Here is a 144,179-nt window from a genome sequence, read left to right as displayed (position 1 = left end):
AAAGTAAAAGGGAAGGAGAAGGGAAAACCCCAAATCTCTGGAAATGAACTAAAAAAGAATATTGGGTGCCAAGTAAGTCTTGCAATAAAAGGTAATTTAAAAGGAAATTACAGGAGTTCCCATTGTGGCTCAGTGGTTAACGAACCTGACTAGGAACCATGAGGTTGGGGGGTCGATCCCTGGCCTCGCTCAGTGGGTTAAGGATCCGGCGTTGCCGTGAGCTGTGGTGTAGGTCGCAGATGTGGCTCAGATGTGGCATTGATATGGCTGTGGTGTAGACTGGCAGCTCCACTCCAATTCGACTCTTAGCCTGGGAACCTCCATATGCTGTGGACGTGGCCCTAAAAAAAAGCAAAAAAAAAAAAAAGAAAAGAAAAGGAAATTACAAAATACCTACAGGCAAATGATAATGAAATCTTTTTGTATCACAGTTTATTGGAAGTTGCTAAAGCAGAGGAAATTTATAGGTTTATGTAAATTTTCTGAAGAGAATAAAAGCAATACCAAAACATAAATTATTAAAGATTTTAATTTAAGAACGAGTAAAAAAAGAGTAACCTAAAAAAGGAATAGCCAACAAAAACAAAAGAATATAACATAAAGACAAACTTGAGATAAAACACAATAGAAAAAGAATAGAGAAAATTAAATAATACCTAAAGATGATACTTTGAATAATAGCATTACTACGGTTAACAGAGAGTTAATATTTAGTACATACTAATACCATTATAATTGATTTATTTATGTTATCAAATTTTCCACAACAGCCCTAGGATGAGGGCGTTACAATTATCTCCAATTTCTAAAGGAGAAAGATGAAACTAAGAGAAGTAGCTTGTCAACAGATACACAATTAGTTAATAGTAGAGCCAGAATTTGAACCGGGAGATCTGGTTTACTTTTTTTTTTTTGGTCTTTTTTTTTTGCCACTTCTAGGGCCGCTCCCACAGCATATGGAGGTTCCCAGGCTAGGGGTCGAATCGGAGCTGTAGCCGCCGGCCTACACCAGAGCCACAGCAACGCAGGATCCGAGCCGCGTCTGCAACCTACACCACAGCTCACGACAATGCTGGATCCTTAACCCACTGAGCGAGACCAGGGATCGAACCTGCAACCTCATGGTTCCTAGTTGGATTCGTTAACCACTAAGCCATGACGGAAACTCCAGATCTGGTTTACTTTTAAGACAGAAAAACTTTTACCAAGGATGATAAGAAAAATAAGAGAAGATATGAGTGAGCAAAATACACACAAAAAGAGAATGGGAAAAACAACATTTTGAACAGTTAGCTTATATTTCAATAAATGTGTAAATCTTTGTATTAGTTTGCTAGGGCTTCCATGACAAAATACCACACACATACACACAAGCAGGATGGCTTAAATGACAAATAAATTTTTTCAGTGTGGAGGATGGAAGTTCAAAATCAAGGTCCTAGAGAGTTTGATTTCTCCTGAGGCCTCTCTCCTTGGCTTGCAGATGGCCACTTTCTTACTATGTCCTTACATGGTGTTTCTGCTGTGAGAGCCTACGTGCTCAAATTCATATATTTATTTATTTGTTTGTTTTTCTGACTGTGCCCGTGGCTTGTGGAAGTTCCCAGGACAGAGATGGAACTTGAGCCACAGCAGTGACAACACTGAATCCTTAACTGCTAGACCACCAGGGAACTCCACTGTCAAATTTCTTTGTGTGTGTGTATGTGTTTTCAGGACTGTACCTGCGGCATATGGAGGTTCCCAGGCTAGGGGTCAAATTGGAGCTGCAGCTGCTGACCTACCCCACAGGCACAGCAATGCCCGATCCGAGCTGCATCTGCAACCTACACCACAGCTCACAGCGACACCGGAGCCTTATCCCACTGAGCGAGGCCAGGGATCAAACCTGCATCCTCATGGATACTAGTCAGATTCATTTCCACTGATCCATGAAAGGAACTCCTTACATTCCTTCATGGGTCCAAATTTCCTATAAGGACCTTGATTATATTGTGTTAGGGCCCTGCTCTAAAGGCCTTGTTTTAACTTACTAACCTCCCTAGAAGCTTCTGTCTCCAAATATGGGCACATGCTGAGGTCCTGGGATGTAGGGTTTCAACATATGAATTTTCAGGTAACATCCCATGAGAGCCAAGAAAAGTGAATTTCTGGAAAGAGAAAAACAAAACAAAAACTACTGGCTTTAGGTGAAATAGAAAATGAAATACATCAATAATAATCTGATGATCAACCTTGTCCTTTTGTTTCCTGCTCCTCAATGAAGTGAGACCCTGTTGATTTTACAGATAAGTTAAAACACATTTTCCAAGGAACAGAAATCCCCATGTGTTATTTCGTTTTTCTAGAAAAAGTAAAATAAGGAAAAGTTGACTAACTTATTTCATTCTAAAAAGTGGATTGAACAAGTATAAAAAAATAAATAAATAAATTATAGGCTTATGTTTAAACTACTTGTGTTGAAAATGCAGTTCTGTCGATTGCTGTCTGACTTTGACCCATGTACTTAACTCCTCTGTGTCAATTTTCTCATCAATGAAACAGACAAAAGCAATGAGAAATTGTACGTCAGCACGTGGCCTGGTGCATAAGAGAATATGCCCTGCATTTTCACTCTTGCCTACTTATTGTAACTAGAGTATGTTGAGTGTTTACTATGGGCCGGGCACTGAGCTGGGGTGAGTGCCGTAGGTATATTATTCTCTCTTTTAATCATCTGCATTGCTAAGATATCCATTTTACAAATGGGGAAATAGGCATAGAGATGAGGGAGACAGGATTCCAACCCACATCTGGTGGGCTCCCAAGGCTGCATGTAAAACTCTTGGCTTCACTGCTTCCCACTGTTGCCATGCAGAGCATTGCGTCTTAGGGGGATACAGATAATCTTCAAGGTTGCTTACGTAAATCCTTTATTGCCATTACATGCAGACACACACACACACACGTACACACAGAGCCAGGCTATTTCCCTTTCTTGTTAGAGGTTGTGTCATTTTTCAGTATTGTTCTAAAAACAGATTAGTGACAATAGATCCTATAGTGCTTCTGTTACCAATTTGTACAGTCAGCCTACATTACTCATAAAAATGTTCTTTGGAGCCACCGTGGGTCTCTTTGAACATATCTGTGATGCCGTCTGTACAAAGAGTACATCTGAAAAGAATGAGTTTGGGGAATAACATAATTAAGCCTGTTGGGAAGCCCTCTCTCTGAGGTAAACTGGAGGTTCAGATGGAGGTACCGTGTTTCTGAATGTTATTCTCTAATGTTTCTTTTTGGAATCTAAGAGTCATAAGGAACTTTAGCAGGTATCTTAGCCTTTCTCCTATGCCAGAATCACTCTGACGATATGCATAAGATTTATTGCCACTTGCCATAGTTGGGGAGGGAGGCCTCATCTCCTGGGATTTTTCATTTCTTTTCGGGACTCCACCAATGATTAGAGTTCCTTCTTCTCTCTTCACTTCCCTAACTTTCACTCTCTGATGAGTTCTGCCTTCTGGAGCCGCATAGAATAAGCATGTATTTTACACATGACAAATACTTATTTATTTGCTTTTTAGGGCCGTACCTGCGGCCTATGGAGGTTCCCAGGCTAGGGGTCGAATCAGAGCTGTAGCCGCCAGCCTACGCCAGAGCCACAGCAACACCAGATCTGAGCCACGTCTGTGACACCACAGCTCACAGCAATGCCGGATCCTTTACCCAGGGAGCAAGGCCAGGGATGGAACCTGCAACCTCATGGTTCCTAGTTGGATTCATTTCTACTGTGCCACAACGGGAACTCCAAATCTTTAAAATTTAAAGGTAGCAATTAGGTTTTCTTGGTGAGTCAGATTTCCTCTATGAGAAAATCGGGGCTCTATCTGTGCTTCATTGTCACTGCAGAATTTAGACTAGAACAGTGTGGGAAAGAGTAGGTACTCATGAAATTTCTTTTCTTTCTTTCTTTTTTTTTAATAAATTAGAGTTTATTTACAATGTTGTGTCAACTTCTGCTGTACAGCAAGGTGGCCCAGTCATATATGTGTATGTGTGTGTTTATACACATATATACATATATATACATTCTTTTTCTCATATTATCTTCCATCATGTTCTATCCCAAGAGACTGGATATTTTTCCCTGTGCCATACAGGAGGACCTCATTGCTTATCCATTCTACATGTAATAGTTTGCATGAATGACTGAGTTAGTTTTCTCTTTTCTACCCTAGCAGCTTCAGAGTCTTGAACAATGATACATGGCTTCTAAATTTTTCATGAACATACGATCTAGCTATGAACATACGATCTAGCTATGAACATGGTCTAGTTTCTTGATATCTTTCCATTCTTGAAGGTGAAACATGAAATGAGACCATTCACTTTTCTTTAATGTGAACTCTATGTGGTCAGGGACCACATATTATATGGAAACAGATAAATGAGTGATCCAATGAATAAATGCTTAAAGGCTGCTCTAAGCGGTTATGATATAACATTTGGCCCTGCCACCCCTGGCCACACCTGGCTGGGATAATGGTCAATATATGATTTTATGTGGGCCAATTCAATTCCTCCCCTTGGAATTTGGAATAAAGACCTATCTCTAAGAAGGGGACCTGAAAAGTCTAGAACTGAGGCTGAAAGAGGAGACATGACAAATTACAGCCTAGTGGAACAGAACCAAGAGCAGGGGTGCAGTTCCACAGGGAGGAAAACAGAGAAACGGCCCTGTTGAGAAAAGGGCCACGGAGTTGCCTCCAACCACATGGCTTCCATGTGCCTGGCTCCAGTCTCCATAAGCGTCATCTGTCTCCACTCGGTGAGGTCTCTGAATCCCTACAATCACTGCCTCACTGACAGAGGGACAGACACACACATATGCGCACACACACGCCTTGTTGATGGTTACTCAGGTTAGTTCTATTCCAATCAAGTTATCACGGCATGGAAGACTTTATTCAATCTAATGTCACACGGATTCTTGACTCATATTCTGCACACGAATCACTAAAAGTCCCAGATTTTTCACATGAACAGCTGCTAAAAGGATTGTGTAATACATTGGGGCCGGGGGGATGTTTTCTCATCCACTCATTCATTCGGCCACATATGTGTGTGTGTGAGTGTATTGCTGTATATAACATATGTTCCGTATATATATGGAAGTACTCTGTACCGTTTAGCCATTTGCATGCCTGTTATCACTTTTTGCTCTTGACCAGGACTGTTGCCTCTAATAATCTTCCCTTTCTATTTACCTCTTATCAGCAGTGGAAAAAAAAACCAAACAGGTTACCAGATCCTGAGGTGGTGAACGGTGATGAGTAGAATAAGAGTTCTTGAGCTCTTCGTGTGGGCATGTGCAGAGATGATGCAGTGCTCAAAGTACATGATGTTTACTCTTAGCTATTTTGGGTGCAAATAGAACATTTTGTACCCTTTCACTTTTCCTCTTAGATTCTGGGTTGCTGAAGGTATGGTAAACAAACGGTGGATAACCAGAGTGCTATGTGTCATTTCACACACACACACATAGATACACACATGCATATGTCATATAAATTTCTATCTAGATACACGGACATAGCTAGGGGAAAACTAAGGTTGCCACCAGAGTCCAGCAGTGAGGAAGCTTCATTCGCATTTAAATACATAACATAGGTTACACTTAGGCTCAGCAGATGGACTTGGGACTTTTCCTCTCTGATTATGCGTCTTGAATAAAACTAAAGGTTCAACTTGGCCATTAATTGGACTTTTGATTCAGCACCTCCATCCCGTTCTTACTTCAACCAAATGAACCAACAGTGAAACACCCATTTCCAAGTTGATTTTTGGGAATTCCAATTTGTACGGCAGGGTCCCCATCACTTGTGGGTTTGGCTTTAGAGGTGAGAGGGGGCGTGAGGAGGAAGTTTTTTCGCAGTCCAGATGGAAGTGTGTAGTCAGTCTTGTACTTGGCCCATCCTCCATTTCCTTTTTTTTTTTTTTCTTTTTTGTCTTTTTAGGGCCGCTCCCGAAGCATATGGAGGTTTAGGGGTCGAATGGGAGCTGCAGCCACTGGCCCATGCCACAGCCACAGCAACTCGGGATCCGAGCTGTGTCTGCGACCTACACCACAGCTCACAGCAATGCTGGATCCTTAACCCACTGAGTGAGGCCAGGGATGGAACCCACACCCTCATGGTTCCTAGTCAGATTCATTAACCACTGAGCCACAATGGAAACTCCCCATCCTCCATTTTCATGAGCAATGAAAACAGTGTGGTTCTAGGAGAAGAGATTCACATCCTGGCTCTGCTACTGCATAGCCGTATAACCTTTCTGTGGGTCTCTTAATTTCTTTGCATTTCAGCTTCTTTATATCTGAAATGAGGTTACCACTACCAACTTGCTGGAACTGCTATGGGGGTTGAAAGTCCTAATGTTTATAATGTTTACAAAATATTCAGCCTGGCACTCAGCAAATATTTCATAGGTCTTATTGTTATTTTTTATTACCATGAGATTTTGTCTATGTCCATAAAGAGAAATATAGAAAACACCATGGGAGGTAGAGGACTGAGAGAAGCTTTTTGCCCATAGGACATTTTCTGATAGTCCTGATGTTCGTTGTCAAAAAATCTTAAAAATTCGTCAGTGGAAATACAATTTATTATCTCCTGTTCTGGGGATACTATGAAGTCTCCTATGAGGACTCTCCCAAGCATCTTTTTCTGTGAGAACAAATTCCCTTGTGCTTCTTAAATTTCTGTTTTCTCGTTTGAGAGTCTGTTTTCCCTAATGCACCATGGATTTTCTCAAGGTTTCCCCTTTCAACCTTAGTCGTTTCAATCCGGGCTGTGGCAAGAATGGTATTTAGAGGAAAGAGGAGAAATTGCAGTTCTTTTCAATGAACATGGCCTTAAGTTCATTCTACAATAATCTGTGATTCTTTCTGAGACATTTTGGGAAAAAAATGGCCTATCCTGTGTGTTTTTAATCCTAGGATCTAAGAGAAAGTTCTTACTAGTCAACTGCTATGCTTTTAAAGGCTGCAGTGCCTGTAATTAGGTGTCCACCTTCTCCTATGATTTGTACCTTCCAACCTCTTGCTTGAGTGAGTTTCCCCAGACTTAAACTAAGAATTAGAAAGGACTGTGGAGTTCCCGTCTTGGCTCAGTGGTTAACGAATCCGACTAGGAACCATGAGGTTGTGGGTTCGATCCCTGGCCTCACTCAGTGGGTTAAGAATCCGGTGTTGCTGTGGCTGTGGTGTAGGCTGGCGGCTACAGCTCCGTTTAGACCCCTAGCCTGGGAACCTCCATATGCTGCAGAAGCGGCCCTAGAAATGGCAAAAAGACACACACACACACACACAAAGAAAGGACTGTGATGATGTTGATTTCAGAAGGGTAAATAATTGATCAAGTTCTTGAATGGGCCAGACGTGTAGGGGAAGTCGAGGAATCTGGACACCCATTGTCTTTTTTTTTTTTTTTTTAATTTATTTTTTTTTTTGGAGGTCCCATCGTGGCTCAGTGGAAATAAATCTGACTAGTATCCATGAGGACACAAGTCTGATCCCTGGCCTCGATCACTGGGTTAAGGATCCGGAGGCTTGGATCTGGCTTTGCTGTGGCTGTGGTGTAGGCTGGCAGCTACAGCTCCGATTTGACCCCTGGCCTGGGGTCCTCCATATGCCATGGCTGTGGCACTAAAAAAAAGAATTTATTATAGTTGATATACAATGTTCTTTCAAATTCTGCTGTACAACAAATATCAAATGGGAAAAAGACAGTCTCTTTCAGCAAATGATGCTGGGAAAACTCAGTAGCTGCATGTAAATCAATGAAACTAGGACACACCCTCACACCATGCACAAAAATAAACTCAAAATGGCTTAAACATGAAAACATAAGACAAGACACCATCAAACTCCTAGAAGAGAACATAGGCAAAACATTCTCCAATATCAACTGTAAAAATGTTTTCTTAGGTTGGATTCCCAAGGCAACAGAAATAAAAGCAAAAATAAACCAATGGGACCTAATCAAACTTACAAGCTTTTGCACAGCAAAGGAAGCCATGAAAAAAAAAAAAAAAAAAGGTAACCTATGGAATGGGAGAAAATAGTTTCAAATGATGCAGCTGACAAGGGCTTAATCTCTAAAATGTGTAAACAACTTATACAATTCAACAGCAAAATACCCAGCAACCCGATCGAAAAATGGGCAGAAGACCTGAATAGACAGTTCTCCAAAGAAGATATACACGTGGCCAAAAGGCACATGAAAAAATGCTCAACATCACTAATTACCAGAGAAATGCAAATCAAAACTACCATGAGGTACTACCTCACACCTGTCGGAATGGCCATCATTAACAAATCAACAAACAAATGCTGGAGAGGGTGTGGAGAAAAGGGTAGCTATTGCCTTTTTTTTTGACTTTTTAGGGCAGCACCTACGGCATACGGAAGCTCCCAGGCTAGAGGTCGAATCAGAGCTACAGCTGCCGGCCTATGACACAGCCACAGCCACAGCACAGCAACACAGGATCTGAGCCACGCCTGTGACCTATACCGCAGCTCACAGCAACATCGGATCCCTAACCCACTGAGCAAGGTCAGGGATCGAACCTGCATCCTCATGGATCCTAGTCAGGTTCATTAACCGCTGAGCCACCAAGAGAACTCCCGACCTATTGTCTTTTAATAATAGGATAGGACGCTCTTTGGAAAGCAGGGCTTGGATAGACCAGATGACTGCAAAATTATCACTCCCAAATAAAAACCGTTGGCTAAGCAATATGTAGTCGTACACATGGGTGTCTGATGTGCTTGTGTTTCCTTACCCCAAATAAGTCCTTGTTGCTGGCCGGGAGATCATCATAATTTGCTGCTACTAGTTCAGATGTGAAGTGGTTAATATTTGTCATGTGCTTGAAATTGCTTTATGGTAAATGATACAGACAATTAATTTTCTACATGCACAGAATGTATCAAGGAGATCAAAGAACTTTAAAAAGTCCCATTTCTGGCCAACAGGTCTGTGTCTGTGTTTAGATTATAAAACTTCAGAAAAATCTAAAATGCCCATGTTACTCTGAAGCAAGGAATGAGATTTCTTGGTGAATATCTCACTATGCAATTCACCTTGTTAAATAACTGACTATTAAAACAACCAAATGTCAGGGAGTTCCCTGGTGGTCTAGTGGTTAGGACCTGGTGCTTTCATGGCTGTGGCCCAGGTTCAATCCCTGGTTTGGGAACTGAGATCCCACATCAAGCCCCTGCAAAAAAACAAAAACAATACCCAAATATCGGAGTTCCCCTTGTGGCTCAGCAGGTTAAGAACCCGACTAGACTAGTATCGATGAGGATGTGGGCTTGATCTCTGGCCCAGCTCAGTGGGTTAAGAATCCGTCATTGCTGTGAGCTGCAGTGTAAGTCACAGATGTGGCTGAGATCTGGTTTGGCTGTGGCTATGGTGTAGGCCGGCAGCTGCAGGTCCGATGAGACCTCTAGCCTAGGAACTTCCATATGCTGCAGGTGTGGCCCTAAAAAGAAAAAAAAATTCTAACAAACCAACCAACCATTACCATTTTTACCTGTCCTTTAGTTTAAGATTTCAAAGAGAAGTGTCGTTAGCTGTATCAACGTGATTCAATCACTAACATTTCTGCTAGGAGAGAAACCCTTTCTCCTCTGATTGACTGCCTAGGGGAGTCTCTAATGTAAAGAGCCAACATCCTTCTTAGCAAATAGCCAGAGACGACAGACAGTAGGGAGTATGTAGGTCCTTTTGGCATTTTCCCATTCATCAGGGCAGAGATGGAGACCCTGTGAGCAGGGAATATTGATTTCCTTTTTTACCGGTCTTCCTGCCTTTTAGAAGGTATCTGTTAGGAGTCATTGAAGTAAAATGGGTTGCTTCTAAAATTGTGAGATGAGCTATAGGGCCGGTTTTCTATTTAATTAGCTTTTTTCCTTTTTGTATTTTCTGCGGAGAAAAGTGGAGTGGGACCTTTGCTCTCCATTCACTGAAGCATCCAGGTTGCTTAGAGTCCTTTCAGGTGAGCTAAGAACACTGTTTAGGGCCACTCTAAAAAGTAGAGCTAGGCAATTTGTAAATTCAATTACATGTCAGTTATAACCTACTTATTATGTTCCTTTCTGGGTTGCGGGTAGGTACCAAGCTCAATCATAGTTTCCATTCTCTAATGAGAAAGGCTGACAGTAAAAAATTATTTCTGCTCACGGGTGGGGGAGGAAGACAGTCTCATCTCCCTTCCCTCTCAAAGCACCCAGACTCCTAATTCAAAATCAAATAGTCTTTTTTGGCTTTCCACCTAATATGAAATCATATTGATTTGGTCGATATTTTAAAAAACGTGTTCCCCATTTTCCATTACCATCATCTAAGCCCAAGCCCTCGTACTTCACTCCTTAAATGTTTACCACGCAATAATTTATTCATTCAACAAGCATTTATGTCTTATTTTTTATTTATTTATTTTTGTCTTTTTAGGGCTGCACCCATAGCACATGGAGGTTCCCAGGCTAGGGGTTGAAGAGGAGCTGTAGCTGCTGGCCCACACCACAGCTCATGGCAACGCTGGATCCTTAACCTACTGAGCAAGGCCAGGGATTGAACTTGCATCCTCATGGACACTGGTCATATTTGTTTCCGCTGAGCCACGGCAGGAATGCCAGCATTTATTATTTACACACTGTGTACTTGGGATCAGCAGCTGGATATACCAGCATAATCAGGATGAAACCTTGTGTCGGGTACGATCTTCTCACCTGAGCCATAGCAAAAGCCTTCAGGTCAGTCTTTTTTTTTTTTTTTTTTTTTTGTCTTTTTGTCTTTTTGCCATTTCTTGGGCTGCTCCCACGGCCTGTGGAGGTTCCCAGGCTAGGGGTCCAATCGGAGCTGTATCCACCGGCCTACGCCAGAGCCACAGCAACTTGGGATCCGAGCCGAGTCTGCGACCTCCACCAGAGCTCACAGCAACGCCAGATTCTTAACCCACTGAGCAAGGCCAGGGATCGAACCCGCAACCTCATGGTTCCTAGTCGGATTCGTTAACCACTGAGCCATGACAGGAATTTCAGGTCAGTCTTTTATGAATCCTCTCTTCCTACATGATATTAGAAACACTACTGCCGTTTTATGTTTAATGCTTCAGTCTTGCTCACAAAACCAAGACTGTGGCTCTAGTCTTCTTTCCAGGGTTATCTCACATTATTCTCTTAATTTTCCTACCTTTTAGATCAATTCAAGTGCTGGGTATCTTACCATGATCCCTGACCTTTCCCGGCTTCCGTGGTTATGCTGTTCTTCTCATATGGAATTCCCTCTCCCCACCGTCCCACAGGACAGAACACATTCACTTTAATGACTACTTTCAACGGGAAGATTTTCCTGCTCTCCCTCCTCCTTCCTCTTTGTCAGATCCTTGGGATTTGTTCTCCAGCTTTGGTTTTTACTCTCCAGCTATCCAGTCACCGGATAGTCACATTCTGAATTCTGATCACATTCTTACCTAACAAGCCAGCAAGGAAGGGAGCTAGGCTTGCACAAAGCACTTGTCTGCAACTGCTCCAGTGTTCTCTTATTTTCAATACACTCTCATTCTCTGCCACTTCTCTCCTTGAACTCTGCTAGTTCTTTGCCCATCTCTGGCCTCTTCTCTCTGCGCCTCCATGCCAATTCTGTTTCTTGGGTGTTTCCACTTGTTCTCTTAACATGTGATAATTGATTCTCCACAGTAGATTTTAAACTAGCTTTTGTGCTAGTTTTCTTTCTTTCTTTCTTTTTTTTGAATTTTATTACATTTATAGGTGTATGTGTGCTATTTTTCTTAAAGTGGATGTTTCTCAGTAAGATCGTGTTTTCTTCCAAGCTCTTCAAAACCCAGTCTTGCCTGGAGCCAAACCAATGCCAACTTTCTCTTCGCTATTCTCCCAAGGTGGGGAGGTGGTCCATCAGTTATCTTTTTCTTATGCTCTTTTCCCTTTTTAAAATTAAAAAAATTAATTGTGGGAAAATACATATCACATAAAATTTACCATCTTTATCATTTATATACACACACACACACACACACATATATATATATATATATATATATTTGTCTTTTTGCCATTTCTTGGTCCGTTCTCACGGCATATGGAGGTTCCCAGGCTAGGAGTCAAATCGGCGCTGCAGCCACTAGCCTACGCCAGAGCCACAGCAACACTGGATCCTTAACCCACTGAGCAAGGCCAGGGATCGAACTGACAACCTCATGGTTCCTAGTCGGATTCCTTAGCCACTGTGCCACGACGGGAACGCCAACCGTCTTTATCATTTTAAGTGTGTTCTTCAGTAGTGTCAAATATACTCATATTGTTGTGCCACCAAAGTTCAGAACTCTTTCCATCTTGCAAACTTTCCTTGTATTTTTAAATAACTATTTTATGTGCTTGATTTACCTTGCCTATTAGACTGAAAATTTCTTGAGGACAATGCTGTGTTACGGACTTCTGTTTCCCTTGTCAAACTGCCTGTTATACTCAATGGATAATTATTTCATGAAGTCACATTGACCCAATTTTCCCATATGTTCTTGTTGACCAAAAAAATATACAACCTGAAAGTTGGGAGTTAAGTTTTATCAGGGGCAAAATTAGGACTTCAGCCTGAGGGGCAGGGGCGGACACAGTATCTCCGGTATCCCTGAGAAACTGCTCTGAGGCAGTGAGAGAGGAGCTAGGACACATAGGAGTTTTTGCAACAAAGGGCAGGGAGCAGGAAGGAAAGGGTCCCGGGCTCCCTGAAATCATTCCTTTGATTTGCACCTCCCCTATCAGGGCCAGTATCCTGAGTTTTTACCACCTGCAGGACTCACTGGCTCTCACCCTTGGAAGACATTCTTTATCCTTAACTACAGATCCGGCTGAAATGCCACCCAAGGAGGAAAAGGGGGAATATCGGGGTATGATAAAGGTGAGGCGGAGGTGCATGCAGCACACACACATTTTACAAAAGTTTGTTGCTGATCTCCTGAAGGTTCCTACCAGGCACAAGGAACAAACATCACCATGAAGGATTTTAGTGTTTTTCTAGCTAAGAGGCGATGCAAGGATTGGGCACATAAAATTTTCTCAAAATATCTACCTATCTGTAGGCCTGTTCTTCCCATCTTCCCAGAGCACAGCGGGCCTCACTGCTGGTCTCCATCTTGAGCTCCCCTCACGGGGTGCTGGGGGTTCGTAGCGGCCGTGGCTCACCTTTTACTCCATGCAGAGGCTGACGGCAAGTGTCAAACTTCAGTTCTCATTCTCATCTGATGCGAGCTCCACTGGAAGCCTGCACTGCTAACAGACCTGGTTTCCACTATGAATGAAACAGACGGCATCTTGAAAACATTTCCACTTATGTAAGCAAGGGAGAGGAACATCAACAGAGTTAGAAGTTGGCCTAAGTGGTATTGCATCTGCTTAAGAGGTTTTGCTTTTTTGGCTTAACTGTTACATGGGGCTGTTGTTTTTGTTCTGGGAGGTGGGAAAGCTGCTTTATTTATTTTAAGAAGGCAGAAAGCCAGGAACACATAATTGAAAGGAAGTTTCTGTGCTGGCATATTATTATTCTAGCTCAGATGGTAACAAAGAAATTGCAGCTTCCTTCTGTTTGAAGTGGTGGATGTGAACTGAAATTTAATATTTTACACTCATGAAATTGCCAAGTGGCAAATACTTTCATGATTGCCGTTTTTTAAAAAAGCCGATAAATTGGAGTCCTCTTGTGACACAGTGGGTGAAGGATCTGATATTGTCCCTGCAGTGGCTTGGGTTGCTGCTGTGGCATGGGTTTGATCCCTGGCTCAGGAACTTCCACTGCTGCAGGGGTGGCTCCCCCCAAAAAAGCCTATACATTTATACATGGCTAAAAATGTATTTTTACATAACAGCCTCACAGAATTGTACTGTACTCATCACCCATGTTTTCCAGATAATGCAAAACCCATTATCTCCCTGGCCCCCCCCATTCCTTCATATCTCCGAAAGTTCTCAGAGGACTTATCATCATCTCTAGTTTTGTTTTCCGGCTTCTGGAATTCTTTTTCTTATCTGCATTTTACCTCTTGTGTCTGTTCTGTATCCTTTACTCAACATGTGTCCCAATGCATCCCGTTTTCTTTGATTTCTCAAAAATGCCACCTATTTAAGGAGTTGTCTAGAAGACATTTAAATGGAGAAAGCGGTTGCACAGAAGTGATAGGGTCGTCGTAGGCACGGGACGTTGTAGAAGTCCCGATAAGGGACCATAGATAAAGGGGGGAAACTTAGGGGACTTTGGGAGATCACTGTAAGTTCATAACTGCTCAGGAAAGCCATCGGAATGTCACAGGCTTGCTTGACTAGTGGAGGCTTGAGATGTTGGGTGGGAGATGGCATGAGGCCGGCATTCAGATTCAGACCTAGGGCAGGAGTTGAGGACCGCCCTTCTGCTCATTTAAATACACACCTTACCAGATACCAAGGAGGAGCTTCTACTCCCAGAAAGGAAGAGGTGGTCTTTTTCCCACCCCCACTCCCCTTTGATGATAAAACTGCCGCCCACGGGATCCTCAGGGCAGAGCTTCCATGCCTGCCTGCTTGCATCTCTCACCAGTGTCCTATCTTAAGAAATCTATTTCTCGCCTATCACTTGGTCTCTTGCTGAATTCATTCTGCGCAGAGGCATGAAGAACCTAAATCTCAGTGAGTCCAGACCCTGAGTAATTTAAAACTGTGGGTTCAAGTCCCAGACTGGGTTTAGGCTGGGTTTGGGTCCCGGCCCGTGGATTCAAGTCCCTGTCTGTGTTCTCGCTAGGTTCAGGCCATTCATGCCGTCAGTTTCAGAAGTGGAGGTTGTGTGACATAATAACGGTGCAAAATTTTTAAAATCGGATTTTAGGCACACTGCTCTTAAACTTTCTTAGCAATTTTATCATCAGAAATATTTTGGGGCCTAACTTCACTCTTCGGTTTCCAGGGTCTCCTGAAATATCAATGATTTCTTTCCATCTCCTTCACTGATCATCTCTGGGCCCCCAATCTCCTGCTAGTTGGTTCTTGGATTATCACAATTCCTTAAAAAAAATTTTTTTTGTCATTTTTTTTTTTAGGGCTGAACCTGTGGCATATGGAGGTTCCCAGTCTAGGGGATGAATCGGAGCTGTAGCCGTCGGCCTACATCAGAACCATAACAACAAGGAATCCGAGTTGCATCTGTGACCTACACCACAGCTCAAGGCAATGCCAGATCCTTAACCCGCTGAGCAAGACCAGGGACTGAACCTGCCTCCTCATGGATGCTAGCCATGATGCTGAGCCATGACGGAACTCCCGAAATTCCTCCAAATTTCATCCTCTGTTTATCGTGGCCAAATTTCTATCTATCATGCCCTAGTCTATCATTCCATAATTATAATGGCAAAAGATTTTTGTTTATTTTTACTAAAAAGATAATCATTTTCCTAAGAGGAATTTAATTTTTTTTTTTTGGTCTTTTGTCTTTTTAGGGCCGATTTTATAGATCCAATTAAACCTCTAGCCTGGGAAACTCCGTATGCCGAGGGTGCAGCCCTAGAAAGACAAAAAACAAACAAACAAAAGATCTTGCATTAACATGGTTCCTTTGTCATAATCAATGCACTGTTATTGATAAATGGTTATAATTTAAGTCCATACTTTACTCAGATTTCCTTAATATTTCCCTTATATGCCCCCTTTCTGTTCCAACATGCCATCCAGAAGAGCACATTACATTTATTTGTCTTGTCTCCTTAGACTCTTCATAGCTGTGATAGTTTCTAAGACTTTATTTTTGATGATCTTGACAAGTCTTGAGAAGTTTTGGTCAAGTATTTCGTAGAATGTCCCTTGCTGGGATTAGACTGTGTAATGTTCTTCTCATGATTACACTGGAGTTGTCTTTTTGGGAGGAAGACCACAAAGTCATCAACGTGACTTACCAGCATGGATATTGACCTTGATCATTTATCAAGTTTCTCCACAGTAAAGTTACTCCCTCCCCTCCCACCCCTTTCCATATTGTGCTCTTTGGAAGGAAGTCACTATGTGTAGTTCTCATGTAGGAGTGGAGAATTAAGCCCTACCTCCTTGAGATTGGAGGAGTTACATAAATTATTTAGAGTTCTTCTGCATGGTAGATTTCCTCTTTTTCTTCATTAATTTATTTATCCAATCATTTATTTATATCAGTATGGACTCAGATACTTATTTTATCTTTTATGTTATAATCCAATACTACTTTACTTATTCTGTTGAACACATTATTCCAGCTTTGGCCATTGGGAGATTTTTCCATTGACTCCTGGGGGCTTGGTTCTCCTTTTGTTTTTTGTTTATTTGTTTTAGGACTTCCTCACTTTTTGGCACTGTAAGATGTTCTGGTCCATCTTGTATATTTCTTGCTCTAGCAGAAGAATGAATCATTTCTCCAAGGAGTATGGTATTAGAAGCCAAGATCTAGGTGCTAGGTGTGTTCATTGCTACTGGGCTGTCATGGCTTCTAGGCCCTTTCAGCTGACAGAGCAAGGAAATACATGTGTGTATGCCAACACGTGTATATGTACATCTCTACATAATTCAATTTGTAGCCACCTATCTCCATATTAAGTTAAACATGAGTTCATACTGATGTCTCCATCTCTAATCTGTTGTAACGTGGACCATTCTAGTCTTCCCACCTAGGTTGTCTGTTACTCAGACAGTGAGAAACCTGGCCCTCACCACCGGCCATACCTTTATCACATTGTTCAATTCCAGTGTACATGTATAATGGTTTCAGAATTGTTAGCCTGTTCCTCTGTGGAATGCAACTTTACAACTAGAGTACAATGCCTATGTTGAATTTCTTTTGCCTTTAGTCCTAAGCCTCTATTCATTTCCAAAGTTACTTAAACCTGAACATTTCCTCCCAAACCCTTTCAGTGAGGTTGTTTTGCATATTTGTAATATAGTTAGATTGTTTTGTCACATTCTGAGTTCCTTCCTGAGATCCCATAAATGATTTTCTTAAATTTGCACACATAGAGATTCACTAATCATGCTTAAACTTCTGGGGATGTTGACAAATGCATAATCCAAATGATATCCAGCAGTGTAGTATCAAAAACTCTTGTGCTTCACCTGTTCACTTCTTGTGCTCGCCCTATGAACCCTAGGCACGGCTGATTTTTTTTTTTAATCATCTTTATACTTTTGACTTTTCCGGATGTCGCATAATTGGGATATAGTAAGTAACTTTTTCAGACTGATTTCTTTTACTGAGTAGTATGCATTAAACATTAGTCTATGTATTTTCCTGACTTGATAGCCCATTCCTTTTTACTGTTGAGTAGTATCCCATTGTGTGGATGTACCCATAACATTTCCCTTTTTCTCTGAAGAATTTGTTATACCATTTCTTGCATCTCCAGTTCAGCTGGAAATGAATTCATTCTGTTTTGTTTTGAAGTTTAATTTTTCTATCACTTTTGAAATGTAACTCCACTATATATAGAATTCTAGGCTATTGGGTTTTTTCTTTCAACACTGAAATATTTCATTCTACTGTTTTTTTTTTTTTTTGTCTTTTGTCTCTTTAGGGCTGCACCCACCACATATGGAGGCTAGGGGTCTAATCAGAGTGGGTGCTGCAGGCCTACGCCACAGCCACGGCAATGCCAGATCCGAGTCAGTGACCTACATACACCATAGCTCAAGGCAACACTCATGGCAACCCTGGATCCTTAACTCACTGAGCAAAGCCAGGGATTGAACCTGCAACCTCATGGTTCCTAGTTGGATTTGTTTCTGCTGCGCCACGACGGGAACTCCCTTTTCTACTCTTTTCTTGGATGCGTGGTCTCTAATGAGAAGTCCTTTGCAACACTGATCTTTTTTTTTTCTATAGGTAAATTGTTTTTTCTTTTTGGGCTTTTTAAAAAAGATTTTTATTTTTATTTTGCAGTGTTGTGGGGGGAGCCTTGCCCATGGCATGTGGAAGTTTCCCAACCAGGGATCCAACCAGCTCCACAGCAGTGGCCCAGACTGCTGCAGTGACAATGCCAGCTCCTAGGATTTTGTTTTTATCTTTGGTTGTCTATTTCAGAAAGAATATGTCTATTTTTTAAAAAATGTATTCTGCTTGGTGTTTTGAGGGCTTCTGTTTTGTTTATAGACATTGGGATGATTTAGTCCTTGCTAATATCATACTTTCTTGGAGTGGAGTGAAAAGTTATCCTGTCAAAGTGTCAGGATCATGCTGTCCATCGTGATAGAGCCAAAATTGCTTGGAAAATTCAGCAGTGCTCTTCTCTGGCATTTGAAACATCAAATGATGGATTATTTCCCCCCACTTTTCAATCTCACTGTCATTGTAATTGGTTTTTCCTGGTCCTAGAATCTTAGACAATTCAATGAACTAATAGAAAGTGAGATTTTGTTGTGTGGTATTCAGCTCAACTGTGACCTTTGGGGGGCAGGACTTTTTGTTCAGTGTTGGTTGTCCAGCCCTATGCCAGATCTCAGCTGAGAGTAAGTGCTCAATAAATTCATTGTATGGCAGAGTGAATTTTGGGCAAGTCGTTAATGCCTAAGATCTTCTATTGAAGTGGGAAGACAGGACCCATTTTACTTTCTTCATTATCTCTGTTCACGTATTTTAATATTTAATAGAAACACTCACATGTAAAATTAATTCTTTTGTGAACAGCCCCGAATCAAGCCATTTAAATTTGAATGGGAACATCTAGCCCACTCTCACATGTGGGGCAGAAATTCTTGCTGTTGTATTCCTGACAAACAGTTATTCAGCTTCTACTTAAATATTTCCAGTGACAGGCAACCCTGTCTGTCCTAATGAGCTCCATCATCAGAGAATTCTGGAGCAGTGATGCATGTAAGATGCATTAGGACCAGCAGCACCAGGACAACCTGGGATCCTGTTAGAGATAAGTATCTTGGGATCCACAACATACCTGAATCAGAATCTACATTTAACAGGATCCCTTGGTGATTCGTCTTCACATTAAACTTTGAGAAGTATGGCCCTGCAGTTTTCGTTATCCATCTGAAAGTTTATTCTTTATCATATCCACTCATTAGCCGCAATTTAAGTTGCTTGTAACTTTATATAAATCCCGTCTGTTCCTTATTCCACATGACAGCTGTTCACATATGTGAAGGCAGAATCCAAGTTATGCTTTGGCTGAACTCTTCTTAGCTTGTTGAAGCCTGGAACCCTTCCTGCCATGAGTTTTCCCATAGTACCTTTGTCCTGCAGGATTGTTTTAACAAGAATATCAGTCTGTAACTGAAGCATTTATGAAAGGAAAGGCAGAATACCTCGCCTTTTGCCCTCATGAATGCAATGAACAAGAAAGACCATTTGAGCTAATTGTTCGTACACACAAACTTCAGGGCATATAAACAGGATGAAACCACTTATCTCACCCTTACTGATTGTTTCCTACAGATTCTGGCATTTTCTTAAAATTTCTGTCTTCTCAGGGACAGTTCTTCAAGCTCAGTCTTTTCTAAAGTAAAAACACCCTATTCATTTAACTACCATTTACATGAATTGAAATGAAATTTTTCAAGAGAAAGGCTAATGTCTTACTCATATACGTATTTTAGATTTCAAGTTAGATCAGTGCTTAGCACGTAATAGTCCCTCTCTCTTTTCTTTTTTTTTTTTTAGAGCCATACCTTGGCATATGGAAGTTCCCAGACTAGGGGTAGAACTGGAACTGCTGCTGCCGCCCTACACCACAGCCATTGCAAGGCCAGATCCAAGCTGCATCTGCAACCTATGCTGCAACTTACGGCAACACGGGATCCTTAACCCACTGTGAGAGGCCAGGGATCAAACTCATGTCCTCAGGGATACTAGCTGGGTTTTTAATCCACTGAGCCACAATGAGCACTCCAATATGAGAGCTCTTAGTCAATACTTTTTGAATATACAGATGAATTAATGAATAGGGCAATGAATGTGGCTGTAGGTTTGGTTGCAATCTTCCAAAAACATGTTAGTGTGTTACTGTCCTTGACAAATGTGGCATTATGAATCGGGCAGAGTACTCCATGTGTTGCAGGACTGTTTCAGCCTAGTGGTATTATTAGTTCCCCTAACTTAGACCTTACGCTTTGATGATCTCAGCCCAACAAGTCACAAAAGAACATAACCCCCATCAGTATGGCTAGGTGTCTTTAGAAAGCCGAAATAGACCTCTGCAATCTTATCAACAAGGTGGAATTTGCCTTAAAGGGCATTTTTAGAGGTTTTTTTCCCCCCGCTTTTGAATCTGAGGGGCTTTTCAAGATCAGGAAAGCTCTCCTGGCTAAATAAACTGCGGAGTTATTTTCCCTTATCTTTTTTTCATCATTCTGTGCTTCCTGATTTCCTCTAACTCTATCTGAAGTCACTTCCCTCACCTGAAATCACTTCTCTAAGTAGGTATAAACTGTGAAAAAGACTGTAGGGAGAGTAGTAAATACAGGGTAGATGGGCAAACATAATGATCCAAGAAAGATGATGGTGAAATATGACATTTTCTGGCATTGGATATAACAAACGGTAGAAACAGAGGAATGGGAAAAACAGACTGGCTCCTTTGCCATGGCAACAATAAGTGCATTTATTATATAAACAGAAGGAGGAAAGGCAATTATTTGGTCCCTGTGCTTTTCTTTCCTAATCCTCCAGTTTTCTTGTTTTTGGTTCAGTTTAGATTCTCAAAAGATGACAGCCAGTTACCTTGCAATGTCATTGATCTTTTCTTTAAATGCCCAAGATATGCAGGTATACACTTGACTTTAACATTTTACAATTAAAAATAAATAAACCAAGGATTTTTTTTTTAAAGCTCCTCAAAGAATAGCTTGTGTCCTGTGTTGTCAAGCACAGATAAGTGCTCTCTTTAAAAGTTTGTGCCTTTATTTTGATACAATAAACTTACATGCAGGAGTCAAGGTACCATTTTCTTTCGAATTCAGTATCACTAGAAAATTGTCTGATTCATTCATGTATGTCTCAAGGTTAAATGGTCATCAGCGAGTGTGTGACAGAGAAACACTAAGTGATTCTAGTTCAAAAGGAAGACCAAGGTGCATTGAATAGCCAGCCACACTTCATAGATAGTTCAAAAAGGTACTTTCCTTTGCTCTGTCAAAATGCACCTGATGCCCTCTTTACCAGTGGGAAAAGGAAAGCTATTAAATTCTTACAATAGTGAAACATTGTATTTTAGGAGATAGGAAAGATGGGGGTGGTGGTGTAGATGGCAAATCAACTGCAATCCAAGAATAGAGTCCCCTTCCCAAAGAGAATTGCTGTTTTCACAATATTCTTCCTTTTCTGGAAAGGAGTGGACAAAACTGAAAAATGGGTCTCATCTCATTTAATGTTTCCTGGATAATCAAAAATTTGCAACATGAGTTGTAGGATGGATTGGGGCATATTTCCTACACAGCTAAATATAATTTTACTATATGATCCAGAAATTGATTTATCCATTTAATCTGAATATTTATGTCCACGAGAAAACCTGCATGTGAAAGTTGATAGCAGTTTTACTCATAATCAACAAATCCAGGAAACAACCAAGATATCCTCCAACAGGTAAATGGATGAACACACCGTGATACATACATGCAATGAGATCCTATTTGGCAACAAAAAAGGATGAGCTATCAAGTTACACAAGATATGAATGGATGGTAAATGCATATTTCTCGGTGAAAGAAGCCAGTCTGAAAGGGCTACGTGCTCCTTGACTTTATTTACACTCCAGAAAGGCAAAACTATACAGACAATAAATGGGTTAGTCATTGCTGGAGTCTGGGGAGGAGAGAAGTTTGAATAGGTGAAGTAAGAGAATAAAGGTGGTGAAACTGTTCTGTATGATACTCCCATTGTGAATACCTGATGCTACGAATTTGCCAAAACCCATAGAACTCTACAATGCAAACAGGGATCCTTAATGTATGCAAATTAAAAAAACAGGAACGTAAGGGGTCACATGGTGGAAGGCAGACCATGACAAAATAATCTGTGTTATAAATGTATGAATAAAACCTCATTGTAAGAATCAGGGGAAAAGCTGGCTGATCTAAACAACGTTGGAAATAAGTGGAGTTAAGAAAAAGCAGTTGTGTATAAGCACTGTTTCTTATGCTTGGTAAAGTCTTCCGTAGGGGAATGGGTTGGCAATTCTGAAAATACTATACTTGTATACTGGAATTAAAAATTAAGTAAATGGATATCAGATAGCAGGAGCCACGTTTCCTACTGTTGAGCTGGGCTCTTGTAGGCAGGAAAGAGGAGGAGAATGGAAAGATCCCTGTGTATATGGTGATAAAGAAGGATGAGCTATCAAGTTACACAAATGGGATGGATGGAGCTGGAGATATCAGTATGAACTCATGCTTACTTTACTATAGAATGGATATTTATGTATATGTGTGTGTATGGGGATTACACATACTCTCACACACATATTTGGAGTAGCTACACACACATATATTTTATTTTTATGTTTTGTCAACTAAAAGGGCCTAGAAGCAAGGTCACATCTATCAGCCATATATTTATTTCTAATACTGTCCTCTAATAAAAGGGACCAGAACTCCTTAGAGAAATTGCTGATTATAAGGAAATATACAAGATGAGCCAGCGTATCTGATAGCGCCAGAAAGTACGGAACTGCTTAGAAAAAAATACCCACAGTGATGGGGCATATCAAAAGAGATAAGAGCCCATGGAAGGGGTTCCTAGTGGTCAAAGATGGAATAATCTGAGCAACAAAATATATAACGTAGCACTGGATTGTAATACAGAAAAATGTAAATATCCATGAATCCATGCTGATGTAAATAAATGATTAAGTGAATAATTGTGAGAGAATAGACACATCTCCCATGCAGAATTCCAAATAATTTGTGTAGCTCCTCCATTCTCAAGGAGGTGGAACATAGCCTCCTAGTCCTTATGTGTGGGTTGAGCACATCTACTTCCTCCCAAGGGATGAGGTATGGAATGGGGAAAAAGAGTAACTTTATAGTGGAGAAACCTGATCAACCCTGTGTCAGCCAGGGGACCAAGATGGTGATAAGTCATGTTGATGAACTCTTGATTTGCTGCAATGAGAACAGTGCTTTACTTGTGACCTTCCTCCCCACATGTAAACATGGGAAAAAGATTAGAGAGATCAGAATTGAAGGAAATTGTGCAAAATACCTGACAAATACACAATGCTGTCAAGGCCATCAAAAACAAGAACATTTTGGAGTTCCCGTTGTGGCGCAGCGGAAACGAATCCGACTAGGAACCATAAAGTTGCAGGTTCGATCCCTGGCCTTGCTCAGGTTAAGGATCCAGCATTGCCGTGAGCTGTGGTGTAGTTGGCAGATGTGGCTCGCATCTGGCGTTGCTGTGGCTCTGGCGTTGCTATGGCTCTGGTGTAGGCTGGAAAAAAGAACATTTTGAGAAATTATCACATCCAAGAGGAGCCTACAGAGATATGGTGATGAATTGCGATGTTGTTTCCTGGATGGAATGCTGGAACAACAAGAAAAAGAACATAGTTGTATAGACTTGGAAAACAAACTTATGGTTACCAAAGGGGAGAGGTACAGGGAGGAATGGACCTAAAGTCTGGGATTGGCATATGCACACTGTGGTATATGGAATGATTGGCCAACAGGACCTGCTGTGTAGCACAGAGAACTCTATCCAACATTCTGTGATGGTCTATGTGAGAGAAGAATCTTAAAAAGGATGGCTCTGTGTACATGTATAACTGAATCGCCTTGTACAGCAGAAATTATCACAACATTGTAAATCCACTATACTTCAATAAAAGTTTAAAAAAAGAACATGAGTTAAAGGACTAATGAAATATGAACAAAATACGGACTTTATTTAAAAATCGTGGATCAATATTCATTAATTGTTTATGATGGATATGTCTCACTAACCTAAGAGGTTAATAAAGAGAAGACTGTGTTTGAAGTACGTGGGAACTCTACTATCTTTACAACTTTTCTTAAAATCTAAAGCTGGGAGTTCCTGTCGTGGCGCAGTGGTTAACGAATCCGACTAGGAACCATGAGGTTGCGGGTTCGATCCCTGCCCTTGCTCAGTGGGTTAACGATCCGGCGTTGCCGTGAGCTGTGGGGTAGGTTGCAGACGCGGCTCGGATCCCGCGTTGCTGTGACTTTGGCGTAGGCCGGTGGCTACAGCTCCGATTGGACCCCTAGCCTGGGAATCTCCATATGCCGTGGGAGTGGCCCAAGAAATAGCAAAAAGGCCAAAAAAAAAAAAAAAAAAATCTAAAGCTAAAATAGAAAGTTTCTTTAAAAAGTCCTAGTCCAAGTTTACCCCATACTGTTAAATCAGAACTTCTGGGGTATAAGCTAGATATTGGTATTTTTTTTTTAAGGTCCCGTATGATAACAACAGGCAGCAAAGTTTGGGCACCTCTGGGGTTGAAGTCTCTGAGGCACAGAGGCTGTATTTTGGCATTCTGTAATTTGCTCAAAATGTTCCAAACTAAATAAAAGTGTTGCGTGTTGCTTCTATTTTATATGTATGTGAAGTTGCATTTTTAATAACGAGTGGGGTAAAAAATAAAGTCCTGGAGCAAGTTGCCCCTTTGAGCACCACTCAATGTTACACTACTGAATATGGGGTCACTAATTGGCGCCTGGATCAAGCATGTAATTGCAAATAATATTATATCTGAAAATAAAAAATCCCTTGTAATTTTCCTGCAATGGACAGGAAAAAAAGAAATTCACAGGCATACCTTTTCCCCCGTCGGACCCCAACCCCAATCCCTCTCACAGAGGATATTGTTATGTTCTAGTGGACGCCCACCCTGGACCCGTTTTCTATCCTTTTTTGACCCATTCTGTGCTCCCTGAGGCTGACTCTGTGGTCTGCGAGATGCAGGCCCTCTTGCCCTCTGATACTCCGCTGGGTCCGGGCAGGACGCAGGAGATGGGTAGGCATTGCGAGCCTCTCTTTCCCTCCCTCGTCCTGGTTCTGGCAGTGGCTGAGTTTATCCCAAGTCCCCTTCCGGTCTTCTCCAGCTCTCTCTTGGCTCTGGAAACACTATTCCTTTTCCTCCTCCTTTCAGGCCCCTGAGAAATCATGCTTCCTGCTGTGGTGAGTCTCTGGATACTTCACTATCCTTTGCCGGATGTTTAAAAATTTTGCCTGCACCTCTGTAAATCCTCTTTTCCCTGAAATGTCTCAGTTTAACCCTTCTAAGGTGCTATCTGTTCCCTGTCAGAATTATGATGGACACAATCAGTGTGCAGTTGTCTACTCTCTGTCCTTGGAAATAATGACCACACCTCTTTTTTCTTTTCAAACTTGAGATAATGCTCTGCCTACTTCTTTGGCCTTAAAATATCCTTTATTTTGCGAAGGGATGTGGATATAGGAGAGAACATACGTGCCCTCAATCTTTACTTGGCAAAGAGAAAATTGGCAAACCTATGCTGGTTCACCACACATTTTTGAAACTTCACTTTTGAAATCCAGGGTCTGGGAACACTTGATCTAAATGAGCATTTGATTTTGAACCATACGAGGCATTCAGCTGTATTGCATTTTACCACAAGAATCTTACAAATCTAGTGAAAGTTGCCAATGAGGAAGTTGTTATGGCAGGCACTCAAGTTAACTGGGGTTCAGTTGTTTGCATAACTGATTGTTCCACTCCTGGCAAAAAGGAAAAAGGGGAAAATAGAAGGGACTAGAAACATGGACGTGGTTATTTTCTGCATCTTTCAGTAACGCATGCCATTGGAGAGCTGATGGGGGAAGGATAGAGGAAGAAGATATGGGTGCATCTGGAAGGTTTAGCAAGAAGTTGAAAAGACTTTACCGTGAATTGTGGAGTTTTGGTGATAGAGACTTAGAACTTCTAAACTCACAGACCCAGAAACATTTGTATTAGAACTATGCCAAATCTTTCTTATTATAAATAATTACAAAAGCTCATTTATAGATGATTCCATCACTAAGCAACACGCATTGGACATTTGTGTTTATTGGTGTCTTAAAAGGAATGTTTCATAAGGTCAAGTACAGTCAACTTATAATTGAAACAAAATCTCTGAAGTGCCCCAGGCTTGGGCAAGGTAGAGGAACGTGGTATATATATTTATCACAATTCATTCTCCTTGACTTTAATATTATTCTCTGTCGGGAATGTCATATTTTTCTTTGCTGTGTCTCACCACATCTAATTTCAACGGCAAAGGCATTAACATGTAATTGGTGTTTTTGTTTTGTTTTGTTTTTGTCTATTTAAAAACATTGTTTAAAAATTCTCATTTACTCCTTTTCATTTAGCATAAGAAAAGTCACAAGGCAATCTTTTAAAATTCATTCTTTTCTTTATGCACTCTTAAAAGAGAAATTTAGAAGGGTCAAACATCTCTCATAGAAAGGAATTTTTTAAAAATATAGTTACAATTCAAACATAAGCTATTGTGTACAGAGCATGAGAGAAGAATTGGTAAACTCAAGAATTTTCTTTCTATTCAAACACAAGCTATTATCTACAGAGCATGAGAGAAGAATTGGTAAACGCAGGAATTTTCTTTCTCTTTACATTTCTACTGCTGAAATAAATTAATAGAAACTTTAAACCGTGACATTCTTTTCTCCTTTATCTTGTGGTAAAGACCAATTGATGAAAAGCCTAGGAATCGTCAGTAACTATACTTCCTATTGTGTGGAGAGATGTAGTCAGTAAGAGGGGATGGAGCTACCCGTGCTGAGAAGCAGAGATGGAGAAGTTCACTGGTGGTTTTGGAGTTCTTTTTTTGTTGTTGTTATAGCTACACCTGCAGCACATGGAAGTTCCCAGGCCTCGGGGGGGAATCAAAACTGTAGCTGCGGGCCTAAGTCATAGCCTGGTCTTTAACCCATTGAACGAGGCCAGGGATCAAGCCCACATCCTTATGGAGACTATGTTGGGTTCTTAACCTGCTGACCCACAACAAGTACTCCAAGGCTTTGGAGTTCTTGGAGACCAGCTGCAGGTCTGCTTTTCCTGTTATTTGGCTCAGGTAGAATTTGGTTCAATTCTACCTGATTCCATGTAATAAAAATTCCCCTTTTGGGCTAAGCTATTAGGTTGGGGTAGCTAATTAAGATCGAATTCACGTCACTAAAAAGATGGACTTAAGGAAACATCCTGAGGAAGCTTGCAGAATTGAAGGAAGAGTTAACTGCAAGGCTCCGGGAAGGAGGGACCCAGAGCCTGGAGGTGGATACCATCAGGACTCACTGAAAAGAGAAACCTCATGTGGCCTCTGTGGAGGAATAGTTTGATAGATGACCTTGTAGAGTATTTTTTCCCCAGGTCTTTCATTTCTTTACCCCATAACCCTCTTCCACTCATGGGCATTTTTGTGTCCATTTGCCACAGAAGGAGATGTTCCGGTAGACTGTGTTTTTGTTGGTGCAATTTCTTGTGCTCAGTGCACAGTGAGGCCAAACAAACTGAAACATTGGAGTTTGGAACAGAGGAAGCTTTATGGCAGGGCCATGCATGGAGACGGCTGGCTTGTGGCCTGTTGCCCCCCACCCCCGCCCGTCCCAAACCCCCCAAACCAAATTATAAAGCATTTTCATAAGCCAGGTGAGGGAGGAGGGTTGCAGGGTAAAGTGTTGAGTAGTTAATATCTTTCATTTGGTGGATGGGTGGGGGGGGGGGATTTCTCATTTGGAAAACAACTCTGGGAATGTGCATCAGATACTGTTATCTAGGTAAGTCAGAGAGGAGCTAAAGCCAAGGAGATGGAGGAGGGGAAGGCCCCAGGAAGGCCCCATAGGGTCCTGCTCCCTTATATTTTGAATATCAAAAATGGAGACCTGGAGCCAATGCAAGCTCTGAACACTAAGGGGACTCTCCCAGGTTGTGTGTGTGTGTGTGTGTGTAGGGGGAGAAGACTGCCAAGAGGGAAGCAAGGAGAATTAAGGCAGTGTAGTACCACTGAGAAAGAGGCCTGGCACCTACTAGATGACTCCATCACTAAGCAACACACAGTGGCTGTTTGGTTCATTGTGTTTGTTGTTTTTTGTCTTTCTATATTTTTAGGGCCGCACCACAGCATATGGGACTTCCCAGGCTAGGGGTCGAATTGGAGCTGTAGCTACTGGTCTAGGGTATAGCCACAGCAACACCAGATCTGAGTCACATCTGTGACCTGTGCCACAGCTCATGGCCACACCAGATGCTTAACCCAATGAGTGAGGTTAGGGATCAACCCCACAACCTCACAGATACTGGTCGGGTTCTTAACCTGCTGAGCCACAACAGGAACTCCCTCTATTAGTGTTATACATTTATTTACTTTTTCTTTCTTTCTTTCTTTCTTTCTTCTTTCTTTCTTCTTTTTTCTTTCTTTCTTTCTTTCTTTCTTTCTTCTTTCTCTCTCTCTCTCTCTTCTCTCTCTCTTTATCTTCATTCCTTCCTTCCTTCCTTACCTCCCTCCCTCCTTCCTTCCTTCCTCTCTCTCTCTCTCTTTTCTTTCCTTCCTTCCTTCCTTCTTTTCAGTCAGGCCACATCTAAAGCCAATGGAAATTTCCAGGCTGGGGTCAAGTTGGAGCTACAGCTGCTGGCCTTCACCACAACCACAGTAATGTAGGATCAGAGCTGCATCTGTGACCTACACTGCAGCTTGTGACAACGCTGGATCCTTAACCCACTGAGCGAGACCAGGGATCGAACCCACATCCTCATGGATACTGGCTGGGTTCATGACCCTCTGAGCCACAACAGAAACTCCCTTTATTGGTGTTTTAAATTGTGCATGTTTCATCTTATCAAGTGCAGCCAATGTCTAATTAAAACAAAAAATTTGAAGTACCCTATGCAGTTTATATCAGAGGATTGAACCCTAGAGGCGAGTGGCAACAGACACTTCCAAAGAATCTAGGGGGAAACTCCAAGAGCTGAGAGAATCCCAGAGTAGAGAGAGCCAGTGTCCTTTAATCTAGATAGAGTGGAGAGAAGACCCGAGAGGTCTTGGCATGGCTTGGGAGCAGCATGGGACAATACATAGAAATGGCTGTGTTGGAGGAGTTCCTGTTGTGGCTCAGCATTAATGATCCCAACTAGTATCCATGAGGATGCAGGTTTGATCCCTGGCCTTGCTCAGTGGGTTAGGGATTCGACATTGCCACAAGCTGCAGTGTAGGTCACAGGCATGGCTGGGATTCCGCATTGCTGTGGCTATGGTGTAGGCTGGCAGCTGTAGCTCTGATTTGACTCCCTAGCCTGGGAACTTCCATTTGCCTGTGGCCCTAAAAAGCAAAAAAAAAAAAAAAAAAAAAAAAAAAGAAGAAAAAGAAAGAAAGAAAGAAAGAAAAGGCTGTGTGATGAAGGCAGTCAAATCTAAAGCAGCCTTGTAGAGCTCCAAGTTGACTCATTCAAGGTATAGGAGCAGTGGGATAATTCCTGAAAGTAGCACAGCTATGATTCTGGGCCTTGTAAAGCCTCACCCAGGTGCCCATAGCCCACAGTGGTGCTTGGTGAACACCTCTTAGTGTACTTCAGATAGGCATCAGGGGCAAGCAAGGAGAGTCATTGATCCTGAAGTGACCTTTGATGTGGATCCATACAGATCAACACCTGCCAAACAGACGGGATGAAGAGCCAGATGTCAAATTCAACAGATAACCTAGGATCAGAAGTTTGCACATCCTGGGCCCTGCTTTCCCTTGCCTCCCACAGTCTCTCCTCTTAGAAGTTAGAAGCAAACTTAAGGAAAAGAAATTGGGACCTGGAATCCATTGAGGTTTAGCTTCTATCAGTTGGTGAAACAGGATCTCACTAGAGAAATTAAGCTCACTGGCATAAGTAGAATTAAGACACATTTTCTCCACCTGCTTATGTGGCCTGAATTCAAAGCCTGTCTTTCTACTGCAGACAGTGCTTGTCCACGTGGCAGAGAACCTGACCGCTGGCAGCTTCTGCTCATCCTGCAGATTCACCATCTGAGGGGGAAAAGCTCTTCATTACCTTTGACTCCTCCCCCGGGGACCCCATCCCAACTCTTGTTGGCAAAGCCTCAGAGAACAATGTTGACTGGCCCTCCTCTAGTTATGTTCCCACCCCATTGACCATTTACAGAGCCAGGAGTGTTACATTCTAGGATAGATCCAACTTGGATGACATGCTATGTAGTCTCTAAAGCCGGGATGCTGTAACTGGCAGCCTCGACTGGATCCATGTGTCTCAAGTCAGAGAGGAGCAATTCCTCTGCCAAAAGGAAACACTTTGACCAGAAGAGGAGAAGGGGAGCTGACTGATAAAAGAATAAGTGTCCTCTATAATCTGTTTGTAATGGGTATCTATCTGGTAGGACGATGCTAATAAAGGTTTCCTTAATGTGACATTGATATGACCAAGGCATATAACTTAAATAGTAGGACACACTGTTTTTTTGTTTTTTTGTTTTTTTTTTACAATCCATTAGTTCAAAACAAGAACCTGAGCTCTGAAAAGCAAACGAAAATCCCACAACACGTCATCTTTTTGTTGTAAATCTGTAAACTTTGCAACAGCTTAACTGTGAGATTTGGCTTATAGACCAACCAATAACCCTGGTGCTTTTTGCTCTCAAATCCCATTATACTCCTGCAGAGAATAAAATGCTTTGTGCTATGTGAAAATTGGTTTATAGCATGTGTGTTCCGATTATCAGAACTATCAGAAATATTGGCCTCCTTCCTTTAAGGTCCGTAGGGACTTAAACCTGAAATACATTTCTGTGAAAACTTCACTTCGCTGCATGATTCTGAAATAATTCTAGCCAACTATTCATTCATGGCAGTCTTTAGGGGCAATTATCTAGGAGTGATTTCTCCACATTATTGTCTTCAATTTTTATTGCATTCTTTGAGAGGCAAAGAAATAATTAATTTGGCTTTAGTATAAAATTTGTAGACTTTTGTAATTTCTCTTACACTCTGATGCCCAGGTCTGGTAAAGAGGTAAATAGACAATAAATAAGAAGATAGAGCATGAAGTGCTGAAAAAATGTAAAAGATAAAATTTCTTGAGAAAAAGTCATATTTTAGTCCAGGCTCTGATACTCATTTTAAGCTTGGAGTGAAATAATTTTCATTCTTGGTACTGAATTGTAAACAAATACTCCAACTGATTTTCTTTTCAACTCTAATAGTTTTTTGGTCACAGTTTGTATCGCTGCTGTGAGTTTCATTGATGTTGTACAGCTTTTTATGTATTCAGAGTAATACAATTCTTTTATACTCATACTGGTAGCATTTTTTTAAAGTTTATTTATTTACTTGTTTATTTGCTTTTTAGGGCCATACCCATGGCATATGGGGGTTCCCAGGCTAGGGGTCGAATCAGAACTATAGCTGCCAACCTACGCCACAGCCACAGCAACACAGGATCCTTAACCCAGTGAGTGAGGCCAGGGATTGAACCCGAAACCTCATGGTTCCTAGTCAGATTCGTTAACCACTGAGCCACGACGGGAACTCCTGATCATCATATTCTAACACATTGGCCTCCATGAGATGGTTCAGAGATGTGCCTGTGACCCAAGTAAGTAACTGAATGAGACTCATTTTGGTAGATATTAACATACTGGATGGTTGTTTATAATTGTAAGAACGGAAGAGTAGGAAGGAAACTCAAAGAGGGAAGAGGTGAAACAGGAGAGAGTGGAGTCATTGAAATAATTGTTTGTAAAGAGTTTCAAGAAGTGATGCCTCCATATTATAAAAATTAATAGTTGAAACTATCAACCAAAATACTTGGACAAATACTTTATCCACTTTAAGTAACGATAACTTCAGTTATGATTGATTAGTCCCAGCAGGATTTGTATCTGTGTAAATAAGCATGTATTGATTTTTTTAAAAAAGAGAATATAGATGGTCTCATTATTTTCTTTTTTCTTTCTTTTTCTTTTTCTTCCATACACACCTGTGGCATACATAAGTTCCCAGGCTAGGAGTCAATTTGGAACTGCAGCTGCCAGCCTAAGCCACAGCCACAGTAACACCAGATCCAAGCTGCGTCAGTGACCTACACCACAGCTCATGGCAACACAGGACCCTTAACCCACTGAGTGAGGCCAGGGATTGAACCCACATCTTCATGGATGCTATTCAGATTCATTACTGGTGAGCCACTTGGGAACTGCTGTTTTCTTTTTATTTTCTTTTATTTTTTGTCTTTTTTTTTTTTCCTTTTCTAGGGCCGCTCCTGTGGCACATGGAGGTTCCCAGGCTAGGGGCCTAATTGGAGCTGTAGCTGCCGGCCTAGGCCAGAGCCACAGCAACGCAGGATCCGAGCCGCATCTGCAACCTGCACCACAGCTCATGGCAATGCTGGATCCTTAACCCACTGAGTGAGGCCAGGGATCAAACCCGCAACCTCATTGTTCCTAGTCGGATTTGTTAACCACTGCGCCACGAGGGGAACTCCACTATTTTCTTTTTTAAATCAAAGTTTTTCTTTTAAGGATTTTTTTTCCCCCTCAATCAAGAAAATACTGAAAAAGTCATCTGTTCTGCTCTAGTAAATCCTATCGTCTCATTATAGAGTTGTTTTTCAATGTGGTGATAATTGCCTAGCTGATGTGTAGTGATTTATTTTTACTCATGTATTCATTCAATAACTCTGTATCAGGCTTCGGATATGCAGTAGACATAGTGCCAGAGGGAGTGAGATTCAAAGATGTCCCCTAACTTAGAATGTAAGGTCTATAGGAGCTCTTAACTTGAAGCCTGGGCCCTAGCAGATCACATTATCAGAAATGCATTCATATGGATGTAGAGTGTATTTCTGTATTGATTTAACAATGGTAGCTTCTGGGGTGCATGCTCAGCCTCTAAGTATTGCCTATGACTCAAACATGAATTGAAGGTTTGGGCCTCGGCACTTCTTTTTCTGATGGCAGTTATTCCTCATAAGCCTAGGTTTAATGATATTTATTTTTAGCAGTTCAAAATAAAATAATTATACTTGGTATCAATACTTTTTTTTTCTTCTTTTTAGGGCCAAACCTGTGGTATATAGAATTTCCCAGGTTAGGGGTTGAATCAGAGCTGCAGCTGCTGGTCTACGCCACAGCCTCAGCAACACCTAATCCAAGCTGCATCTGTGACCTATGCCGCAGCTTATAGCAAAGCCAGATCTTTAACCCACTGAGCAAGGCCAGGGATCAAATTTGCATCCTTATGGATATTAGTCGGGTTCTTAGCCCATTGAGCCACAATGGGAACTCCTCAATGCAGTTTTGAAATATGGTGCTGCCATGACACCCTGATACAATAGTAGGTGATGATTTTGGTCCCTGTTAGTTTACTAGCTTTAGTGGGTTGAATGATGGGTTTTCCCCCCAAATACATCCACATCCTCAACCCCAAACTGTGAATGTGACCTTATTTGGAAACAGCATCTGTGCAGGTTGAATTAAGTGAGGATCTCCAGCTTAGATTATCCTGCTTTGTCTGGTTGGTTCCAAAGCCAATGCCAAGTACAGGAGGCAGAAGAGAAGAAAGACACAGACACAAAGAAGACCTTGTGAAGGTGGAGGCAGAGACTGAAATGATGCAGCCACTGGCTGATGGGTTCCTGGAGCCACCAGAGGCTGAATGAGGCAAGGAACGATTCTCTCCTTTCAGAATTGTAGGGACCTGATGACACCTTGATTTTGGACTTATGGCCTCCAGACCAGTGAATGAATAAATTTCTGTTGTTTTAAGCACTCAGTCTGTGTTCTTTTGTTAAGGATCCCTAGAAAATTAGATACCAAATATCTAATTAAGGATTCTATTGTGTTGTTTTACCTCACAATAACTTGAGGAAATTAGTATCTCTACTCCAATTCTTTGTTTCCATCCAGGATGGAAACAAAGAATCTTGTCTCCAGTAAAGTGACACTGGCCCTGGGAGGATATTCCTCTAGGGAAAAAGTTCCATTTGCTTTTTTTTGTTTTGTTTTTTTATCTTTTCTAGGGCCACACCCATGGCATATGGAGGTTTCCAGGCTAGGGGTCTAATTGAAGCTACAGCTGCCAGCCTATGCCACAGCCACAGCAACACCAGATCCGAGCCTCGTCTGCAACCTACACCACAGCTCACGGCAACGCTGGATCCTTATCCCACTGAGCGAGGCCAGGGATCGAACCTGCAACCTCATGGTTCCTAGTGGGATTCGTTAACAACTTAGCCACAATCAGAACTCCGAAAAAGTACCATTTGTAAAGCTCCACAGGTTGGCCAATTGGCTGGGTTGGGAAGCAGGGAGGGAGACATTGCTTCTGCCCTGCCCATCTCTGGGCTATCTTCTCTTTATGTCTTTGATGCTTCTTCGAATAAGGATGTTGGGCAAATTCATTTTTAGAGACCTTTAAAAGTTAACCATCCACCCAATCTAGAGCGGTCCACTTCCCTTTATTCTTTTTTCCTTACCGGATTGGTTCCCTTCATATCACCCACAACAATGGATAATTACATGAATATTTGCTTGTCATAACACCAGGTTCAAGGAACATAATAACCACACCTAGCATATTGTCTGCACACAGTAGGTCCTCAATAAAAATGTATAAATAAATACACACATAGATAAATGAATATTTTGAGTAGAGAGCAAAAAAAAAAAAATAATGCTTACTACTTTGGCTTTGGAGTTAGACTCTTCAAGTCCGTTTTTTTTTTTTTTTTTTAACTTACTACGTCAAAAGCCACTGAATTTCCAGATTCAAAGAGAAGTGGTCATTTAGTTCAACCCTTCATTAGAAGCATGAGTGCCCTCTGCAGCTTTCCTGACAAGCATGACCCAAAATGCTTGGCTGGGTGAAACATCCTTGGTGACAGGAAACTCACTACCTCACTACTTCTGGTCTTTTTCATTTAGCTTTCCTTCCCACTCCCGGTTACTGCATTCTGTATTATAGCATTTTGCACACCTGATGCAGCAGGAGCCTGGAGGTCTAGAAGTGGGAGGCGCAGAGGGAACCCAATGCCCCTCCTAGGTCTGAGACTCCTGCTCAGGGTGGGCGCGCCTCGCCTACAGCTGGGTAAAGGACCGGCGCCACCTTCCCGCTGGGTTCGCCTTTATTCTCGGCTTCCCTGCGGGCAAGGGGTCCTCCTTCCCAAACGCCTCGCATTTCCTCCCCCAGGCCCGCTGCCGCGCGCAGCCGCATCCCTGCCGCCGCCCCAGTCACCTGCGTGGCCACCCGGCGGCTCGGGGGCCGCTCCTTCCGCCCCGGGAGTGGTGGCGGCGGGCGCGGGGCGCGCGGGAGGCCACCCGGCCCTCCCTTCCCTTTATTCTCTCCCCTCGGCTCCCCCTCCGCCCCTCCTCCCACACTCTGCCGCCTTCGCTCTCCGCAGAGTTGCCTGGCACCTTCCGCGACGAGTTTGGAGCCGCCCCACCGCAGAGCCCACGGCCCGCCGAGCACGAGCGACGCAGGTGCCCGAGCCCCCGCGCCGCCGCCATCTCTGCCTTTGCCAAGGTGGGACCCCGGCCTCAAGGTGGGACCCAACTCTCCCCGGGGCCCCTTACTTCCCCCTTTTCCCGCTCCCGGCCACGCGAGGAGCCGAACGCCGGGGCTGGAGCCCGCGGGCCACCTGGGGACCAGGAGGCCGGGGCCGCTTGGGCGGCGTCACCGGAGGGGCCCGTGCCTGGCGGGAGGGGCGGCGGGGGCTCTCGGCTCCCCGGAGCCAGGCTCTCGGGAGGCCCCCGGGGCGAGGAGCATCAGGGCGCGCGGTCCAGGGCCGCCAGCCTAGCCTTGGCGCGCACCTGCCGGGCGCCCCCGAAAGGACGTCCCATCTGGCCAACTTCTTTTCCAGGTCTTCTTGCTACTTTGGAAACTAAAGGGACCGCGACGGAAACCAGTAAGTCTTGGGGCCCTGAGGAAGGATTTGTAGGTTTGGATGACAAAAGAAAAAAAAAAAAGTGCTATAGGGGTGGTTTAGCCTGGAGCTTCTGTTACCCCTGTCTGCCACCCCAAGCAAGTTAATGAAATAAAACAAAACAATGAAACCCAATCCCAACCAAAACACTTATTTAAGGGAACTTGTAGGGATGAGAAAAAGAGACCTAATAGAAGAATCACTTCGGAAACCCCAGGTAGGAGGGGGCCCTTTGAGACCCTGGGTTTTTGGGGGTGCTATTTCTAGGACTTGGGGGAAGAGGAGGAGGTTGGCTCTTATAAGCCTGAGGGAGTTCCTTATATTGAGGGGCTACCTGGAGCGTCTTCTGTTAGCTTTCATTTCCTTAAGTATTGAAAGTATGTTGAAACAAATACTCTTTCAGAGCTCTGGACTTGGAGTCAGGACATCTGGATTTTGGTATGATTTGTCATGTACCATGACAGCTGTGGTTAGTTTAACCTCTTTGGGCCTCAGTTTCCTCATCTGTCAAGTTAGAAGCTTGGATTAAAATTCTGAGGGCCTTTTAATAATATCCAGGATGTTTCCCAACTTAAAAATGATTTAATTCTTTAACTTTTCAGCATGTTACAAACATGGCTAGATTTCGTAATTTTATAAAATCAAAAAAATCTGTATTGATCTTGGCATTTTGTTTACATGCATTTATAATGTATACTTTTAGGGTTTTCCAACCAAAACTTAAAGAGAAAAACACTTCTCAAAGAGCTTAGAAATATATAGTTTATATGTAAATATTTAACTCACCTCTCAGTCTAGCTTAAAGAATCATGTTCAACTTTGAGTTAATATTTGCAACACTGACAAAACATGTGGCTTTCGTATACTACTTACTCTCTTTCTGTATTGTATATTTGGAGGAAATAAAAATTGTTTTGGAGGAAAACAAAAATAGCACCCTTCCTATCAATTACTGTTCTTAAACAGTGTTTGCTGCTTTGTAGCATGAAGTTGTGTGTAGAATATAAAAAAAATGGTTTCAGACCACTTTAGAGCATCTCTGAAATTAAGCTCAATAGCAGAGATGCCAATTTTAGTAATGCATTTTTAGTTATTTGGAATGAATCCCAGAAAATAGCAGAGGTTAACTAAATAGATGAGCCAGAAATTAGGAATTCTCTCTCTCTCTCTCTCTCTCTCTCTCACACACACACACACACACACACACACACAGAGTTGTATAGAAAGTGAGTACTATACAGTATCAGTGAACTTTTTATTTTCTTTTGATAAAAATAAACAACTGTTGCCTTGTTTCAGCAGACAGAGAACGTTAGACTAGCTTTTTTGTTCGTTGTACTTCAGAATTATGTGAGACTAAGTCCTCAGTAGGTAGGTAGGTTTGGAAGTGTCTCTGGCTCTTTTTGGTGGCTTTGATCTACAATAAAATAATGTGTTCCCACCCAGCATGTGCTTTGTATTTCGTTTGGGAGAGCGGAATAGATTTGAAGGACTCTTATGAACACAGTGGATTGATTTTCACTGCCTTTTACCCTGTGAACTGGAAGTGTTGTCAGTCATTCCGGCCTGTGTCTTCCCTCATAGTCCCTGGTGAAGTAGGTGATTGTCTTCTTTGAAAGAAATGCCCAAAGAGTTAAGGAAATTGGTTGTCGAATAAACAGAGAGCAGTACAGCTCACACATCCTGGCTTCTGGTCTCTTGCTGGAAAACAAACTGAAAACAGGGGGTGGATCTGACTGCCCAGGGTCCAGCTCATTCATGGCTTGGGAGGGCCATCACGGCTGGCAGAAGCTCTAGTCCTCTTTTGTCATGAATTTGCCAAGAAAAAAACACTCGTGTCTTCACAGTTAGATCACTATTATATAACTAAATGGTTTGTGTTTATGAAGTGTAATATCCCAAGAGGGTCTTAGAAATAAAACTTTAAAAATATCCGGAAAAAGAAAAGAATTGCCTTGGCAGATATTATATTGCATTTTTCATACTGAGAGCCAAACACATACTAAAAACATGTCCTGTGGAGTTAAAAATGAAGAAAAGGGCTTACAGTCTGCCCTAATTCCTAAGATTTTATGTGATTTACAAATTCCACTTCTAATTAAATCAGAAAGGCACAAATGTTCACCTGCTGGCCAGTCCTAGAGTTTCAATTCAAATTTAGCCTGCTTATAATTTGAAATATCCCTTCTCAAATATTTTTAAACACTTTTGTAACTCCACAGTGTTATTTCCTGTTGGCTTTTCACACACATGATCTTATTAATCTTAATTTTTTTAACACTTTTAACTATGACATATAGAGGGAGAAGAGTTCTTAAAACAAATGTACTGGTTGACAAATAATATACCGAATCATAACAGATAATTATAAGGCAATTACCCCATTATTTACCATACAAGTAAGAGAATATGCAAATACTCAGAAACTTCTTGCTTGTTCCTTCCTAATCTTGTTTCCTTAAAAGGAAACATGAAACTTTTTTTTTTTTTTAAATTTTTTGGCCACCCTGTTGCATATGGAGTCCCAGGCCAGGGTTCAGGTCCTAACTGTGGCAATGGCCAGATCCTTAACCCACTGTGCTGGGCCAGGGATTGAACCTATATCCCAGAGCTCCAGAGCCGCCACAGGTCTTGTTGTGCCAGAGTAGAACTTCTTTGCTTAACATTATGTTTGTGGGACTGAACCATTTCTTCTTCTTTTTAAGGCATAAACTTTTAAAAAGAATTGTCTATAGTCCCTATCACTAATTCATTGCTTCACATTTTCTCTAAAATCTATTTGTATCACGCTTTTGTTTTCAGAAGTACTCTGCCTGTCATGGTCACTGGCGACATCACCTTTCCTAAACCCAATAGTCAGTTGTCACCTTTGATCTTCACCAATTCATAGCATTGTCACTCTCTGCTCTTTGTAATATTTCCTTCTTGACCTCGAGGACACCATGTATTCTTGATTTCTCTCGTCTTCACCCACCGTTGCCTCCTGTCCCTTTGGCTGGTCTCTCTTCTTCTCTCAGAGATATTACACTTAGAATGTCTTTTGATTTCTTTCTCTATTGGTCTTTTTAGGGCCGAACCCGCACCCAGGGCACATGGAAGTTCCCACGTGGGTGTCACATTGGAGCTGCTGCTGGCCTACACCACAGCCACCGCAATGCCAGATCTGAGCTGCATCTGTGACCTACGCTGCAGCTTGTGACATGTGCTGGATCCTCAATCCACTGAGGGAGGCTAGGGACCAAACCTGCATTTCATGGATACCAGTCAGGTTCTTAACCAGTGAGCCGCAACAGGAACTCCTTATTAAAAAAATGTGTAATGGAGGTTTTTTTTGTTGTCATTGTTTTACAGCTGCACCTGCAGCATATGCAAGTTCCCAGGCTAGGGTCACCAGGTCCTTAACCCAATGAACAAGGTCAGAATTGAACTTGCATCCTCTCGGACACTATGTTGGGTTCTTAACCCACTGAGCCACTGCAGGAACTCCTTAGAAGGTCTTAATCTGTAGTCCTTGGGAGCTCTGTTCTCTCTACCTCCTTCGATGATGTCATACAGTCTTTATATTTGTACAGTGATGACTCCAAAATGATAGCTCGAGCTTTGAGTTCTCTTTCTGAACTTCAGACCTCTGAATCCAGTTGCCCGCTCAGCATTTCCATGAACATGTCTAGTAGACATCTCCAATTTAACATGCCGCAAATGTAATCTTCATCATGCCCAAGCCCACACTATCTGCAGCCCTCCCCATCTCCATCCTTCATGCTGCTCAGGCCCCAAACCTTGGAATCACCTTTGATATCTCCTCTTCCCTCGTACCTTAGTTGTAATGTGCCAGCAAGTCCTCTTTGCTCTATCTTCAAAATAATTTCTAACTATGATTACTGTTTTTACCTCTGTGGCTGCCTTCCTAGTCTGAGCTGCCATCATCTTCCACGTGGATTAGCGAAAGGACCTCCTAACCAGTCACACTGCTTTTATCCTTTGCCCTCCGTAATCCATCCTCAAAATTGCAATCAGAGCTCTTTCTTACAACATATGTCAGATGATGCACTTTTTTCTCCAAAATCTCCAGTGCCTTTCTAGTTCATGCAGAGTCAAATCCTAGAAGACCAAAATCTTTAGAAACATCTATGAAGTGCCACGAGATTCCCTCCACCCCCCTTTAACCTATCTGACCTCATTTCCTGTTTTTCCCACTCATTGAGTTCCAGCCACACTGGTCTCCTTCTATTCTTTGTGTATATCAGAGACACCTTAGCTCTGCCCGAAAGGCTCTTCTTCCAGATGTCCCCAGGACTTACTTCCTTTATTTATTATTATTATTATTATTTTTTACAAAACCAAATCTTTTATTATTAGATGCAAAAGACATGAAATTGCTTGGTCAAATTGCTATGGAAGTCTCTAAATAATGCATACCAGCTGGTTCTCTGGATTCCTCATTATTGACCAGTAACAGGTCATAGATGGCCAGCACACAGTGGATCCCACTTTGAGTAGATCTCTTCTAGTTTATTGCTATTTTACAGATGAGAAAACAGAGGTGACACAGCTGTTTAATGAAAGAGCCAGTATTGAATTGTACATCTCCAAAATGGTTCCTGATATACATTATTAACCTTAATGAAAATGCTAAATATTTATTGAGAGCTTGATTAAAGGCTAAGTACAGTGTTTTATAAGGATTATCTTGCAGTCACTTCACACCCTTGTCATTGAGATTCGGCCAGTGTCCTCATTTTATGCTTGAGGAAACTGAAGTTTAGAGAGGTTAATGGCTAGCCCAAGGCTCCTTGATTAAGTAGATGATGAAGCTGAGGTTTGAACTCGTTTAATTGCAAAGTAAATATGTTTATATTGGAGTTCCCATCGTGGCGCAGTGGAAATGAATCTGACTGGGAACCATGAGGTTTTGGGTTTGATCCCTGGCCTTGCTCAGTGGGTTAAGGATCCAGCATTGCTGTGAGCTGTGGTGTAGGTCACAGACCTGGCTCGGATCTGGTGTTGCTGTGGCTCTGTCATAGTCCAGCAGCTACAGCTCTTATTAGACCCCTAGCCTGGGAACCTCCATATGCTGTGGGTGTGGCCCTATAAAGACAAAAAAAAAAAAAAAAGACACACACACAAAAAATGTTTGTATTAATCAGAGTTCTGCAGAGAAATTAGACCAATGTGTATGTATGTGTATGCGTGTGTGTGTGCATGAACAGATTTATTTTAAGAAATTGACTCACTCAATTATGCAGGTAGGCAAATCCCACAGTCTGAGGGGAGAGCCAGAAGCTGGAGACCCAGGAGAACCATGTGTAGTTCTAGCTTGAGTTTGAAGACCTGAGGACCAGTGCTGTAGTTCCTCCAAAGGCTGGCAGGCTTGAGACACAAGAAGAGGCAATGCTTCATTTAGAGTCCAAAGGCAGAAAACAAACAAACAAACAACAGCTTATGTCTCACTTCAAAGGCAGGAAAGCAGGAAGAATTCTCTCTCATGCAACAGTCAGCTTTTTTGTTCTATGCAAGCCTTCAACTGATTGGGTGAGGCCCACACACTTTAGGGAGGGCGATCTGCTTTATTCATTCTACCAGTTCAGATTTTTTTTTATTTTAATGGTTTTATTTTTTCCATTATAGCAGGTTTACAGTGTTCTGTCCATTTTCTACCATATGGCAAGGTGACCCAGTCACACATACATGTATACATTCTTTTTTCTCACATTATCATGCTCCATCATAAGTGACTAGATACAGTTCCCAGTGCTATACAGCAGGATAACATTGCTTATCCATTCCAAAGGCAATAGTTTGCAGCTATTAATCCCAAATTCCCAGTCCCTCCCTATCCCTCCTCCTCCTCCTTGGCAACCACAGGTCTGTTCTCCAAGTCCATGAATTTCTTTTCTGTGGAAAGGTTCGTTTGTGCCATATATTAGATTCCAGATGTAAATGATATGGTATTTGTCTTTCTTTTTCTGACTTACTTCACTTAGTATGAGAGTCTCTAGTTCCATCCATGTTGTTGCACATGGCATTATTTTGTTCTTTTTTATGGCTGAGTCGTATTCCATTGTGTATATATACCACATCTTCTTAATCCAGTCATATATTAATGGGTATTTAGGTTGTCTCCATATCTTGGCTCTTGTGAATAGTGCTGAAATGAACATATGGACACATTTGTCTTTTTGAAGGAAAGTTTTGTCTGGATATATGACTAAGAGTGGGATTGCTGGGTCATATGGTAGTTCTATATATAGTTTTCTAAGGTACCTCCATACTGTTCTCCACAGTGGTTGTACCAATTTACATTCCCACCAATAGTGCAGGAGGGTTCCCTTTTCTCCACACCCTCTCCAGCATTTGTTATTTGTGAACATATTAAAGATGGCCATTCTGACTGGCGTGAGGTGGTACCTTATAGTAGTTTTGATTTGCATTTCTCTAATAATCAGTGATGTTGAGCATTTTTTCATGTGCCTGTTGGCCATCTGTATATCTTTGGAGAAATGTCTGTTCAGGTCTTTTGCCCATTTTTCTATTGGGTTGTTGGCTCTTTTGCTCTTAAGTTGTATAAGTTGTTTGTATATTTTAGAGATTAAGCCATTGTCAGTTGCATCATTTGAAATTTTCGCCCATTCTGTAAGTTGTCTCTCTCTTTCTCTCTTTTTTTTTTTTATGGTTTCCTTTGCTGTGCAAAAAGCTTGTTTGGTTTGATTAGGTCCCATTGGTTTGTTTTTGCTCTTATTTCTGTTGTCTTGGGACTGACCAGAGAAAATATTTTTAAGGTTGATGTCAGAGAATGTTTTGCCTATGTTCTCTTCTAGGAGTATGATGGTGTCTTGTCCTATGATTAAGTCTTTAAGCCATTTTGAGTTATTTTTGTGTATGGTGTGAGGGTGTGTTCCAGTTTCATTGATTTACATGTCATTGTCCAGTTTTCCTAGCACCACTTGCTGAAAAGACTGTCTTTTTCCCATTTTATGTTCTTGCCTCCTTTGTCAAAGATTAATTGACTGTGGGTGTCTGGGTTTATTTCTGGATTCTTTGTTCTGTTCCATTGTTGTTGTTGTTGCTATTTCTTGGGCCGCTCCCTCGGCATATGGAGGTTCCCAGGCTAGGGGTTGAATCGGAGCTGTAGCCACAGACCTACGCCAGAGCCACAGCAGCGCGGGATCCGAGCCACATCTGCAACCTACACCACAGCTCACAGCAACGCCGGATCGTTAACCCACTGAGCAAGGGCAGGGATCGAACCCGCAACCTCATGGTTCCTAGTCGGATTCGTTAACCACTGTGCCAGGACGGAAACTCCTCAATTTTTTTTTGTTGATGGAATGCTGTTGCTGACAGTGGCTGTTTTTTGTTTGTTTTGCCATTTCTTGGGCTGCTCCCCACGGCACATGGAGGTTCCCAGGCTAGGGGTCGAATCGGAGCTATAGCCGGTGGCCTACACCACAGCCACAGCAACGCGGGATCCCAGCTGAGTCTGCAACCTACAGCACAGCTCATGGCAACACCGGATCCTTAACCCACTGATCAAGGCCAGGGATGGAACCCGAAACCGCATGGTTCCTAGTCGGATTCGTTAACCACTGCTCCATGACGGGAACTCCTGATAGTGGCTTTGTTTATTTGTTTTCATTATTGGGTATTTTTATTCTGTGAATATGATACCTTTATTTATTTTTTTTTACTAGCTCTGATTAAGAATAATTGGGTCATTTCCATCCCTCTTTTCCTCCCTACCTTCCTTCATTTCTTTCTTTCACTACCTAAATAAACTACATATGATTCTTCTGCAAATATCTTGGTGCATAGATGTAGAGTTTTTTTTTCAAGCATAAAACTATTAGTCAAATTACTCAATCACAGAACTTGTAGATACCAGCTTTATTAGATAATGCCACACTTGTCCAGTGCGAAAAAAATAAATCTGGGAATACTGGGGAGCAGCAATGCTTTAGTTTTCTATTGCTGTGTAATTAATTTCCCCCAAATTTAGTGTTTTAAAAACTTGTTTAAAACAACAAATATTTATTATTTTCAACTATTGAGAGTTCATATAGGTATGGTTTTGTTTCTGGGCTCTGTATTTGTTCCTTTGTTTTCTTTCTGTAATTACTACAGATTTATATTAGGTCTTTCTGTCTGGTAGGTAGGAGAGCAAATCCTCCCACTTTGTGCAATTTTCTCAGGAGTGCTGTAGCCTTTCTTGGTCCTTTGCCTTTCCATATACATCTTTTTTTTTTGTCTTTTTGCCATTTCTTGGGCCGCTCCTGCGGCATATGGAGGTTCCTGGGCTAGGGGTCGAATCGGAGCTGTAGCTGCCAGCCTACGCCAGAGCCACAGCAACGCAGGATCCGAGCCGCGTCTGCGACCTACACCACAGCTCACGGCAACGCTGGATTGTTAACCCACTGAGCAAGGGCAGGGATCGAACCCGCAACCTCGTGGTTCCTAGTCGGGTTCATTAACCACTGCGCCACGATGGGAACTCCCATATACATTTTTTGAATCAGCTTGTCAAATTCTAAAAAATCTGTCAGGGAGATTTTATTGAGATTATTTTGAGTATATAAACAATTAAAATGAAATTGATGTCTTTTAAATATTCAGTCTTAGAATTCATGACTCTCTCCAATATATTTAGGTCTTCTCTAATATATTAAATGTAAGTATAGTCTAATTTTTCCATTAGGAGTTCTTGAACATCTTCTTGTTAGATTTATTCAAAGCACCTGCATTTTTTTGAAATTATTTTAAATGATATTTTAAAAATTTATTGTCTTTTTGTTACTGCCATATGGAAATAAATTTGATCTTTGAAAGTATTTTTAAAATAACAGCTTTATTGAGCTATAATTAGCATATCATGAAATTCATCCTTTTACAGTGCACAATTCACTTTTTTTGTGTGTGTGTCTTTTTTAGGGCCACATCCGCAGCCTGTGGAAGTTCCCAGGCTAGGGGTCAAATTGGAGCTACAGCTGCAGACCTATGCCACAGCCATAGCAACTCAGGATCTGAGCTGCGTCTGCTACCCACACCACAACTCATGGCGATGCCGGCACCTTAACCCACTGATTAGGCCAGGGATTGAACTGTGTCCTCATGGATACTGGTTGGATTCATTATCACTGAGCCATGACGGGAACTCCATAGATAATAATTCTTCACAAGATATAGAATTTCAAAAATATAGAATTTCAAAAATTAGGTCATTTTCTCAGTTTTTTGATGGTATCCTTTGAAGTCCCAAAGTTTTTAATTTTAATCAAATCCAGTTTATGTATTTTTGTCTTTAGTTTTTGTGTCCTAAGAAACCCTTACTTAATTCAAAGTCAAGTAGATTCACTTCTGTGTTTTCCTTATAAGAATTTTGTAGTTTGTAGCTTTTACATTTAGTTTTTATTTTTTTTAATTTTTATTTTTTATATTTCTTAAATGATTTTTATTTTTCCATTATAGTTGGTTTTAGTTTTTTTTTTGTCTTTTGTCTTTTGTTGTTGTTGTTGTTGTTGCTATTTCTTGGGCCGCTCCCGCAGCATATGGAGGTTCCCAGGCTAGGGGTCAAATCGGAGCTGTAGCCACCAGCCTACGCCAGAGCCACAGCAACGCGGGATCCGAGCCGCGTCTGCGACCTACACCACAACTCACGGCAACGCCGGATCGTCAACCCACTGAGAAAGGGCAGGGACCAAACCCGCAACCTCATGGTTCCTAGTCGGATTCGTTAACCACTGCGCCACGATGGGAACTCCGGTTTTAGGTTTTTGATTACTTTCATTATATGGAATGAAGAAGGGACCAACTTAGCCCTTTTGCATGTGAATATCTACTTGTCTCAACACGATTGTTGAAAAGACCATTCTTTCCCCATGTTTAGGCACCTTATCAAAAATCAATTTGTCAAAAATGTAAGGGCTTATTTCTGGAATCTCAGTTCTATTCCATTGATCTATATTTTTATCCTTACTCCAGGTACTACACCATCTTGATTACTGTATCTTTGAAACAAGTTTTGAAATCAGAAGTAAACCCTCCAACTTTGTTTTTTTCAATATTGTTTTAGCTATTCCCTTGTTTATCCATATGAACTTTAGAATCAATGTGTCAATTTCTGCTTGAAATGTAGCTGGGATTTTGAAGGGTTTGCATTGAATATGAGAGTAATTGAAGAAGTATTAATATCTTAATAAAATTAAGTCTTTCAGTCCATGAACATGAAATATTTTTCCATTTATTTAGGTATTCTTTACTTTCTATCAGTGATATTTTTAGTATTCAGTTTACAAATAGTTGCATTTCTTTTGTTGAAGATATTCCTAAGTATTTTATTCTTTCTGATGCTGCTGGAAATGGAATTATCTTTTATTTCAGATTATTCATTGCTAATGTATAGAAATAGAAATGATTTTTGTATATTGATTTTGTATTCTGCAACCTTGCAGAACTTATTAGGTGTCATATATTTTGTAAATTCCTTAGTGTTTTCTTGTATAAGTTTGGGTCACCTGGGAATACAGATCCTTTTGCTTCTCTCTTTCTAATCTGGATGCCTTCTATTTCTTTTTCTTGCCCAATAGCCCTGGCTAACCTCCAGTTTAATAGAGAGGAAAAGTGAATAACTTTGTCTTGTTCCTTATCTTGGCAGGGAAGCAGCCAGTCTTTCACCACTAAGTATGATGTTAGCTGTAGGTTGTTCATATGTAAGCTTTTACCAAGTTGAAGTTATTTTCCATTCCTAGTTGAATGTTTTTGTCTTAAAATGGCATTGGAGTTTGTCAAATGCTGAATGATCATGTCTTTTATTCTATTATTACTATTGATTGATATGTGGATTGATTTTCATATTTTAAACCATACTTTATTTCTGAGTTAAATCATAATTGGTCGCAGTGTATAATCCGTTTTATACATTGCTGGATTTGGTTTCTTAGTTTTGCATCTGTATTCATAAGGGATCTTGGTCTGTAGTTTTCTTTTATTGTGCTGTCTTTGGTTTTGATATCAGAGTAGTGCTGGCCTCATAGGGTAAGCTGGGAAGTATTTAAAATAGTGTTGTTTTATACAGTTATCTTTTTCACCAGCAACCTTGATGAATTTTGTAATTAAGTTAAACAAATTACCTATAGATCCATTGGGATTGTCCACCTTTCTTGTCATTTATGAATAATGACAGTTTTGTTTCCTCCTTTATAATCCTTAAATTTTTTCCACTTCCATTATTGTCTTGACTAGGACCTCAGGTATAATGCTGATTTGAAGTGCTGACAGGGAAAATCATTTCATATTAAGAATGATGTTTGCTTTGGATTTTGGTAGATACCCCTTTACAGAAGTAACACTTTTGTTCCATTTCTAGCTGGCAAACAGTTTTTTAAAATCATGAATAGATATCAACCATTATCAGATGCTTTTTTAATATTTGCTGATATAATCGGATGCCTGTTCTCCTTCAGTATATTAATGGAGTGAATTACATTAAGTGCTTTTTCAAATATTAAATTGTAGTATTCCCCTTGCCCACTACCCTCAGTGTGACAGTCCTACTCATTCTATATGAGCATTTGATGCTTTGCAGAATTCCATTTGCTAATATTTTGCTAAGGATTTTTGAAAGTCTAAGATAAAATTGGCTCTAACCTTGCTTTTTCAAATTGTCCTTGTTGTGTTTTGGTATTAAGTTATATTAATTATAGATCTGAATTGCCAAATGTTGACTTTTTTCTAGTCTCTGGAAGGGTTTTTGTTAGTGTAAAATTATTTGTTTTATTGTGAAAACCTTTGGTGGAACCAGATTTTTGACCATGGATTGAATTTTTTCCTGGTTACATGAACTACTCAGGTTTCTTAATTCCTCCAACCCTCCCTTTGTCTCTTTATCCTTCTCTTTCTTTCTATTGAGTCAGCTTTGGTAAATTATATTTTCCAGGAATTTTCCCATTTCATCTAAAGGTTCAAAATTATTTGGCATAAAGTTGGTCCTGATTAATTCTGCATTTATGTCTCCCTTTCATTGCTGATACTGGTTATTTGTACTCTCTCTCAATCACATCAGAATTTATTTTGTTTTTCAAAACACCCAGTTAAGGGAGTTCCTGTCGTGGCACAGCAGAAACGAATCTGACTAGGAACCATGAGGTTGCCGGTTTGATCCCTGGCCTTGCTCAGTGGGTTAAGAATCCGGCGTTGCTGTGAGCTGTGGTGTAGGTTGCAGATGCAGCTCAGATCTGGCATTGCAGTGGCTGTGGTGTAGGCTAGCAGCTACAGCTCTGATTAGACCCCTAGCCTGGGAACCTACATATGCCGTGCGAGTGACCCTAGAAAAGGCAAAAAAAGACCAAAAAACCCCCAAAAAACCCACCAATTTTATATTTGTTGGTTCTCAATTTTGCATGTTTGTTTTCTGTTTTGTTAATATCACTCTTTAGTATCTTTAGTATTCCCTCCACCTTACTTTTCTTAATATTCTTTTTTTTTTGTTTTGCTATTTTATTCTAACATCTTAAAATGAGTGATAGCTCATTAATTTTCATCTTTTCTTCTTTTTTTGAAATATTATTTATTTCTGACTTTGAATTTTCCTCTCAGTACTCCTTTATCTGCATGATATAATTTAAGTTTTGAGATGCTTTTTTTCACTATCATCATTTTAAAATATATTTTGATTTTTATTATATAATTTTTTTGCTCAGTGGCTTACTCAGAAATTTTTTCTTTTCAATAATGTCCTAATGTATGGCATTTGTGTAGTTATATTTTTCCTATTTTTTTCCCCACTTAAAAACACTTTTAGGAGTTCCTGTCATGGCTCAGCAGAAACGAATCTGACTAGTTTTCATGAGGACCAGGTTAAGGATCCGGCACTGCCATGAGCTGTGGTGTAGGTGGCAGATGCGGCTCTGATCTGGCATTGCTTGGCTGTGGCGTATGCCAGTGGCTATAGCTCTGATTCAACCCCTAGCCTGGGAACCTCCATATGCCATGGGTGTGGCCCTTAAAAAAAGCAGTTTTAGGGAATGTAGTGAGTATGATTTTAGTCTTTTGGATTTATTTGTAATTTGCTTTATGTTTTCATATATGGTCGGTTTTTATAAATGGCCCACTGGTGACTAAAAATAATGTGTAATCTATAGTTTAGGGGAACAGAGGTCAATGTATGTCAAACTTGTTAATGTTTTTGTTCGTGTCACTTGTTAATATTGTTTCAATTTCATATATCTTCATGTATTTATGTCTGCTGTTCTGTTCATTCTTTAGGAGAGTAGTATTAACATTTTATACCATGTATGTGATTTTCTGTTTTTTTCCTCTTAGTATTCTGAATTTTCATCATATATATATATTTGAAGCTACATTGTAATAAGCATATATTATTTTATACTATGATATATGTATACATGTAAAATTATATATTACTGCTGAGTGGAAGCTTTCATCAATTTGGAGTGATTCTCTTGAATTATATTTGTTTTTCTATAGCGTTTTGTTAAGGGGATATTATTTTAAAATACCCATTTATTTAACAACCTTTTTCTTTTCTTTCTTTTTTTATTTTTATTCTTTGTCTTTTTTAGGGCTGCACCTGTGGCATATGGAGGTTCCCAGGCTAGGGGTCCTAGTTGGAGCTGCAGCTGCCGGCCTAGACCACAGCCACAGCAATGCCAGATCCGAGCCATATCGGCAACCTACGCCACAGCTCACAGCAATGCCGGATCCTTAACCCACTGAGCAAGGTCAGGGATCAAACCTGCAACCACATCGTTCCTAGTCGGATTTGTTTCTGCTGTGCCTCAACGGGAACTCCTTTAACAACCTTTTTCAATGGTTCTGACCTAGGATTATCCTCATAAACTTCCTGTTGGCTTCAACCTGAAAACCAAAATATCCATTTTTATAACTCTTGAATCTACACCGCTGACATGCTGAGCTTAAAGATGTGCTTAATGCCTTGGTAATATTTTTAAGTGAGTTTTAGTAATGTTTATAAGAAATATCAGACACAGAAATGCTGACTATGTAGAAAAATCACTGCCAGATTTAAATGCCATGTACTTGGAAGTTTAAAATCTTTCCCCAAATGTGAACACTCAATATGTCTAAGGCAGGCTGGGTGAAACTTTTGTGGATATAGATTCTCACTGAATAGAAGTTAGCAAGCCATTTATTCTTCCATAAAATTAGTAGTTAGTTTCTTCCCACGTATAATTTTATGGTACCAGCATCGAGTCCCCAGTAGTGAATACAGTCCATTTGCAGTTAGTATTTGCTTGGCATTGGAATCTTTGGGTGATCCAGTCCCCTGGGTGAAAGCTGTGGCTCTGCTTGCCTAGCATGGACACTGGCTGAGGGGAGAATGGAACTCTGCGAGCCCTTGTCTGTGGACTGTGGATGGTCTTTGAGGAGAGTCAAGCATTTGAGAACTATTTTTATTAAACTGAAAAAAAAATTTTTATTAAAGCGTAGTTGATTTACAATGTTGCCCCAGTTTCTGCTGTAAGCAAATTGACCCAGTCATAGTGTGTGTGTGTGTGTGTGTGTGTGTGTGTGTGTGTGTACACACATTCCCATTCTCTCTCGCTCTTTTTTTTTTTGTCTTTTTAGGGCTGCACATGTGGCCTGTGGAAGTTCCCAGTCTAGGGGTCAAATCGGAGCTGTAGCTGCCAGTCTACGCCAGAGCTGCAGCAACACCAGAACCTAGCCGTGTCTGTCTGCAACCTACACCACAGCTCATGGCAACGCTGGATCCTTAACCCCCAAGGGAGGCCAGGGATTGAACCCACATCCGCATCTTCACGGATATTAGTTGCATTCATTACCTCTGAACCATGATGGGAACTACATATATATTCTGTTTCTTATGTTATCTTCCATCATGGTCTATCCCAAGAGACTGGATGTAGTTCTCGCTGCTATACAGCAAGACCTCATTGCTTATCCACTCTAAATGTAATAGTTTGCATCAGCTGACCCCAAACTCCCAGTCCATCTCACTCCCTCTTCCCGCCCCCTTAGCAACCACAAGTCTGCTCTCTATGCCTGGGGGTCTGTCTCTGTTTCATAGATAGGTTCATCTGGAGAACAATTTTAACAAAATTTTGGGGGTACCCTTTGGGCCTCTTTAAATCCAGCTGGAGTGCTGTTGACTAGTAAATGAAAATGACTCAACTGGAGACACTCCAAAAGGGCATGTGGCATTAATATTAATTTTAGAGTCTGCCATTTAGAGAGAAAGATCCAGAAGATAAAGAGAGAAGGGAGGGGAGGAGAGGAGGGAGAGATAGGGATGGGAGGAGAGAGAGGGGGAGGGAGAGGGAGACTGACTCTACTCGTGGGCCAATAATTTCTGTGAAGTTTATGGGAATGTATACGTTTGTACTAGATGATACAAACATATCTGTTTGTACTAGATGATAGCTAAGGGTTTGCGCCAAGTAGAGCTTCTCAGGAGCCTCTATAATGGTGTTCTAATAGGCTTTACGAATGTGAACTCATGTTGAAGAACAGCTGTTACCAAATAGCTGTTTAGTGAAGGCGGGGGACAACTTAGTTTTTCTCAGAATTATATTTTCTCATTTTACTTTAACTAGCAGCTGTTATTTGGATGTCTACACCAATGAGATAATCAAGCAATTAGATTTCTGTATGCACCAGCAAACCAGTCAGTGTGTAGGAGATGGAAGAGGAACTAAATCACACACATGTATGGTGTGTATGTGTGTGTGTAGGCATAAACAGAGAAAAAACGTACTGGCACATACATAATAAGCACCTGCTAATTGTAGGTGTCATATTACTAAGATGTTATTTCTTAGGATTATGACGTATTTGTCATATTGGACCTACCCAGGAGGCAGCTGAATATTTCTGTAGTGATCTGGGTGTCTTGCAGGGAGCACTGCTGGTCACAGGTCTGATATGGGGGAAGAAAAGGTTTTCACACAGAACAATCAGAATGTAATAATGTGCTTTCCATTTTTAAAAAGCAGTCATCTGGGCAAGTGGCTTTTTGGTCTTTTGATCAACACTGTTCTCAACTTGCAAATTAATTCTTAGGCAGTTCTTACCCAGGAGTGCCATTGTCTTTTGTTGATACCCTTTGGCTGGTCTTTGTTTTAACCGATCATGGGTTTTGTAGGAAAATCTTTTTTATATTACTTACCTCATGCTTCATATTCCTCCCCATTCTTCAAGGGACAGTTAAATCTGCACGCCTCTCTGGAATATGTTCTGTTTTATGCAAATTAGAAATACTCTCTCTTATTTCACCAAATTAATGCTCTTTCCATTTAGCTGAAATTCTTTCAATCTACGACATCATGAATTTTTACACCGTTTTTGTACTGCTGAGAAAGAAAAGTCTCTACCTATTTATTTTACAGCGCTTTCTCATGACAGAATTTTTGTTTCATACCTGCTGAAAGGGCTCTTTTAGAATCATTTAAAGATTTTTGTTTAAATCATATCACTCTCATAAGCACAGTGACAATCAGAGAACTTCATTAAGGGATTCTTTTCCTATTCAGAATCCGGTTTTTCTGAGTCACTTTTCAACTCAGTGTTGTTGATGTCGGTAGTTTCCCAAGTGATATCATACTCTGGGTTATCAAGAATATGTGTGATATGTCACTTTATAAAAGAATTCTTCACTATTTTTTCACTTTAATTTTTTTCCCTTTTTAGAAGTTTTATTGAAGTATAGTTGATTTACAGTGTTGTGATAATTTCTGCTGTACGGCAAAGTGATTCCGTTATACATAAACACACAATTTCTTTTTCAGTTTCTTTTCCCATATAGATTATCACGGAATACTGGGTAGCGTTCCCTGTGCTCTACAGTTGTTTCCCAGATTTTCTTTTAAGTTAGTCCGTTTTGCAAATTTTATGCTGGCTGTATATTGCTCTTACCAAAAGATGTCCACAGAAGGTTTCAGGCAACACTCAGGGCTCATAATCTTTTCTTCCTTGAATGGTCTTTAAATAGTTTGTTAATCAAAATATTGATGGCTTAAAATTGTCCAGTCTGTCCTTAGGAAAGTGCCCCAGTTTGTATGTATGCAATCAATGACAACTAGATAACAGCTGCTACCAGGCCATCCGTGATTGTAAGATGACATCGATTTTAACAAGGATCCTGGTGTCGGAGGTGTTGAAGTATTGTGACTCTTAAAATAGAAGAAAGACAGCACTACTCTCCTCCTTTGTGTTTCTTGGAGTTCAACTAGTATTTCACTTCTGTGAATCGTTAATTAGCCCCTAGAACTTTGTTCGTAGCTATTTTCTCTGAAATCCAATTGCACTTAATTAAAAGGACAAAATAAAAATTTTACATGGAGATAATCCATGCACATGGCTACAGAAATCTTCTATAATCAGACACTGTCATCCTTTGGCCCACTCCCCTCACTTTGTTATCCCTGACTTTGAGAATAACTAACCTGAACCATTTCTGGTTTTAGTTCTTCCACTGGCTACCTCTGTAGGGCTAAATAATATGTTTATACTGACTTTCTTTTCATTTATCAACTTTAAACAGATACCATGGTAGGAAAGAAGCTAGCTTCCTAGTTTCACCTTCTTCTCTCTCCCTTCTCCACCCATAAAAATTATTTTATTAGGTACATTTATAATTCTGCATCATTTCTTGTTTCATTCACTACAGATAGTTTCTCTAGACTTCCTACTTCCTGAGGTTGGGATATTTTACCCATTTGCCTTCCTACCATTTCTTCTCGTATAACTATACCATCCAAATTTTGACAACTATACAGTGAGAATATTGATAATATTTTATATTTAGTATTTGGAATTAAATCTTTCATTTTTATCTATTGGTTAGGCCAAAAATTTGAAAAATTAATGAAGAGCCATGTTAATGTTATTATGACTTTGTAAATATTGCACACTGCAGAACCAAGAAGTGTTCCAGATTATTTCATTCAATATGACTCCTCAGCCACTTGAAGCAGAATGTTCCTAGAATCTAGGTAAAGGAGATTCTTCCTTCTTTCAAATGAATTCTTCAATTCCAGTATTTGCTCAGAATTATGCCACATTTTATTTTGGTTCATATTTAGATCAAGCCTTTCTATTTAGCTTTTCCCAATTAACTCTATTTCTTTCTTGATGAGAGAATATATATATATATACTTATATATATATGTATGTGTGTGTGTGTATATATATATATATATATATATATATATATATATATATATATGCACTTATATACTCATTATATCCTTACTTTTCAGTTTTTCACTCATCCTCTTTATTTTTTGGAATCCATTTTATTCTTCTTTTCAAAGCCCAGTGAATTCATATTCTTATTTGGACTAGTGACTTCAGTTTTGAACAATGACTTCCTTTTTTTCTCTTGGGTCATTCTGGTTTTTCTGTGTGTGTGTTTTATTCAGAGATTTTTGCAGCTTCAGAATCATATTATTTATCAAGCTACCTTCCATCTTCCCACCTTCCCCCTGGCCATTTCCTTACAGGCGGCATGTGTACTCCATCTGCTATCTGGACAGGTCATTCTCAAGTCTGCAGAGTCATCAACAGGGTGGTAATCAGGCTTTCCTGGATCCTGAATTCCTGAATCCCTTTTTCATGGTTTACTCTTCATTTTGCTGGAAAAGGTTGTAAAATTACTTCTAAGAAAAAGAGTCACTGGATACACCCTTTCTAAGTCATTACATTATTGAAAAGATATTTGTTTTGCTCTGTCCTTTGCTTGATTGGCAAATAGAATTTTAAATTGTAAATAATTTTCCATCAGTCATTACTGGCTTGTTTTCTAGAATTCAGTTTTATTCCTTTAGTGATTTTTTTCTTCTCTGGAAACTCTTCTCCTCTTTGCTCTTCTGTGATTTTGCTTTTTCAGCTAAGTACTTTATTTATTTATTTTAAATTATTGGAGTGTAGTTCCCTTACAATGTTGTATTAGTTTCAGATGTACAGCAAAGCGAATCATATATATAATACATATCTCCATTCTTTTTTCCCATATAGGTTATTACAGAATATTGAGTAGATTTCCCTGTGCTATACGAAGAGACTTATTACTCCACTGCAATTTCTTTTCTGTTTTTTTTCTTTTTGCTTTTTAGGGCCACACTTGCGGCATATGGAGGTTCCCAGGCTAGGGGTCTAATCGGAGCTGTAGCCACTGGCCTATGCCACAGCCACAGCAACATGGGATCTGAGCTGCATCTGCGACCTATACCACAGCTCACGGCAATGCTGGATCCTTAACCCACTGAACAAGGCCAGGGATCGAACCCTCAACCTCGTGGTTCCTAGTCAGATTCGTTAACCACTGACCCACGACAGCAACTCCAGGAATGGACTTTTTTCCCCCATGCCTCCTCCTAGCAACTTGGTAGAATTTTTTTTTTTCACTTTGAAGACAATGTTTCTGGGAAATTTTCTTGTATTCCTTCACTGATCATTTTCTCTTTATTTATTTATTTTTTTTCTGGAAATGCTACTGGTTGGATATGAATTGCTTGACTATTTCCACCTCCCACCTTGGGGAGGAATTAATTATGCAAGTGTGTTTTTGAAACCTTGCCATTGAAAGAATTTTTTGCAAGCATGCCTTTAATTTTCCAAAGCTCTCTCTTCCTCTGATATTCCTTTGTCAGACAAGCTTTGAATTTATGGATGCAGTGTTTTGATCTGTCACTGAGGAGACTCATTATCATTTGTTAAAGCTACTTTTTCTTCTCTGATTTATCTCTGTGTCCCTCATGGAAGGTTTTCTTTTTTTCTTTTCTTTTCTTTTCTTTTTTTGTCTTTTTGCCATTTCTATGGCTGCTCTGCGGCATATGGAGGTCCCCAGGCTAGGGGTTTAATCAGAGCTGTAGCCGCCAGCCTACACCAGAGCCACAGCAACGACAGATCCTTAACCCACTGAGCGAGGCCAGGGATAGAACCTGCAACCTCATAGTTCCTAGTCGGATTCGTTAACCACTGAGCCATGATGGAAACTCATGGAAGGTTTTCTTTTCTCTGTCTTTTTACAAAATGTTCCCATTATGCCGAAGACTTCCTTCATGTCTTAGTTGTGTCTCCCTTCAGTATGGCTGTTAAGTGAAGAAATAAGAATGTGAATTCTGTGTGTTGGGCATTATCGGCATCTGGCAGGCTTCATTTTAGGCACTTTGGTAAGGAGCTGCCATTTATGCTGAAGGCCTGTCACCTTAAGTGTAAGGATGTGTAAGGGCTTGACCATGTTGGTCCAAGACTGTACTAGAAGTCCGAGTTCTCCTCAAATAACGTCTCTTTCCCCCTCTTTATCATGTGAAAGTATAAAGGACAGTTATTTATTCTCTTTGGCCATTGGACACATTGGAATACTTTGCTTGTGTTTGGGGAATTCTCCACATTCAAATCTGTGTTTTCCCAAGTTTTCTGGCTATCTGCACATAGACTGTGAGCTGGGCTTTCCCACTTCGAGGTGCTCGTGCCAGATTTTGGATCAGAAGTGTGGGACACGAAGAGCATGTGAACTCGGAGAACTCAGAGGTGGTGGGCATTGTGCTTTCAGTCAGCCTACAGTGTCCTGGCGTGGCATCAGAGCTGTCTTTTCTAGAGCAATTCCACCGTAGATTTTGGGTGTGGTTTTTGGCCATGTGCTTTACTGATGGGGTTCGCTGACAGGCCTTGCTGATGCTCTGTGAGGTACTCCATCTGTAATAAGTTCTTGTCGACTGAAAAAAATGCACAATGTGAGAGTTGGGAATTAGGTTTTATTGGGGGCAGGATGAGGACTGTGGCCCAGGAGACAGCTTCTCGGATAGCTCTGAAGAACTGCTCTGAAGATTTGGGGTGTGTGTGTGTGTGTTTGTGTAAATATGTGACTTTGGTGAAGCAGGCTCCATGCAATTAAGCACGCATTTTGACAGAGGGTTGCTGCTAGTCACGAGGAGCTGAAGTCTCCATGAATGTTTTTAGTGCTTTTCTGGATATGAGAAGATTCAAGAAATTGGGCTGATCAACTCTTCTCCTGAAAATATCTAATTATCTGAAACTATTTTGCTGGTTTTCCCCAGAGCACAGAGTGTCTCATTCTTGATCTCTGTCCTGAACTTGTTTTAGGGTGTGTCGAAGATGGGTGACTGCAATGGCTAATGATTTCATTCCAGATGGCAAGTGACAGTTTTCAGTTGGCACTATTTAAACTCACCAGAGTTGGTTTTGGTTGTAAACCTCTCCTCTGACAATTAGAGGAGCGAAATTTGGCTGTTTATGAGGGGAGAAAGAAGTCAGACATGGCACATACAGACCAAACCGTTCAACATACAGAATTTCTCCAAGACTCTTTCCTCATTGCTGCCTGCACCTTACTCACATATCCTCGGTAGATACTCCCTTCATTCTGCTTCATCAGTCTTTGCTTCATCTTCCATAAATTTGTTTAAATCTCCATCTTTCTTTTTTTGTTGTTGTTGTTGCTGCTGGCCCCCTCATTCTCTGTTTTAAGTGGGTCGACTTTACTGTAACTCAAAAGGTGTCTCAAGAAGAAGAGAATAACAGTTTGTTTACTTTGCCATTTTGACTCTGAAATCCCATGGCACTTTATTCATACTGGTATTGTAGTACTTTGTCTTGTAAAAAACTGGTAAAATAATGTTATGGCTTAAAGTAAATGATAATTACTTCTTAATGTCTATCTTTCTACCTGTGTAATAACTTATATTTTACCAAATACTCAGTTAATATTTATTTATTTATTTTTTATTTGTTTGCTTTTTAGGGCCACACCTGTGGCATATCGAGGTTCCCAGGCTAGGGGTCGAATTGGAGCTACAGCTGCCGGCCCACACCACAGCCACAGCAACATCAGATCAGACCCACATCTGCCACCTACACCACAGCTCACGGGAACACCAGATGATTAACTCACTGAGTGAGGCCAGGGATCGAACCTGCAACCTCATGGTTCCTAGTCGGATTCGTTTCCACTGAGCCACGACGGGAACTCCATATTCAGTTAATATTCAAATGGATTGGTTTACATATAAATTTTAAGTTTCTTATAGGTAAGATCCTATTTCTGACTCAGCTGTGTTAACTTTGTTACCTAGATCTATAAACCATAACTTATTACTCTAATTTCAAGGAATTAGTTTGCAACAAAAACAATTAGAGTAATATCAGGAATTAAAGTACTTGAAATTATGTTTTCAGAGGGACAAATGCTTATACCAGAATAATGAAAAACGTTTATTTATTTATTTATTTATTTATTTTTGTTGTTGTCTTTTTGCCTTTTTGTTGTTGTTGTTGTTGCTATTTCTCGGGCCGCTCCCTCGGCATATGGAGGTTCCCAGGCTAGGGGTTGAATCGGAGCTGTAGCCGCCGGCCTACACCAGAGCCACAGCAACTCGGGATCCGAGCCATGTCTGCAACCTTCACCACAGCTCACGGCAACGCCGGATCGTTAACCCACTGAGCAAGGGCAGGGACCGAACCCGCAACCTCATGGTTCCTAGTCGGATTTGTTAACCACTGCGCCACGACGGGAACTCCGAAAACGTTTATTTTTTAATTAAAAAATAATTTAAGCGTGTAACAGCTACTTGATGGGAATAAAACATGATCAATTTCCATCCTATATGAAGAAATGAAGGTAAACATACTTAAAATGATGCGGTATTAGAAATAGACCAGGCTATATTTGTTAATTTTTGACACTTCTAAAAGTGCTAAAATAGTGTTTTTCACTTATATTTAAATAAAATGCTTCAATACTGTTATTTAAATGAAAGATATATGCAGAAAGTTAAAGCAAAAATAGCGGCAGATGGAGCTCATTGTTTGTTCATCAGAGCAACGGAATTGACAGAATTGCTTTTCTTCCTCATAAACTTTTCTACAAACCTACAGACTTTTTGAGATCATTGGAGCAAGTTGTAATTAATATCCTTTCTGCCCAACCACTCATTCAAGCACTAATTGAGACTATTCTATTTATAATTAAGTAGAATTTGATACATAAAAAAACACGAAAAGTTCTCTGCAATAGATGTTAAACGGTCTGATAATGTAATTCTGTAGAATGAAGATTTTGTTTTTTCCTTTTGTTTAAAGTTTAGTAATAACTGAAGAGCTAATGATATGTTTAATATGCTTACTGTGTTTGGTATATTATACAAGTTGAATTAGTGTCTGTACATCCTCTTGTCATGGATGTAGCATTTATTTAATTAGTTAATTAGTTTGCTTTTTAGGGCCACACCCACAGCATATGGAGGTTCCCAGGCTAAGGGTCTATTTGGAGCTGCAGCTGCCACAGCCACAGCCACAGCAATGCCAGATCCGAGCCGCATCTGCGACCTATACCATAGCTCACTGCAACATCAGATCCTTAACCTACTGAGAGAGGCCAGGGATCGAACCCACAATCTCGTGGTTCCTAGCCAGATTCGTTTTTGCTCCGCCAAGATGGGAACTCCGGGATGTAGCATTTGGAACAGACTATGAGTGAATCTTTATTTACTGTATTAAAGATTTCTTCAGATATTTAAGGGAAGAGACACATTACTCCCTTTAACTATAAACATAAAATGACTACCTTTCTGGAGAAATAATAGGCAATATTATCTCAAGCTCCCCATAGCTTGTTGTCTATCAGTGACTCAATACGTAGAGCTACAGTTATAGAGGAATATGACCTCCATTTATCTACATTAGGAATTCTTTTTTTTTGTCTTTTGTCTTTTTTTTTGTTGTTGTTGCTATTTCTTGGGCCGCTCCCGCGGCATATGGAGGTTCCCAGGCTAGGGGTTGAATCGGAGCTGTAGCCACCGGCCTACGCCAGAGCCACAGCAACGCGGTATCCGAGCTGCGTCTGCAACCTACACCACAGCTCACGGCAACGCCCGGATCGTTAACCCACTGAGCAAGGGCAGGGACCGAACCCGCAACCTCATGGTTCCTAGTCGGATTCGTTAACCACTGCGCCACGACGGGAACTCCTACATTAGGAATTCTTAACCTGGGAGCTTTGGTTAAATTTCAGAGAGTTTATTAACCTCTTGAAATTATAGCCCTAATTTTATTTTTATTTATTTATTTATTTATTTATGTAATTATTTATTTATTTTTTGTCTTTTTGTCTTTTTAGGGCTGCATCCACGGCATATGGAGGTTACCAGGGTTCCCAGGCTGGGGGTCTAATCGGAGCTGTTGCTGCCAGCCTATGCCACAGCCACAGCAACGCCAGATCCGAGCCACCTCTGCGACCTACACCACAGCTCATGGCAACGCTGGATCCTTAACCCACTGAGCGAGGCCAGGGATGGAACCTGCAACCTCATAGTTCCTAGTTGGATTCGTTAACCACTGAGCCATGACGGGAACTCCCTACAGCTCTAATTTTAGATGTATGTGACTCTTCTTGCCAGTTGGTACATTGCCCTCACCAAATTCTCAACAAGGTCAATGATCCAAAAATAGTTAAAAATCACCATTCTGAAATTCTCCCTGGTATTAAGACAGATTCTCAAAGAGCTGTATCTGTATCTTTTATTTATTTATTATTTTGGGCCACGCCTATGGCATGTGGAGGTTCTTGGGCCAGCGATGGAACCTGTGCCACACGAGTGACCAGAGCCATAGCAGTGACAACACTGGATCCTTAAGCTGCTGAGCCACCATGGAACTCCTCTACAATGCCTCTTTAAAGATTGCTTTTGTTCAGTTTTATTTTGGTGTGATATCACCAGTCTTTTTCAAAGAATATTTCAAGAAAGAGTCAGATCTTGCGACTCATTTATTCATTCATTCACTTAATATACGGGGAGCACCTTCTGTTTGAGGGGCAGGCTTCTGTGTGTGAAGGATATTATGAAAAGGAAAGAGTATAAAAAAACAACAAAAAACTCTTGGTCTAGTGGGGCTTATATTCGAGCAGGAAGAGTTAGAAAACAAATAATAAAAATAAATCATATTCATGTTAGCTGCTGTTAAGTAATAGGGAGAAAAAAAATTAAGCGACAGAGCAGGCTTGTCATATGGGGTGGGGAAGGAGCTGGAATTTTAGGTAGACTGGCCAGGTAAGGCTCCTCAGAGAAGGTGCCTCCAGCAAAGGGCCAAGCAGTGGTTGATGAGGTCGGAGGGGCCGTAGAGATCCAGGACCTTGTAGTTTTGCACAGGACTTGCTTGGATTTTTACTCTGAGTGTCTGAGTGAAAAGGCAAGCACCGCAGTGTTTTGGAAAAGAGAGATACGGTCTGACCCATATGACTACTCTGGCTGCTGCTTTGAGAAGACTGAATTGGGGAGCAAGGGCTGCAGCCAGGGGACCAGTTAGGAGGCCCTTCTGATCGTCCTAGGAAGAGGCAATGGTGGCTTAGAGTAGGGTATTGGCAGAGTAGGGGATGAGAAGCTGTTGAAATTTGAAATTTCCATGAAACTCTTGTGCTATTAGGATGTTTACGGGGATGTTACTTGTTATCTTCTGAAGTTACTCAGGCAAAATTTCTTTCTGTTCTTAGTGTTAAGATTATTCATACGTTCCCCCCAAGCTGTTGGATTTCATCTTATTTTAAGTACTCTGAATTTATAATTGAACAGTTGGACCGTAAAGAGGCTTAAAACAAATTAATAACTGATCCTTAGGAGGTAAATTTGAATTAATGGTGTTTTGTATATTACGCTTATTTTGGTCACCTCATTAATTTTCCCTTTGCTTATTATTTTCCTCACAGTTTTAGATTTCTGTCATTTTTCCCTATTGCGTTTTTGTAAACTTCCTTATATTCCTTTCTTTGTGTCTGTGTATCATCTTTCACACTCTCTTCAGTGGTGCAGCTATGCCTGCTTCACACTTGTGATTGCTTCTCTGTTATATCAGCGTGAACTCTCACCTCAAGAATTTAGACCATAAGAATAGTTTATGTTTGCATGGAACATTAAATAAAAGAATGATTTTCTTGTGCAAGGAAGAACAATATGATCTATTTGATCACTTGACTCGGCAGATCAGTTGAGTTACAAGTTGAGTCAAATCAGTTGTTGGACTGAGTCACTAAGTCACTAGGGGTTCAACTGAAACACTTCAGTGATATGTTGTATCTATGACACATTCTGATTATAAAATTGCCCTTGGGTTTATTTTATGAGAAAATACTGTATTAGAAATGGTATAAAAACTGGGAGGAATTTGCACACATTTCATACTCTTTGATAATGACGATTCCTAACCGAACTGATTTCTAAAAATCCTAAAGAAACCTTGTGATGTCAAGTGTGTAAAAAACCAAAATCATGATGAGAAACTCAGTCTGACAAACGAATTTACCAGACTACCGAAAGGTCATCCTTATTCCTTTTCTTGCTAAAAGTCATGTAAGTTGAAAACTCAACAAACATGTTTTTCTGTTTACTCATCTCACACGCTACCAGTTCTCAGCTATGACTTGTGAGGCATGTTTTTCACGCAATACTTTGTAATATGCTTTGTGATCAAGCTCTGTTTTCTGTTTTAAACTGAAGTCTCTCAGAATCATAGGCAGCTTTGAAAGGGACTGCAGAGCTCATCCTTCAGTCCGATTTGTAGATGAGGAAACTGAGGTCTGGAGGGTTGACATCCGAGCCCTACAACTGATTAGTCCAAGAGCCTTGTTTGGTACCCAAGACTCCTGACACCTAATTCAGGGCTTTTCCGCCCAGATTAATTTTCATGTAGTGAACGGAATCCCTAATATGAGATAATTAAAAAAGACTGGTACATCAAGTCTTTAGTGTTTCATTACAAATCTAAGCCCAATATGTTAAAATTATATTACCACTAGAATTCATGATACAGTAGAACAAATAATCTTATTCATAATATATTTCAGGAGTTCCCATCATGGTGCAGCGGAAACAAATCCGACTAGGAACCATGAGGTCGCGGGTTCCATCCCTGGCCTCACTCAGTGGGTTAAGGACCCGGCGTTGCCGTGAGCTGTGATATAGGTTGCAGATGTGGCTCAGATCTGGCATTGCTGTGGCTGTGGTGTAGGCCAGCAGCTGTAGCTCTGAGGAGACCCCTAGCCTGGGAACCTCCATATGCCGCCAGAGTGGCCCTAAAAAGCCAAAAAAAAAAGCTAAAAAAAATCTTATTGATTGTATATTTCAAATTGCGTAAAATTCATTGGAAAGTTTCTCTGAAGTCATCCCTCTCATCTGCATATATGAAGTCATCAGATTTTTTCCTTCGATTATTGATAACTCACCAATGGGAATGTTACCTCATTGGCAAGTGAACAGGGGGTTTCGGAAAGCATGTTGGAAAATTCCTCCTCTTTATTTGAAATCAGTAGGCAGTTTCATTACCTATACCATAATCGTTTGGCTTTGTAGATCATAGTAAAGATAAAGGCTTTAGGAAACAAGAGAAGTTTAAGGACTGAGGACAAAAAATGAAGACTGTAAAACTAATAATGCTAGGTCAGCTGTACATATTTAGTTAACCTCGTGAGTACTTCTGTTTAGGTAAAAATCCAATCTCACCCTGTGATGCCTGTCCTGGTTTGTCATGTCATAAAGGAACATTGACAGTTTTTGACTAAGCCATTTATGAAAAATAACTTATATTTTAACTATGTAAAATAGCATTGCATGAAATGAATCTACAACTTACATTGTTACCTTAATGTGAAATGCTGATATTGATCCAGAGTATTACAGAGGATTAAAATTTGAAGAATTATTAACTGTAGTCTTTTTCCTTATATATTTTCCACAGACAGCTTATATATATGTCAATTTTTTTATGTGTGTGTGTGTATTTGTTTTAGATTTACTCTTTTTCTGGTGTACTTCTCTGAAGTAAGATGATTTGTCCAAAGTTCTCTGTGGCTTTGTTACATTGGGGTAAGTTATTTGCTTTTTAAATGTCCATATATGAGGTAGAGATTTTGCTCTTAGAGATGCTGTTTCCTTTAAATGGCTAACCGCATGTCCTGTTTCGGTTAGGAAATTCTTTTGCCTATGGTTAAAAATGCAAATTAAATGAAAATGTAAGTGTGAAAATGGAAACTCTTCCCAGCTTCCTGGAAAACACCTGAAATATATCCTTCCAGAAACATAAGACATGCGAACACACACACACACACACACACACACACACACACACACACACACTCATACCTCTGGTTGAAATTTAGAATTGGTCTATATGTTTTGCATTTTTCTGTTTTCCCCTTAACAGTTTTTCATTTTTATTCTTTTTTTTTTGTCTTTTTGCTATTTCTTGGGCCGCTCCCGCGGCATATGGAGGTTCCCAGGCTAGGGGTCGAATCAGAGCTGCAGCAGCCACCGGCCTACGCCAGAGCCACAGCAACGCAGGATCCGAGCCGCGTCTGCAACCTACACCACAGCTCACGGCAACGCCGGATCGTTAACCCACTGAGCAAGGGCAGGGACCGAACCCGCAACCTCATGGTTCCTAGTCGGATTCGTTAACCACTGCGCCACGACGGGAACTCCAGTTTTTCAATTTATTGTCACAACTTTTCTTGTCAGTGTTTACTGATGTACTTATTTATTTAATGGTTGCATGACAATGAACAGTTCGAATGTACTTTAAAATCATTAATTTATTTGAACAATTCCTCATTGGTAGATATTTCTTTTTCTGTTAACAAATGATGCTGCGTTGAAATTTGTATACACAGGAGTTCCCGTTGTGGCTAGCAATTAACCAGCCCAACTAGGTTCCATGAGGACATGGGTTCGATCTCTGGTCTTGCTCAGTGGATTAAGGATCTGGCATTGCTGTGAACTGTGACTCTGATCCCGCATTGCTGTGGCTGTGGCTTCGATTAGACCCCTAGCCTGGGAAGCTCCATATGCCATGGGTGTAGCCTTAAAAAGCCAAAAGCCAAAAGCCAAAAAAAAAAAAAAGTATTCATACACCTCTGTGTTTTGGGAGAGTATTTCTATAGATTAATTCCTGGAGGGAAATTTCTGTGTTAAGTAGTAAACGTATGCTTGAATTTCATTGATACTGTGAAATCTCCACAAGTTCTGTCTGTGCCATTTGCAGTTCCAACATGAGTATACGAGTAGTATTCCATTGCATTCCTGCCAAAGACGCATATTATCTATCATTCTTTTACCTTTTTGCCTGTCAGATAAGCAAACTATGACATTTCATTTTAATTTTATTTGGTTATTTGTGAGATTGAGCACTGTTTATTGAGCACATCTATTTTTTTATGTGATTTTCTAATTCACATACTTTGACCATTTTGTTGTTGGATTTTATTAGTCTTAGTTGATTTTTAGAACTTTGTAACGTGTAGATATTTAGCTCTGTATAGTCAAGGTTCTCTGGGGAACCTGATGGTAGGATTACATATGCCTAGAATCAAGTTTATTTATTTATTTTTAATTAATTAATTTTTTTTTTTTTTAGGGCTGCACCCGCGGCATATGGAGGTTCCCAGGCTAGGGGTCCAATCAGAGCCACAGCTGCCAGCCTATACCATAGCCATAGCAACGCGGGATCTGAGCTGAGTCTGCAGACTACACCACAGCTCACGGCAACGCTGGGTCCTTAACCCACTGATCAAGGCCAGGGATTGAACCCGAAACCTCATGGTTCCAAGTCAGATTCGTTTCTGCTGTGCCATGATGGGCACTCCAGAATGAGGTTTATTATAAGAAATTGGCTCATATGACTATGGAGTCTGAGAAGTCCTGAAATTTGCAGTTGGCCAGGTGGAGACCCAGGAGAGTTGATGCTGATGGTGCACCAGGAGGTGTGAAGTTTCAGCTTGAATCCAAAGGAAGGAGAAGACTGGTGTCCCAGTTCAAGCCAGTCAAACAGCAGGGGTTCGCTCTGTCTCTTTGTTCTGTTTAGGTTTTCATTTCATTGGCTGAGGCCCATGCCCCTCATTGCCCTCTTCCCACTGCCCCGCACCAGGAAGGGCAGTCTACTTTGCTCAGTCTGCTGATTCAGATGTTAATCTCATCCAGAAACTGCCTCACAGACTCACCCAGAATAATGTCTGACCAAACGTCTGAACACTTCTTGGGCCTGGTGAAGTTGACACAGAATGTTAACCATCGCAAGCCCTAAGAATTTATTGTGTGTTGCACATTTTTTCTCCTAGCCCATCATTTGTGTTTTAGCTTTGTTTTCTTCTACAGTACAGAAAATTTATAGCTACACGTTAACACAGATACATATTTGGAAACAAGATACAGTAACATTTAAATACTTTTACTTAGTAAATGAAGCATAATTAATTTACAAATATGTATATCAGATGATAGTAAAAACTTTAATTTTCGGTATCAAGGAACAGTTTACTTGGTGATAACATTTAAAGTAAATGGTTATGGTACGTAATAACAGATTTATTCCAAAATGGGAGGGAAATGTCATTTTAAATGGTATTCCCCATTATGAGTCTGGTAAACAATGACAAGATAATGTTATAAGGGGATATTATCAAGAGATGGTGTGTTTTTTTGGGAATTCCCACCTCAAATACCTCCAGAAGAATGCTTAAGAGAAAGAAAGCTTATAGACATCTTTTAAAATCCTGCTGCTTTTTAAATTTCTGTGAAAGCCTTTGTTTGAAAGTAGTCATACAATGCCAATGACTTTCGAGTATTTAGTTGAAGAGCTTAGATTTGAAATATGCTGGTTCACTTATTCTTGGATTGTTTTCAATAGTAAATACTCTAGTGCTGCATGAGCCAAGGTTGGATGAGTCTGTAAATGCGGTGGAGCTCCATAAAGATAGGGCCAACTCTAAGTTATGTGCAGATTTTCCATTGCTCAGAAGGTCATTACCCCTAGCCCCTGCATTGAACTAGTCTCTCTTGTTTCTTATAGCATTCTAGAGATATTCTGATTTTTTAACAAAATTCAGTCTTCTAATTTTGGTTGTGTTTCAAGTTTTTGCAATTAAAGTCAAGCTATTTTTAACAAAACTCATTTTCTATAGCAACCATTACCCGTGTGTCAATTAGTTCTGAACATTTCTTTGGCTGCTCTGATCGTTAAAGGTGCTCCTAGGAGCCTTCCTATGATTCTTCCTGGTTGTCCATTCTGTTCTTTGTCATTATAGCCCTCTATGTATTTACAGAAAATATCCAGAATAATGTCACAGGTTTCAGAAAAACTCTACCACAAGGGACCATCAAAGAGTAGTAACATTCTCTCTTACGTTCTCTGTCTAATTTTTATTAGGCTCCACCCATGTTAATGTTTCACATTGACTTTCCAAAAGGCTTGTGGTTTGGTTAGGTTTTTCGAATCAGAAGAGGTCCAGGGCCTTGATATATAACCTCTAATAGGATGATAACAGATATCAGATGATAACATGATAAAATATGCCTTCAGAGGAAAACGCTGGACTCCTTGCTCTTTAGGGTTCACTTGGAGGGGAAGAAATATCATTTGCAAAGGAAGCATGTAAACAAAATAGAATCATCTTTTGATTAAACTGATTCAATAGCTACTATGTCTGTGATATTCATTATTACATTTTAAATTTCAAATACTTCTTTGAGGGTTTTAGGTTAATTTCAGTTAAGTTACACATATTTAACCTGTACGGATTAGAACATTTGACATATATCCTCATGAAACTATCACTGCAATGACAATAGCAAACATAACCATCACCTCCAAAAGTTTCCTTGTGTCCCTTTTTAATTCATCCCTCGATGAGGATTCACTTTTGGCGATGTTGTCATATCTACTTGTTATCGCTATGGGAAATAGAGTGTTAGTCATGTCTATAATTTTTGCATCTGATTCATATTTATATTAAGTGATATTTATGGAAAATTCTGGGACCCAAATTGGTAACAGCTGTTAAGTATTGGAATATTTTTACATGTATTACATTTATAATTTAGAATAATAATTTTGTGAATTGATTTTTTTAAATTTCTATCTTCTGGAGTTCCTGTCATGGTGCAGCGGAAATGAATCTGACTAGGAACCATGAGGTTTCAGGTTCTGTCCCTGGCCTCGCTCAGTGGGTTAAGGATCCGGCATTGCTGTGAGCTGTGGTGTAGGTCACAGACCTGGCTTGGATCTGGTGTTGCTGTGGCTGTGGCTGGCAGCTGTAGCTCCGATTCCACCCCTGGACTGGGAACCTCCATATGCTGTGGGTGCGGCCCTAAAAAGCAAAAACAAAACAAAACAAAAAACCCCAACTATTTTCTTACATTTTTACATTTACCGTAATCCTTCCAAAGTCTCATTCCATACAAATCCATGCAAAATTCTCAAAATTCTCATTCTGCATTACTTTGTATATGAGGCAAACCAGCTGTTGGATCATTAGGATAACCTGCAGAAGAGAGAATTTAGGAAAATTACTTATTTTATTTTCAAATAATTACTTACTAAAAAACAATGATCACTTTTAGGTTTTTTTGGGGGGTACACGATTATAAAATTGTTCTTAATTTTATGTCTCAGAAGTGATAATTGTCTTTAATCAGCAGTGGAGGTTTCCTGTAAGAAGTCTGTCATTGCGCATCTGTTTTTGGAGAGTACGTTAAGGACATGTCTTATATGATGTCATATCTCTGGAGGATCATGGCAGATTCAGGAGGTCACCCAGCTGTCCTGATGTTGAAGACAACGCTTTCTAAAAGCACTCCGTGAAAGCAGTGTTAACATTTTGGTGTTATTCTCATTAAGACACGTTAAGACATCACTTTCATATTTGCTTATATAATTGCACATGCAGATACTTACCATTTATTCTGTAAGTTCATTAGAATATTTTTTAGAAAAGGAAATTGAAATATTTAGCTATAGAATTTCCTTTCATTAAAATATAAATATGAGGCTTTCCCTGGTGGCTCAGTGGGTTAAGGACCTGATGTTGTCACTTCTGTGGCTCGAGTCACTGCTGGGGCATGAGTTTGGATCCCTGGTCCTGGAAATTCCACTTGCTGTGCATGTGGCCATATATATATGTATGTGAGTGTATATATATATGTGAGTGTATATATATATGATGTTAAATTAATGGGGAAAATAAAGTGTGAATTTCTAAAAAGGGGTGCTAAAGAGTGACGTTAATCTCTAAGGGTATATGCTCCCTCTTAAGTATAACACTTTGGACAATGGAAGAGCTTTACATTAGGCACTGTTTGAGCACTTGGAAAGTTAAATAATTATTGTTGAAGACTGCATGTTTTAATCTTAGATACTTCCTATTTATGTCTTAGTCAAAATGATTAATTGCTTTTCTATGTGTCTTTTAAATGTCCTAACAGAATTTATTTATGTGATAACTGCATTTGACTTGGCATATCCAATTACTCCTTGGAAATTTAAGTTGTCTTGCATACCACCAAATACAACATATGACTTCCTCTTGCCTGCTGGAATCTCAAAGAACACTTCAACTTTGAATGGACATGATGAGGCAGTTGTTGAAACGGAACTTAATTCAAGTGGTACCTACTTATCAAACTTATCTTCCAAAGCAACTTTCCACTGTTGCTTTTGGAGCGAGGAAGATAAAAACTGCTCTGTACATGCAGACAACATTGCAGGGAAGGCATTTGTTTCAGCAGCAAATTCTTTAGTTTTTCAACAAACAGGTAAGTATTTTAATATTCCAAGCATTAGCTGTTACTTAACTGTATTGAACAAAATGTTTTCATTCTCTGGAACTTTTGTGAAATAGATGCCTGTATGGATGTGATTCTGAGCACACATCATCATTTGATATTACTAATAAAATTGAGAATTATCATGTGACCAAACTAATGCGTCCCCAGTTATTTTATATCCCATAAAACTAAAAGAAAAATGTCATTAAGGAACTTTTTAATCTTAGAAAACATTTCTTGTAGTCTTCTAAATTGGCTTTAAAGTAGAAAAAGTACACCTTATTTTTGTTAAAAAGGTAAATATTGACTGGCAGATAGGACTGTTGAATTAGTTGAATTTTAAGGCAAATATGGTATCGCTCAGTAACCATTACATAGATATTTTAAATAAAGGTTTTTTGGTTGTTATTTAAGTATAATACATACTGAATGTAGCTAGTGTAGTTAATAATTTTGCATCTGGAAATCTAAGCAACAAATTATTTCCAAGCCTTCCGGAGAAGCTAAATCAGACAGAGACAGTTGACTTGCCGCTACAAAGAGACCTAAAGTATGAAAGTAAAGGTGTACATAAATATAGCATTCCTGTGGAGGGTTAATCAGAATTTCTCAATCTCAACACTATCGACATTTTAGGCCAGATAATTCTTGGATGCGGGGGCAGCGGGGTGGGCTGTTCTGTGCATGGTAGGATGTTTTGAAATATTCCTGGCTTCTACCCACTTACCTGCAATACTGTAATACTCACTCCTCAGTTGTAATGATCAAAACATATCTCCAGACTTTGCCAGATGTCCCTTGGAGGGCCAGTTCTCCCCTGGTCGAGCCCCACTAATGAGATGGAAGGAACACGCAGTTTGCTGAATGTACAAAATAAAATCAGAGTTTTAATACAAGTTAGAAGTAACAACTCCCAGTGTCTCCCACTGAGTCTATGGGCATTTAATTTTAAACGAAGCACTTTTTAAATCTGTAAGGCAACTTAGCCATTCCAATGATTATTAAATATATTAAGAACGAACTTAAAATATTAGGGTCTTTGTGATGAGCCTAGAAATGATCAAAAAACTTTTATCAGTTATCAAGGGAAATAATTACAATGCCACAGATTTTAATTTTATATATAAGGATAGGTTAATAGCTAGTTCTTTTTAAGTTTTTGTAACTAAAATTACTAAGTTAAGTGGTGGTTACGGAGGATTTTCATTTAATATTCTGCCATGCAGGCTGTTTAGGGCTCAACATGTGAAGTCCCTCCTAGCTAGAAATCCTTCAGATGGGGATTTTTAAGCGTTGCTTAAAGATAGTACTGTCTTCAGTTAGTTATAATTTCCAACTGTTGCTACGCTTGCCTTTCGGAATTCTAAATTACCAAGAGTATATTATTATCAGGTGAGTTTTTCAATGTGCAGTGAAGTATATGCTCATCAGTTGTATGTGGGGCCTATAATATTACAAATAACGAGAATTTAAGACAGGCATCTTTGTTCCAATATGAATCCCCATGCCTTTATTATTTAAAGCAGACACATAAATATTGCCCCAAATTTGCTTGTACCTTGGTATTTCCTGCTCTCTCAGCTCTTGGAAAGTGAAGATGAACTGAGCCAGTGAGTTTTGGGGTCTTTTGCTCTGTTTAAGTGGTTCAAGATTAAAAAAAAAAAAGTTTGAGAAACAATCGTTGTATTTATTCTCTTACTTTCCAAAAATGGAAACTGAAGGCTAAAGGGAATAGCTGACTTGGGCAAACACACACTACCAGTTAGAGCCTGCATCAGAACACTGATAAATTTAATTTAGCTCTTCTCTTTCACTGAGTTGTTCAGAATGTTTTTTTCAGATTTAATTTAGTTTATTTTTAATTCAGGTGCAAACTGGAACATACAGTGCTGGATGAAAGAGGACTTGAAATTATTCATCTGTTATATGGAGTCATTATTTAAGAATCCTTTCAAGAATTATGACCTTAAAGTTCATCTTTTATATGTTCTGTAAGTACCAAATAAATAATTTTGGACTTTTCCATGACACAATTTTTTTGAAATGCAAGAGCTTCCATGTACAGAAATGGATTCTGAAAGCTCCTCTATCCCTACATTTCCTTTTTTTTTTTTGTCTTTTTGCCTTTTCTAGGGCTGCTCCCACGGCATATGGAGGTTCCTAGGCTAGGGGTCGAATTGGAGCTGCAGCTGCCAACCTACACCAGAGCCACAGCAATGCAGGATCCGAGCTGCGTCTGCGACCTACACCACAGCTCACGGCAACTCCGGATCCTTAACCCACTGAGCAAGGCCAGGGATGAACCTGCCACCTCATGGTTCCTAGTCGGATTTGTTAACCACTGTGCCATGACGGGAACTCCCATTTCCTTTTATATCTATGTACATTTCTATGTTTTTTGTACAACCTTCTTCTTTATTAGGTTTCCTCTTTTCTCCTATTGGTTCTGCTCATAAGACATTGCAGATATGGATGGACATATATTCTAAAAGAAGTGTGGGAATTCTCTGGTGGCCTAGTGGGTTGGGGGATCTGGCATTGTCAGTGTTGTGGCTCAGATCTCTGCTATGGTGAGGGTTCGGTCTTTGGTGGGGGACTTCGGCATGCCATGGACACAGCCAAAAAGTAAATAAAATAAAATAAGATATGAACTCCATTCAAGGATCTTAGATATTTGAGTGGAGGAAGGGATATTTCAGGTGGATGTTTCTCTCATGTTTGATCTTTTTATTATCTTAAAAATGTAAGTGCTTAGTATTGACTTGTGTTAGATAGAGAGCCAAATGGTGCTTTCAAACAGTCATACACTTATAGCTCTAACAGCTAATATGTCACTCAGGTTTTCTAACAATTCCAGTGATAATACGTACCATTTCTATTTGGATTTTAACTTTCCAAAATTTTTTCTTGTCTATTATTTTATTTCGTGCTTAAGGAGAATGTGACTCACCTCCCACAGATCATACAGTTGAGATCACACAATTACGAGGAAATGTGCTAGAACCTGTCCATCTAAAGGTGAATAGAGACAGAAGGTAGAATGATGGCTACCAGGGACCAGAGAACTCTAATGAAGAGTTCTTGTTTAAGTGGATACAGAGTTTCTTTTTATTTATTTATTTATTTATTTATTTATTTATTTATTTATTTTATTACTCAATGAATTTATTACATTTATAGTTGTAAAAATGGATACAGAGTTTCAGTTTGGGAAGAAAAAGTGCTGAAGTTGGATGATGGGGATGATGACCCCTCAATGTGAATGTATTTAATGTCACTGAACTGTACTTTTTATTTTATTTTATTTTGCTTTTTAGAGCTGCACCTGAAGCACATGGAAATTCCCAGGCTAGAAGCTGAATTGGAGCTCTAGCTGCTGGCCTACACCACAGCCACAGCAATGCAGGATCCAAGCCACGGCTTCGACCTACACCACAGCTCTTGGCAACGCTGACCCACCGAGCAAGGCCAGGGATCGAGCCTGCATTCTCATGGATCCTAGTTGGGTTTGTTAAATTGATGAGCCACAAAGGGAACTCCCATGAACTGTACATTTAAAATGGTAAATGTTGTATATATTTTACTACAATGAAAGTATTTTAAGAAACTCAAAGATGTAAAAAAAATAAAGTTATGATCTCTGCCCTGGAGCCACTCCCAGGCTGGGGGTTGGAAAGGATATGTACAGATATGTATAAAGATAGGGCTGTCAGTTTTAGTGGCTACTGGTGTGTACTTGACAGGCACACAAATGGGAGCATGGGAGCACACCATTGGTGTGAGAGCCTTAGATAGGGATACCTAGTGAAGCTGGTGGGACAAGAGAGGAGCAGAGGTTTCCTAAGGAAGGAGACAGCTATGTTGAGTCTTCAAGGGGGAATCTGGGCTAATAACAAAAATAAGTGGGCAGGTAGCATTGAGAAGCATATCAGCATCACCTGGAAACTTTTTAGAAATTTAAATTTGATAACTTCATCCCAGAACTAGAATCAGAAATTTTGCGGGTAGGGCCCATCAATCCAGGCTTTATCAAGCCCTTTAAGTGAGTCTGATGGTTTGAGAAATTCTGGTATAAAGGTGAATATGACACATTTTAGAAGAAAATATGCATAGTTGGTACCATCCTCATTTTTGTGCTGATTATCAGACTGTAGTTGAAATTTATAACTTATGTTAGGTTGCTGAACTAATTCTTAAAGTCACCCTGCAGGAGTATCCCCAATGGGGTGGCCCTGCTGTCACATTGGGACCTTGAATGTCTCTGTGATAATTGCTGCCTCTAACGCTGCTCACTAGATGAATCTAGAAGCCCCTGCTTCTTTAAGAGTTGAGTTACTGATTGGGAGTGTCTGGTGAGAACGGTCCTAGCTGCCAGTGTTTCAGCCTAGTAGATTTTCCAGGCCGATGCGGGGCAGCCAGAAAGAGGAATGTCCACAGCAGAAATACCTGGGCTATAAAATTTCTAGAAGTCCTGAAGCCTAGCTGAGGTTGGAAAGTGGGGAAAGTGGAGGAAAAATGGGCAATGCACAGCCAAAGGTGGACATCTCAAGAATGGAAAACAATGAGCTTGTTTCTAATCTGTAGAAAATGACCCTGCAGGGAGAGAAAAGTTGAAGATATGATGGAAGGGGCCCCATTGGAAGTACATGACAAAGAGTGAAGAGTTGAATAGGCAAGTTCCAGAAAAAGCACAGATGAAGGGTTGGTCTTGAAATGAAAGAGGCTCACCTCAGCTTCTGAGTGTTGAGAGAAAAAGGGAGCTGCGGTGGTAGGTGAAGGTATATTGGACATCTCGGGCAGAAAGTTTCCTGCTTTATTCACCAAAATAGGTTTTAGCTCAGAGAAAAGAATTCCTTCACAATGTACATTCTTATGATAACTTAAAACTTTGGATGGTGACTGAAATCTCACTAGGTGCCTATTGGAGAGAATTTCAAGTGTTATCAGTGGACTAGGGCAATATGCTCAGTTTTAAAGCTCTGTGACCATGTGTAAGGATTTACATTTTATAAAGTATAGGCCTTAGTTATGCCTGGAGGTCTGCATTTTTTTAAAAAGATATTTTATATGAATATATCAGAGCATTACAAAATTGCATAGTAAATTAGCTACAACTAAGAATTTGAGGAGTTCCCATCGTGGCTCAGTGGTTAACGATTCTGACTAGGAACCATGAGGTGGCAGGTTCGATCCCTGGCCTTGCTCAGTGGGTTAAGGATCCGGCGTTGCTGTGAGCTGTGGTGTAGGTCACTGATGCAGCTCGGATCCCATGTTGCTGTGGCTCCGGTGTAGGCCATCGGCTGCAGCTCTGATTAGACCCCTAGCTTGGGAACCTCCATATGCAGTGGATGTGGCCCTAGAGAAGACAAAAAAAAAAAAAAAAGAATTTGAACTTCATTTTAGTCAGCTAGTAGTCATTGGTCTGTTCATATAAATGGTAGGATGTAGAAAAAATAAAATTATGGTAAACTAGATTTTTCAACTTGCTCATACGATTAATTTAGCAGATTCTTTTGACACACTTTTATTTAAAAATTTTTCAAATTAAATTTATTTTTTTTATGGCTGTACCCACAGCATCTGAAAGTTGCTGGGCTAGGGATTGAATCCCAGTTGCAGCTGTGACCTACACCAAAGCTGCAGCAATGCCAGATCCTTTAACCCACCGTGCCAGGCTGGGGATCAAACCTGCACTTCCGCAGTGACCCCAGCCACTGCAGTTGGATTCTTTATTCACTGCACCACAGCAGGAACTCTGACCTTTTATTTTGAACTCAGGTTTCTAATTTTTTTTTTTTTTTCTTTTTAGGGACACACCTGTGGCATATGGAAGTTCCCAGCTAGGGGTTGAATTGGAGCAGTAGCAGCTGGCCTACACGACAGCCACAGCAACACCAGATCCGAGCTGCATCTACAACCTATGCCACAGCTTAGGGCAGTGCTGGATCCTTAACCCACTGAGCAAGGCCAGGGATCAAACCCGTATCCTCGTGGATATTCGTCAGGTTCTTAACCTGCTGTGCCACAGGGGAAATCCTCTAAAACTATTAATAGGGGCAAATCTGTCATAATTGCCTGCAGTTTGAGAAACATTTTCTTTTTTTTTTTTTTCTTACCACTTTCATTGTTCTCTTCATTGTATGATTTGCTTAATATCTCCATTTTACTAATTGGCACATGCTATTTCAGTGTTAAATTTCATTTTTGTGTGCATCTTTGGGCAGTATATCTCCAAATAATTTAAATAAGACTCTTCAGATCAGAAGGAAGAGATGGCCAATATATAACAAATGAAAACTTCTATGAAAGAGAAAATCCATAATAATGGTTACTGTAGAAAAGTTTAAAATCAAAACAATCTTCTCTATACCTTAGAGAATTCATGAGAGAAATCTTTCAAAGGCTGTCCTGTGTAAAGACGTATATATTTAAAAGCAACTAAAACCTCATGTTTATAAGGGATTTAAAGCCCTATATCCATGTCCCTTAAGGGAAAGTATTGTTTGAGCTCAGATACTAATTTGAGCCATTACCTCACAGGCTGTACAGAAACAGGTGTATTTGGCCTGTGGTTTGTAGTTTCCTCACCTCTGTTTAGAACATTTGAAAATTAGTTTTAGATGGATGCTTAGAGTTTCATGATGGGGTTATCTGTTGGAGTGGTTTGAGAAATTACTGAATGGAGATTTTTTTAAAAAAAATCCACAAATTATGAATCACTACTATATATTATATGGTAAGTATACTATATAATATATCATCACTGTATATATTCATTATCATGAATATATAATATTTATTTTCTTTTCCTTGTATGTACTGAAATTATAAAGAAAATGAAATTGAGGTTGATTAAATAGAACACAACAGTGAAGTAGGAGAGAAACCACAGAGCTAATCTACTTGGTAATCAGTCCTATTCTACAAATATCCACTGTATTTAGGAAAAGATGGCAGTGGTAAGACCATCCAAAGGAAGACAGTGAAATTCTAACTTTTTGTTTTAAAAAAGAAAAGTGTCTGTAGAATTTCCCAACCTTTAAAAATACATCTTGTTTTCTGTTCAGTTCTGTTTTTGCCTTAAGTTTGGGAGTTCTTCAGTCAAAGCATAATACAAGTTGCAAACATATTTCTGACATAAACTATCACAATTTACTTAATTTGTTCCATACTCCTTGGATAAAAGCTTTTATTTTAATATTTGAAAAACATAAAAGGCAAGGCGTGATATTTAAAAAAAAATCACATTTCATTGTTTTTGTTTAAAGATTTAGTGAAGTTGAAAGTGCTAAGTCATTCCACCTCCAATTCAAAATGGTATTTTATGGGTAGATAACAGTTAAAGTTTTGAACAATACTTGTATGTAATTATCTTGGGTATTCCCAGCAACCTTATAAAGAGAGATGGTGCACACATTTCCTCTGGTTTACTGATTAAGGAAACTGAGGCTCACAAAGATGAACTTACTTATCTGTGGTCTTATGGCTCAGAAGCAAACAGAAAAACCTGGTTTTAGGTTTTAGGTCTCAAGTTAAATTTAGTGTGCTTCTTGAAATGATATTATCCCTTCCACTGTGCCTAGGAGATTGCTTTGCACATAAAACGTCTGTAAATGTTGTTTCCTGATTAGTTTCTTTTAGGACTAAAGGAATCCTGAAGTCTTGTTCAGGAAACTTGAAAATCTGTCATAATTCAACACATTTCATACTAGTGGGGAGTGTGTGGAAAGGTTAGGGTCCATTTCTCTCATGTTGTGTTTATACCTGAATGCTTAGTCATAGGCTAGTTAGTGTAGTTTTTTTCTTTCTCTCTTTCTTTCTTTCTTTTTTTTTTTGTCTTTTTGTCTTTTTCTAGGGCCGCTCCCTCTGCATATGGAGGTTCCCAGGCTAGGGGTCTAATCATAGCTGTAGCCATGATTAGGCTTCACCAGAGCCACAGCAATGGGAGATCTGAGCCTCGTCTGCAACCTGCAGCACAGCTCACGGCAATGCAGGATCCTTAACCCACTGAGCAAGGCCAGGGATCGAACCCGCAACCTCATAGTTCCTAGTCAGATTCGTTAGCCACTGAGCCACGACGGGAACTCCATAGTTAGTATAGTTTCTAAAGCAACACCGTCTCCACATTGAATTTTTAATTAATTAGTATATTTACTTTTACAGTTTTTTCCTTCCTCAAGAACTAGGAGACTTCTGAAGGCAGTGATCATGCCTAAATATTTGTACTCTCTCCCTATCCCCAAGTTCTTTAAAAAGCATGGAGTGGTTTGGATAGGAGGCAGCATGTGCTTATGGACAGCATGGGGGTAACTCAAGCAAGACGGGAAAATGAGGCATAGATGCTCCCCCCCCCATGACTTCCACTCTAAAGTCTTCTCATTACACCAAGACTTAGCCTCTCCCTAGGATGAGGCGTATTAGAAGACCCAAAACTAATAAGTCACACGTAACAACTCTGTGTCATACATTTTATTTCTACCGATGTTATAAAGCCCACATTCCATGATTATTATTTTTGCTCTAATCAGTCAATAAATATTTGCCATTTTAGTTTAATTTCTTTGTGTGGAACCAGACCTCCACTTACTATCATTTTCTTGTTGCCTGAAGGACTTCCTTTGGCTTATATTTTTTGCTTTTTAGGGCCGCACCTGTGGCATATGGAGGTTCCCAGGCTAGGGATCTAATTGGAGCTACAGCTGCTGGCCTACACCACAGCCACAGCAACGCCAGATCCTTAACCCACTGAATGAGGCCAGGGATGGAACCTGCAACCTCATGGTTCCCAGTCAGATTTGTTTCCGCTGCACCACGAAGGGAACTCCTACCATTTTTTTTTTTTTTTTTTTATAATGCAGGTCTGTTTTATTTTGAAAGGTGTTTTTACTGGACAGTGGACTTAGGACTGCAGTTTTCCTTTTCTTTTAGGACTTCACATTTGCCTCGCTGTCTTCTTGCTTCTGTTATTTCTGATGGCTAACCTCCTTTAACTCTTAACTTTGTATCCCTGTGGTAGTATATCTCTTTTTCTAGATGCTCTTTAAGCTGGGTGTCCAGAAGAGATTACCTCAATTTGGATTTTGTGCCCTATGTTCTAAATCTATCCAGTGCTGTCCCATCTATGTTAATACTTGGCTCTTCTTTTTTCATATAGGCTCGAAGTGTTAGAAGAATCACCTCTGCTTCCCCAGAAAGGTAGTTTTCAGAGCGTTCAATGCAACTGCAGTGCTCGTGAATGTTGTGAATGCCATGTGCCTGTGTCAGCAGCCAAACTCAACTACACCCTTCTTATGTATTTGAAAATCACATCTGGTGGAGCAGTTTTTCACTCACCTCTCATGTCAGTTCAGCCCATAAACGTTGGTAAGTTGTGCATAGAAAAGGTACTAGATCTAAACATCAGTCACACAAACAGGTTGAAAACTGCTTACAACATTTTTCACTCGCTCGTCTCACGTCGACCAACCCTGTAAGGATGGTCAGCGTTGTTCTAGGGAATCTTCAGAGCAGCTTCTGGAAGGATTCAACAGAAGTATAGATGTCTCTGCCCCTGTAATTTAAATTCTTTTTGAAAACAGTTTGAGTCATTTAAATCCTGGATTGATCTAATGGATATGTATGGCCCGGTTATTTTTCACATCTGGGACACCTATGTCTGAAAATAATTAAAAGCTTGTTTTTAACCTGAATTCATGCTTTCAATGAATCTTTCTTAGATGCTCATGGGTGTCAGCCCCTGATCCTGGGACTGGAGAAACAGTGGTGAATGAGACAGGACAGGGGCTGACCGCAGTGGGCAGAGAGAAACAGTGAACAAGTAAACGAATGATTTGCTGTCCCTTTGAGAAGAAAAACTCAAATCATAGGCAAGGGCCCGTATTTTTGGTGCAAATAGTCTTTGACTTGAATATGTAATTACACATATTCAGTGTATTCAATTACATTGTGCCATGTGAGTAATATAGATGAATGTTAAACTACTTAATGTATTAACTCAGTTTGGTATGTGTATGTGAAAGTATACATTACGTGTGATGTGTAATTTAACAGTGTTACTGTTTTACATTGGCATGTCCTGAAACAACTATATGCAGACTCTATATAGGCATCTCTGCATCATTGTTTTTGGCCTCATTGGAGCCACTTTTCTAGGCGTTTGACACAGTTTTCCGCACAACTTCATTTTCACTTGTTTTTCAGTTACTGAGGGTATAGAATTTTTTGAATATGCATATGATGTCATATTTACCATTAGGACTTTTAAATACCTTGTCCTCTAGGGATATGTTTTTGATCCCCACAACTTAATTATAATAATAACCAAGCAATTTAGTCATCGCATTATACCACAGGGAAAAAACACAAAATCTGTAAAATAGCATCATCCTCTCCTTTATAAAACAAGTTCTGTGAGCTGATGTTTAGAAGCATTTAGAGCCAGCACTGAATTAAATTTTGTTTTTAATTTTTGTTTTTTCGTACTGCATCCATGGCATGTGGAAGTTCCCTCCTTAACCCACTGCATCATGAGGGAACTCCTAAATTGTTTTTAAAAGTAAAGTAGTTAAGAGAAGGTGCTATGATACTTAATAAGAACCTTAAAAAGAATTTTGTCTTATTTCAGACAGAGTGCTTGTATTTGGATATGTGTGATACTATCTAAAAATTGTAAGCGCGTGAAAGAAAAAAGTTGTGTGATGAACAGTGTTAGGTGTAGAGGCTATTGTTTTAGCTATGGAGATCCTGTTTCAGGAGATAGCATTTAAGCTGAAAGAAAAAGAGATAGCCATGCCAAAATCCAGAACAAAAAGTGCTCCAAGATGGAATAGGCTTGGAAGTTGGAAGAACCAGAGACAAGACCCTTGTGCCTGAAGTGAAATGTAGTCAGAGAGTCATCTGGGTCCAGGTCGTACCATTGGCCAGGTTACAGAGTTTGGATTTTAGTCTAATTGCAGTGGGACCTTTTGAACCAGGAATATGATGTGGTCAGGGACGGTATATGGGTGTGCGGGTACCCACGTGCACGTGTTTAAAATGTTTGCTGCAAGTGAAAAAGGAAATTGATGGGGAAGGGAGGAGGGATAATTGCCACAGTGGAAGCAGAGGAATCAGATGGGAGGCTGTTGGAATTGTCCAGTTGGTTTAGGGGTGTTGCAGTGGAGAAGTAAAGAAATGATCAAGCTTGGGATCTATTTGGGAGATGGTGCTGACCGAACGTTCTAACGGATTGGGTGTGGAGTGTGAATCGAGCCCAGGCATTTAGGCTTGCATTTGGCAAAGGGTGGTAACTTGGTCAGAGTAGTAGTGAGAAGGAAGACCTGAACGGAATAGGTTGGCTAGGAAAATGGGATGCAAAGTGGAAAGAATGAGTAATGCCAGATCTTTGGAGGGATTTTACTCTGAAAGAAGCAGCTGAAGGTAGGGTCTGAGACTGGGTACAAGGGGGCCCCACGGAAATATTTATTTTTAGATATCTACCTTTAAGGCATATATGAATGCGAGTAGGAAGTGTAAAAAGGCTTATAATCTTAGGATTTCATTTCTGTTTGGTGTCTTTGTTTTGTTTTCTATCTTTTCGGTCATGAGAACTCAGTGAATTTCATCTGTTGTTTCTAGACTTTAGTGTTCAGCTACCCCGTCTTTAAATTAACCAAAATTTGGAGTTCCCACTGTGGAGCAGTGGGTTAGGAATCCAACTGCAGCAGCTTGGGTCACTTCAGAGGCAAGTATTTGATCCCTGGCCTGGAGCAGTGGGTGAAAGGATCTGGTGTGCAGCTGTGGCGTGGGTTGCAGCTGCAGCTCAGGTTTATTCCCTGGCCTGGGAACTTCCATATGCCATGGGTGTGGCTGTAAAAATAAATAAATAAATAAATAAATAAATAAAGTAACCAAAATTTGTAATATGTCACATAAAGTAAAAAAGTTCATTAATTTTGACTCAAGGAAAAGAAATAAAACTATGACTCAATTTTTGAAAATATGTAATATGAAAAATATTAATGTACCATTTTATTTCTTGAAAATAAAATGCAAATCATTAAATATTTCATTGTAATGATGATTTCTAGCTATGCGAGTAATCCCTGTTAATCGTAAAAATCTTGAAAACATAGAGATGCACAAAGAAGAAAAATGCATCATTTATTTTCCACTCTTTTGGTATTTTTTTCTTTTTTAATACGTATTTATACATGTCCTTTTATTTATTCATTTTAATGAATCAGGAACCCAGGTATAGATGTTTAATAAACTTAAAAAACTAACAATATTGGAGTTCCCATTGTGGCTCAGTGGTTAACGAATCTGACTAGGAACCATGAGGTTGAGGGTTCGATCCCTGGCCTTGCTTAGTGGGTTAAGGATCTGGCGTTGCCATGAGCTGTGGTGGAGGTCGCAGATGTGGCTCGGATCCCAAGTTGCTGTGGCTCTGGTATAGGCCGGTGGATACAGCTCCGATTGGACCCCTAGCCTGGGAACCTCCATATGCTGCGGGAGCAGCCCTAGAAAAGACAAAAACAAAAACTAACGATATTGGAGTTCCCATTGTGGCTAAGTGAGTGGTTAACGAACTTGACTATTATCCATGAGGATGCAGGTTTGATCCCTGGTCTTGCTTAGTGGGTTAAGGATCTGTAGATTGCAGATGCGGCTCATATCCTACATTGCTCTGGCTGTGGTGTAGGCCAGCAGCTGTAGCTCCAATTTGACCCCTAGCCTGGGAACCCCCATATGCCGTGGGTTGCGGCCCTAAAAAGACAAAAAGACGAAAAGAAAAAAGAATAACAATATTAAACATTTTCAGTATTCTTCTCCAGTATGATTTTTAATGGCTATATAGATTTCCCCAAAGGGATGAGCCATTATTTATTCAATTAATCCTTTATTGTAAAATCTTTATGTTGTTTCTACAAATAATTTAAAGGCCATGTTGTATGTTTAAAGCCACACACACAATCCCCATATATATATATATACATACACACACACAAATGCGTATGCATACATAAAAACACATGTACATATGAACTCAGAAATTATATACTGAGTTCAGTACCACATTAGTATAAGAAACTCCATCTCCATTTCTGGTGACAAGTCAAGGCCTACTAATGCTATGTTTCCTGCATGTACATTATGCATACTGTGGGTTATTTGAATGAGTGTGTCTGGATTGTTGTATTTCAAAATTAATAAATTTGCTGAATTTTGTGTGCATATTTACATGAATTTACATGCATATGTAATGCATATTGATTTTTGCATGCAGAATTTACAAACATTTTTCAAGTAGTGCTCTGCAAAATACTTTTTCTCTTTGTTAATCACTAAAATTGTGGTGTCAGGGGAGGCTTCAAATAAGTTTGGGAAATGCTAAGTTAAATAAAGTGAAGCAGGCTTTTTTTTGCAGCAGGAATTCACATTTATCACAGTAATTTCATTTACTGAGTTATAGTCTTTACCACTTAGGGAGAAGGAAAAGAAGATACATGGATTGCTATTCCAAGAGTAGAACCAATATTTTGTTTCCATAATTAGTCTTTGAATAAGGACACCTTTTTGATAGTTGAAAGAGACTATGCTAAAAATTTATGTTGGCTTCATTTTATGATTATCATGAAAATTACTTGACTTAAAAATGTTTTTTTGTTTGTTTGTTTTTTTCCTTAAGTGAAGCCTGATCCACCATTAGGTTTGCATATGGAAATCACAGACACTGGTAATTTAAAGATTTCTTGGTCCAGCCCAACACTGGTACCATTTCAACTTCAATATCAAGTAAAATATTCAGAGAATTCTACAACAAATATGAGAAAAGTGAGTATACTTTAGTAAATGAAATGAAAAATTGAGAAGCAGCTAAAAGAAAGGTGAGACCTCCTCCAAATCTCATAGAGAATGTCTCTGACACCAAATGTGCGATCCTGCTTCTGGGCAGAACCAGTCATCATTTGATATCATGTCACTGGCTTTCATTTAATGTCAACGTAAGAAATGAGCATATATATAGCATTTCTGCATCTCCTATAAAATGCTTTTAGAAAAATTGTTTGATGTTACTCGGTGTCTCTTACATGTGGATTTATGTTATATATTGAAGAGCATGGCAAATTCCTCCCCAGAATTTAGTGCCAGAAAAAACTCCTTTTCCAAAAGTTTATGTATATTAGATTAATTCCCTCTCTCTCTCTTCTCCCTCCTTCCCTCCCAGTCTTTCTTCATCTCTCTCTCTCAAAACACACACACACACACACACATGACTAATGTCTACAGGAAGTCCAGATACAGAATTCTTGAATTCATAATTATAATATTTTCACCTAAAGACCTTCTCTGGTTTCTGATTTTACATGCATCCTTATGTTTTTCTCATTACTCAGTGTATCTGTTTATACGCAGTGCATGCATTTGTACTATATGGTGTGTCAAATTCTTTTTTCATTCTTTCAGTAAGTATCGAGCACCTCCTGGGTGCCAAGAACTCAGGCTACTTTGGGGTAGTAGAACAGAATAAGGGGAGCTTGGGAGTGCAGGAGAGAGGTGGTGGGTTGTAATGTGACATGGACATGGGGGAAGGGTCCTTTGAGAAGGTGATATCTGAGCAGGGATTCGAAGGAGGCGGCGATGTAGATATCGCAGGGATTTGGGGTCTAAATGGAAAAAATGGCAATTCAGAGGTCTTAAGCTGGATGAGGAGCTGGAAGCCAGGGTGGTGAGTGAGAGGAGGAGCAGTAGTGGATGATTAAAGAGGGGCAGGGAAGAAGAAGGAGGTCATAGAGAGCCTTGAGGGCCAGACAAGGACCTTGGCGTCTTAATTTTTTTTTTTTCTTTTTCTTTTTAGGGCCACACCCACAGCATATGGAGGTTCCCATACTAGGGGCTGAATTGGAGCTGTAGCCTCAGGCCTACACCACAGCCACAGCAATGCCAGATCTGAGCTGCACCTGCGACCTCCACCACAGCTCATGGCAATGCTGGATCCTGAACCCACTGAGCGAGGCCAGGGATCAAACTTGCATCCTCGTGGATCCTAGTCAGGTTCATTTCCGCTGTGCCTCATGGATCCTAGTCAGATTCGTTTCCACTGTGCCACGATGGGAAGTCTCTTGACATCTTAATTTGTGAAATCAATCGTTACGTACTTTACAAGTAAAAAAATCTATCTTTTTAAACCTGGGCTAAAATTTGAAGACTATATTCATCAAGAGCAGAATGGGGGCAATTCTCTGTTGCTCTGTGGGTTCAGGGTCCAGTGTTGTCGCTGCTGTGGCATGGGTTGGATCTCTGGCCTGGGAACTTCCTCATGCCATGGGTTCATCAGTACCCCCGCCCCGAAAAAAGCGGAATGGGAATCTGTCGTGTATGGAAAAAGCATGCAAGGCTTCTCTGGGTGTCAGCTTTCTCATCTGTAAAATGGAGATAACGGGATTTAAATATAGGTGATCTGATACTGTTAGGTGCATTCGTGTTGCTTCTCACTATTTTCAGCCTATGGTGAGTCAGTCTGATGTGCCGGGGGCTCAGTAGCTTCGGAGTACATCATTGGTCGTTTAGGCAGTTAGGTCTCTCTGATGTTTTCTGTCTAATTTGTGAACTGTATTCTGATTCACTGTAGCTTATCATCAGACTTGGGTTCTTGAAATTATTCAGTCTCTCCTTCTGTGATACTTTTCTCTAAGAACATTTATGGTTCTCTGACCCAAGCTGCTGCAGTTGGATTCCTAACCCACTGCTCCACAGTGGGAACTCCAAATTTTGGTTAATTTAAAGAAGGGGTAGCTGAACACTAAAGTCTAGAAACAACAGATGAAATTCACTGAGTTCTCATGACCGAAAAGATAGAAAACAAAACAAAGACACCAAACAGAAATGAAATCCTAAAATTATAAGCCTTTTTACACTTCCTACTCGCATTCATATATGCCTTAAAGGTAGATATCTAAAAATAGATATTTCCGTGGGGCCCCTTTGTACCCAGTCTCAGACCCTACCTTCAGCTGCTTCTTTCAGAGTAAAATCCCTCCCAAATCTGGCACATCCTCTTCTACTGTGTGTGTTATAGATGCCAGCAGTGGTTGGACGCTTCCCACTGACTTCAGTTGTGTCTCAGATTTGGAAAGGTCAATATTCATTATCATTCAGTTAAAAATATATGCTGATTATCACTGTGATTTTTTTTCCTTGGACTCATAGGCTATTTGAAATTTTATTAACGCATGTCATCAAACATTTGTTATTGGGTAATTGATTTCTGTTGAATTCCACTGTGGCCAGCTCACTAATCTGTAAGATTTTGACTCTTTGAAATTAGTTGAGAGCTGCTTGCGATCAATTTTGGTAAAGGTTTTACATTGACCTGATATTCTGTTTTTTTCCAATGATATTTAACAGGCTGATGAGATCGTCTCAGATACATCTCTGCTTGTAGACAGTGTGCTTCCTGGGTCTTCATATGAGGTTCAGGTGAGGGGCAAGAGACTGGATGGCCCAGGAATCTGGAGTGACTGGAGCACCCCCCTTACTTTTACCACACAAGGTAGGTTTTGTAAGGATCACTTCTATTGACAGGGGACTATGGTTCCTGAATTTGCTTTTTGCATACTATAAGCAAAGCAAAAGGGAAGAATACCATATTTTTAATTTTAATTTTTATGATTTTTATTTTTTTCCATTAGAGTTGATTTACAGTGTTCTGTCAATTTCTACTGTACAGCAAAGTGACCCAGTCATATATAGATATATTCTTTTTTCTCACATCATAAGTGACTAGCTATAGTTCCCTGTGCTATCCAGCAGGATCTCATTGCTTATCTACTCCAAATGCGATCGTTTGCATCTACTAACCCCAAACTCCCAGTCACTCCCTCCCCTCCCCTTTGGCAACCACAAGTCTGTTCTCAGAGACTCTCATATTAACTTTTAATTTAAATTTTGAATGAATTAACCTGTTAATGAGAATGAAGCTCCCAAGTTAATGTGTTTCCATAGCAGTGTCTTGCTGAATTATTCTTTCTGATTCAAAAGACAGAGTTAAAATAAAAGTTCCAAATTTACAGATTCAGAACATTACTTATATTGCTGTTTCCTGAATTTACATTTGGATATCAGATGTATTTATTTGCATATATTTGAAATTATAAACATTTGTTTGAATATTATAAATTCCTATTATTTAATTAAATAATTCTTTTCACTCCGGGTGCTTCCTTTTGAGACCTTTCCCTTTTGATTTTCTTTTCTTTTTTTATAAAGTTATCATTTATATCATAGAAATTGCAGTTTATTCACAACTTCCATGCAAGTTGAGGTGCCATGTTTTACATAGAGACCTAGGAGTTCAATAGTCCAGGAGTTTATTTTTTTTAATTTTTAAATTTTTTTGCCTTTTGTCTATTTTAGGGCCACACCCGTGGCATATGGAGGTTCCCAGCCTAGGGGTCCAATCACAGCTGTTGCTGCCAGCCTACGCCAGAGCCACAGCAATGCCAGATCCGAGCAGCATCTGCGACCTATACCACAGCTCATGGCAACGCCAGATCCTTAACCCACTGAGCGAGGCCAGGCATTGAACCCGCAACCTCATGGTTCCTAGTTGTATTCGTTTGTGCTGCACCAAGCTGGGAACTCCAGTCCAGGAATTTAATAGTCCTGGTATAAGTCAGGGTGTAACCATAGGAAAACAATTCATGGTCCTCTGACTAGTTGTCTGATCTATTATATGGGCAAAATTACTCCTACTCAGACTCAGTAGGGTTGATTGTGATATATGGAGATAGCAAGTACCATGTAAAACACGAAGATAGTCCATACATTTAATTAAATAAGTTTATTTTTTGCTTACTCACTATTGAAAAAGCACTGATTGTTAAAAAGTAAGTAGCATTAGTGGTTTAAGAGCACTGACTTTGGAGTCTGACAGGAGTTTGTAGAAGTCCTGGCCCCAACACTTACTTGGGAAGTTTCTTAACCTTTCTATGCCTCAGTTTTCTCTTCTGTAAAACAGGGACTCTTTTACATGGATAGAGGGAAATAATACACATAAAGTGGCTTACTGCAGCGCCTGACTCTTAGTGAGCACTCAGAAACTAGTAGATCATAGTTTATAAGTATCATAGCTTATAAATCCACAACCTGTATTCAAAATCTCAAAGTCTAAATCATGAACTTGGAGAAGAGACTTGTGGCTGCCTGATGGGAGGGGGAGGGAGTGGGAGGGATTGGGAGCTTGGGCTTATCGGACACAATTTAGAATAGATTTACAAGGAGATCCTGCTGAGTAGCATTGAGAACTTTGTCTAGATACTCATGTTGCAACAGAACAAAGGGTGGGGGAAAAATTTAATTGTAATGTATACATGTAAGGATAACTTGATCCCCTTGCTGTACAGTGGGAAAAAGAAAATCTCAAAGTCTAATGAAGATGAGAGATTGATGTAATAACTAATTGCTTTGCACAAGTAAGATTGTGAGATGAGCTAAACTAAGTGCTAAGCACCGGGAGGAATTATTTCTCACTAGAAAAGTCAGGAAACCTGTATGAACAGACTCAGAAGACAGGAATTTCTCATCCCTACTCCTTAAATAACTATTGAGTATCACAATGTGTATAATATGATGCTGGAAATTAAACTTCTGTTCTGTCTTTAATTATTATTATTTTTCCTTTTAGGGCCGCACCCACGGCATATGGAGTTTCCCAGGCTTGGGGTTCAATTGGAGTTGTAGCCACTGGCCTGCACCACAGCCACAGCAATGCCAGATTTGACCTACACCACAGCTCATGGCTACGCCGGATCCTTAACCCACTGAGCAAGGCCAGGGCTCAAACCTGTGTTCTCATGGATACTGATCAGATTTGTTTCTACTGAGCTGCGATGGGAACTCCCTGTCTTTAATTACATGTCATCAATTAATAGGACCAGCTATGTAATGTGTAAAGAGGAATGAATGAACGAAGTCAAATTTCAATGAATGTCTCCTGGAGGTTTTTATATAGCGGAGTGAGGGGAAGGGGAGGGAGATTTGATAAAAGAGGTAGAGGCAACAGCCCTTGCTCCTATGGTCTGAGACTTGCTCCTTTATTTAACTATTTGTTGAAATGGCTTTATTCTTTACCATTTTACTTCTTAATTAAATCTGAGAACCTACCCTCTCTGAAGAAAAGGGAAATTCTAAAAGAACTATCGTTGTTTTCAAAGTTTGTTTATTCAGATATTCAAGTTAGACATTTATACCTTTCTAGAATAATGATTCTCAGCAATGTTATGTATTCAGCTGAATTAAGATGAAAATTTTGAGCCAGGATAATATAACAGCTACTTCTGTTACACTTCCCATAAAATTTTGTTTTGGATTATTCAACTTAGGCTTTTAGACCTTTGGCTAGAAGTATTTTTAGTTCTATTTTACTTTATTCAAAACTTTTTTATACCTCTGTTACTTTCCTAGGTCATGTCAATACCTATAGGATTAAATTTGCTTGGTTTCTTAACATGTTGTATGATAGTAATTCGATGTATTAACATGTACTATAAAACACATACATACACATTTATATGTCCTCTCATGGGCAAATATATAGTGTTTTGTGTACACAAAACAACAAAGGTATGTTTTATTGAAAAGAAACCTTGCCAGTTTATTTGCTTGTGGAGTTCCTTTTGTGTTACATCAGCAGCCGTTTCCACAAGTCACAGTGCTGACCCCACTTGAGGCTTATTCCCTGAAAGGTGTGCAGCGCAAATATGCCTCCAAACTCAGGAACTTCCTATTCTTGTGTTTAGGGATTTGAATCCTTCTCCCTTCAGTCCAGTTACTTAATATTATTAGATGCACCTCCATTGTTCCTGGTAGGTGCTGTAATGGGCATTCACCAAACAGAAACATTCTATAAGATTGAACCATTAATTTATTTAGAATGAATGTGCACATCTGCCTTATCATTTCCAAACATTCTGAATTTTTTTAAAGCACAGATTGTTTGATGTACTGCTGCGTACAGAATGTTAATTCTCAGTACTTTTTAACTACCACCTTTTATTCATTAGTATATTAAAGCTATATCTACCAAATGTACAGTTAACGCAGCGTTGACTGTTCCTACTCAGGGAATTCTTATGGATTCTTTTAAAAAAATTGAATAGATTCTTTCTCTATAGCTGTTGAGACCTTGGATTTTTAGAGGAAAACTCAGCACCTTTCCAGAACTTAGAAAGTACAAGAATATTGCAATTAAGTTATGCTACATACAAAAACAACTTTAGAAGTGCTGAATTCTTACAATGCCTTTACTAATGGCATTCTTGTTAACTGTGTAAGAAGGGGAGAAATAGATATTAGATAATCTCTACACTTTTTATGCAGCTCTTACACCAGGTTAGAGAAAATATTTTTTCTTAAAGAAAAACAGGTAACCTACTTCAAGAAATAAAAAATATCTTCTGGAGCTATGATAAAAAACACATTTTGAAGTAACTTATCTAAAACGTTTTCATTCATGAGTTATGTTCTTTTGAGTAATTCACTAATATTTACCAATAGAAAAATAAAATTCATTAAATAACGTAGATCTTGTAAATGTATTGATACTCAGTCATGAGAAGAAACTCATTATTGTTTCCTTCTTTTACACGTTAAACATTATGTAGCATCTCATATGAGAATAAAAGATATATTTATATTATTTTGGAAATCGAATATTCAACATTTATCTCATATCAATTCAATACTTTTGTTCAGTGTAAGTTTTAAAAATCATTGGGTTTTTAATAACTTGTTTTCTTTTTTTAAGCTGTTTTCATTATGCCAAAATACTTAATTCTGTTTCTCAATTAAGTCTTAGGCATTCAATTTTGCAGTGAAATGCTTTGAGGTTTTATTACCTTTCACATTAAACACTTCAGCTTAATTTTGATATCTGATTTGTATTAAAAAAAAACTGAATTATTCTAAAACATTGAGGTATTTGATTAATGAGACACGAGCCTGCTGAAGGTAGGTAAATGAGGTCGCAATTCAGTGGTGGGTACTTGTGTGCAGTAAGTAATGTACCAGTGAAGCTTGAGTGCCACCCTGGGCTAGGCTTGGAAATCTAGTGGATTGTCTTCTGTTCATTGATTTCATGCTATTAAGTTTTCTTCTGCTTAGGCTTGACTATAGACATACAAAATGCAAATGTCTTCTATGAACTGTAAATATAAAGACATTGCAGTTTAGCATGCTACTACAGAAAAGAGAAAAATAAAAGCTAATGAAATTTTGTTTTCTTGTTTTGTTTTGAGGGTAATCTAGATGATATGCATTAACACAGATACCCATATTCTCTCTCTTTTTTTTTTGTCTTTTTAGGGCCGCACTCGCGCACATGGAGGTTCCCAGTCTAGGGGTCAAATCAGAGCTGCAGCCACCGGCCTACACCACAGCAACAGCAACGCAGGATCTGAGCTGCATCTGCGACCTACACCATACCCCACGGCAATGCCAGATCCTTAACCCATGGAGTGAGGCCAGGGATGGAACCTGTGTCCTCATGGATACTGGTCAGATTCATTTCCGCTGAGCCACGACAGGAACTCCCAGATACCCGTATCACAGAAATTAGCCTATCTTAAATTATACAATTGAAATATATGTTTTGGTAATGTGCTATGGCAGAATTAATGTCTTCCTATGTAAACATTCATTTTCTTTTATTCTGTTTCCAATAAAAAATATAGGCAAACTCTGTTTCCAACAACAAGAGACTGAAAGAGTAATAATAGAACTGTGTAAAGGCATTAAAATAATTTTTTAGAAAAATATTGGTTCCCCTTGTCTTCAGCCACAGGACACTGACATTAAGTAACTTCAAATGATATCACAGAACAGTATTTGCAGTATTGCCTTCTGTAAATTGGTGCATCGCTGATTTTACATTTCCTGACCAGTTTTCTATTTAAAGCTTATTTTTCTACTTTACCTGCTTATTTGAAATTTTCAGATATCCAAACAAGACCATGGTAATCATCCTTTATTTTCAGGATTTTGTTTGATAGGGATTTGATTTAAGAACTTGTCTTAAGGTTCACTGATTCTGAAAGCAGAGTCTGATGGAAGACATATTGCGGAACTAGACTGTATTTCATTTTAATTAATTTTATGCCTGTCAGCAGGTGACAGTTACTCACAAAAGCATATTGTATAATGAATAAGTGTCTGCATTTAGAAAACACTGAAGACATTTATGGACACTCAAGTCACTTGGGAATGGGAGTGCCTGGACGCTTACTAACTGTAAACGAACAGGCAGCTCCAGTTCTGCAGTCTCCTAGTGCACTCGTTTTATTTTTGGCAGTGTAATCCTGAATGCCTTGTGAATCTCTCTTACACGGTATCAATTGCTTATGTGGAGTTTTCTGTCTCATCTGACATCGTATATGTCTTCCTTCATTGCAGATGTTATATACTTTCCACCTAAAATTCTGACAAGTGTTGGGTCTAACATTTCTTTTCACTGCATCTATAAAAATGAGAACAAGATTGTTTCCTCAAAAAAGATTGTTTGGTGGATGAATTTAGCTGAGAAGATTCCTCAAAGTCAGTATGATGTTGTGGGTGACCATGTTAGCAAAGTCACTTTTCCCAATATGAATGCAACCAAACCTCGAGGAAAGTTCACCTATGATGCAGTGTACTGCTGCAATGAGCACGAGTGCCACCATCGCTATGCTGAGTTATATGTGATTGGTAAGAAGCCCTGGTTTTTCTTCATTTCGCTCCATAGGATACATTTCTATGGACTCTATATATATTAGAGTTGAAGATGTTAAGAAAATCATATTGAGATTTTATTTTCATTAAAAATGTTTTGGTGTCTTTGTTTTATAGTAATATTTTAATGTGTTTTAAATAGATGTCAATATCAATATATCATGTGAAACTGACGGGTACTTAACTAAAATGACTTGCAGATGGTCAACCAATGCAATCCAATCACTTGTGGGAAGCACTTTGCAGTTGAGGTATCATAGGTATGTATTATTTTTGCTGTTTTATTGTTTCTGTGGATAAATATTTTCTGGAAAAATACCACTATAGCCATAGTCCTGTAGATTTATTCCTGCAAGAAGGAGGTAGAATGTACTTAGGAAAGTTTCGAGGGATTAAATTGGTGATTCTTGAAAAACTTCACACACAAAGATTGTAATTTGTTTTGACTTCAGATTATTTTTTCTAATGATCAGTTAATTAAAATTGCATTTTAACTATTGAATGAAATCCAAGAAAAATTAATGGCTATACAATTTAATTTGACTTGGAGGAGGAGGATATATCAAAGATTATACAAGCTTTGTATCATTTGCTAAAGATTTATGTTTTAGAAAAAAGTTGGAGGTAGTGGCCCAGAGATTGTAGGAGATAAATGAATGGCTTTTAGAAGCAGGTAAGATTATTTAAAAAAGAAACAATAAGGATTAAAATATAGCAAAGAGTGAATTGTGCTTTTTTCCCCCGTGTTTTAAAAGTAATTCAAATCTTCCTATAGTATTCTCCTTCTCTCTAAGAAGACTTTTATCTAAAGTAATATCTATCTTGATTAGGACAAGATAGATAGATTTTAATTTTTATAACATTCTTTAGCAGTTTTCAAGTATGTGTACTACTATGAAACACCCTTATCCATTGGTATTCGGGCCTTTGATTTATATAGCTTGTGCTCACTTATTCTTAAAAATCTAAATTTTCTACTTGAAAAACAAATCTGTTTCCTCAAATATTGTGTTCCAAATTCTATTCCTAATGCTACCAGTCTATTCTTATGTAGTATTAGGAAAAATGGGGCAGTTTCTTTGTTTCTCACATGAGAGTAATAGCTGTCTTCATTTTACCTGGTATGAGTACTTTTAGATGAATAAGAGCATTCATGGTATGCCATTTTACTTTTGTAATGTCTTTACTTTCTTTCCATGGCATTTTCACATTAAAAATGGTGTTTGTGGACAACCATAAGCATTTTGCCTCATTTATCTTACTAATATTTATAGAAAAACCATGAAACTAGCTGCATATACTAGGTTGGGTTTTTGGTTTTTGTTTGTTTGTTTGTTTGTCTGTTTGTTTTGCTTTTTAGAGCCACACCCATGGCATATGGAGGTTCCCAGGCTAGGCGTCGAATTGGAGCTGTAGCTACAGCAATGCAGGATCCTTAACCCACTGAGCAAGGCCAGGTATTGAACCTGCATCTTCATGGATGCTAGTCAGATTTGGTAACTGCTGAGCCATGACAGGAACTCTGACTTTTTTAAAAACCTCTCTAAGCCTTAATTTTCTTGTTTGTAAAATGGAATGAATATAAGGACTTGCAGAGTTTCTGTGAGAGTTAATGATGTATTTTATTTAATTGTAATTAAGTGATGTGATTTCTCTTGAAAAATTCAATAAATGGTTATCGCTCCCATGATGATAATGTGTTTTGTGCAAGGTCTTCGTTCTTATTTTTTATGTGCAGATGACTCCTCGTTCTCTCTCTCATTTAACCCCACCTACCACATGTTCTCGAACTCACACGACTTTAATTTTGAGGAAATAAGAAGAAAAAGGTGTCCAACAATGGAAAATGAGAGACAGAAAAATATATTTGTTTTCATTTTTTTGGAGCCTCCTTACTCCTATTCCTATGGAAACAGTAACTGCTGCTTTAACCGCTTAAATACCATATTCAAAGCAAATAATGCCAGAAGGGCTATTTCAAAGAAGGGGAGAAATGCTTTGTATTTTCTGAGGTGGAGTGTTGATTGGGATGCAGTGATAAAAAATAATTTTCTTCCTTGAGAACACAAGTGATACACCCAATTATATGATTCATATATAAGCCAAGAACTGGTATTATTTTAATTATATTGCTTTGAACTAGAAATTATTAGGACAGGAGTTCCTTTTGTGGCTCAGTGGGTTACAAACCCGACTAGTGTCCATGAGGACTCAGGTTTGATCCCTGGCCTCACTCAGTGTGTTAAAGATCTGGCATTGCCGTGAGCTGTGGTGTAGGTCACAGATGTAGCTTGGAACCCCAGTTACTGCGGCTGTGGTGTAGGCTGGCAGCTGTAGCTCCATTTTAACCCCTGGTCTGGGAACTTCCTTATGCCACATGTGCACCCCTAAAAAAAATTACTAGGACCGTATCAATTAAGCTATAATTTACTATCAGTTATGTTTTCAATTTGTTGTGGAATTTAATCCTTATTTAAAAGTGTAAGGATTTTACTTTCTTTTCCATTCAGGAATGCCCCATGATCACTTATGATTTCTGTTATAAAAATTCAGTCACTTAGATATAATGTTAGGGTAGCTTCCAAAGTATATTAAGGCCTATCTGTAGTTGGATTCTTATCTCCTTATTAGAACAATGTCATTTATTTAACTTGCATCCCTACTTACTATCTAGTAAAATATTTAATAAGAGTTATTTTCTATTTTTATGGAAAGGTCGTGATATAGCTGGGAATTCAAAAATGCCTTTCCATTAAGAACATCTACTTTTATATGGAAAAAAAAACTGTCTGTTTTAAACAACAAAGCAGAAATCTTAAATATTTTATTGCTTTCATCAATTCTGTATATTAATTGACTGTTTTTTGTATCTTTTAAGGAGTAGCCTCTACTGTTCTGACGTTCCATCTGTGCATCCCATATCTGAACCCAAAGATTGCCAGTTGCAGAGAGATGGTTTTTATGAATGCATATTTCAGCCAATATTTCTGCTATCTGGCTATACAATGTGGATTAGAATTAATCACCCGTTGGGTTCACTTGATTCTCCACCAACATGTGTCATTCCTGATTCCGTGGGTATGTCAAAAACTACGTGTGTGTCTTCATTTTTGTTAGCAGATTTGGATTCAAATTGATTGAGTAACTGTTGAATTTCACTGTTTTCTGATCATGCTAGGATTAAATTATTTTTTCCTATTTACACAGGACTGAAAAGATAATCAGCCTTAGAAAATTTTACAGTTTTATTTTAAGTTACTTATAGCACAATTTTTTAGCAATAGGAATATTTTCAGCCTGCAATGTAATGAATTATATTGGTCACCGGAAATGAAATCTGGTAGTCATATTATCCTAGATAATAACCATAGTATATTTTTCTCCCAATGTATTTATTATGAAACATTCTGTGTTTTCAATGTAAAAGTTTAATTCGGATATTCCGATGGTTTTTTTCTGATGGTAATCTGAGTAGTCATAATCCAAGGCTTTAATTTGTAAGGCTGTGTAGGAAGCAGGAGTCAAAATAACCAAAGTGAAATAAAGAGAAAATAGACAAGGATGATAACATCCATCATAGTATTTTAAACATCCTTTTTAAGGGATATTTTTATTTCAAAGATTAAGAGAGCCCTTGGAAATTTGGTGTATCACTCTAAGTATCCTTATGAAATCTTTGAGAACTGACCCATTTGTGATTGTGTGGCAAAGGTAGAAGAGTGTCTTTTGATGCTAGATACTATTTTGTTGGGGAATTGCACCAAAATTAATATTTGATTCATTGTATTTTCAAATATTTAGTATGCATCTGATTCAAACCTACATTTTACTAAATACAGGGTAAAGGTTTTATAATTAAAACAATTTTTTTCAACGTGAAGTCCTAGTTAATTGATTTGCCCTCTCACTGTCACCCTCTATTTAGTTTGGTTCCATTCGAAGTGATTTTACTGTAAGCAGTACTTCTCTGATACTAAATATCCTAGGATAATAAAGAAACCTTCTACCCCACCACCCCACAAACGTGCGCAGATACGTCCTCACATGTGGTATATGACTCCTACAACATGGATTCAGTTCTACACCTGCATGCATTTTTTAAAATGATTTTTATTTTTTTTCCATTATAGCTGGTTTACAGTGTTCTGTCAATTTTCTACTGTACATCAAGGTGACCCAGTCACATATGCACATACACATTCTTTTTTTGCACATTATCATCCTGCATCATAAGTGACTAGATAGAGTTCCCAGTGCTATACAGCAGGATCTCATTGCTTATCCATTCCATTCCAAAGGAAATAGTTTGCATCTATTAATCCCAAATTCTAAGTCCCTCTCAGTCCCTCCCCCTTGGCAACCACAAGTCTGTTCTCCATGTCCATGATTTTCTTTTCTGTGGAAAGGTTCATTTGTGCCATATATTAGATTCCAAATATAAGTGATATCACATGGTATTTGTCTTTCTCTTCCTGACTTACTTCATTTAGTATGAGCATCTCTAGTTCCATCCATGTTGTTGCACATGGCATTATTTTGTTCCTTTTTATGGCTGAGTAGTATTCCATTGTATATATATACCACATCTTCTTAATCCATTCATCTGTAGGTTGTTTCCATGTCTTGGTTATTGTAAATAGTGCTGCAGTGACCATACGGGCACATCTGTATTTTTCAAGGAAAGTTTTGTCTGGATATATGCCCAAGAGTGGGATTGCTGGGTCATATGGTAGCTCTATATATAGTTTTCTAAGGTACCTCCATACTGTTCTCCATAGTGGTTGTACCAGTTTACATTCCCACCAACAGTGCAGGATGGTTCCCTTTTCTTCACACCCTCTCCAGCATCTGTTATTTGTGGACTTTAATGATGACTTTTCTGACTGGTGTGAGGTACGACCTCACAAGACACCATCAAACTCCTAAAAGAGAACAGAGGCAAACATTCTCTGACATCAGCCTTACAAATATTTTCTTAGGTCAGTCTCCCAAGGCAACAGAAATAAAAGCAAAAATAAACCAGCGGGACCTAATCAAACTGAAAAGCTTTTGCACAGCAAAGGAAGTCATAAAAAAAAAAAAAAGACAACCTACAGAATGGGAGAAAATAGTTTCAAATGGTGGAACTGACAAAGGCTTAATCTCTAAAATATACAAATAACTTATACAACTCAACAGCAAAAAACCCCAACAACCCAATTGAAAAATGGGCAAAAGACCTGGATTAGACATTTGTACAAAGAAGATATAGATGGCCAATAAAACATGAAAAAACGCTCAACATCAACTGATTATTAGAAAAATGCAAATCAAAAACTGAACACATTTTGATGGTTTTTTTTCAGTATAACATCAGGCATTTTAATTGGTCTTATATTGCTAACTAGGTACTAGAGAACTGTGGAAATCCAACTTCTGGGATCCAGAAGTGCTCTGTGACTACTTTACCACCTATTAAATGTGGAAAGCTCCTCATACCTCCCTAATGTGGGTATTATGGGGAACACCAACCACTGTACATCAAAGCATTCTTTCTACAAACTAGATATTCAGGGAATATATCCATGTGATATCCATACAGTTCAGTCCATTGCAACCACACATTTAATGTCGTAGGCTATCTTAAACACTCATACTTCCTTTTCTGAGAAGGAATAATCTTCTCAGGATGTGAAATGTATGTCATCTTACTGGTTGGGGAAGAATAGCTTTTTGGCCTGTCAAGAGTTGAAAAAGGGAGTTCCCGTCGTGGCGCAGTGGTTAACGAATCCGACTAGGAACCATGAGGTTGCGGGTTCGGTCCCTGCCCTTGCTCAGTGGGTTAACGATCCGGCGTTGCTGTGAGCTGGGGTGTAGGTTGCAGACGCGACTCGGATCCAGCGTTGCTGTGGCTCTGGCATAGGCCGGTGGCTACAGCTCCAATTCAACCCCTAGCCTGGGAACCTCCATATGCCTCGGGAGCGGCCCAAGAAATAGCAACAACAACAACAACAACAAAAAGACAAAAGACAAAAAAAAAGTTGAAAAAGCATGAGGAACTGTATAGTAATGAAAAAGTTTAGCTGTTTTGGTCATTAACACTCTAAAGAAGTGTTATTGATGAAGTCTGGATCTTCAGAGGTGCACACTGTTGTGTTTAGGCTTTGAGATGTTAGTTCCCAGTTACATTGAGTTTACATATCATCTTTTACTATTTTTTAAATCTCTTGCCATATTGGTTATCTTTGCCTTTATTTCTGCCCTTTAAAAAGCTTATTTTCCTTAGATTGTAGAGAATCAATTCTTTACTCTGCAAGAATGCCTCTGACCTTGACCTAAAATACTTGATAATAGACAGCAGAAGAGTTTAAAACTCACACATGTGGAAGTGGATGCAATGTATAGTTTTTTGCCTTTAATGAAAGCTCTATGCAAAACAGAGTTTGCTATTGACATTCCTCACGTGTTCAATATGTTGTTTTTGCACACAGAGACAATAGCTCCATTTCTAATCAGGTCTTACTTTTAATGTGCGAGTGACTTGGCAATGTATTGATCTTTTTTCAATCAACCTCTTTGCAAAATAGAGATAATCCCTTTCTTATGTATCTGATAAAGTTGTAGGGGATCAAATGAGATAATGAATGAGAAAGTTTTGAGAAAAAAGATGTTGCTTTATAAATAGAAGTTATAAAAGATTGTAACACCAAGATCAAGTTTTCAAAATATTGTTACTATTCAAATTACTGTTATGTAATACTTCAAAAAAATTTTCCAGTGAAACCGCTGCCTCCATCCAGTGTGAAAGCAGAAATTACTGCAAAAATTGGATTACTGAAAATATCTTGGGAAAAGCCAGTCTTCCCAGAGAATAATCTTCAGTTCCAGATTCGCTATGGTTTAAGTGGAAAAGAAGTACAGTGGAAGGTACCTTTTACCTGGAAATTTCTTCAGCTTGCCTCACTACTAAATATTTATTTCCTGTAACTGTCTTTTATTGCATAAGATTTGTTTTATTGGCATCAAAGCATATCCTCCTCTATTCTGTCGCTCTTCCTGTTAAATAGATTGATCTAATTCTAACCCCTTTAAGGAATGAAATTTCCTAAAATTTATCATTTCCCAAAGTGTGTTTTATAGAACATTGATTTCATAAAATTGTTCTTAAAGAAGATTACATGGGTAAATAAAGTTTAGGAAACCCTACATCACTGTATGTCCACAGTGTAGAATCATCTTATATACTAAAGATTTGGAGAAGCTCTGAATTAAAGAAACATTTGTGACTTTGTTTCATCCTATGTTCCTCAAACTTATTTTACCAAAGAACCTTTTCTCCTCTAACCATATTCTTTAGGGCGTATGTGTTCCTTTGCATACATTTTGGAAGAAGCTGCTTTTATCAGTCAGAATCACACCTATAGTTGCAAGCATATGTATGATGACTTGCTGTGTCATTTTTCTGATGGCAGTCTGCAAAGACTTACAAATAGCAGAAACTCTTAATTATGTCATTAGATCACAGTGACTTCAGCTGAAATGAATGTGACAGTTTACTTGCTTATAGAGGAGACTATCAGGAGATTCTCTACAGCAGGCCCTGTCTAACCATAGGTTAAAATTCTTAAAAGTCTTTGTGGATAGAGGATTAGTGGACAGGGATTAGCAATGGGGTTAAGAGAAATGATTGGGAAGTGACACATTGCAGTGAGCCAGTCCAAATCTTGTCATGAAATGGAAATAACAAGATGACTAAGGCAATCCCTATCTTGAAGGAGCTCACATTTCAAGCCTAATAAGAGTATCTCTAAAGCCAGAAAAGTCAGTTCTCTCTTAGTTTGGAGTAGTGTTAGAGTTTAAAAGAAAATGCGCTTCAGGGCCCTTTAGCTGCATGTGTTAGTAATAATCTAATGCTTTGACTTATTTTACAGATCTATGAGGTATATGACACAAAGTTAAAATCCACCAGTGTCCCGGTGCCAGACCTGTGCGCAGTCTATGCTGTCCAGGTGCGCTGTAAGAGGCTAGATGGACTGGGCTATTGGAGTAATTGGAGTACTCCAGCCTACACAGTTGTCACGGATGTAAAAGGTCTGTAGAGATTTTATGAATGTGTCTTAAAAATGCATCAGTGGAGTTCCTGTTGTGGTGCAGCAGAAACGAATCCGACTAGGAACCATGAGGTTGTGGGTTTGACCCCTGGCCTCACTCGGTGGGTTAAGGATCGATCCAGTGTTGCTGTGAGCTGTGGTGTAGGTCGCAGATGTGGCTCAGATCTGGCGTTGCTGTGGCTGAGGCTTAGGCCGGCAGCTGTAGCTCCGATTACACCCCTAGCCTGGGAACCTCCATGTGCCGCAGGTGTGACCCTAAAAAGCAAAAAAAAAAAAAAAGCATAAATGGAGCTCCTGTTGTGGCTCAGTGGGTTAAGCACCTGACATTGTCTCCTTGAGGATATGAGTTTGATCCCTGGCCTCACTCAGTGGGTTAAGGATCCGGTGTTGCTGTGGCTGTGGCATAGACCACAGCTGCAGCTCTGATTTGACCCCTGGCCCGGGAACCTCCATGTGCTGCAGGTGTGGCCATAAAGAAAAAATGAAAAGAAAACAAAAGAAAAGAAAAAATGCATACATTTCTGCTTCAAATGTGGCTGAAAAATAATCCTTCCAAGAACACATGTACAACTTGCGCTCCTTGTCATTTTGCAGTTCCTATCAGAGGACCTGAATTTTGGAGAATAATTAATGAAGACGCCACTAAAAAAGAGAGGAATATCACTCTGCTCTGGAAGGTATTTCTGATTTTTATGTTATTCTTAAATTTTACTTCTATACTCTCAAAAGATTTGCTTCATTGTAAAATGAAGTCATTTTTGGACTCTGCCATCTCATCTTTATTTCAGTTCACAGAGGTAGGATGTACAGTGGAGGAAGCACTGGCCTGGAGTTTGGAGACTTGAACTGTATTCTCAGCTTCAGATATTATAGTTGTATCAGTGCTGAGCTGACAGTCATTTAGACGCTTTAGCTTCAGTTTCCTCTTCTGTATCAACATAAGATTGGACTAGATGATATCTAGTGTGCCTTCAAGTCCCAAAATTCTACTTATCTTTAATCCTAAATAAAGGTCGCTTCCCTCCGTACCTCAAGGACATTAAGAGTATTCTTTTTGTGTGATGGCAAAGACACAATGGATATTTCTAAAAACAATGAATACAGCTTAGCAATTTTCAGAGCATTCTCCTTCCCAGATGAATCGATTTCTATCCCAAGTGAATGTGTTTTTGGGGTCAGAATTTTGGGGAGACACAAACATTCAGTCTATAACAAATATCATTTGTCGTTAGGGAAATACAAGTTCAAACAACGAGATACCACTACACACTTATTAGAATGGTTAAAATCCAAAAAGAAAAAAAAATTGGCGATAAATTGCTGGCGAGGATATGAAACAACAGGAACTTTCATTTTTTGCTGGTGGGAATGCAAAATGGTACAGCCACTTAGGGATATAGTTTGTTAGCTTCTTTCAAAAAACAATGGTGCTTTCACAAAATGGAATATTATTCAGAGATTAAAAGCTTGCTTTAAAGCTACAAAAAGATATGGATGAGTCTTCATAGTTCTTTTTTTTTAGGGCTGCACCCATGTCATATGGAAGTTCTCAAGCTAGGGGTCGAATTGGAGATGTAGCTGCTGGCCTACACCATAGCCACAGCAATGCAGGATTCGAGCCTCATCTGTGACCTACACCACAGCTCATAGCAATGTTGGATCCTTGGCCCACTGAATGAGGCCAGGGATCCAACCTGCGTCCTCATGGATGCTAGTCAGATTTGTTTCCACTGAGCCACGATGGGAAGATATGGATGAATCTTAAATGAATGTTGCTAAATTCTAGAAGACTTCCTAGAGGGCTACATTGTTTCCATTTATATAATATTCAAGAAAAGGCATTAACCATAGAGACAACAGAGAAAGCAGCAGTTTCCAGGAGTTTGGTTGATAGGGAAAGGTTTGTGTAGGTGAAGAGCAGAGGAATTTTTATGATGGTGGAAGTATTATGTATAATATTTTCCTGGTGAATATATAGCAGTACGCGTTTGCCAAAACTCATAAAACTTTATAGCACAAAGAGGAAACCTTAAGCATGCAAATTAAAGATAAACCATTAGGAGGTTGGAGGATCCCAGGAAGAAATCTAGATGACAAGAGAATCTAACTCTATAGCAAGTGTATGCAACAACCTTTCTGAGGGAGGTGGGAGAAGAAGGTGCAGGTCTAAATCATCTTGTTAATGAGTAGATTCTAAAGTCTAAAGCCAGGAGAAACTACATAACTACTGTGTTCTAGTTAAAGTTCTTTCATACACAAGGTATGGGTTAGCAACTCTTGTATCAGTAAATGCAAACTGGAATTGAACGAAGTATTGGATATGTGGATGATGGATGTGTGGATGCTGAGTATATGTTGTGAGCCACACGGGAAGTCCTGGGTGATGGGTATATGGATGATGGACGGCAAGGAGGACCCAGGTTGTTCACGATTGAATAGGTTACAGACAAGCAAGGAGAAGACTGGAATGATTCATGTAATAAAGCATTGGAGACATCAGAATGAACTCAAGATAGCTTAATATGAATATAGGTGGATTTGTTTAGAAATTTTCATAGATATGTGTATAAACAAATAGAGTACACACCTGCATTTCCTTGATCTGTAAGCTGAAAAAGCCCCACTCCCATAGGAAGGAGCATTCCCAGATTTGTTTCTAATACTGCTCTCCAATAAAAGGAACTAGGGCTCTTGAGAAAATGCTTGGTTATAGGGCTGGGGCAGGAAATACACGAGATGAGCCTTGAGTAATTTGTAGTATTAGAAAGTAAGGAAGTTTAGCATCATTTTTACTCAATGGTTACAAAAGTATTTGTATATGGAAACTGACGTAGATTTTTTTAAAAACAAAATATAAAAATTGCATGATCTTTTCGCACATTTATTTGTTTCAGTAGCTGCTAGTATCTCACTTACCACGTACCTAGGTTATTTCAAGTCCCGTAGGGATATATTTTTAGGTGTTTGTATTTATTTTTCTCAATTTCTTTCTCTCTCTCTCTCTTTTTTTTTTTTTGGTAGAAAATGTCTCATTGACAGCTCAGAGCTTTTATATGTATATAAAACATATGTGTGTTTTATATATATATATATAAATATATATATATATATTCTCTCTCACACACACACACACAAATGTTTTTTATGTATAAAACATTTCTGCCTTCTTCCAGTGTGAGTGGGTCCAGCAGCTCCTTCCTGCAGGGGGCAGGGGAGAGGATTATGGGGCACTGCATATTTTCCCATAGGCACCAATACAAAATAATCGAGAACCAGTGTTCTGGTTCATTGTATACACACAAACTTTCTCTGGGTTTACAAGGGATTGATAGCACTTAAATCTTAACTGGAAATAGGTGCAGGTGATTGGGGAATTGGCTATATTGTTATCTTCTGAAGAATGAAAGAATAGAATTGGACTAATTATGTATTGTACACTGGAATTGTCAGTGACCTGGTATGATTTTTTAAACTATAGGACAGCAATTATGGTGTGCCCTCAACATTGACCTGAGAGCCTCTGTTACTTGAAGTGGCAGCATATCGGGGAAGAAAAAAATGAATGACAGATCCTTCCTGGGATTAGTAGGAGTCATGATTAATACCCATTCAGCTCTTTCTCGTTGTTTTACAGAACCAGAATAACAGGGTTATTCAACGTTTTTGTTTTTTAGATGAAGAAACTCTCAACTCCCTGCCAGTCTTTCTTTTCTCTAGAATTAGAGTGAAACTTCCTGGTAGAAACGTGTCCTGTTTATATCTGTGCTTCTTTATCTTCAAATGATTTATTATCTGAGTCTTAAGAAAAAAGATAAAAGGGGGAACGTATTAGTTTTGCATGCCCCACGCCCACCCACCCAGCTTCAGGGAGATGATGGTCAGAGTGGCCGAAGCTCAATCCTGGATTCTGCAATGCTTGCTTTGACTTGACTCCTGCCTACCAAGGGGAAATGTGTAATAAGGTATATGAGCTCTGTTGGTATAACAAGCACTGTAGCTCTTAAACTAATTATGTTTACTACAGCCTCTGATGAAAAATGACTCATTGTGCAGCGTGAGAAGTTATGTGGTGAAACATCATACTTCCCGCCATGGAACATGGTCAGAAGATGTGGGAAACCACACTAAACTCACTTTCCTTTGGACAGAGCAAGCACATTCTGTTACAGTTCTGGCCGTCAATTCAATTGGTGCTTCTTCTGCAAATTTTAATTTAACATTCTCATGGCCCATGAGCAAAGGTAAGAAAAGGTACAGGGTAGTAAACTGTGCTCTTTTTAATAGCTAATCTTTGCAAACCCCTCTCAGTCTAAATGAGCTTCCAAGAAGCCTCTGATTCTCTGAGTCGGAAAGTCTCTCTTTCACTTTTTATCTCTTCTTTGTGCAAAAAATAACATAACGGGTTTTATCCTGATTATGTAATATGGTCCTTAGTTTTTTTATGTGGTAGAACATTGTTGAAATCATATTATAATAAAGGACATATTCTACTAAATATAATACTTAAACTTTGGAGCAGTGGAGGTTGTAGGTAAATCAGTATCTTTCTCTCTCTCCCCACCTAGATATTTATATGTATGTTTGCGTGTATGTATGAATGTATATACATACATATAGATAAAATTTTGTGAAATAAGTAATGTGCATGTGCCATATATATTATGTATATATGTTATAGTATTACATGTAATTATATGGATGCAAGACTTGAAAATAACCTGTATTTCATTTAATATGAGTGATGAATGCTCTTTTACTAATTATGACATTTTGGATGGATCAGAAAATTGAGAACCACTTTCAATAGGAGTTTCTATTTTCAACTATATATTTAAAGTATAATTTTTAATAGAAAGTCCAGATTTCCTATACCTCTATCAATCTCCTCCATGAAGTGTTTGCTTATTGCATTTTTTTTTGGTCTTTTGTCCTTTCAGCGCTGCACCCACGGCATATGGAGGTTTCCAGGCTAGGGGTCTAATCCGAGCTGTAGCCACTGGCCTATGCCACAGCTACAGCAATGCCAGATCCGAGCCACATCTGCGACCTACACCACAGCTCAGGGCAATGCCAAATCCTTAACCCACTGAGCGAGGCCAGGGATCGAACCCGCAGCCTCATGGTTCCTAGTCAGATTCGTTTCCCCTGCACCGCAATGGGAACTCCTGCTTATTACTTTAATTAGATATGTCCTATCCTTTCTTTAAACTCAGTGCTTTTTACCTTTCTTGCTGTTTTTTATATCCCACCTTATATTATGATGATTTGTGAACATATACTGTAAGCTTCATGTGAGTGCCACAGCACTTGTACAAAGTTTTATACTGAAAATAATTTTCAGTCAACATCTAGAAATATTTACTGTGCTGAGTGCTGGGACTTCCCAACATGAGAAAAACCATGATGGTCTCAGCATTCACAGAGCCCAAGAGATGAGAACAGACAACAAGCAAATAACCTTACGTGTTAGTCCCTGTTTACACACAGACATGAGTTTTCCCAGGAAAGGAATCTCATTTTATGAAAGAAAAGAAAATAGGCGCCTCGCATGTTTTGAGGGTCTGAGAATCAGACTGTGGTATAGGAATCAGGATGTGGTGCAGGAATCAGACTTCCCCAGAGGCCAGGGAAGAGTTCCTCTGAGACAGGAACAGTGTGACCAGAAGGTCTGTGGGTCAGGAGAGGACGTGAAGCAAGACCAGGCTGGTGCTGGTGCAGAAAATGCGGAAACGCCAAAGGGGATGCTGAGACCTGACCCTCAGGGCCTTGTAGGGTTGTTAGGAGTTTCGTCACGACGTGTGTGGAAGTTCACTGGAGCCTTTTAAATGAGACCCTGTCCAGAGCGTGTTAAAGTGAGCAGACTTGTGCCTTGAAAGCACCATTCCATCAGCGGGAGAGAAGAGTTGGAGGGAATTTGAGAAGATGATTAACAGCCTTGCTCAGTGTTACAGCGGAGAACACAGTTTTGACTATATCCAAAAATCTTTTTTTTTTTAATTTTAGATAGAATTTTATTCCTCTTCCATAGCATATAGTCCCACATTTCTCTGCTTATATGACTTGCAATACAAAAATAATTGCCGTGTATTATATTTATTTGTGTAAATGTCTACTTTCTCTTCTTTCTCCCCTTTCCCACTAGCATATATGTTCCTAAAGGCAACTAGGATCTTTTCATTAATTTTGACTTTAAAAATAAATTTCCTTCTTTTCCCCTCAGTAAATATCGTGCAGTCACTCAGTGCTTATCCTTTAAACAGCAGTTGTGTGGGTCTTTCCTGGCTGCTCTCACCCAGTGATTACAATCTGATGTATTTTATTCTTGAGTGGAAAATTCTTAATGAAGACCATGAAATTAAATGGCTCAGAATCCCTTCCTCTGTTAAAAAGTATTATATCCACGGTAAGCATACTGTACCTTAATAAATTTCTCCTCTGAATTAGTGTGATGCTGCAGATTATCAATTTACATAGTATAGTTAATGAAAATTTCAAAAACAGATGATAGAGCTTACTGATTATAATTCTGTCACTATCGCATTTATTCTATTTCATTTGATCATTTTTCATTTGACTATTTTACATAGTTGTAATCATATCACTTATAATGTTTCTTCAGATTTGTTCCTTCGATAGCATGTTTCTATTTTGTCCCCACTTCTTTAAATAGTTTTCGAATGATTATGTAGTGTTTTATTCCAGAATCTACTTAAACCATTTATTTGAGAACATTTATGTTGCTTTCAGCTTAACTTTAAAAAAAATCATTTGTAATGGCTTTCGATATCTATTACCGAATCGTTTTCCCAAATGTGTACCCTAGCAATGATTGGAAGAACCAGGCTGAAGTTCTGGGGATCTAGAACCTGTTGACATAAGCCAGCATAATTATCCAAAAGTACACCAGTTACCCCACAAGGTGATTAAAATCTAAACTATAAGTGCACAATACACTCTCCAAGTCCAAGTTTAAGCAGGGAAGCTAAGGATTACCATGATTTTATTTATATCATCCCAAAGCTCATACTTTTATTTCATTCCAAAGACCCTAGAATTTAGTATCAGGATAAATAGAAACAAATTATTGATAGAGAATTAAATCTGGTTCATGACTGTTGTTCAGGTATTTACTCTCTGCGTTTCAGAGAGATTTATCTCTTGTGGAGTAACGTTTGCTTATTATGACCATTTGTGAACATGATAGATCCAGTTTGAGCTTGGCTTTGGAGATGGTCATCCTCCATAGATTTAGATGCCTGGATATGTAGGGGGATTCCTGGTCCCCACCTCCATTTTCTTTGCATAGGATTTCATAAGACTTAGTCTCCCAGCTGCCTTGAATGGGGAAGCTAACTAAACTAAATTCCTACCAAAAGGGAATAGTGCTGGCTTTGGTGATGTGAGAAAGGAGGCAGAGTGTATTGCCTGGAAAAGGGAAATAAAACAACTTATACTCCCTGAGTTTAAACGAACTGGCTATCACTGGAACACGTCTTTGAAAAAATGCAATCTTCTATTTCTGGATAAGATTTTAATTAATTAATTAATTAATTTTTGTATTTTTAGGGCCTCACCCACGACATATGGAGGTTCCCAGGCTAGGGGTTCCATCAGAGCTGTAGACGCCAGCCTATGCCAGAGCCGCAGCAACGCCAGATCCGAGCCACGTCTGTGACCTACGCCACAGCTCACAGCAATGGTGGGTCCTTAACCCACTGAGTGAGTCCAGGGATTGAACCTGCATCCTCGTGGATGCCAGTCAGGTTTGATGTGGAGCCACGGCAGGAACTCCTATTTCTGGGTAAGATTTTAAAACATGATTTGGAAAATTATGGATGTTACTAGGTGAATTTGGAGTGCTGAGATTATCTTTGAAACTGGCTAATTATTAGTTTCAATCCACAAATAACATTATCAGTTTTCAATCGACCAGTTTCAATCCATAAACTGTCAGTTTTATATCCATGGAAATATCATGGATATTTTTTTTTACCTCGAATTTCCTCAATTAATTCAGTAGAAATGACTCTTCAAAATGTTTTTTCTCTTCAGATCATTTTATTCCTATTGAGAAATATCAATTCAGTCTTTACCCCATATTCATGGAAGGAGTGGGGAAACCGAAGATAATTAACAGTTTCACCCAAGGTAAAAATATTTACTTTTAGTTTCGTTTTACACAAGTGTGGGGGTTCCTCCTTAGTTAGCAGTAGTTCTGCCATCTGATTATTCTCTTTCTGGTGGTATCAGGCGAGAGTCCAGAGTCTTATGTAAATGTGTCACAGGTGATTGCGGTAAGGCTACATGGTTCCATGGTGGTTGTAAGAAGAATAATCAGGCAGGGTATTGTATTCTTGTACTGGTAAGTAAAGTCTTCAATCTCAAACTGGGTAAAAAGTTGATGGGAACAAAATAAAGGGGAATGACCAGCTATACAATAAAATACATCATCATAAAAATTAATTTGGAAAATATTAACTTTGTGTACAATTAACATAAATGCATCTACCCCCCAGTGTTTCGACTCATATTTTTGAATCTTTAAATTTTAATCATCTTCTAGAGGAATTAAAAAAAATAAAACTGGAAAGTTATAGAAAAACATTCACTGGTGTGGTATTTCTGATTCATCTTACTGTACTTGGAGTGGGAACCATTTGCTTTTGCTATTACATTTCGAAATCATTTTCGAATCCAAGAAACCCAATAATGAAATTTCAAGAGAGAAATATTTTATCTGGTTTTGTAATTAAAATAATTGTAAGAATCCATCCCTGGTTCAACAAATATATACTGAGCCCTGTGCTAAGCACTAGGGACTGAACAGTGAACATCAGTCTGTACCCTAAATGGAGCTTAAACTCCAGGCAGTAAACAAATCATGTGTAACATAATATCAGATAGAAATAAGTGCATGAAGCAAAATAAAAAAATGACGGGATCGAGTTCAAATGTGGTACTTCAGTAAGGATGGCCAAAAATGGTCTTTTTCTCTATGAAGCTGCTGTTTGAGTAAAGTCCCTCAGGAACAAAGGGGAGGAGCATCAGCAAAGGGATAGCAAGTGCAAAGGCCCTGAGGAGTGCGCATGCTTGGTGGTGCAGGAAACAGCAAGGAAGTCCGTGTGTCTGGAGTGAGCGAGTTAGAGATTGGTGGGTGTTGTAGCTTGCCTTCTCCAGAAGCTGATGCTGAAACAGAGTCATCAAAAAAACTTTAGCTGACGCTTTATAACCTAAGTGATCAGATGGCGAGAGCTGACAAATAATTTTGTTAAATTGTAAGAAGCGTAAGTCTGAACAAAATAATAATTATTTTATTAATGTGGTTATAGCCATATTTTTTTATCTTTCTGATTTGTGTATCTCTAAAGGTCAATTCAATTTATGATGAAACGGAAAAAAGTCTATTATAATTTTTAATACACAAAGGTGTTATTGCCTGAAGCTTTTTTTTTTTGTCTTTTTTGTCTTTTTTAGGGCAGCACCCACAGCATATGAAGGTTCCCAGGCTAGGAGTCCAGAGCCACAGCAACACCAGATCTGAGCCACATCTGCAACCTACACCACAGCTCACGGCAACACTGGATCCTTAACCCACTGAGCGAGGCCAGGCATCGAACCCACAACCTTACGGTTCCTAGTTGGATTCGTTTCTGCTGCGCCACAACGGGAACTCCCACCTGAAGCTTCTGAGTTGCGTGAATTTTTTTCTTTTTCAGATGGTGAAAAACACCAGAATGATGCAGGTCTATATGTAATTGTGCCAATAATTATTTCCTCTTCAATCTTATTGCTTGGAACATTGTTAATGTCACACCAAAGGTATTGTACTCGCTGTTGAAAATCTTGAACGTATTTAAACCTTGATTTTAAATCCAATTCGGAAACACTGAAGTATTCTAAGTATTTTGGTGTGTATTCAGTATACAATGAGACGACATAAAAAGAAAAGGCCTGATTTCACAAAACTATGTTCCATTTTGCTAGTACACATAAGCCTTAGGAAAAAAATTAGGTTTTTTTTTTTTAAAATGTATATCATTCATGAAATAACAATATAACAGGAGATCCGAGGCAGTATGTTCTTAGAAGTTGCAGGAAAGGTTTTCAGAGTTGTACAATTTAGGTTGAGGACTTTTAGTGGTGAAGATTTATTTGGGGCAGTCATTTCCCTTATGGTCAGTAGGCACTCTACTTTTTAAAACATCAGCACTGCGTGGCTCCACTCTGTTTGGTTTGTCCAGTGGCCTTATTTCTTGAATAGTTCTTTGGCACTGCATCACTCTGTTCTGAGAGGTGTGGCCACTGAGGTTAGTTCACACCTGCCAATTCTCTACAGAAGCTTTGGTCTTCTAGCAAAGAGGAGGGAAATATGATTTTAGAATCCCAATTTATCTTTCAGTCAAGTGAGCCGATGGGGCCATATCTATGGAATTGTTTCTGAAACTCAATTGATGGTCATTTTTAATATTTAATTATCTCTGAGGAAAACCTGTGCAAAGTACTTAGCACAGTGCCTGGCAAACAGTTTTTAGTAAGTTTTGGCTACTTTTTAAAAATTTAAGTATAGTTGATTTAAAATGCTGTGCCAGTTTCTACTGTACAGCAAAATGCCTCGTATGTATATATATATAGTATATATGTGTATATGTGTGTGGACCACACACACACACACACACACACACACATTCTTTCTTTATATTATTTTCCATCAGGAGATTGGATATAGTTCCCTGTGCTATACAGAAGGACCTTATTGTTTATCCATTCAAAATGTAATAGTTTGCATTGACTAATCCCAAACTATTTTTATTATTATACTGATCATTAACTTGGCCTAGACAGAAAGTTGGTGGATATCATCATGGGACAGCATGTGAAAATGAATCTGATCCTACTGAGGCACAGACAGTCTGGTGGATTAATTTCTAGTTTGGACATTGATGAACTGTTAACATTTCAGTGTGAATGTTTTTCTCTAATTCTAATACCTTGCTTGTCTTTTGTAGAATGAAAAAGCTATTTTGGGAAGATGTTCCAAACCCCAAGAACTGTTCCTGGGCACAAGGACTTAATTTTCAGAAGGTCCTTTTTTCAATTTTTTTTAACCCCAAATATATAAGACTGCATTTTAGATGCTATAGGCTATATTTTTAAGGTTTAAAATATCTTAAATCATTTTATTTAATTCATTTTAATATGAGTCTGTTTGGTCTGTCATTTGTTTTTAAGAATAGCAGATGTAGGGATTTGAAACCAGAACAAAACAAAATTCAATAGGTACTTTATCATATGACTCAACAATATACATATCTTTCTCCCGTGTCACTGTATATAATAAATCTTAGAATATTAGATGTATTTGATGGAGAACAAATATTTATATGTATTTCTTTGGTATAAATTGATTGTCTTTAGGAAAAGGCTGGAATCACTATTTTTTTCCCTGCCTTTTCCGGGGCCGCTCCCACGGCATATGGAGGTTCCCAGGCGAGGGGTCTAATCGGAGCTGCAGCCACCTGCCTACACCAGAGCCACAGCATCGCGGGATCTGAGCCACATCTGCGACCTACACCACAGTTCACAGCAACGCCGGATCCTTAACCCACTGAGTAAGGCCAGGGATGGAACCCGCAACCTCATGGTTCCTAGTCGGATTTGCTAACCACTGAGCCACGACGGGAACTCCTGGAATCACTATTTTTAATTCTTATAAATATCTCTATAATTACTTAGCTCAATTAAAAACTATATAAATAATCCTTTCCTCAAAGATTGCAATCTGAAAAATACGATTATAAGGAGTTCCCATTGTGGCTCAGTGGTTAACTAACACAACTAGTATCCATGAGGACACAGGTTCGATCCCTGGCCTCACTCAGTGGGTTAAGATCTGGCCTTGCTCCGAGCTGTGGCATAGGCTGGCAACTACAGCTCCAATTCATTCCCTAGCCTGGGACCCTCCATATGCTGCAGGTATAGCCCTAAAAAGGCCAAAAAAATTTTATAGTGATAAAGCTAATAAAATAATTTGCACTTACCGCTATAATAGAATTTCTCAGAAAACTCTAGAGTTTAATGAATATGTTATTAATTCTCATAATTTCCCCGGAAGCAAGGTTGGTTTTCCACCCATAAAATTAGGAAAGTAGAATTCAATTTTCATATCGAACTATCTACACCATGTTCTGAACAATAATCTTATGAAAGTTATTATGCAGTCTCCATAATTGCAAGATCACTGGTCACTGTTACAAGTCTTCAGTGGTTTCCTTTTAGCTGTAAGATCAAGTACAGTCCCTCTAAGCTAGTACACAATGACTTCTTTCTACAATCTGTTATCAACCTACATATTCTAATTTTTCTGTCTGTGGGCCTTGGCCATGCCGATACTTTTCCCTTCACCACAGCAGATCCCTCCACGCCAACAAAGTCCTTGCTCTAGCCTCTTCTTTCCCCAAACCTTCTGCGAACAAGCGTAGTTCAGAAGAATTTCTCCCCGCTAGCATTATATTATTTACTTTGAAGAGTGTTCCGAGTTCAAGGGCTGTGTTTAACCAAGGACACATATTATTAAACGTCTCCTGCTAAATCCAAAGTACTAGAGTCAGGATTCATTAAGGAACTGCTGATATTTCACAATAGTGTCCATTTATTTATGTACAAATCACTGAGATACATATTCTTACATACCTTAAGATTTTTACTTCAATTCTTAGTGTCTCAGTTTCCTCTCCTGTATAATGACGTTTAATAGAATTTACCTCATTGGGGTATTTTGAGGATTAAAGAAGATGGTACTCATAGCATGGTCAGGTCTCAATAAATATTAGTTATCAGTATTTTATATATTTACATGTTTTGCATTGATAGTCTTTCAGTCACCCTGTGAGATAAATATTATCATCTCCATTTTATAGAAGAAAAACCCAAAGCTTATGGTGGTTAAGTAACTTGTTTTAGACTCCAACTTAGCTTACCAATTTGACTTTTGAGCCTGTTCTGTTAGTAACTGTTCTCTCTAAAGGTGACTTTAAATTTTTTCTTTTGACCATAACCCACAGTGAGAAATACACTTTACCTTGCAACCTAGTAAATGCATCGATACAGATAATAGGCAAAGCTGAAACAAAAAATGCTCAAAACAATATTACTGTTTGCAGTGCCTTCTTTTTTTCCAAATGCTATTGCATTAAAAAATATTGCTCACAACCCTCTAAATTGATGTCGCATACTAGTGGCTATGATTTGCCGTTAGAAGAACATTGCTCTACAGCTTACCAGTGAATGAATGCATGAACAAGTATGTAACATTATGGGCAAAACCATATAAGACGTTAAATTGTAATCTTTTGGGAGAAGAGACACTACCATGTCTTCAAACCAGGGAGCAGTGTAGTTTTACAAATGATCATTTTCTTTATAGAAACGTCACTTTCCCCACACCTGCCCATGCACTTCTCAACTATGCCGTTACTCACTGTAAGCCAGCGAGTCTCCTTTCATTAAAACAGAGCTGATGACTTTTTCAATTAAAATATTTATCCCTCATCTTTCTCTTCTATTATGAATGCTTAAAGTGAACTTTATTGTAGTGAAAGTGGTCTTTAGGCCAAATATATTTATTTGGCATTCATTCATTCATTCAACAAGCACATAATGAGTACTTACATATGAGTACTAGGCTCTGGGAAAACAAATTTTTAAGAGATGCTCCTTACCTTCTAGCTAAAAAGACAGTGAGGTCATAGATGATTGACTGGGTTAAAAGCAGAATAGAAGGAACTTGTCTTCTTTTCTCTCTCCAAAATGGTTATTGATTTTAAAAATCAGTCATTAATTCATTCCATTCATTCACTCAGAGGCTGTTTATTGAACAGTTATGCTGTGCCAGTCCCTATGCTGGGCCCTAGGATTAAAATGGTCTGAAAAACAGAAACTCTTGGGGTGTATGGTCTAGTGGGGAAGATAAGCATGAATTACTTTATAACTGAAATAATAAATAATATATATCGTATATGTTGTAATACTATATTAGATATCCTATCTTCTAATAATATTACAAACACTAATAATGATAAACTACATTTTGTGAAAAAACAGGACCCAGTTTGCTGAGCTTAGTGTGTGGGATGGGGGTGGAGGCTAGGTAAAGATACAAAAGTGACAGTTGAGCTAAGATCTGGAAGAGGAGTAGTGATTAACTAGGTTTTGTGGTGGAGGAATGGAGCCCAGGCAGATCTACCTGCAAACACAAAGTCCTGTGGTCGGAAGGACCTTAGCACATTTGCAATCCGAAAAGAGGGACATTGAAAGACAGAGTAAGGAGGAGATTATTTTTCTTAAATATTAGGGTTTGTTTTTTCTTTTAATATGAGAGGGTTTTTTTTTTTGTGAAAAAATCTAAATACCTATCCAAATAAAATTTTAAGAGCTTTACCATGTCCGTATATATTAATGCCGGGAATAACTACCTCACTGTCTCTTTAAAAGAAGCGAAAACACTCTGTCATCAACGTGTGATGCTCTCAAATCTCCCCCAGGCGACAGTGGAACTGGTTTCTATGTGTTTATCAGGGCAGGGAAATGATCAGGCCCCACTTAGCAAAAGGAAGTTTGAACCTGGTTTTCTTCCCTTTTCTGGAAAATGCCTGACATTTCTTGTAGCTAAAAGGAACCACTAGGTGGATGTAGGACTACGGCCTGTGAGCTACACAATGCACAGCACATCACCTGGCAGACACAGATTCAAACATCACCCAGGTTCTGGTAAACTAAGGAAGTGGAAGAATTCTTAAAAATTCTTAAGATACAGTGAGTGTACCTGCCCTTACTGGTAAGGCTGATTATTTTTAACCTTTGCAAATATTGACTTTATAACTTTGTAAGATATTCTTTAAGCATAACTAGCATAATAAGATGCTCAGCTTATTACCAGGGCTCAACAGATACACAATTAGGAATAAATCAGTTTTTGAAATATAATAGGAATATTTGAAGGATAAAGAAGAATATGATTTCAAAGATTTTACTAATAATAAACATGTAATAGTCTGGAGTTCCTGCTGTGGCACAGTGGGTTAAGAATCGAACTGCATTGGCTTGGGATGCTGTGGCGGCTCAAGTTTGATCCCCAACCTGGTGCAGTGGGATAAAAGGACCCAGCATTACCACAGCTGCAGTGTAGGTCACAGCTCTGACTTGAATTCAGTCTTTGGCCCAGGAACTTCCATATGCCATAGGTGTAGCCATTAAAAAAAACCTCATCTAAAATTCAGTAACTACTTAAAATCTCACCTTCTACTTTAATATCCCAAATAATTAAAATATACTTTTTGATCTTTCTTTTCTTTTTTGGCCGTACCTGCAGCATGCAGAAGTTCCTGGGCCAGGAATGGATCCCAAGCCACGGTGGTGATGATGCTGGATCCTTAACCCACTGAACCACCAGGGAATTCCTAAAATACACTTTTTTTAGAGAAAAATAACATAGTCTAATTCACATTATATTTCTAAAGAGGACAAGGCACATTTACTATTTGCTCCCTACTTTCCTATTCATATTATTTTACTTAATTCTCTCATCGGCCTAATAGCCTTATTTTTTCTGATGACAAAACTGCATCTCAGCAGTTCAGCAGCTTGTCTTAATCTCCCGGCCTATAGGTGAAAAAACTTTGATTAAACTCAGGTCCATCAGACTCACACTGATACACTTGCCATCAATTCCTTATCAACAGTGTATCACTGAATGTACTTAGGGCCACTCAGCTGTTCACTTCGAAACAGTTGAAATGGTAAATTTTAAGTATGTGTATCTTAACACACACACACACAAAAAAAAAAAAAAATGGAAAAAGACCTGAATAGACATTTCTGCAAAGAAGGTATACAAATAATCAATAAACACAAATGATACATGCTCAACATCATTAGCAGTTAGGGAAATGCAAGCCCCAAGCTCAAGGTAACTCTTTACACTAACTAGCTAGGACGTCTGTAATAAAAACCATAGGTAATAAAAGTGGGTGAGAATGTGGAAAAATGGAAACTCTCCTACACTGCTGGTGGAATGCTAAAATGGTGCAGCCCTTTTGGAAATAGTCTGACATTTTTCCAACAGGTAAACATAGAATTACTAGGAGTTCCTGTCGTGGCTCGGTGGTTAGCGAATCCGACTAGGAACTCTAAGGTTGTGGGTTTGATCCCTGGCCTTGCTCAGTGGGTTAAGGATCCGGCATTGCTGTGAGCTGTGGTGTAGGTCACAGGGGCGGCTCGGATCCCGCGTTGCTGTGGCTCTGGCGTAGGCCAGCGGCCACAGCTCTGATTCGACCCCTAGCCTGGGAATCTCCATATGCTGCGGGAGCAGCCCAAGAAATGGCAAAAAGGTAAAACAAAACAAAACAAAACATAGAATTACTATATGACCCAACAATTCCACTGCTAGGTATATGCCCAATAGAAATGAAAGCATAGACCCATGTGAATGTTTGTAGCAGCACAGTTCATAATGTTTAAAACATGGAAATAATCCAAATATCTATCAGACGATGGATAAGCAAAGTGTGATACTTCCAATTCTAAAACCGAAGGAATCAAAACCCCCACAATGGATTGCAAAGCAAATGGACTATGGGAGCCCCCTGTTTTTAAAAACAATTCAAATAAAGTGTTATTTAAAAGAAGGTAATAATTTTTGTATGAAGTGTTTCCTTTAATTTGTTCTTCACATTCAGATGTTTTTGAACGTTGATTTTTATGAAAATAATTTTTACATGTAATTTTTAGACATCTAACCTGATTTCTAAAATATTCCCTACGATTAATTTCTTCTGGTTTTTAAGCTAATGTTTCCTTCCTTTTGGTTTATAGTAAATCTAATCCATACTAAACTTGTAAATATGCAAATCAGAGATGGAAAAAATGAATATTTTGAGATACTTCCCTCAAATCAAAAGAAAACATTTGTTTAATTAACCACGGTATGTCAGAATAGGATGATACCATGTGTGACTGAAAATCAATTCTCATAATTATTTCCCGTTGATTTTCTTTCTTTTGTATGTTCCACTTCCTTATACCTTTTAAAATTACTTAAAAAATAATATAGATACATGAAGTGGAATAATATGAAATACCTGTGTACTAACACAATATCTTAAAATTTTCTTGTTTGCCTTTTTTTTTTTTTTTTTTGGCTTTTTAGGGCCACACTCAAAGCATATGGAGGTTCCCAGGCTAGGGGTCGAATTGGAGCTGTAGTCACCAGCCTACACCACAGTCACAGCAACTCGGGATCTGAGCCATGTCTGCGACCTACACCACACCTCATGGCAATGCTGGATCCTCAACCCACTGAGCAAGGCCAGGGATGGAACCTGCAACCTCATGGTTCCTAGTCGGATTCATTTCTGCTGTGCCACAATGGGAACTCCAAAAGAATCTTCTTCAACTCCATTTCTTATTCCATGAAATAGACTTTCCTGGAGCTCCCTTAACCTTGTTTCTTCTTCTTCTTTTTTTTTTTAATGAAGACATTGGCCCTCCTAGCTTTCCCTCCATTTCTCCCTCTACTTCCCAATCTCTGTCAACTACAACTTTACACATTTACTTAAGTCAAGGTTGATAATATGTTCTGTGCTATAATTTGTCTGTGGGTTCATTAAAAAAAAAAAAACCAGCAAATTGCATTTACATTGTTACAAGTAGGTAAATATTGTTCCTTGCAGAACCAAGTAATATAATGTGATTACACTTCTTGGTCATTCCAGTGTCACAGAATACTTTTTAAAAAGATTAAAAACACTCCACCTATTGAACTAAATTGTTCCAAATTTTAGTTGGCTTCATTTTTATTTTTTATGTTTTTGTGTGTGTTTTTTTGTTGTGTTTTGTTTTGAGTTTCTAATTGCTTCCTTAACTTGCTGCACCCCATGGGGACTTCCTCTAATTGCTTCTTAAGTTTATTTATTTATTTATTTATGTTTTTATTTTTTTGTCTTTTTGTCTTTTTTCACAGGCTGCACCCATGGCATATGGAGGTTCCCAGACTAGGGGTCCAATCGGAGCTGTAGCCACCGGCCTACACCACATCCCACAGCAATGTGGGATCCGAGCTGAGTCTGCGACCTACACCACAGCTCACAGCAGCGCCGGATCCTTAACCCATTGAGCAAGGCCAGGGATCGAATCCGAAACCTCATGGTTCCTAGTCGAATTCATTAACCACTGAGCCACTACAGGAACTCCTATTTTTTATTTTTATTATACCTCTGTGTCCTGCCATCATATAAGTTTCTTCACTGGAGACTTTTTTCCAGGGCTCTCCGTCCAGGAAACCCTCTATCCTCCTTCTGAAGTCGGGATTAGGACTTTTCTAAAATAGCTGCAAGCCATCACTGAATTTTCCCGTAACTGGTTTCTAGTGATTACTGTTTTCTAGATTTTTTTTTCTTTCCTCTTTCTTGATTAACTATATCCTTCTATAACTTGCTAGGAAATGTTGTGTAAGTCAGAGTCTCTGCATGCCTGAAATTCCTTTTATTGTGCCTTTCTTGATCGCTAGTTTGGTGGAATATCAATGTCCAGGTTGAACAATAAAACCTTTCCAATAAAACTTTTCAAACAATTCCTGCCTTAAGATCTAGTAACCAGTCTCGCTTCTGAGTAGTCAGATGCTCTTCTGATTTTTACTCCTCACAGGTTATTTGCAGTTTTCTCACTTTTAAAATATTCTCCCCATTCAATGATCTAAAATTAGTGATAAGTTTGGGGAGATGCTTTTTCATTTAACTATGTCCTCATTTGAAGACGCTTATGATTCCATGTCTCCTGTCAGAGAACTCTTAAGAAATTATATTTATATTATTTCTTTGATAAATTTTCTTCTCGTTCTAGAATCTGTATTAAATAGATGTTGGACCCTCCACGTAGATCTTCTATATATATATTTTTATTGTTATTTCCCCAACACAATTTTTTTTCCCCACTGTACAGCATGGGGACCCTGTTACACATACAGGTATACATACTTTTTTCTCCCATTGTCATATTTTTCAATCTCTTCTCGAATACGTTTATTTTTGTTTTACATTTGAGATCTTGCCAGTGCTTCTGTTGAAATTTTATTTGCTATTATATTTGTAAATTTCCGAGTATTCCTTTTCAGTGTATTCTGCATGCAATCTTTTCTTAAATCTTACTAGAAATACCAATTAGAGGATCATTGTTTGTTTTAAAAATTCTTTTTTCTTCTGTTCCCTGAATTCTCTGTTTTTGCTAGGGTCATGTTTTCCTGCTGTTTATCTTGGCCTTTCGTTTTTTAAAATCTCACACTTGCCCCAAATATCTGGTAATCCTTTGTTTTTCCTTCATGTTTAAGAATGAAACCATAGACACGCTGGCTGGGAGAGCCTGCGCACGTAGGCAGGGATTGTTGTCCTCGGTGGGTAGATGGGGCTCTGGCTAGATGAGGAAAGATGTGCTCAGAGACATCTGTACCAACAGCTGCTAGAGTCCTTCCTCCGCAGGTAGTTCCTTGGTCATGTCTGAGAACAAAATGTCAATTTGGGTGTGGAGAGTAGTTCTAATATGAAGGCTCTTCCATACACAGCAAAGGGGTAGAAGAGATTCCATATGCAGGGTTTCCAGTTTTCAGCCCAAGATCTCATTTCTTCCTGTGGTTTCACTTGTAGTTTCTTCACACACACACACCCCATTGTATTCAACAACACACCCTGGCTTTCCCTCCAGCTACAGCCCACTCTGGATATATTCTTTGGTCATCTCCTTTGGTCTCCACTCTACCATTTGTTTTCCATCTTTTAGAAATTCAAAATCCCATTCCCTCTCAACCTTCTCAGATTCTCTTCTTTGTCATGGGTATATATTTGATTTATTCACATACTTTCATTCTAACCGTCTCTGCAGAGGTAAGAGAGAAATATAGATGCTCAAACTGTCATCTTGAACCAGAATATTTCTCTACACCATTTCTCTTTGTAATTTAAAAATAAGAATCTTTAAAAAGTTTTTAAACAGCATAAAAATAAAAATTTTAAACAAAGGTTGAATTCTTGTCATGGGAAAATGTTATTGCAATGACTCAAGAACCTTGCTTTTCTTCTAACTCAAATCTCGCAGTGTTTAAAAGTCTAGCCAATTAGGTTTTTTTTTTACCTTTTTCTTTAGCATTTTTGTATAATCTATTATTTTCTTCCTCTAAATCCAAACCATCTATTATACAGGGGGTCTGACCCTGCTTCTTTGCTGTCTACATTCTATTTCTACAAGCATGTACTCAACTTAACAACCTGCCTTAAGGGTGTTAAATCTAAACCCAAATGGATTTTTTTTCTTGTGATTCAAAGACTATGCTAGAATCCTCACCCTAGTTCTCCAAAGAAGCGGATGAGCAACCAAAGCTCCCAGAACACCATCCTCATGGGTCCTAAGCAGAGCATCCCTGAAATTGCTAGAATGGCTTGCAGAAGCATGAAAGAGCTGATGCAGTTTTGAGTTAGAAGTTCTGTTGAGAAATGCACATGACTGGGCTTAGAAGTGTGTATTGCAGTCCCCTAAAATATGACTTCTTGTTCTTAATATCTATATATGTGCCCTTGGAATTATAAGGAGCCAGAAGAAAGGATAAATTCATCAACTCAAAGCTATCACAACAAATAGAAAAAGCAAAACAACATGATTCTCCTGCCTACTTGTGTTTGGGATGTCGTCTCATCTTCCATTGTGTTCTAGAATGTTGAAGGAGGACCAAAAAAGTTAGGGTCCTCCCTCTGCTATCATTAACTGTGCAGCTTTAAGCCTTGATTACGTTGTCTATAAAAAGGGAGCCATGTGAGCTTGACAGTTTTTTTAGGGTTTTTTTTTTTTTTCTGAACGGAAAAAAATCATGATAAATGTTCTGTCATTCTACTCCTCTTCACTATTTCAGCTCTTTTTTAATTTTTAAATTTTTGTCTTCAGAGCTCTACTCTTTTACTCTTTCTTGTTCCGAACTCTCTAATACTGCTGTTGCTCCTCCACTGCTTTTTTATTTTTCCAACACTTTGTTCTTCTCTCCTTTTACTTATCCTGTTAGTCCTCTGTAGTTTTTCCTTTTCTAGGATCCTTAAGGTTGTTCTTAGGGTGATGTTAAGGAGTGCATTAAGGAAATGGAAGAGGCCCCCGAGGTTCAAAATTTTATCTTTTCCTAAAAACATGCATAGCTATAGTATAACACAGGAATTTATTATAATCAAGCACCCCTGTCTGATAGAACAGCTTTTTGAAATCTTTTATCTTTTGTTTTCTGAGTGATTTTTTTTTTATTTTGCTTTCTTATTTTGTTTTATTTTATCTGAACAGAGAACGGACATTCTTTGAAGTCTAATCATGATCACTGCAGATGAATCCAATCTACCAACTTGCCATCTACTCTATAGAGTATTAGAAGATTTTTACATTTCGAAGAAGGGGAGACAATGTAAACAAATTTGGTGGGATTCTTGAGAACTAAAATGTGGTGGATTATGTTGATTTAGAACTTAAAATAGATGGGTGAATTTGAGGTCCAAACTATAGGTCTGAATCCAATTCAGTTTGGATGTATGATTACTTTTCAAGTCATCTAAAGTCTAAATAGTAATATTTAGGAGATCTGGCTTTTGCTTTGTCATTTGCCTGGTCATGAAACATTAAAAATTATAACTGTTGCTCTTACTACATATCTATTAGATATCATCAAACATCTAACAGACAATGTTCTAACTGGATGAGAATGGCAACTTCTGACACATTGCAAGTACAATGGCTCTAAATATAGAATACAGTAAAAGTGTTTATGTTTTATGTCCAAAATTTTCCACTTTATATTCTTTTATGTACACTTTAGCCTATAAACTGACTGATTTGAGTAGTCTTTTGAATGTCTTGTGGCGTTTATATATTTCTAATTTTGATTATTATAGGAATTTTTGTTTTTGATAGCCTTGAAAATGACTTAAGTCCTGATTTCCCTTTCAGTTTAAAGCAAGCCGGAAGTTACTGTTTGTTCTGGTCAAAGGCCAGTAGAAGTTACAGTTCATATCAGGATGACCCGACATATGCCGGTCAGATTGACCAGATCAGAAAATACATCAGCCTCCAATATAGACTCCTTGTGAAATTTTTGACCAGATTTACTCTGAACCACCCAAAGTTTCTGGCAGGCAGGGAAATGGGCAGTGTTGCAAAAACGGAGACTCTCTGGAGCTTTTAGAAATAGTTCATGGCAAACACAGGACTTTACTCCCTGAGCAAAAGGCCACCTGCTGTTTCTGTGGACTTGTGTGTTATGTTGCTCACATTCAAAATAAACCAAAGCCTCTGTTTGATGAACCCATATGATAGTCAAATTTAGGCTACGGAATGGAGTACTTACATTTAGATTTCATGCATAGTTTGACTCGAATGTTTAAAAAAACAACTAAAAATCACAAAGAATGTGCCTTCCCCCCCTTCATTGACTTTTAATAGATGTCATTGGAATGTAAAATCTAAGTGCGAAAATATGAAAGGATATTCTTTAATTCCTGTCAGCTGAATACATATTTAGTATGCTTCCAGACTGTTCTAAAATAGTTGAAACTTAGAGGCATATAGTGGCTGAAATGATTTTTTAATAAATATACTTTTAATAAAAGTTTGTGACCCACTGATAAAATATGCCTTGATAATATATAGACGTATAACTTCTTATTAATTATTAGTGAAATCTCTCATCAAGTGCATTTGAAGACATGCACATTATTTGGCATCCGTGATCAGTTGACAATTATGAAGTTTTAAAGGGCATGAAATATACCAAATGTCATTTGAAGAACATGTGTTCGACTGCATGCTATGGTCTCTCTGTGTGTTTTTTTTAATTTTCATATTGAAAGCATGCAATTCCTTTATATGGAGATCTTAATTTCTAGGTTCATTTAAATTTTAAGAGATTTAATACACAATAGTAGTAACATTTAAAAGAACCAAAATGATAGATTGATGCCAGTTGACTAGGGTATTTAGCTGTTGACTAAAAGTTTCGTGGGTATGTAATCCCACCAATCTAGCCAAAAAAAAAAAAAATCAAGAAAATATTTGAAAGAACTTATAAATCTAATTATAGATTTCTGTCAGAAAGAAAATAGGCACAGGGACACTTTTCATATATTTTGTCCATAGAATAATAGAAGAGGTTGTGTTAATAAAGTGTTTGTTATTATGCAGTATTTTAATATCTGTACAAGTCTATTCCATTATAAAGCATCTGGCATATTTATTCCTTTATGATTATAATCACCACTATATTTCATTTAAGAGTTCAAAGCTGTGTTAAGTGAATTGTGTTTTTATGTGGAATATATTTGCCATTATGAAGAATAGTTGGTTATATTGTTATTTCAAGCAATTAATTAGAATTTATTCTGTCAGTTTAAAATCATAAAATTCAAAAATTTAATTCTATATGTAACATATAAATAGAAATTTCTAATGCACGTCATTCAGTTGTGTTAATTTTTCAGTGTGATGTGTCCACAGCATTCTTTATTTTGCATTTCTTTTTTCAATATGTTTACATTGTATGAGTTGAGCTTTTGCACACAAATTCTTGCCTTGTAGCTGCTTGGCAGGATTTTTCATTGTAATGTAACCACCTTTCTTATAAAAAAATATGATGTGTATTTATTTTGTGTCTTTGTCTTCATTCCACATGTCATATAGTTTGTATTTTTATATGAAGTTATTTACAAGGAAAAGTCTTGAAAAGTTTGTGATCATCCCTTTCATCTTCATTGTTTTCAACAAATAGGTATTTAGTTCTTTTTTCCTGACAATCGTAAACAGGTTCTTAGTGTGACATAAGGCAGATAAGTCCTTAACAGTCAGTCACATATAGTTTACCTTCATATCATATGTCATGGAGTAGTTATTTTAGCTATAGCTGTTTTGCTCATTCGACTTTATATCAATTCATTTTTTTAATTTGAGGCTTAAAATTTCAGTTTGTGTGGGAGTTCCCATCATGGCTCAGCAGTTAACAAACCCCACTTGTAGCAATGAGGACGTGGGTTCGATCCCTGGCCTTGCTCAGTGGGTTAAGGATCCGGCGTTGCTGTGAGCTGTGGTGTAGGTCACAGACACGGTTCGGATCCTGTGTGGCTGTGGCTGTGGCATAGGCTGGCTGGCAGCTGCAGCTCCGATTCAACCCCTAGCCTGGGAACCTTCATATGCCGTGGGTGTGGTCCTAAAAATACAAAGTATAATTTGCTTTATAGGAATATTAGGCATTCTTCCAAAGATAGTACTTTGTAATTACAGTAAACAATCTTTGTTGAGAGCTAATAAGTATTTTCAGACACCGTTTACTTTATTCCTTGCCGCATTGCCGTGGAGTAAATATTGAACACAGTTTTACAGGTGAAGGAACTGAAAGGCAGAGAGGTTAATGAACTTGTCCATGGTCACAGAAACAGAAGGATTCAAACTGAGTCCACTTCCTCCCACTTTTAAACACTATTCTACGGCCTCTCCCTTTTAATTTTTGATATGTTTCAGTCCAAACCCAGTTGATTTGTGACGACTTGACTTACGTCTCTTGGTATTTTCACCCTTCCATTTCTTCAATGATGTCATAGTGAAGCAAAACGATTTTTTAAACACAATTGAGCATTAAAATCTGTCTTTTCTTTTAGCCGGAAACATTTGAGCATCTTTTTATCAAGCACACAGAATCAGTGACATTTGGCCCTCTTCTTTTGGAGCCTGAAACCATTTCAGAAGATATCAGTGTTGATACATTACGGAAAAATAAGGATGAGATGGTGCCACCAACTACAGTCTCTCTACTCTTGACAACTCCGGATCTTGAAAAGAGTTCAGTTTGTATTAGTGACCAACGCAGCAGTGCCCACTTCTCTGAGGCTGAGAGCATGGAGATAACTTGTGAGGATGAAAATAGAAGACAGCCCTCTATTAAATATGCCACCCTGCTCAGCAGCTCTAAATCAGGTGAAACTGAGCAAGAGCAAGAACTTGTAAGCAGCTTGGTCAGCAGATGCTTCTCTAGCAGCAATTCCCTACCGAAAGAGTCTTTCTCGAATAGCTCATGGGAGATAGAAACCCAGGCATTTTTTATTTTATCAGATCAGCATCCCAATATGATTTCACCACACCTTTCCTTCTCAGAAGGATTGGATGAACTTATGAAGTTTGAGGGAAATTTCCCCAAAGAACATAATGACGAAAGGTCTGTCTATTATTTAGGAGTCACCTCAATCAAAAAGAGAGAGAGTGATGTGTTTTTGACTGATGAGTCAAGAGTGCGGTGCCCATTCCCAGCCCACTGTTTATTCGCTGACATCAAAATCCTCCAGGAGAGCTGTTCACACCTTGTAGAAAATAATTTCAATTTAGGAACTTCTGGTCAGAAGACTTTTGTATCTTACATGCCTCAATTTCAAACTTGTTCAACTCAGACTCAGAAGATAATGGAAAACAAGATGTATGACCTAACCGTCTAAGTTCATTCCAGAAACATCTCAGATTTATGATGGGATGAGTCATATTATGGGTAATATATTCTACATGGTGTTCCATAGGAGAAAGAAAAAAATTGAGTCAAATTTGAAAATGACTTCAAAAGTTAAAGAGATCTGTTTGTCCACACTCCGTAATATAGAAAAAAAAAAATGTGAGAAAGCCTTCAAGAGCCTGGTAATGTAGACCCACTCTTCTAATGATTCTCTTAACCGGCTACAGTGGGAAGTTCTCGAATGCCTTGTGTCTAGCTAGAAACAAGCCCAACAATACTAGCGTTTTGAGCATTAATCTCATGTAGAAAGAGCTAATCCGTCCGAATTACACATACATCTGAAAGAAGACTTCAGACTAACACTTGTGAAATGTGAATGTCTTCAAGAGTGTGATTGTTTTACCTTGAGGTGTCTTTGTTTTACACTAATTTACACATACACATATGCACACTTGTATCTAATAGGCATCCTGTACATTGTTAAATATATGATGTACTTGTTTTTGTGCTACTAGGTTGTGTGATTTGAAGATGTTTCAATTTAACAAATTCCCTGAGCACTTGCTCTTTGGTAGGAACTCCACTAAATGTTGCAGATAAGCAGAGGATTTAGCCCTGGCCTAGAGGATGTGCTTGTGAAAATATTCAAGAAACCAATCTTTATGCATCAAAACTAAGATCTGTGCCATAGAATGAATCTACCTATTTAATGGCAATACCCACAAGTATTTTGATGACAACACAAGCCCTTGTGAAAACATGTTTGCCTTAACTCTTCTTTATAAAAGATGTTGAAATGCTCACTTGATGATACAGCTAGAATGCCAAATGTTACTGCGTATCACTATGGCGTTTTTGTCTTCCCCATTCCCTCTTGCATGTACACCTTTTTTTTTCCTCTCTCTTACTGAGCATTTTCTCTTTAAACTAACTCCTTTGCTAATACTTTCCATACTTTAGCTCAATTAATTATTGATGTAATTGTATGAGACATGTACTATTATTATATTCCTTTAAAAGATGATAAAATTCAGTAATTTGCCAGGGGTCACAGAGTTAGTGGAATCCAAATTTCTTTTTCTTTTTTTTTTTTTTTTTTGCTTTTTAGGGCCAAACCTGCAAAATGTGAAAGTTTCCAGGCTAGGAGTCGAATCAGCTACAGCTGCCTGCCTACGTTACAGCCACAGCAACGCAGGATCCCAGCTGCATCTGTGACCTACACCACAGCTCATGGCAATGCTGGATCCCCAACCCAATGAGCAAGGCCAGGGATTGAACCTGCATCTTCATGGATACTACCTGGATTCACCTCTACTGTGCCACAGTGGGAACTCTCGGAATCTAGATTTAAATCCAGCTCTTCTTGATGCTAGTGGTTATATTTTTAACCAACACCTTGCCATTCATTGAAAAAAAAGGAAAAAAAAATGACTTGTAATCAGTTTACTAAGTAGAATTGTAGTGCTGGATGAAAATTAAGTGAGCATTACACAGGTGTTTTCTTTGCCTTTAAAGGCTTTATTGTTTGTTTCAGTTCTTAGTATGGAAAGAAAATCCAAAGACAGCATATTGAACAACAAACTAAATTAAAAAACCTGCAGAGATTGTTGTTCAATGGGAATAAGCAAGAATTGCAAGGTTATCAGTATCATCAGAATAACTTAGTCCTCAAAAGTATTCCTATGAGCTGCCACATGTCGCTAGCTTTATACTTAGACTGAGAGAAGAGTCTGCTGAATTACTATTACCATAAATAAAGTCTCGCACTCTGTCTCTATTCTGGTTGTGGCCATATGAAATGAGTGATCCTAAACAGTGACAAAGCTCTCAGATCCCAGTTAATAAATACGTTTTCACATTTCATGGTCATTTACCAATGAGAAATCAGTCAAGCTGTTGCAGGTCTTAAGTATTATTGAGATATCTCAGGATCTCACATGGTTAACCCATCACCCTCTTACAAGAGAGAGGTAGAGGGCCCATGTCAACCCACTGGATAATTAATTCTATACAAAGATAGAAGAAAACATTTAAAAAAAATTTCACCATTTAAAAAGAATTAAAAGTGTATAGAGAGAATTATAACATGTATAGAAATTTTGGTAAAATTGACCATTATTTTTAATACTATACATGGAATTTACTTAGATAGAAAGTTACATTCTGCCCCATTCTGCATATAATTAGGGATTAAACTTGGAGCAAGTCCCCTGAGACACAACATTCTGCCATTCATCTGTGCTGCAGGACCTAGAACAACAGGAAAGAGAAACTGATAAATGGTCCAGTCAGCCCAAGGTTTTGTCATGCTCTGTGTACACTCTAGTGAATTCCTGAATCCTGGGAACAGAACTCCTGAGACCACAATAGTGCCCCATGTCCAAGTGGAAGGAATTTAGTGGTAGTGCATTAAGCTGACATCATTGAGGCCATTCTGGTGCAGCTTCAGTTCCCAAAGCATTTCAGAAATTGAAATCCCAAGGGATATTCCTTCATGGAGAGGGTTGAAGTAAGTGCTAGATTTGGGCCTTTTTTTTTTTTGTCTTTTCTAGGACTGCACCCATGGCATATTAGGCTAGGGGTCTAATCAGAGCTGTAGCCTCCGGCCTAAGCCAAAGCCACAGCAACGTGGAATCTGAGCCACGTCTGCGACCTACACCACAGCTCACAGCAATGCTGGATCCTTAACCCACTGAGCAAGGCCAGGGATTGAACCTGCAACCTGATGGTTCCTAGTCGGGTTCTTTAACCACTGAGCCATGATGGGAACTCTGAGTTTGGCCTATTGATGTATGGATTTAGATCAGTTTTAAGGTCAGTGTGCTAGGGATCTATTTTTCACTTTTGTAAGTCCATTTCACTCTATATATGACTAGAGATTAGTGGGTCTTTATGAAAATTATCTGCCATTTCGGTTGTCTTAGAATGTTTTATACTTTGGTATGGTCAGATAGTCTCCCTATCTTTGCAGAGGTTCTATAGAAAAATTTGAAGGGAGAGTGGAGCTGAAGTATAGGTTTGCAATTTTAAACTTAGGGTAAATCTAGAATTCTGAGTATTTCATGTAAAGGCCTTAAATTGGCACACAAGCTGCTAACCAGTCTCTCAAAATCTGAACTTTATGAAAAAACAGAAAATAATTTGAGCTCTGACTTCAAGTCTAAACAGATTGATGAAGATAAATTATTTGTCAGGGTTAACAAGATGATAGATTTCCTAAGTTAAAGCTCCTAAGAAGAAAGAGGAAGCAAAAAGTTAAGGTACACTTAACTACAAGACTAGGGTCCTCCTATTGGAGCCCTATGTTCCTGTTTAGAGATGAGCTACATATTGACCAGAGGAATAGAAACAGCCTTTTATTTTTAAGCTTAGTCTCAAGTAGTGAAACATCTTGGATGAAACTCCCCAACCAGTAGGTGATCCTGGACCAAGAATAAGGTTTTACAACCCTAAGCATGACATTCTTCTACCTCCTCTCATCCCTTTCCAATAAAACTGACTCCCTGTTTCCAAATACCAAATGTAGGGTCATATTTCCTTAAGAGTAATCATTTTAACGACGCAAAAAGCTAAGGGAAAATAAACTTCCTCTGCAAATTGATGCCAGATTCAAAGCTACTTTGGTTGGCATAATAAAAAGATTAGGTTTAAGAGTTGTGCCCATAGGGCTTGTGTGAACTTGAACAATGTGCCAAATGCTTCAAGTCACACTGCAGCCATATGTCACCTAGACATGAATGACAAGACTTCTCTCCAAATTATTTCCTGTAGTCTTCAGAAGAAATGTGTTCTACTTTTCATCTTTCAAGGATCATCTTGAGAGTTACAAACAAATAGTAATTTTTTACTATTGAAAGAACACATTCTCAAATTTTAAAACCCCAAATTAAAATTATCCACTTGGCTATGACTAAAAGAATCCTCATTTGAGAAAAAAAAAAAAACCCTTAAACATATTTACCAGAAAATGTGAAGAATTGTTTATAAAAAGACACTAGGGGAGTTCTCTTGTGGCATAGCAGATTAAGGATCCAGTGTTTTTTACTGCAGTGGCTTGGGTTGGTGGAGTGGCATGGGTTCAATCCCTGGCCTGGGAAATTCCACTTGCCATGGGCCATGGGCATGGCTGGAAAAAAAAAAGAAAACTTGTAAGTCAATAATTTTAATCCTTCTTGAACAATTGTTTAAAACACTAAAGCATTCCTGCACCTCACTATGATATTTGATGAGCAGGTTAGAATACAAAAGACCACAGTAGAACTGAATATTGTTGCATGTATTTGTATGAGCATCAAGAAATTGTTACCATTGGCTTTTATATTGAATGAATTATTTTTTATACAAAATTTATCAATCAATATTTATTGTGGAAAGTTGCTGATGTCTATTTTTCAAAACTAATTATGCTTAAGATGTATGGCATTAAATTCAATTTTGTGAGAATCTTTGACAGGATATTTTAAATGACTTGTCCATGCAAAAAGCCTGAAACTGAGAAATAATCTAGAAGTACTTAATTTTGTAGTGAAATACTTATATTGTAGATACTGTACTTTTAAAACTTGTCGTTAAGTATTTGGCATGCAGTTAACACTTTCTCTTTAACCACAATTGGTATGTTAATAAATGTTACAAACATTAGTGCTGAGATATGCATCACTAATTGTTCTATAAAATTTAATTATCCTAATTCTCCTTTATGTCCTTAGAGTCACAAAGAAAGAAGGATAAATATGACTGATTTTTTATCATTGTGAATTCTAAGTATTGTCAGAATTGATATGAGATAAAATATGAGGCATGGGAAGTCCAAATACAATTATTATGAATTTATTTTAGGATGACTTTATTTATTTATTTATTTATTTATTTATTTATTTATTTATTTATTTATATTTTGTCTTTTTAGGGCTGCACCCATGGCATATGGAAGTTCCCAGGCTAAGGGTCAATTGGAGTTGCAGCTGCTGGCCCATGCCCAGTCATGGCAACATAGGATCCAAGCTGCCTCTGTGACCTACACCAGAGCTCACGACAGCACAGGATCCTTTAACCATCTAAGTGAGGCTAGGGATGGAAACCAAGTCCTCATGGATACTAGTTGGGTTCGTTACCACTGAGCCACAGTGGGAATTCCCGAGTTCTTGTTCTTTTGATTCTTTCTTATAGCTTTTAATAGTCTCTTGAAATGTTATATTTTCCCTCTACTTTGTCCATATTTCCCTCTATTTCCTTTAACATGTCAATTATAATTATTTTAACATGCTTCCCTAAGTTCAATGTATGAATTTCTGAGTCTGCTTTTACTAATTGATTTATCCCTTGATTTCCTATTTTTTTTCACATTTATATAGTAATTTTTATTTGTAGGCTGGATATTATGAATAGTATGTGGTGTGGGTTCTGGATTATGCTGCTGCCCTTCATGTTCTTTTATTCTTTTTGGCAGTTAAATTATTTACAGACACCTTGGGTCCTATCTATGCTTTGTTTTAGGCTATCTGAGAAGAGTAAATTTCAGTTTTGTCCAGTCCTAGCTGTTAGTCTTTACTATTATTCCTAGGCATGACCTTTCTGGAGTTAGAATTAAATCTCCTGAATGCTGTTCAATGTCTTTTCATTATGCCTGGGATGAAACTCAAATTTCTCCAATATTATGCTCTTATTACTGATCATCTTTTAATTCACAAGCAGCTCTTTCCTATAATGATTTTTATTTTTTTTTCATTATAGCTGGTTTACAAGGCTCTGTCAATTTTCTACTCTACAGCATGGTGATCCAGTCACACATACATGTATAGATTCTTTTTTCTCACTTTATCATGCTCTATCATAAGTGACTAGATATAGTTCCCAGTGCTACACAGCAGGATCCCATTGCTTATCCATTCCAAAGGCAATAGTTTGCATCTATTAACCCCAAGTTCCCAACCCATCCTGCTCCCTCCCTTTCCCCCTTGGCAACCACAAGTGTATTCTTCAAGTCCATGATACTAGCAGCTCTTTTCTACCAAGGGTATTGGAGTTTTACCCAGTGAATGTACAGTTTAGGATTTGGCCAATGGCCCAAGGAACACCTCATATGGATTTTTGAAGATTCCTTTCAACAGCTTGCTCCCATTGAGTATCTTACCCTCTAAACACCAACTGCCTTACCACTCAAACTCTGACACTCCCGGCATCATGGATGTTCTCTTCCTGGGTCCAGATTAGAGAATCAGAGAGAAAGCCATGGTAAATATGGAGCTTCTTCATAGGCTTTCTTTCCTCATCTCCCTGTGATATATAGTCTGTCTAATGCCAGAAAGCAGTGTGTTACATGTTTTGTTAAGTTTTATAGTTGTTTGTGGGAGAGTAAACCTGATAAAACTTCTGTGCCATGGCTACTATTAGAAGTATGCAATATTTTTTTAATTAAAAAATGTGTTCCTTTTCTTTCATATATTGAATCCCTTTTGCAGTTTTTCATTTTTTTTTTTACTTTGTAGCATTATTACCATTCATACATTTTTCCTACTTATGCTATTACATTTTTTTGACTTTTCCTTCCTTCTGGGTTTTGCATCATGCTTAGAAAAGCACACCAAATTCTAATACTTAATTGATAATTAATTTTTCTTGTATTTATGATGTTATTTGGGGGTTAATATTTTAAATTTATTTGGAATTAAATTTGGTATAAGGAGTGGAATAATTATCTAGCTTCTATGTTTTCTAAGTGGCTAATCAGCTGTCCCAACACAATTTGTTTCTGGGGAAAAAAAAAATCTTTTTTTTGCACTCACATAAAACATCACATTTATCACTTTCTACTTCTCAAGAATATTTGTATTTCTGGGCTCTCTGTTCTTTTTTATCAATTGTTCAATATATTTTCCTCTAGTACTAAGTTTATTAATTATCACAAGCTACTCAACATTTTAATATCTGAAAGGCCAAATCCCTCAACCCTGCCCATTATACCTCATTGATATTCTTTCTAGACCAATTGTATTTACTTAAATTTTTGTAAAAAAAATAATTTTGGTATTTTTTTGGAGTTAAGATAAAAATATTGAAAAATGTCATTGCTACAGTATTTAGTTGCCCAAGATTATCTGTTAATTTTAAAACCTTGAGGGAAAAATATTACTTTTATTTTCCTAAATAATAATCAAGACAAATAATTCATACCTGTAATATTAAATTCTTCCCAGAACTCACCTTGTATGCTAGACAGTAGAAATGCGATAAGTAAACTTTATGACTTTTGAAAAAAAATTTTAATTTTTTTCTAATTTTTAGGGCTGCACTCATGGCATATGAAAGTTCCCAGGCCAGAAGTCGAATCAGAGCTGTAGCTGCCGGCCTACACCACAGCCACAGCAGTGCAGGACCTAAGCCACATCTGCGACACCACAGCTCACAGCAACACCAGATCCCTGACCCACTGAGCGAGGCAAGGGATCGAATCCTTATGGATATTAGTCAGATTTGCTTCCACTGCACCACAATGGGAACTCCTAAACTTTATGCTTTAGATGTGGGGTTATAAATAGGGTGACTATCCATCTCCTCGTGTCCGGCCTAGTCTCCTTAGTCTTGTATGTATAGGACCTTTTCAATTTTATTTATGTCTCAGTTTTGACAACAAAATGTATGTTCATCCTGTAAAGGGCTAAAGAGGAGATTTTTTTTTCACCCTCTGTTTTAAGCCATTTTTCACTTACAGCTGAAAGCATCTCAACTGACAGAGAAAAGAGACAGACTTGGAGGAGTTGCCTGGTGGCCCAGCAGTTAAGGATCCAGTGTTGTTACAGAAACTGACTTGGGAGTGGGGTGACTGTGGTCACAAAAATAGCAACACAATGTGAATGATTCACAGAAGGAGGATGAATGGTTATTCTGCTTCTGGTATTAGAAAACCAGCCCGGTTAATTTGAAAAAGAAAGATGAATTCTCAGGTTGAAGGAAACCCACTGTCTTGAGGATGGCTTAAAGCCTTAACCCAATAAAATCAAATAATACTTAGTATATATTTTTTCTGCTTTTATAAATAATGAATGCCATTTACATAAGTGGAAATTCTTGACAAAATTCACCATGCCTCAAGGAGTAATATGAAGACAAGTGAACATCTATGGACCCTGTGACAAAACACAGATGAAAAAAAATCTGGATGAGAAGTTCCAACTAAACTGGCTAAAACCCATGAAATTCTCCTTAATAATCTTAGGACATTTGATAAAAGAAAAATATTCAGACACCTTCTCACAAAACAGGACTCAATACAAAAGAATAGTTGCACTGAATGCTGCTGGAGATTGAGTGGCTGAAGTGTCCCAGCAAAACTTTCGTAAGAGTCATATTTAGCATAGTGACAAGGTGGCCTGTTTTGAGGATTCCTACACAGACTAGATTTGCCGTCTGTTTTTGTCTTTACCTTATTTTGTGATCTTAGTGGGTCCTTCCCTTCTCTGGGCCTCAATTTCCTTACCTGCAAATAAGACGCTAGCCTTACTTAATTTCTTTCTTTTATTTTTGCATTTCTCTCTCTCTCTTTTTCTTTTATGGCCACACTTGCAGCATATGGAAGTTCCAAGGCTAGGGGTCAAATCAGAGCTGCAGCTGAGGCCTAAGGCACAGCCACAGCAATGCTAGATCCGAGCCGCATCTATGTCCTACACCACAGCTTACAGCAACCCCGGATCCTTAACCCACTGAGTGAGGTCAGAGATCAAACCCCCATCGTCATGGACACTGTTGTCAGGTTCTTAACCCACTGAGCCACAATGGGAACTCCTTTACTTAATTTTTGAGGTGTTTTTCAAATCCAAATTTCTAAGGCGGTCAGGGAAAATTTTTGAATCGGCAATGGATTAATGTTTCATACTGAAATTGCACCAGACTTTGTCTAAATCCTCAAGATGGCCAGATGCCCAAGCTTTTTGTTGCAGGGCCTTTAAACATTAAAGGTGTGGCAGCTGGCTCAGGAATTTGACTCTATCATCTCTTACTCATCACACTCTATTTGCTACCACATCTACTGCTTCTATCTCCTGGGCATCTCCTAATCCTCGCCATAGTTTTCAACTCCCTCTACCACCGTTCTAGTCCAGGCTTCCACACTAGCTTGTTGGATAATGGCAATTATTGGTTTTTTTCAGGCATCTGTTTGAATGTGTAACATTAGGATAGACCAATTTTTTCCAATTCTCTAATGAGAAATGAGATTAGACATCTTTCCTTGGAGTTCCCTGGCAGCTCAGCAGGTTAAAAATCCAGTATTGCCACTGCTGTTACCTTGTGTCTCTGCTGTGGTGTGGGTTTGATCCCTGGCCTGGGGAGCTGCCTCAGGTGTGGCCAAAATTTTTTAAAAAATGAGACAAACATCTAAAAAAACACCTTTTCTTATATGTTTTAGTCATTCAGATATCCACTTTTTTTGGGGGGTGGGGCATGCCCCAGACATGTGAAATTTCCTAGGCCAGGATCGAACTCAAACCACAGCAGTGACCCAAGCTACTGCAGTGATAACACCAGATCCTTAACCCACTGCACTGCAAGGAAACTTTCAGATATCCAGTTTTTCAAAGTACTTTATTAAGTCCTCTGCTTATTTTTTTTCTACTTGGTTGTTTTCTTTTGTTTCCAATTGATTTTTCAAAAATTTCTTTATATATTCTGGATGTGAATCCTTTGTCACATATGTGAATCTTCAAACATATTGGTGATAGAGTATAAATTATTATTTTCCTCATTGATTAGCATTTTTGAGTTCTGTTTAAGAAGTTTTAACCTACCCTAGGATTATCAATATATTCTTCTACTTATTTTTCACAATCCATCTAGAGTTGGATTTTTTTCATATGCTATGAGTGAAGGGGTCTCTGTATTAGTGGTTTTTTTTTTTTTTTTTGTCTTTTTGCTATTTCTTGGGCCGCTCCCGTGGCATATGGAGATTCCCAGGCTAGGGGTCTAATCGGAGCTGCAGCTGCCAGCCTACGCCAGAGCCACAGCAACGCGGGATCCGAGCCGCGTCTGTAACCTACACCACAGCTCATGGCAACGCTGGATCGTTAACCCACTGAGCAAGGGCAGGGACCAAACCTGCAACCTCATGGTTCCTGGTCGGATTCGTTAACCACTGCGCCACGATGGGAACTCCTGTATTAGTGTTTTATTGCAGTGTATAAATCATCATAAATATAGTAGCTTCATACAAATATTTTATTACCTTATTATTTCCATGGGTCAACAGTCTTGAAATGGCTTAGATCGATCTTCCATTCAGGAATCCACCAAGCTGCAATCAAGGTGTCCCCCGGGTGAGGGCCTCGTTTGAGGTTCGAGATCCTCTTCCAAGCTCATATGATAGAATTTATTTCCTCCCATCTGTTGAGTTCATGGCAGCTTGTTTCTTCAAAGCCAGCAAGGGAGAGGGGCATATTTTACTTCTTGGTTGCTGACCCTTGGATCCTACTGAAAAGGGCTCTCTTGACCAGGTGAGGTCTACCCAAGTTAATTTGTCTTTTGATTAATTTAATCCACTGATTTGAAAACTTAGTTACCTCTAAAAAAAAAAGCCTTCACCTCTGCCATATTCTACTGATTAAAACCAAGTTACAGGTCCTGCCAGCACTCAAGGGGAAGGAAATTTACAGAGCCATGGACACCAGGGGGCAAGAGTCATTAGCGACCATCTGAGTACTCTGTCTACCACAATCGCTATTTTTTTTTTCCCCTTGATACAACTGACCTAGATCCATTAATTGAGGAGACGATCTTTTGCCTCAATGGGCTAGAATGTCACTTTGTCCTAAGCATATTACGTGTGGGCCTGTATCTGGACACTATTCAGTTCCGTTATTCTCTTTGTCTGGTCTTGTGCCAATACCCATATTGTCACATGACTGTAGCTTTACTATAAATCTTGACAGCTGATAGTATAAGTCCCACAGCTTTGTTCTTTCTCATTGCATTGATCTTATATGTCCATATAGATCCTGTAATTAATTGGTTAATTTCTCAAATTATCATGTCAAGGGAATTTCCTTGACTTTTTTATAGGTCAATTTAGGAAGAATTTATATTTTAAAAGTATCAGATACTCCAATACATGAACATAGTATAGCTCTTCATTCATCTAGATTTCCTTTGATTTGAGTCAATGATTTTTTTTTTTAGTGTAAAGTTTCATATATAATTTTCTTAGATTTATTCCTTCATGTTTGATGGGTTTTTGGCTGCTATTGTAAGTGATTGCTCTAATCAGACAATATTTATTTTCTATTAGTATTGTCAGTATATAAAAATATATTCGGTTTTGTATATATACCTTATAGTTTTTATAAAGGTATTGATTAGCTCTAATAAAAGATTCATAGACCCTTTTTAGATTTTCTACCTCTTTAATGATGTAATTTGTGAATAATGATAGTTTTATTTGTTCTCATATTCTTAATTCATTTCTTTTTCTGCTTTATTGCAATGACTAGCTCTTTTATTTTAATGTTGAATAGAAGTGGTGAGAACAAACAACTTTATCTCATTACCAATCCCATGAAGGAAACTTTCAACAATTCACTATTAAATGTAACTTTTACAATAGTTTTTTTTTTTTTGGCAGTTTCTTTTACCTAAATGAAATATACATGAGCTTTATTTGACCATAACAAACTATTTTAAAGACACAAATAAGTTAGTAAAAGTATGGAACAAGTTTTATGATTCCAACACTAGTTAAAAGAAAGTTGAAGTGTCTATAATAATATCAGACAAAGTAGATTTTAAGGCAGAGAAGTAATCTAAGCAGAAATAATGACATGGTAAACAAGAAGGAAAATTAATGAAATTAAAAACTGATTCTTTAAGAAGACCAATAATATTGAGAAAGCCAGTCTGAGCAGGAAAAAAAAAGTGAAGATGCAATTACTAAAATTAGGAATGAGGCATGATTGATAACCAACAGTTTCTATAGGTAGCAAAAAGAAAAGAAAAGAATATTATAAACAATTTTATGACAGTAAGTATCAATACTTAGATGATATAGACCAATTTTTCAAAAGGCCGAAACTCCCAAAGCTCATTCAAGTAGAAACAGATAACCTAAAACACTGTAATATCTATTAAAGCAATTAAATTTGAAGTTAAAAAAATCTTCACACAAAGACAATTCCAGGCCCACTTTCCTTCACCATTGTTATCCATCCTATAAACATTCAAGGAATAAAATGATTTATATAGAATTCCAGGAAAAACTAGTTGAGGGACAATTTTCCAGCTCTTGTAATGAGATCAGCTTTCCCCTCATGCTAAAGTCAGGAAAAAGACATTACAGCTAAACAAAACTACAGAACAACACCCTTCCTGAATGCGAATTCCAAAATTTCTAATAAAATTTTAGAAAATCATTTCAATGATATAAAAGGAATTACACATCATATCAAGGTGGAATTTGATTCCAAACATGAAAGGTTGCTTTCACGTTTTCAAAATGTCATACACACCTCATGTATGATCCAGCCCTGTCACCTAAAGAAATGAAAGCACAGGACTTCCCATCGTGGCTCAGCAGTACCTAACTTGACTAGCATCCATGAGGACTCAGGTTTGATCCCTGGCCTCGCTCAGTGGGTTAAGGATCTGGCATTGCTGTGAGCTGTGGGTGTAGGTCACAGGTGTGGATCTGATGTTGCTGTGGCTGTGGCATAGGTTGGCAGCTACAGCTCTGATTTGACCCTTAGCCTGGGAAATTCCATGTGGAATTAGCAGAGTGAGGCCCTAAAAAGCAAAAAAAAAAAAAAAAAAAAAAAGAAAAGAAAAAAGAAGAAGAAGAAATGAAAGCACATGTTCATACAAAGATATACATGCCAATGTTCTTTGTTTGTAATATATACAGTAACACGGATGAATCTCAGAAAATTATACTAGTGAAAAAAGACAGACCAAAAAAAAAAAAAAAAAGCTTTCTGTGAAGCTCTCAACCCCCACAATTTGCAAATACAAAGACTCAGCCCAGTAATATAGGAGTATTAAACTTTGGTTCTCGAAAAGTGTTGTCAGATAAAATACAGGTCACCTGATTATATTTGAATTTAGGATAAACAATGGATTTTTTATCAGTACCAACATGTCCTGTGAAATACTTTTTCTAAAACTAGAGTTCAGATTTTAACTGAGGGTTCTATAGTTTTATTTGCTAAATTTAATATCTGAACTTTGATTTTCTTATCTTTCTTGTTTGAACTCCCAAGTCCAGTTTTTTGACCTTGAGGATTTCATTAATGTTTTGTTCAGCATTTGATGTTTCACAGTGGGATGACTGTTTGGGAATCTATAGTCTACCTGCCTACTGAAAGCAGAATCCCCACTTTGGCTTTGGTAATAACTTATGCAGCCTAGGGACTCATCAGATTACTTTAAGGTGTTGTCTATCTCTGACTGGGATAAGCTCTTTGGTTTCAAAGAATATTTATGCCAATTTAAGGAGGTAAGTGTTTATTCCAAGGAAATAACCTTCGCCAGATAGATTTTCTATGGTGTGTTTCTCATTTATTCTGGGAATAAGGAACTGCAAAAGAACCACTTTATCAACCCTACTATCTAATGGAAGTTTTTACATGCAGGAATCTTTCCTACTTACTACTTCAGTTGGCTTCCGCTGAGCGTAAAATCTTCAATCTTTGCAGAACTGATATTATTTTACAAAATGAATGGGGAGAGTTTAGATTTAATTTTTGTTTGTTTGTTTTTTGTTTTTCTAGGGCTGTACCCACGGCATATGGAAGTTTCCAGGCTAGGGGTCAAATCAGAGCTACATCTGCCACAGCAATGCTGGATCTGAGCCACATCTGCAACCTACGCCACCACTCAGGGCAATGCTGGATCCTTAACCCACTGAGCGAGGCCAGGGATTGAACCTGCATCCTCATGCTTGCTGGTCAGATTCATTTCCACTGAGCCGTGATGGGAACTCCAGATTTAATTTTGAAAAATTGCATTGTTAGTTATCTCAGGACTGAGTGCATTATCTCAGGACTGAGTGCCTGAGCTGTAAGTCAGTCCCTTTTTATTTCCCGGTGATGATTCATAAGTGCCCACCCATGGGGCCACCTACTTGTGGTCAAGATTGAAGCTGGCACCAGAACGGAAGCCTGTCAGAGACCAGGGTAACCCTAGGGTGTGCTGATTTCACCATCTCTGTTCCACTCCCAGGCAGGTTGTCTTCCAGGCATCCCTTCTTCAGAATATGTGTAAATGTAAGCTCTTCTCTAGTCCATCACTTGAGTAACAGAGGGAGAGCATTTGATTGTTTTCACTGATTCCCAGCACTCCCATTAAGGCAGTCTTATGCTTGGAGGGATGTCACCCTTAGTCACAGGGCTCACCACTGATACAAGGACTGGGTATTGGCGTGAAAAGAATTACCTGTTGCCTCTTCTCTCGAGTGAGGATGGGCGAGAGCTTAAGGTGGAAGGTCGCGTTGTGTCCTCTAAAACTCTCCCCGCCGCCTACACATAGCATTATCACATTTCGTACACTTCATAATATCATCAAAACATCAGAGGAAAAGATGATTGTATCATACAAATGAGGCCCTTTAAATAGGAAAAGGCTGAAAGGAAATGAAATCTCAGTGAAGTGGATGAGAGGAGTACAGGAGGTGGCTATTCTCTGTAAGCTGGGAGGTGTTCGATCTGCAGTAAAGGGCACTTGAAGTGAGAAATGTTAATTATTTTCTCCAGGGCAACTGACCCATTAGAGTCCTCATAGCCAATAGACTGCCTTGAAATCTCTAAAGTCCCCTTTGAGTAACGCTGGCAATATGTGCTCAGTATTTTCTGGTCTCTGCATGCCCTGGTCATGAGGACTGGGAAAGAAACTGCTCCTAGCTGAGATCTGCAGCTGGGTTCAACAGCTCCCCCAGATGTGTAGGCCAAGCCTGCTGGAGAATAAGGGGATTGATAGAAGGTGTTATGGCTCTGACGAGTGGAGCAGAGCACAGAGAGAAAACATTTAGAGAGAAACAGCAGGCCTAGAAGGAAGCTATCGTTCCAGATATCTTATGACCTGGACATCATAAGAGATGCAGGTCAGCCATATCATTCTTCATCAGAAATATGCACACTTAGAGCTAGAAAAATAGATGATTCTAAAACATGACTTATAAGGAAATTACTTTTCTAAAATAAAAACCCTTCTCTTAATCTCTTCCAAAAGACTGAAGAAGAAGGAACACTCCCAAAGACATTTTATGAAACCACCATCACCCCAATACCCACACCAAAGCTACTACCGAAAGAGAAAATTATAGGCCAATATCTTTGATGAATATAGATGCGAAAGTTCGCAACAGAAATTTAGCAAACCGAATCCAACAACATATAAAAAAGATCATACACCATGACCAAGTGGGACTCACCCCAACGTCACCAGGATGGTTCAACATATATAAATCAATGTAATACACCACTTTAACAAAAGAAAAGTCAAAAACCACATGATCATCTCAATAGATGCAGAAAAAAACAGCTGAGAAAATTCAACATCCATTCATGATTAAAAAAAAAACTTACCAAAGTGAGTATAGAGGGATCATATTTCAACATAATCAAAGCCACTTATGACAAACCCACAGCCAATATAACAGTCCAGGGAGAAAAGATGAAAGCTTTCCCGCTAAAATCTGGAACAAGGCAAGGATGCCTACTCTCACCACTTTTATTCAACATTGAACTGGAAGTCCTAGCCACAGCAATCAGACAAAAAAAAAAAAAAAAAAAAAAGAGGGAGAGAGAGAGAAATAAAAGTTATCCAAGGTATCCCTAAAAAGGCAAAAAAGAAAAAGAAAATAACAGCCAGCCTGTTACCACCCTGAGTCCCAAAAGATGAGAGGATGGAGCTCCCACCAGAGATCAGGAGAGAGAATCAGCCCCTCTGAGAGGGGTGAGGGACATGGAAAGTGGGGGGCCTTGCAGCTCCAGTCAGGGACAGGCTGGGGAATACCCCTCACCCCCAACGACCCCATCACTCTCTTCCCCTCCCTCCAGTTTCCTCCCAGAGCTCCCACTAGCCAAGCCCAACCTGGGGAAGGGGCTGGGATGCCCGCTGCTGCAGTCCTGCAGTCTGAACAAGTCAGCCCTCTGGGGCACAGAGGAGTGTGGGAAAGAGGGGAGAGTGGACGAGGAAAGGCAGAGAGGTTTTTAGTGTGGCCTCAGCGGAAAAGAAGTGGAGAGTCCTAAGTGTCTTGGATGAAGTTTGTATAAATAAATACACTGCATTTCTTCCAACATGGCAGTCATGTGTACCTGTTAAAATGGGCAGCACTCGTGGTTTTTTTTTTGCTCTTCCTAAAGAAAGCTAAAGAAAACCACAGCTAAGGAGGGCTCGCCAAAATCCCTGTCAAGAGGTCAGATGAATCAACCCGGATGAGAACACGCTAGAGTCAGACTGCCCGAACAGGACAATCTGGTTCCCACTTGGTACCTGTCAACTCGGAAAGCTCCAGCAGGTTCACTGCCTCCCTACAGGCAGAGGCCTCTGCTCCAGTTGATTGCCTGTCTCCCAGGGACTGTCCATGACCACACTCAGGTAGTGCCTTTTCAAGTCATTCCTCTTCTTTTTAAAATAAGATGCTTCTTTAACTCAAGTTATATTAATATCTATTTTGCTTATGTTTTTATTGCCTGTGTGTTTCATTATAATATAAGCTTATAAGCATTAAGAAAACATGGAATTTTTTTTCTTTTTGCTTTTAAGGGCCCATCCGAGGCATATGGAAGTTCCCAGGCTAGGGGGTGAATTGGAGCTACAGCTGCTGGCCTACACCACAGCCACAGCAACGCCCAATCTGAGGTGCATCTCCGACTTATACCACAGCTCACGGCAACACCAGATCCTTAACCCACTGAGCAAGGCCAGGGATCAAACCTGCATCCTCATGGGTATTAGTCAGATTGGTTTCCGCTGCTCCACAATGGGAACTCCCTGGAAATTTTTTTTTTTTTCAATTAGATCTTTAATGCCTATAACGGTGCATGGAACAAAGTACACCCATCATTTTTTTCCCCCCAAATAAATACCTATTGAGCTGCTAGAAGCCTAACCATAATCTCAGCATCACTGGGCTCCTCATCACATCTCAAGCCAGGAACTTCTTAAAATAAATCTTTTTCTAGGTTTCCCCCCCCCCCCGTCTGTTGTACTCTCTGTTTTATAGCTAAGAATGGCACAACTTATTCCAAATTTGGAGAATACCATGGTTTATGTAAATTTGACCAATTCCTTGAAAGACACAAACTACTAAAGTTTAGTTAAAAACAGTTAGCCTGACTAGTTTTATATCTATTAAAGAAATTAAATTTGCTGTTAAAAACTTTCCCACAAAGAAAATTCTGAGCCCAGATGTTTTCACTGGTGAGTTCTACCCATTTAAAGGAAGAAATAATACCATTTCTCTTCCACAGTCAAAAAGAGGAGGAATACGTCCTAAGTCACTTCATGAGGCTAAAAATGCCCCAATACCAAAACCAGACGAAAACATTACAAGAAAGAAAATTACAGACACAAACATCAACACAAAATCTTCAAGACAATCAAATGCCTTATGTTTGCACCTCTAGGATCTATGATAGTATGTGTTACCTAGTAAGTCTTTGGTAACTTTTATTTTCTTTTTACTGCTGCACCTACTGCATATGGAACTTCCTGGGCTAGGGGTTGAATCGGAGCTGCAACTGCCAGCCTAAGCCACAGTCACAGCAGATCTGAGCCACATCTGTAACACATACTGCAGCTTATAGCAATGCCAGATCCTTAACCCACTGAGCAAGGCCAGGGACTGAAGGTGCATCCTCATAGATCCCATGTTGGGTTCTTAACCTACTGAGCCACAACAGGAACTCCACTTTTTATTGCATGTCATTGAACAAGATCAATTTGAGTGAAATATTAAAACAAAGAAGCGTTGGCATGCTTGTCCTGCACAGCAGAATTAAAAATAAATTAACAATGAAAATGCTGGTTTGAGAATCATTTTCTCTACCTCTTTTAAGCTATTTGGAATGCCACCTCTGCCTATAATAGATGATGTCTTTATTCACTTCGTCTTTGTTGTCTTGAATGGAGCAAAGTAACTGGAACTTACTGAGGACTTCTCACGTGGCTGGTGTTGTGTTGGTGATTTAACTTGCATGTTCTTTTTTTTTTTTTTTTTATCTTCCCACTGTACAGCAAGGGGGTCAGGTTATCCTTACATGTATACAT

At 39.0% G+C, this 144,179-nt stretch overlaps 1 protein-coding gene across 2 annotated transcripts; it reads left to right on the top strand.

The window, feature by feature from the left end:
* The first annotated feature begins 35,290 nt into the window (after positions 1-35,290).
* On the top strand, positions 35,291-126,444 carry LEPR (leptin receptor). Of its 2 annotated transcripts, none has more exons than XM_047788754.1 (20): positions 35,291-35,568; positions 35,887-35,931; positions 63,740-63,815; positions 69,204-69,533; positions 71,413-71,536; positions 78,700-78,908; positions 83,215-83,360; positions 85,935-86,079; positions 91,977-92,267; positions 92,434-92,551; positions 95,170-95,369; positions 99,049-99,197; positions 100,202-100,361; positions 100,976-101,058; positions 104,406-104,622; positions 106,602-106,784; positions 108,434-108,529; positions 110,098-110,200; positions 111,388-111,463; positions 125,095-126,444. In XM_047788754.1, the coding sequence occupies exons 3-20, from the start codon at positions 63,776-63,778 to the stop codon at positions 125,920-125,922; spliced, it is 3,498 nt and encodes a 1,165-aa protein (XP_047644710.1). In that variant the 5' UTR covers positions 35,291-35,568; positions 35,887-35,931; positions 63,740-63,775; the 3' UTR covers positions 125,923-126,444. The 2 variants fall into 2 exon arrangements, with proteins under 2 accessions (XP_047644710.1, XP_047644711.1); XM_047788755.1 differs by lacking the exon at positions 125,095-126,444 and adding an exon at positions 121,742-124,006 and having other exon boundaries at positions 35,291-35,549.
* Positions 126,445-144,179: the final 17,735 nt, after the last annotated feature.

Source organism: Phacochoerus africanus, chromosome 8 (genome assembly GCF_016906955.1).
Source record: "Phacochoerus africanus isolate WHEZ1 chromosome 8, ROS_Pafr_v1, whole genome shotgun sequence".
In the NCBI taxonomy this organism is placed as follows: Eukaryota; Metazoa; Chordata; class Mammalia; order Artiodactyla; family Suidae; genus Phacochoerus; species Phacochoerus africanus.
This window is presented reverse-complemented; position numbering and strand designations above follow the sequence as displayed.

Bases quoted from the DNA above. Each gene is read 5' to 3' on its own strand.
- LEPR (XM_047788754.1), top strand. From the start codon at position 63,776: ATGATTTGTCCAAAGTTCTCTGTGGCTTTGTTACATTGGG. The intron at 104,623-106,601 runs GTAAGAAAAGGT...TTTTCCCCTCAG, and splicing joins CTCATGGCCCATGAGCAAAG to TAAATATCGTGCAGTCACTC. The intron at 106,785-108,433 runs GTAAGCATACTG...TTTTCTCTTCAG, and splicing joins TAAAAAGTATTATATCCACG to ATCATTTTATTCCTATTGAG.